Source organism: Ceratotherium simum, chromosome 17 (genome assembly GCF_057802395.1).
Source record: "Ceratotherium simum simum isolate JZ-2026a chromosome 17, ASM5780239v1, whole genome shotgun sequence".
In the NCBI taxonomy this organism is placed as follows: domain Eukaryota; kingdom Metazoa; phylum Chordata; class Mammalia; order Perissodactyla; family Rhinocerotidae; genus Ceratotherium; species Ceratotherium simum.
In genome coordinates, this window is record NC_141916.1 from 45587275 (window position 1) to 45731453 (window position 144179).

The 144179-nt window shown below is 38.5% G+C and overlaps 4 protein-coding genes across 4 annotated transcripts; 3 read left to right on the forward strand and 1 right to left on the reverse strand.

Annotated features, from left to right (window-relative positions):
• Positions 1-28372: 28372 nt before the first annotated feature.
• On the reverse strand, positions 28373-50192 carry PDE6H (phosphodiesterase 6H). The gene is made up of 4 exons (XM_004435407.3): positions 50080-50192; positions 32034-32208; positions 30964-31004; positions 28373-28449 (listed from the first exon to the last, which is right to left on the reverse strand). Exons 1-4 carry the CDS (start codon positions 50117-50119, stop codon positions 28373-28375), a joined length of 333 nt encoding a protein of 110 aa, XP_004435464.2. The 5' UTR covers positions 50120-50192.
• Positions 48669-66613, forward strand: ARHGDIB (Rho GDP dissociation inhibitor beta). Its single transcript, XM_004435406.3, has 6 exons — positions 48669-48772; positions 57499-57682; positions 58344-58427; positions 60662-60738; positions 63861-63924; positions 65905-66613. Exons 2-6 carry the CDS (start codon positions 57505-57507, stop codon positions 66102-66104), a joined length of 603 nt encoding a protein of 200 aa, XP_004435463.1. The 5' UTR covers positions 48669-48772; positions 57499-57504; the 3' UTR covers positions 66105-66613.
• A 95-nt stretch (positions 66614-66708) lies between these two features.
• ERP27 (endoplasmic reticulum protein 27) lies at positions 66709-88072 on the forward strand. Its single transcript, XM_004435405.3, has 7 exons — positions 66709-67750; positions 68115-68215; positions 69950-70087; positions 81644-81760; positions 85497-85622; positions 86758-86955; positions 87370-88072. Exons 1-7 carry the CDS (start codon positions 67657-67659, stop codon positions 87415-87417), a joined length of 822 nt encoding a protein of 273 aa, XP_004435462.1. The 5' UTR covers positions 66709-67656; the 3' UTR covers positions 87418-88072.
• Positions 88073-123306: 35234 nt separating this feature from the next.
• On the forward strand, positions 123307-126811 carry MGP (matrix Gla protein). Its single transcript, XM_004435404.3, has 4 exons — positions 123307-123639; positions 125082-125114; positions 125957-126032; positions 126444-126811. Exons 1-4 carry the CDS (start codon positions 123579-123581, stop codon positions 126583-126585), a joined length of 312 nt encoding a protein of 103 aa, XP_004435461.1. The 5' UTR covers positions 123307-123578; the 3' UTR covers positions 126586-126811.
• The last annotated feature ends 17368 nt before the right edge of the window (positions 126812-144179 follow it).

A 144179-nucleotide genomic window follows, 5' to 3' on the forward strand; every position in this document is an offset into this window, starting at 1 on the left:
TTAGATGAATTCCAGACATACCTTTCTCATTTGAGGCCATCTCTGTGTTCCCCCAGTTCTGTATATGAAAGGTCACTAAGTGAAGTCTGTTAATTTCAGGACTCAACTCACATCCTTAATCCATGGTTCTCAAATTTTAGTGTGTATCACAATCATCTGGAGGGCTTGTTAAAGCACAGATTACTGGTCCCACTATGAGTTTCTTATGCGATAGGTCTGGGATAGGGCCTGAGAATTTCCATTTCCAACCAGCTTCCAGGTGATGCTGATTCTGCTGGGAACATTCTACGAGAACAGTTGACTTATGGTCCTCTTATTCTGGCCTTCCTTTTTGTTCAAATAGGGAGAGCCTTTCTGCAGAACGAAGCCAGAATGAGACACACAAAATAAAGGGAGAGAAAGCAGCACATGAAGAGAAACGTAAACAAGATTGTTCAGCTTTGAGATCCAGCAGAGTCTGAAGCCAGCTTCAACACTCCAGCTCCCAGTTATATATACTTTTTGCTAAGCTAGTGTGAGTTGGGTCTATGCCACTTGCAACAAAAGACGCCGCCAATATAATCTCAGTAAAATGTATAATTATAAGTGTCCACTCAAGAGCATTTCTCATTGCTCCTGTAGGTAATCAGAAGTAATTTCTCCACTTCAGTTTATCAGCTTCATCAACAACAAATATCCATTACCAACTTGACAAAAACCCTGTGTTTATTTATAGAGATCTGATGGTGATTGAAGCAGATGGAAATTCCTCCAGGTAGATATAGGCACAGAAGGCAAAATTGAGCATACATTTGGCAAGCCAAGAATCATTCGTCCATTTATTCAATAAATATTTGTTAAATCCCAACTACGCACTCCTCACTACGCCAAGTACTGGAACGAAACAGTGAAAAAGACCGTTCCTGTCAAGTCGGGGTGACAGGAATAAAGAATTAGTTACAGCAGAGTTAGATGAGTGCTCTGCAGGCATCAACATGGTGCCATTGGCTCTGGAGTGAACAAACAGGGGCACCAGGGCACCAAGCATGTGCTTTGTAAACCATCGCTCTGAGACAAGTTTTGGGTAACGCTGAGAAGGCAGTGGACGTAAAGGGCAGACAGATTTTAGTATTTCAAGGGATAGCTTTTGGGCTTTGAATAGACTTGGGTATGAGGCATGGCTCCACCATCTTCCAGTCTAGTTAGTTTCATTAAGCCATTCCCTCCTAAGCCTCAGTTTCTCTTATTTACAAATTGGGCTATTCATTTTACCTATTTTAGGTAATATTGCAGTAAGAATTACACACTAGTATCAAACATATAACAAATGTTCTATCAATGTTGGCTAAATAAAACACCCCCAAATTACACAATTTTAGAAAAACAGTAAAGGAAACCCCCATCCTCCACCAGAAAGTTACTTACATAAGAAATGGGAAACATGAAGTTCCAAGGAACAAAGTGACATTAAAATTAAATAAAGGAGGAATTTTTGAGTGATCAATAGCTTCAGACCTGAAACCCTAAGGGACGTCTTTAAGAATCAATACTGATACCATAATATTTGTTGAAAAATATAAGAAATGGCATGAAATCTGTTTTTGAAAATGGAAAAAGAATGCAAATAAATTGAAGCTGTGAGATACCTGGGAGATTAGAAACAGTGAAAGACGTAAATCCTCTGTGGTTCTCCTCAATGGAAAACAGGAGAATTTCCCCTTTAAGATTATGCATGTGTGCACGTCATGTTTTATAGTGGAAGGAGGGGGGAAAAGGCAGAACATCAGGCTTTAGACTTAGATTTGACCAAGAACTAGTTCCACCACTTGCTAGTTGTGGGGCAACTAGAAAGAGAATCAAGAGAGATAAGTGTCAAGGGCCTAGGATAGCGCTTTGCACCTAAGAGGCACTCAAAGGATGCAAGCGACAATAATTGTGATAGGGAGAGAAATGAATTTATTCCCTCTCCACTGGTAAAGCAACACACTATACTGATGGCTTGAACTTTCCCTGTGCATTACTTTTTCATCTTTTGCAGAACACAAGAAAGTGCTGTTATTAACAAAGTCAAGTCGGTTGCTGGACCTTAGGGCAACAATTCTGAGGCTGAAAGCCTACTGTGGGCATAACAGCGAAATTACAAAGAATTTCAGCAATCTTAGATGGCAATTTCTATGTGTGGTCTAGTCTCAGCCTAGGTGTTCCTAATGAACAAGCAACTTTTGAAAGCTGCCCTGACTCTGACCCAGCAGGAAAGGATAATTTCTTGAAACAAGGTTCTCAAACTCTACGCACCTGCAGCCCCTCTTGCCATGAGCAGACTTTGGCAGGAATAAGCAGGCTGTCTGTCGAGATTGGGCCCTCCTGAAAACTACTCAAATTATTCCATATGAAAAAATTTACCTGTCTGGGGATAGGATTATAAACCTATAGGAAGTTTTTCTCCTCTCCAATATCATAGAAAGGGCTGATCTCAGAAGTCATGGACCGTTGGGTTTTTTATGTTGCATTTTTAAAAAGATGTGCTTTTAAAAGTGAGAGGATATTGAGCAATTGAAATGTGTTGAAATTGATAAATTGCATCATGGCATTTATATTCGGTACATACCTATGTTTGTTTTATGTATTTAAATATCCATTATCAGAAAAACATTTTTAAATTTAAAAAAATCCTGCAGTTAAAATTAAATTAAATTGAAAGTCCTGCAAGTCTGTGGTGAATTGTTAGAGCTTTGAAATACAGAATTTGTAGAAACACACATAGCTTAGCATAAAGAACAAGATAAGAATCTTTGTCCGTCAGAATCTAGTTCAGGAAGCTAGAAAGCATACTAATTACTTTAACAGATGGAATTTATTATCAGTTAATTATAAGCAATTATAAGAAATTGCCTAAATAGGTGTCAGAGGGCTGAAAATGCTAAAAGGGGACATTGAGATAATACAGAGTAACTTCCAGAAGCAGGAAGAACCGTCGGGAAGGTGGAATAGAGGGAAGGAGTTGGGGGTGGAGGAGCCCTACCAGACCTCTGAGGAGAAGGCGCTGCCTGGGCGGGCCTGACTCCTCTGCAGCCAGTAGGGGGAGCATAGACAGAACTGGAGAAGAGAACCAGAACAACAGCTGCTGCCAAGAGCTGTTGCTGGGGGATGCTGCTGACAGAAACAGAAACTTCTCCCTCCGTCCCTCCACCTCAGAGCGTGCCCCCACTGCCTCCTCCTCCGGGGAACCAAACTACATTTCCTAGCCTCCTAGCCAGGGGTCACAAAGCTAAGTCTAGAAATGTGAGTCTGGAGTAGAGACAGTAGCTTCATAAATCAGCAGAGTGTCTTCTTAGCAATCCCTTCAGGTAAACTGAGGGAGAGTCACCAATCACAGCAGGTGCTTCTACTGGCACCTGCAGTCTGCAGACTAAGAACAGCATTGCCGTATCTAGAATAGGGAAGCCTCTGTTCATGCCTTATTGATCTTTGCAACTATCCATGCACACAAATAATCATCTCATTCATTTATTCACTTGTTTGCTCACCCAAGAAGAATTTATTGACATCCTTCTATTTCCAGGCATTTTCTAGTTATAGCACTATATAAGTTCTATAGGGTGGTTAAAACAATAAGACAGACAAATTCGCTGTCCTCATGAAGCTTACATTCTAATGGGGTAGACAGACAACAAAAACATGACCAATGGCCAGTAGTGTTAGGTCCATGGGGGAAGAGGGGTGTTCAATCTACTTCCTTTTCCTAATGTGATGAAAATGCAGAAAATTTTATAAAAATAACTAAGTGCTCCAGTTCACCTAGATTGACATTTTACATTAACTTTCCAGCTTTCGTAAGCCATTTCAACTGTCAGTGGCTCGTATTAAGCAGCCTGGCTGACATTGTGTTCCTGATAAAACAAGTCCTAAGATTTACTGCCACCTGGCAGAGACTGAAAGTACAGATCCATCAGCTCAAGCCCAGCACACTGGGTGGGTGGGCTGCAGGACGCTGTCTGTGAGGATGTTCTTGTGTACCAGACAAATCCTGTGGGTGTCTGAAATGATCTTCTCAAAGAGAGTTAACGATGAGCTGCAGGCGCAGATTTTGTAGAAGAAATTAAATAGAGGAGATATTTGAAGGGCCCATCCTTCTTTTAAGGCTTCAGTGGCAAATCACTTCTTTATAGCTTAGTGTACGGTTAGTTGCCTAGATAAAATAATATTATAAGATGATTATTATTCTAATTCTGCTTTTTTTTACTTTGGGCAAAATATATATTACAGATGCCTTGACTCCAATTTGTTTTGCTTCTTCTGGGCACCATGACTATTGAAATATGGAGAATATTAATCAAATCTGTGTGTGTGTGTGTGTGTGTGTGTTGTAGTAACCTATGTTAGAAAGAGTGACTGAGGTTTTAGCGTACATTTACTTATCCTTACCTAATTTAAACTCTATGTAACATCTGCAGATTAGGTATACTAACTTTTCAAAATGCCATGAATATAAACTTTATTTTCAGAGGGATTTAAAACAAAAACTCTTCTCAATGTATTCTTTCTCATACCTAACACTAAAACCCATATTCTGACTCCTCTTCTGAGAATCTAGTAATACTGGGCCTCAACTCCCAGTGGCACGGCTCATAGATGTCCTCTGAAGTGAAGCCGGCACTCTCTAGTGTGTTCTGTTCAGCCAGCTTCACCCAGTTCCATCACCTGCTGCCTTCATCACCTACTGGCTTCTGTAGGCATTTGACTTTTGCAGACTCTGTATTCTACTCAGTAGCTCAAAAGAGATATTAAAAATATTTAACAAGCAATAAGGTATGGGCAATAGAGTGAGGTCCTGGAGGTCTCATGCTTTGTAAGGCATTAACCCGGGATTTCTGATTGTGTGGAGAAGAGGCTAGGGTGCAGGTGTACGGGTTACACTTAGGGGACCTAGGACAGTAGTTACTTATTTACGTTATGGAAATATCAACATCTGAACAACCCATAGGGTCATATCGACTGAGTATCGGATCTAGGTGCGCATGCTTTGGGTGAAGGAGGCATGAAACTCCTTCATGAGTTTAAGGTAACTATTGAGGGAAGGAAAGATATAGATAGGAAGGAAGAGGTGAAGAGAAGAAAGAGGATATGGGGCCTTCAGGAGCATATAACTTGAGGGTAGAAGAAAGTGTGAATGTGTGTGTGTGTGTGTGTGTGTGTGTGTCTGCCACAAAACCTAACTAAGGAAAACCTGTAGAGATTAGAAAGGATGTTGTTTGTGAGGGCCTAAGGTTTGAACTGTATTAGATGGTAGATCTACAAAACATCTAAGAGACTCCTGTTTTAAAATGGATTATAAAAGCAATTATTCCCTGGTCCTGGTCCCTGGTCCTACAGGCCTGCATAACGGAAGAACTAAAGCAACCTCTATCAGATCCCTTATCCCACTTATCCGTCTCCCTCCACTGGACTGAGAGTTTTGTTTTTCTTTTTATTCTCCAAACATGAGACAATATCTGGCACATATTATGCCTCCCACTCTCTTCCAACTTCAAGCTGATTTGGGTGTTCTCCCTTTGTTCCAGTTTATCTATCTCATCTGGAAGGTCCCTGAGGGAACAGACTGTGTCTTATTAACATTCTGCATAGCACCTGACTCAGAGTCAGCCTTAATATATTTGTTGAACAGATAAGTGAATGAATATCAATCAATAAACTATCTTCGCAGATACTTGTGGGGAAAATCTGTGAGATTAAGAATTTATTTGTTCAAAGTATGCTGTTGATTTATAGTGATTGGCTACCCCAAAATCATTCCCAACCCCTTCATCCTTGTGGTCTCTTTGTATTGCAGCTGGAAATCTTTATGGCCTCCTTTGCTTAGAGGTAACCATGTGATATAGTTCTTGTCCATAAGCAGAAATCTACAGGCATGGGGATAGGAGTAGGTGTCATATTCTCCGGCTATTTTGGATAGTATTCTTTCTCCTATTTTTTTCATCCTATCCTAAACATGGATGTGATGGCTAGTGCTGAAGCAGCCATCTTGCAGTCATGAAAGAAAGGATATGAAAATTTAGGCGATGACATCTTTGAGCAGCCCTGACATCTCTGAGCCACTGAACTGTTGTGAGCAACTGTATACCTTCAATCTCCTTTTTTATTATTAAAAACAAGGTTTTAAAGAAACAGTTTAAACTAACATAGACAGATTTCCTGTTACTTGCAACCTAACACATCTCTAATCAATAAATACCGAATGGTAAAGTTATACAATTCTGGAATATTGTCTCTCTGATAAGTACATTGTGGGCATAGGGAATGTAGATGAGTATCAGAGCATCTTGGATCTGAAAGAGTGGGCTGTTAGAAACCAAGGTATGTTTTCTGAATTTTCTTTATAGTCTTCAGATAATTTCTCTCCTAGACACATATTAAGAATTAACCTACTCTGCTATAAAGTGAAAAGATAGACTTAGAAATTTACCTCTCCATTTCTCTGGGATGAGATACTGAAGCCTCTAATTAAGCTTTTCACTGTAGAGAATGTTGCTAAACTTCTGGATATGATGTCCCTCCCTTTCCCATTTCCCCAAGGGCCTTTACACCTGTTTGATCGGCTAAGAATAGAAAGTTTAGCCCTGTCCAAATCTTTCTGTATTTTCACAATAAGAGTGTCTTAGTAATAAGCGATTTAATACCCTGTTACAATGTTACAAAACCAATTACAGTGGTGAAACGGTTATCATTATATTGCTATCCAGTAATATTTATCATTGAAAAACTAATGAGTATAGATAAATTCAACTCTATGTCCTTGACATTCCATTCATTTCCAGCAGTTTGAAAGATTTGAGATCCAAAATAGAATAGGCCAGCAACTTTAAGAACTTCGAACTGTGATTATTGAATAAGCTGTAATCATTGAAAGGAGGCTTAGAGATTCTATCACCTAATCTAATCTCCTTATTTTACAAATGAGGTAACTGATACACCTAAAATGGAAGCTGTCTTTACATATGTTTTCGTGACTTCCATCAACTGTGTCTACTTACATAACCTGATAAGTGACAAGGATTGCTTTCACACATCCTATTCCCTGTCCTGCCCACCTAGTGCCTGATGCAACACCTCAATTAATGTTTATTGATTAAAGAAGTGATTCCACACATTTGATTGGATTTTGTCTCATTTATTAGACCCTAATAGGCTGGCCTCCAGAGGGTCTTCATGGGTCTCATGGGCCTCTGAATGTGTCTTGATCATTCCCATCTGCCCACCTTCTCTTCATCTATGGTCCCATCTGCTGCCAGCTCAGTTCATCTCTCCTAGGGAGCCATCCATGCAGTCTGCAGTCCTCATGGTTCTCACTCTGCTAAAAGACTTTCAAGGACAATCAGCCTATTTTCTACAATTTAGGATTTAATTGTATAATCTTTTATTGATTCTTGTTTTTCTGGAATAATTTTGTCCCTGCTACTATCATTTAAGCAAACATATGCTACATTTTCTGTGCACCAAAGTGCACATCCCATTCCAGAGCACACGAAGGTCCTCAGCTAGTTATTGATTTACTAATTAGAAGGAGCAGAAACTATCTCCAAGTTTCTTTGTAAATCCCTACTCTACAAAATGGATGTGAAATAATTTCCATATCATGAAACTAACATCATAAAAAACAAATGGAGAGAAGAATATTTTACTGAGAATCAGAAAACCACCCTAGCACTAATGAAATAGAACGTTTTAACATCAAAGAGAATCTATCAAATTGTTCAAGATGCTGGACTGGGTACATGCGTTTATGTCCTGTTCCTCCCAGAACAACTGAAATAGTTCAGAAGCACACACACACGCACATACAAATCAAGAAAACAGCAGGGATGAGGGAAGAATAATGAATAGATGAGAGATTTCAATAAATCCCTGGAAGACAGAAAACAGATTGGAGTATATTGATGGACCCCAGCAAAGGAAGGCATAGCCTGGAATGTTCCATGAGGGGGCTGAGTAGGAGGACGGGGGTGCCACAATCTGCCAACCAGAATCTCGAGGGGCTCTGGGCTCAGGGGCAGGGATTGGTCTGGAGCCTGGAAACAGATGGACTTATTGAAAATATAAACAGATGAGAGGTATGCCAGTTAAATTCTCTTCTCTCCACCTCTCTCATTCTTGACATTTGCAAGCTATCTGGGGACCTAAGGCTTCTAGTGGGATGTTGGCAACCACAGTAAGTCTCCTCACTCTGACTTTTGGGGGAACCCCACATCTTCTCATTGTAAAGCTAAGCTCGCCATTCCACAAGCTCTGCCTTTGTAGACAGAACTCCCTCTCACAATTTCCACTCAGTGGAGCAGCCTTTCTGGAAACCAATATAGCTGGGGAGATGCCTGTACCAGATCCCAACCTTCCTTCTTAAATATGAAGAGATAAACTAAAGATGACCAGGCATGTGAGGAAAATCAGCAGAACAAAGAATAAAAAAGAAAAAAATAACCACAGGAGAATAAAGAGAACTTAGGTATACAGAAAGATTTTTACGTCCATGAACAGGATGCAAGGAAAAAAGAGTAAGCAGAGAATAGCAAAGAGGCTAAAAATAGGATAACAACTAAAAAATAAAATCAATAAAATGATAGAAAAATAAGACAGAAATATCCAAAAATATAAGCAAAATGATAAAGAGAAATATAATACAAGAGAAATACAGAACCCATCTTTTATTTTGTTAGGAAGATCAGCCCCAAGCTGACATCTGTGCCCATCTTCCTCTACTTTATATGGGACGCCGCCACAGCATGGCTTGACAAGTGGTGCCTAGGTGCGCCCCGGGGATCCGAACCCGCGAACCCTGGGCCGCCCAAGCTGAGTGCTTGCACTTAACTGCTTGCGCCACCTGCTGGCCCCAGAACCCATCTTTTGACTTAGAATCCCGGAGAGAGAAAACCGAGAAAATGGAGGAAAGGATATTATCGAAGAAACAGTAGAAAAAAGAAAATCCTCGAAACAGAGAAAGACAAAAGTTTTCAACAGAAAGGTGTTCCCTGATTGCTGAGTAGGATGACCAAAAAATCTCTGTAAATTTTAGAGCACTGATGATGAAAGATAATCATTAACATTTCCAGAAAGGAAAACACAAATGTGATCTAGAAAGAGTGTCTGAGACGCTACGAGCTTGAAAAACAACCAGTCCAGAGGGGCCCGGGAGGATAGAGGCTCTGATAGGGATGTCTCCCCAAAAGCAGTCGGAAAACTTGGTGCAACAGACAAAATAATCTTGAAGCTAGATAAACTTGAGGGTATGACAAAGGCATATCATTCTTTTGCCAGAAAAGAAAAAAAAGGCAATTGGAAAAACAAGATGGAAATAAACAAGTAAACAAAACAAAAACTTTACAAGATTTTAAGTAATTGGTGATGTGTAAGGAAAGAGATTTCTTTTGACCTTGATGCCAGAAAGATGTTCCAGTGAGCAGCCTGGAAATGTAGACATTGGATGGATAGAGAAGGAAATCTTTTCTAAGCATACTACATGGCCCTACTTTGAATAAAAAGTTATGTAGTCATAATAATGTAACTTCTGTGGATTAGTTTTGCGTCCAGAATCAACTTATAGGAAAAATACAGAAAATTCACGTAGGGCTAGTGAACAGAATGTTAATGCTAAAAACCCTGAGAATGAAAAAGAAAAGTTGTGCCTGACAGAATGGGGAAAAGAGACAGGAAAGTTAGAGGGAGAGGTAAAGGCGCCAGTAGTCTCATCCTAAATGAGCCAGGATGCAAGATAATGACTAAAGCTGATGGAAGAAGAAATATCACCTGAACTCTACTATGAAATTATAGTGATAATCAACAGGAGATCTAAAGATAATAAGTATTGAATTTAGGGAAAGAGAATGGATAAGGAAAGTAGCCAACAGTATAGCTTAATATCTTTTATAGCAAGGAGTCTATAAATATTGTTTAACTAAATATAAGTATAAGCCTATTATTTAAAGTTACAGTGGTAACTATGAGAAGATAAAAAATAGAAGCAGATGAAGAGTTGCTTCTAGGAGGTGGAGAACAGAAAGCATATAACGGGCCTTTACTATGTACAATAAGCTCTCTAGCTTTATTAAACCTGTATTTTTACACTGACTTGATGACACTAATTTTGTAATAAAATAATGTATTAAGAACCGTCCTTCAGCCTCATCCCGTTTCTGAACCTCACCCTATCTTTATTCTCGTCCCAAATCCCATATCTGTCCAACCTGTGACTTACGCCTTCTTACTCCACTGCTGAGCTCAGAAGGAGTGCGTAGCTGATAGATCAAAATGACCCATCAGGTTGGCCGAAGGAAAATATCACGAGTGACCAGACATTTCATCCTCTGGGGATCGAGTTTTTTCTTCTGTAAAATGAAGGCATGCAATGAATAATCTAAAGTCTCTTCCAGTTTTAACATTTCTTAAGAATGTGTGTGTAGACTTATTTTTTATGCGTCTCCTTTTGTCAGTACTCGAAAAGGAAGCTAATATCCACAAGATGGCAGTCTAACTCCAGTTCTATAAAGACTACGCTTTTTTTTTTTTTTTTTTTTTTGGCTTTTTAATTCTCCTAGTGCTCGTGGTAGAAATTACACAGCATAAAGAACTAAGAGAAATATTTTGAGACGTTAAAAAAGGCCATTAACAACACCCAGAGACCAGGCTTACCTCCCCGTCCCCAGCCTTCCATTTACTAAACCTCTCCAATAGCATGTGGATCGCATTACCACCAGTCATAGCAGCCTGATTGTTAACATATTTTCGACATAACAATCACAAAACCATATTTCTCTGGTTAGGACCTCCACTACCACTGTGGGTAATTCAGTCTGCTGCCCGCTACCCTAAACCCTCCAGCTATTTCTGAGATCCCTGGCAGGTGCTTCATCAACCGAACCTCTTGGCACTCTCATTCTGTGTCAGTCAGCATTCCACCAGAGACACAGACCGAGTAGGATATAAACACATTAAGAAATTTCCTGCAAGAAATTGACGTATGCGATTATGGGGGCTGGCTAGGCAAGTCTGAAATCTTTAGGGCAGGCTGTCAGAAGGGCAGGCTTGAAACTCGCAGGTAGGAACTGATCCTGCAGAACACAGGCCGAATTTCTTCTTCATTGAAACCTCGGTTCTGCTCTTAAGGCCCACCCAGATTATCTAGGATAATTTCCTTTATTTAAGGCAACTCACAGTAGATGTTAATCATGCCTACACTAATACCTTCACAGCCATACCTAGTTAGTGTTTGATTGAATAACTAGATTCCATAGCCTCACCGAATTGACACATAAAACTGACCATCACAAGTTATTTATCCTTTTCCTTTCCTCTCGCTCAGGCTCTTTGGGGCAATGTTGGCTCCCAAAAATGCAGCTGTTGCTGGTGCTGTTTATGTTCAGGGTTTCTGGGACGCTCCCTCTGATTTACTTACCGTTTCACCCAGACTTTGGCGACACGGTCTTTGATTACAGCCTTGCTTCCCTGGGCCTTAGAACATGGGATAATCTGAGTGGGAAGAATCCAGTACACGCTCATGTACAAACTCACCCTCAGCCACAACTACTTTCTTTGGACCAAACTTGCATACCATGACTTTCTCTTCCATTCTCTTAGAATGGACAAATAAAGGTCTAATTCTTGGCCTGGCCTACGAGGCACACGTTGTCTGACCTGCTCCGTCTCTCCAGTCTCATCTTGCAGCGTGTTTCCTCCGCCTCCCTACCCTCCTGCTTCAGTGGTCTTTGTTCAACACCTTGAACTTGCCAGGCCCACTGCTGCCTCGGGTGTTTGTAATTGCTGCTCCCTCTGCCTGGCGTATTCCCATCAACACCATACTTTTGCTACCCCATCATCTAGATAGTTACATTTTTCCTTCAGATCTCACTTTAATTGTCATTTCTTCAAGGATATCTGTCCTGACAATCTTACCTGGTTATTTCTCCATGATATACACTTACAGTTTTGTGTACCACAAATAATTATAGACCTTCACGCAGCTGAAATTTTATTTTTCTATATGTCATTTTTGTTTAATATATTTCTCCCCAACTACAGTATAAATGCTACACAGCCAGGAACCATGTCTGTTATTGTTCCTTGATATGTCTGCCGCACTTAGCAGGAGTACCTAGCTCAAATTGGTGCTCAAAAACTTTGGTGAATGAATAAATAATAAGCCTTTGTATCCCTTTCAAGACCTAACACAGTGAGTTAGTTTCCTAATAAACTGCCAACAAAGGCAACTAGGGCTGCTGTAATGGTACCACGAATTGGGTGACTTACAATAGAAATTTGTTCTCTCACAGTTTTGAAGGCTAGAATCTGAAATGAAGGTATTGGCCGGACCATGCTCCTTCCAAACCTCTAGGGAAAGATCTTTCCTTGCTTCCTCCAGCTTCTGGTAGTACCAGGTATTTCTTTGTTTATGGCAACTTACCTTCACTCTCTGCCTTCATCTTCATATGTCCATCTTCCCTGTGTGAATCTATGTCTGTGTCCAAATTTCCCTCTTTTTATGACGATAACAGTCATATTGGATTATGGGACCCCCACTCCAGTATGACCTCATATTAACTTGATTACATCTACAAAGACCCTATTTCCAAATAATGTCACATTCACAGGTACCAGGGGTTAGGACTTCAATATATCTTTTGGGGGAGGATACAATTCAACTCATAACACACAGAGTCTTAAAACTAGTTGATACTAAAAATGTTTATCAAATCTATATAAATTGCTCAAAACTTCAAGCAGACATGTCATCATATAATCGAATATGTTTTAACTGAGGCCCTGTATATCTTATTCCCAAAATATCTTCAAACAGTACTACTTTCTGCATTTCAGTGGAACTGATAATTTATACTTTACTATTTAACCTGCTTTAAGTCCTTTTTAATCTTGTGCAAATACTAGACATAATGAAAAGAAATTTTCAATTGGTGTTCAGAAACCAGCATTTTAATCATAGTTCTGCTATCTTAACCTCACTAAGTCTTATTCTCCCATAGTGTAAAATGGTATTAGTAATGTATATATTGCATTGTTATTCTCAGGACTAAATTGGATTAATCTAAATCATCAGGCATATAAGTGGGAGGTGTTAAATAAATATTAATTTCTTCTTTTCCTTGTACAACAATTTTTCTACTGCTTCATCTGAGACCACACACACACATATACACACATACACACATACTCGTGCATACTATATACACATACTATATATACATGTATATATTTATATACATATGCATACATACTGTTATATATATATGAAGGGTTTCTATGTCCATATTTGCTGTGAAGAACGTGGGAAAATCCATAACAGGAGCTGAAGCTTTAAGCCAGGAGTTGGTCGTCTCTCAGGTCTCATTCAAGTCCCACCCTTAGCTTTCTCTGTGATTCTAGAGCATGTCACTCACTCTTTCTGGTCATTATCTATAAAATAAGACTGTCCCACTTCAAAGGGTGGGTATGTAGAAACATAACGAAAAATGAGAATGATCACAGCATCAAGGCAATTAGCTATATCAGACTCTGAAGTGTGAGACAAAATTGGCCACCACAATGTTTCCCTAAGTATGTTCAAGGGTATCAATAGAAATGTTCAGCAATAGAAATATAAAGAACAAAACTAGAAACTTTGTGAATTAACCCCACAATTAATTATCTCCAATGACCTTCTCTATACCTCTAGATAGCATATGTTATATAATAGAGCTAAAAACAGGAGCTAATATGCTCTAAATCCTTGTGGCCTCTAATAGGCCTCTAATAGAAAACAGAAGATTTATTTACTATATGAGGATTCTTAAAAAACATGGAGCAAAAGAATTCTGCTAAACAGTGAAGAAGAACCCAAGTAGGGTTCCGGTAGATATGTCTTTAACTGAAATTTCTCATGAATGTTCTTGACTTTTAGGGAGAAAGAGTACACGCAGAAGTTTCAGATGAGCTTACAAATGCTGAACCTACAAACATCTAGGTCAGCGTAGTGTTTTGCCGATTTTGCCAAGTGAGCACTTGTGAATACAACGCCAATATGAGGGAGGATGCCTTTAGGCCGATAGGAATGCTAGGGCCAGAGTTTTTTAATTCATTATTTATTCATTCATTCAACAAACATCTGTTGAGTGCTCCCTATCTGCCTGGCTCCATGCCAGACACTGAGTACACAATCAAGAATAATGCTACAAGGTCACTGTTCTCACAGAGTTTCCACTCTAACTTCTGGGGAGACAGACACTGTGGCTGCAATTGGAGGATGTACTGGGGGGCAGGGTTGAGAACAAGGAGATTATTTAGAGGTTGTAAACATTCATCCATGAGGCAATGGAAATGGAGAGCAGGGGACAGATTCACCTACATTATTACTCCCCCTGACTTCATTCCTCATCATCCCCTAGACACAACCACAACATTTACTAGTGCCATCATGTCGTTGATGACTCCCTTCAGTGTGATCTCATAGCAAACTGCATCTCTGTGCTAGGCTATATGCACCTTGAAAGCAAGAGATTCATAATAATAATAACAACAATAATAGCAATCATAATATGATCCTTGAGCATTTTCTATGAGTCAGGCATTACCTTCTTGTCTCACGTAACCTTCAAAAATCACTCCCATGAAAAAGATGCTATTTCTTCCACTTTACGGATGAGAAAATGCATTTGGAAAATCTCATCTTATTCATCTCTGTAGTTCCAGAGCCTCATAAAACTATCCATAATAGGCCTCCAAAAATGTCAAGTGGAAGGTTTATTGAATTAATATAACCAAAGCATGCTATGTGCTTCTTTTTCCTATTCTGATTATTGTCTCTTTTGCCAGTGTCTCACCCCTTCCATCATGACATCATGCAGGCTAAAGAAATGATCTCAAGTTGATAAGATTGAAAAATAACAAGATATATAATTTTTATTTTGGAAATAACAGCTTATTTTGGAAAAAAATTTATTCTGCCTAATGTCAGCACTTTATTTGGTTCAATATTTGTAAATGGAAATGGACATTACACTTTTCAATTCATCAGTCTCATATGATAGCATATTATCAATATTATGAAAAATAATTAGATCAAGCCTTAAATGATACCTTTTTGATTTTCAACTCAATTTCTCTTCAAATGATGTGACAGTACAGCAAAAGAAAAAGAAATGATTAATATATATCTGGAAACCCCAAAATTATCAAATGAAAAATGATTTAAAATAATCTAAGAACTTATTAAATTAGCTAAGTATGCAGTTAATCTATAAATGTCAATAGCTTTTGTTTATGTAAACAATAACCAATTAAGAAATATAGTGCTACTTATAATGGAAATTAATAAGAAATATAGAAATTCTATATGACCAAAACCTTAAAACACTACTAAAGTATTTAAAAGAATACTTGAATAACTAGATATATTCAAGTGTATGATACTTGAATAATTTTCTGTTATTAGATAAGAAACTTTGATAATATAAAGGTATCAATTCTTTCTTGATTATATACTAAATACATTTCTAATAAGAATACCAATAGAGGAGATGACATCAGCAAGATAGTGGAAGAGAAAGTCTAGCCCTTGTTCCCCAAGAAACACTTATTTAACAGGAATATGTGAACCAAATACTTTTATGAGATTTCCAGAATCAAATTAGGAAGTTGCAGTACCCCAGGTGAGCACAAAGCTGAGAACAGTTGTATTGAAATGAGTAAGATGAGTGATTTCACTTTACCCGTGTCAGCCCATTCCTCAAGCTGGCACAGCTCCACACTGGAAGGGAACTACTCAGCCTGCAAATTTTCCCTTTGAGGAAAAGAGAAGAGTGGATCATGCTCCAAACATTCTGGTATTTCAGAGAGATGCCCAAAGGGCTGGTTTCTGTCTCATCTCACTTGGAACACTGACAAAACTAGCATAGTTCGGATGCTTAGAGGCCACTGAGAACAAAGAGAAAGGGGCAGCTTGCCACAGCTGGCATGGCGTAGTGCAATCAGGAGAAGGTGCACAACTTGATGCTTCTCCATTAGGAGGGAGGGAGAGGAGTAGAAGTTTCAATCAATTAGTCTAATTAATCCAAAGTTTCCAGCTTTTTGGCGGGCTTCCCAAGAGATTAGCGTCTGTCTTATCTGATGCAGGATGCTGATGGGGAGCTATCATACTTTGGATGCCTGGTGGCTGTTGAGAACAAGAGAGAGCAGGGCAGATTGCTGCCACAGAACCAGAGAATTTGCAGAGCCACAAACATCAGAGGGAGCAAGAGATTACAAGCTCCTGAAAAAGAAACTGGCAAGCCTCTCTAATTAAGAAATTGTATGCACAGGCCCAGAGAAGTTGCTTCCCCCCACCCCAAAATGCTGTCATAAATCCCAGAGTCTCTAGCCAGGCTGATAGGTGAGGGTCTCCCCAACTGTGAAGCCAGTCCACAAAGTTGGTAGAAGCGGCTGTTTTTTCCAATGTGAAGATCCAACACAAAGCTGTGAAACACATGAAGAAATAAGGAAACATAGCCCAAAAAAGGAAGAAAAAATAGGTCTTCAGAAACTGATCCAAAAGAAACAGAAGTATATAGATTACCTCACAAAGAATAAAAAATAACCATCAAAAAGATGTTCTGCAAAATCAAGAAAATAATGCATGAATAAAATGAAAATATCAACAAAGATAGAAAAAAATGTTTTTAAACAGAATTTTGGAGCTGAAGAATACAATAACAGAACTGAAAAATTTACAAGAGACATTCAACAGCAAACTTTATCAAACAAAACAATCAGTGAACTCAATGACAAGTCATTTGAAATTATCAAGTCAGAGGAACAAAAAGAAAAAGGAATAAAAAAGAGTCAAGAAACTCTAAAGGATTTATGGGACATTATAAACAAGACCAATATGCACATTACGGGAGTCCCAGAAGGAAAAGAGAGAAAGGGGCAGAAAATTCATTAAAAAAAATAATGACTGAAAACTTCCCAAATCCAGAAAGTAAATGGGCATACAGATTTAAGAAGGCCAACAGCTCCAACTAGGATGAACTAAAGAAATCCACACTGAGATGTTTTATAACCAAATTGTGAAAAGTCAAAGACAAAGAGAGAATTTTGAAAGTAGCAAAAGAAAAGTGACTTGTCACGTACAAGAGAAGCCTTATAATATCAGCAGATATTTCAGGCCAGAAGGGAGTGGGATGATATATTCAATAAGCTGAAAGAAAAAAAGCTCCCAATCAAGAACACCATACTGGCAAAATTATCCTTCAAAAATAAAGGAGAAATAATGACTTTCACCGATAAACATAAGCTGAGAGAGTTCATTATCATTAGATCTCTCTTACAAGAAATATCAAAGATAGTCCTTCAATTTAAAACAAAAAGATGCTAACAGCAACACAAAAGCATGTGAAGTATAAAGCTCGCTGGTAAACATATACACAAATAAAGAATATTGTACTACTGTAATGGTAGTGTGTAAATTGTTTTTATTCTATAGAAGTACAAGTATAGAAGTTAAAAGACAAAAGTATACAAATAACTATAAAAATATGTTCAAGGATACACAATATAAAGATAGGACATTCGTGAATCAATAACATAAAGTGGAGGAAGTGAGTAAAAGCATAGAGTATTTGTGTGCGATTGAAGTTAAGTTGTTATCATCTTAAAATAGATTGTTATAAGTATATGATGTTTTATGTAAGTCCCATGGTAACCAAAAAGAAAATATCTTTAGAAGACACACAAAAGAAAATGAGAAAGGAATCAAAGCATGCCACTACCTAATATCAATGAAATACAAAAGAGGACATCAAGAGAGGAAGAAAGGGGGAAAAAACTATAAGACAGACACACAATTAACGAAATAGCAATAGTAACTCCTTTCCTATCAAAATAAAAATGGATTAAACTCTCCAATAAAAAAACACAGAGTGGCTGAATGGATATAAAACAACACACAACTATATGCTGCCTACAAGAGACTCACTTTAAGGATACACATAGGCTGAAAGTGAAGGGATGGAAAGAGATATTCTATGAAAATGAAAACCAAAAGAGAGCAGAAGTAGCTATACTTACATCAGACAAAACACTCTAAGTCAAAAACTTTCAAAAGAAACAAAGAAGGACATTATATAATGATAAAATGGTCAATTAACCAGGAAGATACAGCAATTATAAATATATATGCACCCAATGTAAAAGCACCCAAATATATGAGGCAAACATTAACAGAATTGGAAGGGAAAATAGCAACACAACAATGTAAGGGATTTCAAAACCTCACTTTCAATAATGATAGAACATCCAGACTGAAGATCGATAAGGAAAGAGAGGACTTGAACAGTTTAGACCAAATGGACCTAACAGATGTATACAGACCATTCCACCCAACAGCAGCAGAGTACACATTCTTCTCAAGAGCACTTAGAATATTCTTTATTATAGATCACATGTTAGGTCACAAAACAAGTGTTAACAAATTTAACAAGATTGAAATCATACCATGTATATTTTGCCACCACAATGGAATGAAACTAGAAATTAACAGCAGAAGGAAAACCGAAAACTTCACAACTATGTGGAAATTAAACAACACATTATTGAACAACCAGTGGGTCAAAGAAGAAATCGAGAGAGAGTTTAGAAAATATCTTGAGACAAACGAAAATGAAAAGATAACCTACCAAAACTTATGGTATGCAGCAAAAGCAGTACTAAGAGAAAGGTTTATGGGGATAAATGCTTACATTAAAAAAAGAAGAAAAACCTCAATTAAACAACCTGTCTTTACACTTCAAGGAACTAGAAAAATAAAAACAAACTAAGCCTAAAATTAGCATACAGAAGGAAATAATTAATATTAGAGCAGAAATAAATGAAATTGGGGATAGAAAAACAATAGAAAAAAATCAACAAAACTAAGAGTTGCTTATTTGAAAAGATCAACAAAATGGACAAATCTTTAGCTAGATTAACTAAGAAAAGGAAAAAAGAGAGATAAATTAAATAATAAATAAAATTAGAAATGAAAAAAGAGACAATAAATGCTACAGAAATTAAAAAGATTATAAGACACTGTTATGAACAGTTATATGACAACAAACTGGATAAATTAGAAAAATGGATAAATTCTTAGAAACACACAACCTACCAAGATTGAATTTTGAAGAAATAGAAAGTCTGAAGAGACCTACAACTAATATGAAGATTGAATCAGTAATCAAAAACCTCCCAACAAAGAAAAGCCAATGACCAGATGGCTTCATTGGTGAATTCTACCAAACGTTTAAAGAAAAATTAATGCCAATCCTTCCCAAGCTCTTCCAAAAAAAGTGAAGAGGAAGAAACACTTTCAAACTCATTTTGTTAGGTCAGTATTACCCTGATACAAAAGCTAGACAAAGACATGACAAGAAAAGACAACTAGAACCAATATCCCCAAAGAATATAGATGCAAAATTTTCAACAAACTACTAGCAAACCAAATCTGACAGCACATTAAAAGCATCATCATACACCATGACCAAGTGGGTTTAAGCAAGGATGGTTCAACATAGGAAAAATAATTAATATGATACATTACATTAACAGAATAAAAGATAAAAATCACATGATCATCTCAATGGATGCAGAAAAAGCATTTGACAAAATTTAACATCCTCTTATGATAAAAACTCTCAACAAATAGAAATAGAAGGAAATTACCTCAACACAGTAAAGAAAATATATGACAAGCCCATAGGTAACCTCATACTCAATGGTGAAAAACTGAAAGCTTTTCCTCTAAGATCACGAACAAGGCAAAGATGCCCATTCTCACTGCTTCTATTCAACATAATACTGGAAGTCCTAGACGGAGCAATCAGGTAAGAAAAAGAAATAAAAGAATCCAAATTGGAAAGGGAGAAGTAAAATTGTCTTTGTTGGAAGATGACATGATCTTCTATACAGAAAACCCTAACGATTCCACACAAAAAACTCTTAGAACAAATAAATTCAAGAAAATTGCACAATGCCAAATCAATATACAAGTATTAGTTTTGTTTTTAAACACTAACAATAAATCCTTTAAAAAAATTTAAATAAAACAATCCCATATACAATAGTGTCAAAAAGAATAAAATATTGAGGTATAAATTTAGCCAAATAGATGAAAGACTTGTACACTGAAAACTCAAGACATTGCTGAAAGAAATTAAAGAAGGCAAAAGTAAATGGAAAGATATTCCATACTTGTGGATTAGAAGACTTAATATTGTTAAAATGTACATAATACCCAAAGCAATCTACAAATTCAAAGCAATCCCTGTCAAAATCCCAACAGCATTGTTTACAGAAGTAGACAAAGCAACCGTAAAATTCATATGGAATTACAAAGGTACTGACATAGCCAAAATGATCTTGAAAAACAACAACAAAACTGGATGCCTCAGACTTCTTGATTTCAAACATATTATAAATCTACAGTAATCAGAACAGTGTGGTATTGGCAATATGACAGACATATAGACCAATGAAACAGAATAGAAGGCCCAGAAATAAACCCATGCATATACTGTCAAATGATCATCAATGAGGGTGCCAAGACTGCACAATGGGGGAAGGAAAGTCTCTTTAACAAATGTAATGGGAAAACTGGATATCCACATGCAAAAGAATGAAATTAGACCTTTATCTTACACCACACATAAAAATCAACTCTAATGGATTAAAGACTTAACTGTAAGACCTGATGCTATAAAACTAAAACTATCATAACATTGGTCTTGGCAATGATTTCACAAATGTGACACCAAAAACACAGGCAACAAAAACAAAAATCGACAAATGGGACTACATTAAACTAAAAACCTTCTGCACAGCAAAGGAAACAATCAACAGAATGAAAAGACAACCTAAGGAATGGGAGAAAATATTTTTAACCATTTACCTGATAAGAGGTTAATATACAAAATATATAATGAACTCATACAACTCAATAGCAAAAACCAAAATACAAATAACTTAGTTAAAAAATGAATAAAGGACTTGAATAGACATTTCTTCAAAGAAGGCATACAGATGGCCAACAAGTATATGAAAAGATGCTCAGTATCACTAATCATCAGGGAAATGCAAATCAAAACCACAAATGAGATATCACCTTACACCTATTATGATGGCCATTATAAAAAAAAACAACAGAAAATAACAAGTATTGGCGAGGGAGGATGTGGAGAAATTAGAATTCTTGTGCACTGTTGGTGGAAATATAAAATGGTGCAGCCCCTATGGAAAACAGTATGGAGGTGCCTCAAAATATTAAAAATGGACCTGTCATATGATCCAGCAATGCCGTTTCTGGGTATATGTTCAAAATAATTGAAATCAGGATCTTGGAAGAGATATTTGTACTCCCATGTTCATTACAGCATTATTCACAATTGCCAGGAGGTGCAAACCAGCTAAATGTCCATTGACAGATGAATGGGTAAAGAAAATGTTGTATATACATACAAGAGAGTATTATTCAGCCATAAAAAGAAGGAAATGCTATCATGTGCTACAACCCGAATGTACCTTGAGGATAAGGTGCTAAGTGAAAAAGCCAATCACGGAAGGACAAATGATGCACGACTCCGTTTATATGAGGTGTCCAAAGCAGTAAAACTCTTAACAGAAAGTAGAACACTATTTGCCAGGGTCTGGGGGGAGGAGGAGGGAGGGAGTTACTATTTATTGGTTATAAAGTTTCAGTCACGCAAAATGAAAAAGTTCTAGAGATCTGTTGTACAACATTGTGCTTAAAGTTAACAACACTGTACACTTAAAAATGTTACGAGGGTGGATTTCATGTTACGCATTTCTTACCACAATAATAAAAGAATACCAGGGCCCACCGGTGGGGCGTAGCACTTAAGTTTGCAGCTCTCCGCTTCCTCCGCCCAGGGTTCGCCAGTTCGGATCCTGGGCGTGGACATATGCACCACACTTATCAAGCTATGCTGAGGTGGCGTCCCACATAGAGCAACTAGAAGGATGTACATCTATGACATACAACTATCTACTGGGGCTTTAGGGAGGAAAAAAAAGGAAAAAAGGAGGAAGGTTGGCAACAGATGTTAGCTTAGGGCCAATCTTCCTCAAAAAAAAAAGAACACCGAGAGAATTTTTGGGGAGAGTGTGCGTACAGGGTAGGAGTAGAAGGAGTTAGGCAAGCTGATTCTAAATTATAAATTTTAAAAAGTGCAATAATATGCAGAAAATTTATGAAAAAGAAGCATAATGAGATGACGAAATTTCTCTTAGATCTTATACTCTGAAGTTGGTAGCTATTTAAACATACATAGATCAATGTAACAACAGAAAGCACGGAAAAAGAGCCACATGTGATAAGCATAGCAATTCAATAAAGTAGTGGGAAAATGGATTATTCAATAAATAAATTCTGTTAGGATACATCACTACTTACTTGGGGAAAATACTTTCTGCAAAGATAATTTTCAGATGGATCAAAGATTTAAAGTAAAAAATGAAAGAAAAAAAAACATTGGGGGAAAATATGAAAGATTTTTTAAAATTTGGAATGGGAAAAACCTAAGTAAAATAAAATATACAGAAGTCCTTAAAAATTGATAAGTATGAATATATAAAATTTGAAATGTCTACATGGTAAAAAATAAAATAAATGAAAGTAAAAAATAGGAAATAGGAAAAAATATTTTTACCACAGATAAAAGGTAGATATTTCCTTTGAGAGAGAGACAGACAGACAGAGACAGAGGTAGGAAGGTAGGTAGGTAGGTAGATGATAGATAGATAGAGAGAGAGAGAGAGAGAGAGATAGATAGATAGATAGATAGATAGATAGATAGATAGATAGATAGATAGACACACAAACAGATAGATGATAGACAGATGATAGATAGGGATTTATATCTTACATTTCAGTATAAAGATCAGTCATCTCATAGGAAAACAGGAAAAGGACACAAGCAGACAATTCACAAAGATATAAAGTGACTTTTAAACATGAAAATTTTTTCAATCCCAGGTAAAATAAAAATTTAATAACATTCTGTGTAGGGGAGAGTGTTCGGAAAAATATATATTAACTGCGTATTTTGTGTCAATGATTACAGATTCTTTGCTGGCTAATTTGGCAATATGTCTCCTTCAAAATCCATCCATTCTACTACTAGGAATTTATCCTAGAGATAAATCTGTGCAAATGTGTCCTACATGTGCAGATATTTGAAGAAAGATGTAAAAATCTGAAAGCATCCAAAATGTTCATCAGTATGAGCCTGGATAAACAAATCAAATTTCAATCATACAAATGGAACCTATGAAGTAGACCAAAATGTACAGACAGGGAGCAATCTCCAAGACAAAATAAATGAAAAGCAATGTATAGAACAGTGACTATAGCATGTTATCATTGTGCAAAGAAAAATTGTATATACAGGAGCATGCCTATGTGCAGATTCTCTCTGAAAGCATTCACAGCAACTAACAGGGATCAACTGAGAAGTGGATTGGGACACAGGGCATGGGGTGGAAATGTGACTTACCTTGTGCTGTGTTCACGTTTACACCCTTTCGATGTCTATCTTGTGCATAGATTACTTTTCCACAGCCAAGGAGTACAACAGTTTAAATTGGTCAGAGAGGGAACGAATTCAGAATTAGCTCAATAGATTTAAAAGTCTTCTGCTAGAAACGGTTACATCTTCCATGTTCATGAAGTGTTCCTTCATTACAGCAGGTGGCAGCACTAGACATGATTTGATTTGATTACAAGGCCCAGGAGAAATGTGAAAAGAAAGTGGCTGAACACTCATTCTGAAAGGAACTGGAAACTGAGGCTCAGGGCCTTTGAACTTCCGGCCATAAAGGGAATGGTTTGTTCATGTTTGAAATATGTTTAGATTACTTGGTTTTTAGAATTTTTATGCCGAAAGGGTCTTGGTGATCCTTTAGTCCAATATCCTTGCTTTTTTCCTCAAATATTGAGCCTAAAGAAGATAAGTGAATTAGCTGATTATCTGGCAGTGCTGTGCAGCAGAGCCAGGCAAAATCTAGGCCTCCTGATTATTTTGCCACAAAAAGATGGTGTGGCTGATGTGGACAGTCAGTTTATGATTCTTGCTTTTAAATTTCAGTTTTCATCAATCTGACTCTGCCCTCAAGAAGTAAGAAGAAAGTCAAACAACTCATTTAGAGTTGCAAAATGCACTATGCTAGTTTATACATACACACAATATTTGCGGCCTGTATAAGCCTTTCCCTCTAGCCTTTTATGAAACACAAGTCCTTTTCTTCTTTTCTCTTTAAAACATTCAGTGTCACATTTGTTTAGTTCTCGGAATATTAGTTTTTATGTTGTTTGGTCTTGTGTGATCATTTTTCCTCATGTTAAATATTGGTTTTATTGATTACTCTTGTTTACATGTGTTTTCCCTTTACTTTCTTAGTTGATGAGAAAAGACTCTCCCTCCTTTCTTCAGTTTTTTGGTGATTCTTGCTTTTCTCATTGTGCAAAGAGAAAAAGTAGAAGTCAGCTGCATGGTGGCAATTATTTAATAACGATTGTGTATATTTGCCTAAGATAGGGCACTCCAGAGGAGCATTTTCTCCTTGTGTACTGTTTTCTGCTCTGGCTGCAACGCTCCTGAGCTCTAGAGCGGGAGTCGATGCCCATATCATCAGCACCATCAACCCCAATTTCTACCCAAGGGTGTGAACAAACAGGAAAGAGGTGGAAGCTAAGTGATGGTCACTGCCACCACCTGCTGAGACAAAGCTCTCTCCCTCCCTGGTCCCCCCTACTCCAATCAGAGGATGCAGATGAGGACAGGGAGTGACACAGGCCACGGAAGGAGGGTGGTCATGTGAGGCAATGGCAAGAGGTCGGCCCTGGGAATAATGGTGCCTGTTGGCCCTATACTTCTTGGAACTGCTTCAGGCCAACACTTATATTCTGAACTCTCTGACGTTGTCTGCAGTTGAAGAAGCATTTAGCTGGGTTAGGTGTGGAGTGGTGAGTCATGTCTATAGTATCAGTCAACAAAACAGTCTCAGATTCAGAACACACGAATCTGTGTGTTCTCACATGTATTACATATGTTATTGGGGGCAAGTGGAATTAGTTAAATCAGTCACTGAGTGGTAACAAGTTAAGAATTAGTCAATTCCTAATGTTTAAAATGTAGGCTTGGACCACATCAGTGTTTTCAAACTGGCACAAATATAGGAATCACCTGGGGCCCTTATTAAAAATACAGATTCCCAGGGGCCGGCCTGGTGGCGTAGTAGTTAAGTTCATGCGCTCCACTTCAGTGGCTGGGGTCCGCAGATTCGGATCCCAGGCACGGATCTTCACATCACTTGTCAAGCCGTGCTGTGGCCGCGTACCATGTAAAGTAGAGGAGGATGGGCACGGATGTTAGCCCAGGGCCAATCTTCCTCAGCAAAAAGAGGAGGATTGGCTACAGATGTTAGCTCCGAGCTAATCTTCCTCACACACGCGTGCGCAAAAAATAGAGATTCCAAGATCTCTCCCTTGGAGATTTTTATTCAGAAAATCTGGAGTGGGGCCCAAATTTTGTGTTTTTAACAAGAGATTCTCAGCAGTTCTTATTATCAGGAAAGTATCAGAATATTTCAAAAAATCCTCTAAACCCTTAAATTCTGTGATAATTTCCTTCTGCAGTTGTTCCCTTTTGTCTACTGTATTCTTTCTATTTGTTCTTCCTATTTAATGCTGCCCTTCCTTCATTTCAGTGGTTTTTGCGTCAGAATCACCTTTGGAAGTTTTAAACATATCCATGCTATTTTCCAACTCTAACTACTAATCACTGGTTGACACATTGTACCTGTTCTTTGATACTATTGCTATGCTGAATCTTTCCCAGTTGCCCCTTCACATCTGCTCTCCAGCCTCCTCCACCTGAACTTTGCTGTTGGAGGTGAACTTTACTGACACGTCAATGGGCTCCTTTGCCCTCTGCCTTCCGGTTGGGTTTATCCAACGGGAGGCATCGACGGGAGAGTAAAGAATGGGAGAAGAACAACATTGGGGTATTTATTGTCCCACCCCCACCTCCTCCTGGTTGCCCACGGGATCACTGTGGGTTAGCTGTGTCCCTCTAGTGAAGGCCACAGCCCTCTGAGGGGGTCCTTTCTTACAGTTAGAGCAGACCTCTTGGGGTTCCTTTAGGCCTAGTGTTGGAAATGTAGCCCCAATACTATAGCTGGCTCAAAGTCACTGTACTATCTTTTGTAGATTCTCCTTAACCCTTGCTAAGCCTTTGAAAATAGTCTCTTTGTTAGAGCTTCCCCAGTTACTCTGTTTGAGTATGGCATCTCTGCTGCTAGGACTCTGACGGGAACAACGATTTACCTTTATCTCTTTCATATGTGCTGTTTACGTAACAGGGTTTTTTTTGTTTGTTTGTTTGTTTCTTATTAGAAATAATAAAAATCATAGAGTCATAATTTAGGAATAGAAAGAATAGGATTCTACAGTTTGAATGGGCTTTAAATTGCATCTATTCCAGTTTACCACTAAATGCTAGAATACTGCATGACATAGGTCTGCTTCTTCGTGTTCATTACAGGCAATTGCTGGCAATTATCTTCTTCTCCTCTAAGCTAAATATTATTCATTCCTTTAACAGTTCTTTATTTGCATCGTTTCTAGATCCTTCTCCATTATGGCCATTGGGTGCATTCTGTTTTGTCAATGCTATTGCTTCAGGTTTAGCGAAACATTTGCAAAGTCAGCTGAATGTGGACCAGAGTCTCACTCAGCTGGAGAAGAACCCAGACCTCCCTCACTGAAAGACACACTGGGATGAGCAAGTGCAGACCGAAGGCTCTGGCTGTCCAGTGGAGCAGCTCGCTGGAAAACAGGTGCACGGGTGGAGGCTGGGGCTTCTGTTGGAGGAGGAAGCACACATTGCCACCAGAGTCCTTGCATGTCATGGTTCCACTTTTGAATTTATACCTTACTTTTTCTTTTGTAATTTTTCTTTTCCACTAAGGAGGCAAGACAAGCAGAATTCTAGTCAGGTCAAGAGTTAAAATGAGGAAGAGGAGCACTTTAAACTCCCGTTGTCTGGAAATCCACAGGCTCCCTAACCCCCTAGCAATCCAGAAGGTAACTAGGTCATTTGTGCAAAATAGTTCACGCAGAGCCTGCAGCAGAAGAAATTTCTTGATTGCTGATCTCCTTTAATTCTCATGATCAAACTCTGAGGACCTCAAAGTCATAGAATTTGTTGCTACCACGAACCTTAGATTATCTAATTCAGACAAACTGGGGGATCAAAGTGTGAGATCTTTGCCTAAAATTACGGAGCAATTTACCAGTAGGGCCAGGATTAGAACCCAAGTCTCTTTCCTCTCTATCATCCTGCCTCTTTTCAGTTAATTTACTCCAATCTTTTACCACGGATTACAAAACTGAAATGAAGAAATTTATACTGCTGGTACCTAAAGCGTTCAAGTCAGAGGCAGCATTCGTGTTACATAATTGCTTTGAAAGTCTTGGGGAAATATAGTTATGTGCACATTACATTTGACACAACCTCGGGGGTGAAGCAAACCATCATTTTATTTAAAGCATTCAGCTACCTGTTCTTTGCATCTGAGTCTAAACTTTATATAAATCTTTTCAATCAATGAATCAAGGCACTGAAAAGAAGGCTCACAGTGTCAGAGTCCTGAGTTTAAATCTCCAGTCTTCCACCAACTAGAGCTGTGCAATTTAAAGCTGTATAAGACCTCAGGAATAACCTAGTTCAATAAAATTTAGACCCAGAAATTGTGGGATTTACCAAGTTACAAAGCAGAATCAGGACTTGACTCAATCCTATGCTCTTTTGCATGCACTATGCTTATTTCCTGTATGCCTGTGCCTTCTTTGTTAAATTGGTTCTCAGAACAGGGCATCAGGTATTTGCATATAGCACTTAATACAACTTCATCATAAGATTCAAGGTAAATATCTCCTTTATTGAATGAGAAGGGGAGGGGAGTGACATAAATGTTATCTTAAAAGTCTACTACTCATCAAAAATGTCTAACAAAAATAGATTTGAATGACTTAATAAATAAACCAAATTTAGAGAAATATTGATGACTTCTAACTAGCCGATAGCAAAAGGTGGTAAAGTTTGAAATGTTTTAACAAAAGTCGATTTTCATCCACTATTCTGAGCTGAGCTATACTGCAAGAAAGAGTCTAACACTAAGTGAACTCTTAGTAGGAACTTATAGGAAATGACTGTGTAACCCAAAGAAACCACTTCCGAACAGCTGAATTTCAAGACTCTGGCAGATCAATGGGGCAAAAGTGATCAGAGTTAACATAGATGCTGTTGAGAGTGGCAGAACCTCTGGTGCCTCAGATGATCCCAAACTGAGCGAGCTCATGCAATTCCAGGTGGCTGAACGCTTCCCAGGGACAAATCACCGTGATATCTGCGAGAGAGGGAAGAAAAACTTGTAAGCCAGCCTCACTCTCAGGAAAGCCTCTTCTGCTCAAAAAGACATGTTGCAGGCAGAAACTTCACTCTTCTCTCCTATTCATTGTCCTTGCAATTGGGAAGTTATCTAGAATGGCCCTGCAGCCCAGCAGGGATCAGATCAATTTGGCTTAATTAATCCTCTGCAGATTTCTGATGCCCCTAGAACAGGAGCTCTCCCCAGTCATCTGTGTTGGTTTTTTTCTTCATCCTCTTTGGAGAGGTGACCCAAGGCTTTTGACTGAGGCTACCTTGTGGGGGTGTAGCTCACTGATATTACAGGGTCTCCCCGAAGTTCAGTCACTAAGGGGAGAAGAGAAGTGGAATTCAAGCCAAGAGATAAAATGAGAAACAGGAGCACTTAAATTCTCATGCTCTGGAGATGCACAGCCTCCTCATCCCACTCCCGATCCAGATGGGTTCCATGGGCTTCTGTGACTCGCGCTTCAGTTCCTTTACATTTTGTGTGTGTGTGTGTCTGAGGAAGATCAGCCCTGAGCTAACATCCATGCCAATCCTCCTCTTTTTGCTGAGGAAGACTGGCCCTGGGCTAACATCCGTGCCCATCTTCCCCTGCTTTATATGGGACGCCACCACAGCACGGCTTGACAAGCGGTGCATTGGTGCGTGCCCGGGATCCGAACCTGTGAACTCTGGCTGCCAAAGCAGAGAGCACGAACTTAACCACTACGCCACCTGGCCAGCCCCAGTTCCTTTACATTTTGAAATGCCTATATCCAATCACATATTGAGAAGTGATCTCCAGGTCTCATCTAATCCAGTCCCTTGCATCAGGTAACAAGATATTAGCCCTGAGTCACAGAGAAGATGGCTGATACCCAGAGAGATTAAATACCTAGCAAGAAATCACACAGTTGTAGAGATGGGACTAGAACCAGATCAAAGACCTCAGACTTTCCCTCAATATAATGATCTTTCCACTATTCCAAATATATTGGCAGTGTTAAGCATATCTTCCAGAGTCCAAAGTGAATTGGCTGGTCTTATATATACATGGCCAAAACACAGAAGCAGTTAATTTAGAAGAATAGCAAATGAGCCTTATAAAGTGGCTAAAAAATTTATCTGAGATCCCGGTGCCATTTGATTGCAAAAAGTAAATACACTGAGAATTGCCTAGTAAGGACACTGGTTGCTACGAGTGCCACCACTTGTCAAAAGTGTGTTGGATGAGTTGAAAACTTACATCCACACAAAAACCACCACAATGATGTTTATAGTGGCTTTATTCATAATTGCCAAAACTTGGAAGCAACCAAGATGTCCTTCAATAGGATAAACAAACTGTGATACAACCATACAGTAAAATATTAGTCAGTGATCAAAAGAAATGAGCTTTCAAGACACGTAATGACATGGAGGAACCTAAAATGAATAAATATTGCTAAGTGAAAGAAGCCAGTCTGGAAAAGCTATATATCTATCCTGTGTGAGTCCAACTATGTGACAATCTGGAAAAGGCAAAACTATAGAGACAGTAAAAAGATTAGTGGTTGTCAGGAGTTTGGGGGGAAGGAGGCATGAACAGGAAGAGCATGGGATTTTTAGGGTAGTGAAAGTATTCTGTATGAAAACATAATGGTGGATATATAACATTGCACATTTGTCAAAAACTATAGAACTGGACAACACAAAGAATGAACTCTAATGTAAGCTATGGGCTTTAGTTAATAACGATGTATCAATATTGGTTCATCAGTTACAACAAATGTACCGCAGTAACGCAAGATGTTAATGATAAGAGAAACTATGTACTGTACGGGGGGAGGAAGGTGGCAGAAGGAGTATGTAGGAACTCTTTGCTTTCTGCTTAATTTCTCTATAAACCTAAAACTGCTCTATTTAAAGTCTATTAATTTTTTTAAAAAGGAATATGCAGTAACTTGCATTCATTATCCAATGAACACAATGTTCTAGCAAATTAAAAAATATTGTATTGAACACTTTCAGTGTGTAGGGCCCTGTTCCAGGTGCCAGGGGATGTGTAACAAGAGGAAGTTGGTAAGAAGGTGGTCTGCCTGTCAGAGTGGAAAGTTCTCCAGGCCCCACCCTTGTTTCCAATACCTCACTCAGTGACCTCAGATTGTCACTCACTGAATTCCTCTAGTCTCAGATTTCTCTTCTGAAAAATAAAGTTGGGCTAGACTAACTCTGAGAATCTTTCTACCATGAAAGTCTTCAATTCATCATTGTACACACTGAAGAGTTGTTTAACAAAACCAGAAGATTCATTAAACTTTGGATCTAGCTTGGTTTTTTGTTTAGAGTTTTTGTATCTGGGGACACATATACTTAGGAAGTTAAATTAAAACCCGACATTTCTAGGTTTTCAAAGGATCTGCTGCCTTAGGCATTTCTGGTAACTTTCAACTGCCCCGTGAGGCCTGAAGTAGATTAAAAGGTGAAACTTCTAGTGTAAAGTCGTCACAGAAATCCTTGGGTGGCTCACCTGTTCCTAGCCCCTCCATGCCTGGAATGTCATCTCCAAACCTATAGGAAAAAATTAAAAGATCTGTGATCAGAGCAAAAGGATCCGGAATGACTCACATGAAGAGCTTCCTGACTCAGGGGGAAGAAGAAGAGGTTTAAGTTTTGTGTGTGAGAAATTCCCTTTGTTTGCATTGAACGGGAGCAAAGAAAATGTCACTCAGGCGGGTTTTAGACAGTATGTCCCAGTGGGGAGATATTTTTTCCCCTGTAAATATTTAGCCTACGACAACTGGGAGCCAGAAAGAATTATCAGTGGGACAATTTAGTCAAGCTTTACTTTTTAAAATAGAAATTGGAATGAGAAAGCAATATGAGAGGCATTAACATGATTCATTCATCCATTTGTTTAGTTATCCAAAAGCATTTATTATGCATCTATTATGTATCAGGCATTGTGTTAGGCTCAGGAAGCCAAGGAAAAAACAAACAAATTTTCTCTGAAGGTTTTCAGTATCAGGGAACAGACGTAAATAAATAAATGTAACACAAAATAATACAAGTTATGATAGCAGAATGTACAGAATGCAAACACGGATGTAATGATGTTTGTCTAAGAGAGACAATAATGGCTTCAGAAAGAAATTAACATATGAGTGTGTGTTGAAAAATAAATAGGATTTTGCCAAAAAGAGAAAGAGAAAAACAAAGAAAGGAAGCCATAACATTTGAAGCCATAAAAATAAACTCGGTGTTCTGAAATGGATAGTGTTTCAGTATTCCAGATTAAAGCGTATATGTTGGCAAAGAGGACCGGTCAAGAAAAGCCTGGGAGGTCAAGTCAAAGGTTATTAAGACAAGCTCCATTTGCCATGTTAATGTTTGCCATAGATCTGGGAGCTGAGAGAGAAAAGTTTCCAGGGCTGTAGAAATGATTCAGCAAAGATTGTGTTAGAGAGGAAAATAGAGGATAGGGTGGAACTTTTTGTAAATTCCAAACTGCTTAATATTGTGAGCATTAATTTCTCAAAACCAAAGCACTTTTGTGGGGGAAAAAAAACAATAGAAAGTTCTTTTTCATCTTGGTCTTACCCTTTCACACCTTTCTTAGGAGGTTTGCTCTTGAATTGGCGAGTCTGCCTCTGCTTGAACTTGGGGGGCCCTTTGCGTGGGGTGGTGGGACCCTGGTTTGAAGGTGGAGGAGCCAAAGTAGTGCTGTCACTCATTCTGGTGGCCCTTGGGTGGCTGATGGTTCTCTTTTGGGCTCCTTAGACAGTGAGAGAAGAAAAGAAGACCCTTCAAGGTACAGGGACCATTGCTTGTTAGACATTCACTGTAAGCTCGGGAAGAAAAGCACCTTGATAAAGAGGCTTAGTATTTTGTGTCAACACAAAAGGGGAGAAGTTATCATCTTCTAAAGGGATTTTAAAGAAAACATGGTATTAATCAACAGAGGCACTCAAGATAGTGAGATGTAAACCAACAAATGATAGATTTAAAAACTCAAAAATCTAGGTAGACTTGTTATCCTACCAAATCCACCATTAGCTTTCTATGTGAATTTATTATAATGGTGTACGTCCCCTCTGTGATCATGAGTTCCATCAGTAAAGAGAGAGAAATGGACTAATGATATCTACATTCTTTACAACACTGATACGTTATTTAAGCTTTACACATTTTTCCATCCAGCTGCAAAATAACCTGACAACATTTATTGACTCACTTTTATGGGCTTTGTTATTTATAGTCTTTATTTTGTTTTATCCTTATGTGATACAAAGATTTCTTTCTTAGTTCTGGGAGATGACAGTGTAGTCATCTGGACAGGGGGAGGTCTGAACCAGGGATACCAGCATCCATGTAGTAGTCAACACATCTTAATACATACAGACATAGATGCACACACACACACACACACACACACGCACACAAATAGGGAAGTCAAAACAGAGTGATTAAGTAGTAAGTTGGTACTTTAACTCCATGTCCAGACATCCATATCTACACATTTCCCAGAAATCTTCAGCATTTTCTCCCATCCAAATCATGGACCTATCCAATATGGTTTTCACAGACTTTTATTTTAACTACAGAAGTGTACATTGTCATTCTTCAAGCACAAATAAATGAACATAATTAAAAAGATAAATTTAAAAAATAAACATGCTAAGCTAGAGGATGACATTTTTTCTTCTTTCTCCTTTTCTCTCACAAAAGTTGATATTACTTGTCCTGGGAAGGAAGATTCTGAAAATCTCCAAAGAACTTCCAAGTAGCCTTTATCTCTTTCCCTAAACCAATTCCTTCCATAATCTACCGCCTGGGAGCTTGGTTTTCTAAGATTCCTTATGTAACTCACAGATTTTTGCTAACATTCTAGCTTCAATTCTCCCTGACAATCTTTGACCCATGCTAACCATCTCTCTCTCTTTCCAACACACTGCACATCCCTCAAATCTTATATTATATAACTTCAAGTTCATCGACTTTTTCTTATTACTTTCAAAATCAGGTTAAATTATTATCCTTGCCTCTAAGATATTCTTAGAGGCAATAATCCTTATTTTCTTTTCCCCAATATCCTTATTTTCTTCTCCCCAATAATTATTTTCATTCTCTCCTGCCAGTCCTCAACTTCTTCCATAGAAACACATTGACTAATCTGTCAGGTGGTACCAGGGACAGTGAACCTGGTCAGGGCCCTTGGTTACCTTCTCATGCTATAGATCTTTCTTAATCCCCCACTGGAATATGCTCCAGGAGGCTGCTTTTCCAGTTTTTGGTCATTTCTATAGTCTCAAAACCTGCAACAGTGCCTGTATATAGGAGGTGTGCATATATGTTTGTCATATGAGTACTAAATAAATGAAGAAATCTAGCTAATGCCTTAAACCTTGGATCTTGAGATCCTGACCCTGTGATCTTCTCCATCGAACCATAGAGAAGGCATCTGCTAATCTTCACCTCACAAAGCCCTAAGTGGCTTTAGGAAACGCACTACCAGCTGCTCTGCTCACTGAATCCAATTCTTATGCTGTGGGCCTTCTCCTTTCCTGGTAAACAGGCAAGGTTTGTGACTCTCCCAAGTGTAGTTGGGACCCTGGGAATTGCTGGTGGACAGGGGCATTCTTCTCAGAGCATGCCACCAGTAACTAACATATCCCAGCTCTGCCAAACTGCAGAGGAAAACTTGAGAATTTCTCTCAGATCAAGTTTTTTAGACTTCCCAATTCTTTCAAAATAGTAAGAAACCACAGACTTTCCTTTCTCTCATCTGGAGAGCCTACTAGGATTAGGATTGCCAGATTTAGCAAATAAAAATACAGGACACCCAGTTAAATTTAAATTTCACATAAACAACAAATAATTTTTTTAGTATAAGTATATCCCAAATATTGCATGGTGCATACTTACATTAAACAAATATCATTTGTTGCTTACTTGAAATTCAAATTTAACTGGGCATATTCTATTCTATCTGGCAACTCTAACTAGCATCCTACTGGGCTAGATCCAGAGTCTATAATGTGAAGATTTAATAATTTTAATCAGTCAAATTATCCCTTGGGAGACAATATAGTGTAAAGACTATGTGTTTTAGAATCAAATAGACATAGTTTCAAATTCCTGCTCCACAAAACTGGCTATGTGACCTTGGGTAAGTTGCACAAGTTGCATAATGAGGCTCTCTGGGTCTCATTCCATCTATAAAATGAATCAAATAATACCTTCTTTTTAGAGTTATGGGGAACATTAGAGGGGATAATATAAATAAAGTGTTTGATGAAAAGTGCTCAAAAAAGAGTAACTATGTACTAGACCTTCTGGGAGTCAAGGAAACCACGCAAACAAATCTATGGTTACGACACAGGTTCACCTGGACCCCACGGCCCTCCTCCTGGGCCGTCTGCTGCTTGTCATGCACCTGAGAGACAGTTGTCATCAGCACTTGCTGGATAATCCTCTGTATCCCTCAAACCCCCCAACTGTTAACTTGTTCCTGGTCTCAAAATTCTGTCTTAAGAAGCCTTTCTTGGATTCCTTTGACGTCCCTAACAGTGACTCCAAAGAACTTAAAAATCACACTTGGCTTCCATCTTCCCCTGGTTACACTTCCCTTTTTTCTTGCAAGTTTCTTTTGCAAGTTTATTTAATTTTGAAGTTGCACATCTAGGCTTGGACAGAGTTCATGTCTAATTCTAACTGTGATACCTTATGTAAAAGAATTTTCCTGAGAAAGAGTTATGTAACAGCTGTCGGGTTGATCCCCGGATCCTCATGGCCCTCGGGGTTTGCACTATGGATAATGATTGTTATGATGGTTATTGTACGTTTCATGTACCATATCTCATTTTTGAGTACCCAGGAGAGTCAACCAATCCCTAGAGTGTTTCTGGCATAGATTTACTCTTGGGTTCTCCCTGTAGTCCTTTAAAAGGAGCAGAGCAAATGTGACACTTTCCTGCCTTGGAAGTCAGTCCTGTCAGCCACAGATGTCACCAAAGTCTACCCTTATCTTGCCTCTGCTTTCCTAGGAATTCCAAGGGTGTCCCTGGAGCCAAATAATCCTGAAGCCAGCATCGGACTTGATTTTAACTGTAAGAGGAGGTTTCACATTTTTGCCCCCAAAAGTGTCAAGTAATTCATTTGTTTGTGAAGCAGAATGTTTTCCTGTTTTTAAAGCAATGTTAGCCCTTTCCCTTTTGAAGATGATAAACTGTTCTTCTGCAGAAAGAAGTGGTTGCAGGATTGTAATGTTTCAAGGCATAGCTTTGTAGGGAACCGGGGTTAGTGTTGCCTGAGACCCAAGGCAGCAGAGCTAAGCTGTAGGAAGCCGCAGAGTATGATCCTCCATAAATTCCAGCTAAAAAATGGCAGTTTCAGAAGGTTCTTGAGTCAAGATCTCTGATGCTGCTATTATCACTCTAGACTTTCAGTTCTATCTTTCTCAGCAAAGACATGAGCAGATACACAATTCGTTTGTTGACGGACTAAAAGAGGCGATGGGGAGGATATAGGTGGAGGAGTACTGTTTCCTCTGTGGATGAGATTGGGCCCATAAATGTCACCCAGGTTCCTGCCAAGGCAGAGAGAATCAAATAATTTGCAGAGCCAAGGAAGACCCAAACCAAGGCCACGAAAAAGCAAAAACAAAAATCCAGCAAGTACCTTGATTCAGATTGAAACAAACAAACACTTTAACCTCAGAAGGAGAAGGCTAAGCCAACCACACTGCCCTGTGGTCATTCCCATGCTGGCTTTCAGCTCTGTTTCTCCTTATCCTCACACTTTCTGTCAGCCTCTTTGTGCCTGGGCCAAGTTTTCAGGCACATCCTGGGAGTAAAGAACTGTTTGCTCTATGGTCATTTAGTGCCTCAATCCCTCATTTCCCAGAAAACTGTTTGCTATGGAGCCACAAAAAGGGAGGTTCAGTTTTGGGTTGCTTCTAAATGAATTTAGTAATCAAGGTTTGCAGTGACCATATAATAATCAAATTTCAGTTATTAGCTTGTCATATGGCATTATAAGGAAATTTGGGTGTGTTTGCTTCACGTTTTCTCCATTTCCATCCCCAGCCCTTGTCAAGGCCCACAAGTTCAGTGTGTCCTCTTCTTCTGTTTCTTTGTTTTAGAGCCAGATCACTAACCCCCCACAAAAGCCCTTGATTATAACCTGCTTAAACTCATCAGAAATTGAGAAATACTCACAGAGCTGAATGTTGCTCCTATAAGCTCTCCAGCTGCCTTCTTCACAGTAGAAGAATAAAAGATCTTTGCATCCTGATTTATCTCTCTGTAATACCCTCATGCTATCTAATCCCCCCGTCATAAGCTTAGAGCACCAACCCAGGTGCAAGGAAGTTGAAAGAACATGGGGTGAGACTGGGACAGGCTTAGGAGTTTTCTGATAATTGGATACTCTTACAAAACTTACTTGGGCTCTCTCCAGTCAATAAACAGGGACTGAATTCATAAACACACACAAAGTGTTGCTATCCAAGGGTAGATTTGCAGTTTGTGATTCATATCTTTTGTCTTTCTTCATTTCCAGTTTTAGTCCTTGCTATCTCCATTCCTTCCTTTTCCTTGACACCGCCCCTCATGCATACAATCAATCTCACTCTCTCTTTCTCTCCTTCTCACACACACACACATACACACCATGACATAATTTTGATAGGACTCTAGATAACTATAAAGAAGAGAGTGAACTGCAGTGGCCCCGGCCACAGTGGTGACACTGATCATGTGAGCAGTGACATTGAGAAGTTTATAATATCTCTCCCTAGCTGGTATTGTGTGTGTTTTCTCAGAGAGGTGGAATCACACATCAGGACTGACATAAAATTCAGTGATACTTGACAGAGAAAGAGCCCAAATGATAGCTGGGAAATCTTAACTGATGACATTTATTTGAGAATTGATTGTTGGATCTTCCATACACAAAGGCTTCAGGGTGTAGGGCCCAGGCTACAATCCAATTCAGTGGGACACTTGGCTTCAAACTTCCAATTGCACTGAGCCACTAGCATTAATTTGTACATCACTTTATGCAGTTTTAAATAGACCTTAGCCCATATGCCAATATCATTAAGCTTTTTTGACAAATTTTTCATAGAGAAAGTAAGTGATTTATTTAAGACTGCATATAAAGTTAGTAGTGGAGCCAGGATCAAGGCCCAAGCCTGAGAATACCTTGCATGTTCAGCCGTCTCTCTGCTATTGTACAGCAAAGCAGACATGGGCCAAGATGCGTGTGTTGCTAGTTACTCTAATGCCCTGCCAGTGAATTGCAGTGTGCCTTCTCTAAATTGTTACTTGTTAGAGAATTGTACTCCATAGGATTATAGAGAAAGGAGGTCAATTTATCCTTTCCAGGCAGGGAAAGATGCTTAACCTATAGCCCCAAGCAGATCACATGGGCAGCTAAACAGCTTAAGGGTTTTTAAGTAAGCTTTCCCGTGATCTTTACCAAAATTGGAGGAGCTTTGAAGGCAACAAACACCTTGCAGAGCCAGCAGAGTGTTTGGTCTCTGGATAGATCTTTCCACTCCCCTCTCTGTGTCTCCATACCATTCACATCTTTCTCTACATCTACACACCAGCTCATGGATATTTAGATGCTTATCTGTCAAACCCTCACATATTCTCCAATTCTTTGGTGAAGGACTACAAATCATAAGGGCAGTGGAAAGAGCAACAAGCTGAGTGTTCTAGAATGTTGCTACTCAAAGTGAAACAGTATCAGCACCACCTGGGCACTTGTTAGAAATGCAGGATCTCAGGCCCTGCTCCAGACTTACTGAACCAGAAGCTGCATTTTAACAAGGTACCACGACGATTTGTTTGCACAGTAACGTCTGAGAAGTACTATTCTAGACCCACGTGCAGGCTTGGTTTTACCACATCTCTGCTATGTGAGAAGATTGCCACCTCTTTGAGTCTCAGTTTCCTCATACGCAGAATGAATGATTTAGCATGCCAGGATTCTCAATTGTTTTCCATCCCAATAACTTGAGAGAGATAAATCTCACTCATCAGCAACAGGATTTGTAACCCAGTGATTCTCAATGTTGAGGGGGAGCGGGGGTTTGCTATGCCACGACTCTTGTCCCTCTATGGGAGACCCAGGAGAATGGAGAGTGAGGGGTGAGGGGGGTGGGGAAAGGCCTAGTGTATAGTTTGAAAAAACTCCCCCAAAGCGATTCTAATATAGCTCTCAAAGGTTTAGGATTAGAAAATTCTTAAATTGCTTTACAGACTTAAAAATTCATGTTCTATCTGGTTCTGGACCAACATGGAGTAGACATACTTCTGCCTATTCTTCTTGCTAAGTACAGCTAAAAACCCTGGATATTATACATGAAACAAGCATAAGAATATTTTAGGAGGTCAAGAGAAGAGAGCAGACCAAATAGGGAACTTAGGACTCAAGAAACGACATGGCAATAAGTTTCCTGGTTTTCTTTTTGCTTTCTATATCCTGAATTGCATGCAGGAAGCAGCAACCCAGAAACACTAACAGAAACATACAAAAAATCCTCTTAAAAAGCCTGCTCTCTCTAGACAAGTAACCAGGAAAGTGCAATCTTATAAGGCAGAAAACATTTAACAAAAAAACCACCCTACTCCAGTCAAACACCATGGAAAAAATATGCTCAACCTCATCCCCATCAGCAAAGGCTGAGTAGTGAGACTGTCATCTTGGCCCAGCTACAATGAGGTAACCCTACTCCCAGCTGAGTAGTAGCAGAGAAGGCCACATGGGAATCTTAGACTTTCATCTCCAACCAGTGATAGTATTCACCCCCCCTCCTCCCTACCAGAGTGGTGTCAGAGGAAGCCAAGTAAGCAATCTGGATTTTCACCACCATTCGGCAATAACAAGTATCCTAAGAAGAATGAAATGAAAATTTTAGAACTGAAAAATATAATAATCAAGATAAAAAACTCAATGTATGTGCTCAACAACAGAATGGACAGGACAGAGGAAAAAAATAATGAACTTAAAGACAGAATAATACAAATTACTCTATCTGAACAAAAGAGAGAAAATAGACCAAAAAATTAATAGAACCTCAGAGATCTAACATTCATGTCATGAGAGTTCCAGAAGGAGAGGAGAAGGAGTGAGGCTGAAAAATTACTTGAAGAAATAACAGCTTAAAATTTACCATATTTGGTGAAAGACATAAGCCTATGGTGTCATGAAGCTAGCAAACCCCAATGGCATAAACCCAAGAAAATCTATGCCAAAATACATCATAACCAAACCAGAAAAACAAAGACAAAGAAAAAATTTGGAAGTAGTTAAAGGGAAATACCACCTTACCTATAGGGGGAAAATAACTTGAATGACAGAGAATTTCTCATCAGAAACAATGGGGGAAGTGGCACAAAATTATTCAAGTCCTGAAAGGAAAGAATTGTCAACTCTGAATTCCATAGCAAGTGAATTTATCCTTCAGGAATGAAGGAGAAAGAAAGACATGCTCAGACAAAGGAAAACTAAGAGAATCTCTCACCAGAAGACCTACCCTAAAAGAATGATAAAGGAAGTTCTTGAAACGAATAAAAGAATAAATTCTTGAACCTCTAGAAAGAAAGAACAATGAAAAGAGCAAAAATATGTGATACAAGGGGAAGACAGGGAACTCAACTACCCTCAGCAAGGCTTTGTGGAGAATGAAACATTGTTCAAGAAACTGTGAAGTTCTAAACTCTGATCATCTTGTGTCTTCAGGGAGAAGACATCTTTCCCTGTTGCAAGTGGCTGCTCTTTCTGACTCTGCCTCTACTACTCCTGCTGCCACTGAGTCTTAGAGGATTTGAGTAGGTTGGCCAATTAGCAGTCAATACACACTGCCTGGACGAGTTCTTCTACCAGGTCACTTCATTGGTCATTGGCTAGCCTAGTGACGGCTGACGTTTGTTCAGTTGTCTATTTACGATCTTAGCAACCAGGTAATGGGGTCACATGGCTCTAAACAAAGTGATCGATGACCAAAGGAATTCCTCTGGAAGAACTTTGGGTGTGCTGAACACTCTAATATTTCATAGACACAAGAAATAAAGCCAGCAGGAAACTTACTAGGAGAGAAATTGATAATGATATGTAATTGACATAGATGACTATTAAGCACATTTTATGCTATGAAAGAATCTAGAGTCAAAAGTCTCTGTACTGTCTGATTTTCTGTATGACATTCTGGAAAAGGCAAAACTATAGAGCTGGAGAACAGATTAGTGGTTGCCAGAGATTGAGGGGAGTTGACTATAAAGGGAATGTGAAGGAACTTTTGAAGGGTGATGGAACTATTTGATATCTTTATTGTAGTGGTGGATATTAACTCTATGCGTTTGTCAAAACTTGGAGAACTCTATATTACAGAGTGAGTTTTACTGTATAAAAATTTTAAAACTATCATACAGTGCTTTTTAAAAATCTATATTCTATAGCTCTATAGTCCTTGGTTCTTGATCCCTTCAGACAGACAGGAAAGTATTATTAATTATATACAGAAAAGGAGTTAAAGGGTAGATATTAAGTAATTAGAAAGTAATTAAAATTTTAGCTGTCCCATAAGCTGCTTACACAAGAGCTAATCTCTAATCTTGATTTTGTGTTTCCTAAAATACCAGTGAGCAGGAAGACACACAGCAGAGTCACATCCCTCCACACTGGAAATCTTGTAGACTGAGCTTCCCACTCCAGCTAAGACACAGTGGTCTCTAGAAAGAAACATACTAATTGTGAAGGAGGAATGTACAAAGCTGGTCCTTCTTTCCCTTAATGTCCTACAATATTTATGGATTCTCCAGAACAACGTTGTGAATCTTGAAAAAATAGCTTATTAATTAAAAACACAATATTCTTTTTCGGAAAATAGAGAGGTAGGAACACTTCCCAACTCATTTCATGAGGCCAGTTTTACCGTTGTGAAATTTTTTAACACCAGAGACAGTAAAAAAGGAAAAATACTGACCGTCTTTCACGAATTTAGATGTAAAAATTCTTAATAAAATATTAGCAAATCAAATATAGCAATGTATAAAAATAATAATATATCATGACCAAGTGGGATTTATTCCGTATATGCAAGGCTTGTTCAATAGTCAAAACTGAATCAACGTAATGCACTATATCAAGAAAAATTATATGATATCAATTAATGCAGAAAATGCATTTGACAAAATTCAGCACCTATTTGTGATTAAAACTCTCAGCAAACTAGAAATAGAGGGGAGCTCACAAAGAGCACCTGTAAAAAACCCTACAGTTAACATCATACTTAACTATGAAAGACTGAAATATTTCTCTCTAAGATCGGGAACAAGTCCAGGATGTCTGCTCTCATTACTCTTATTCAACGTGGTGTTACTCGTTCTGGTCAATTCAATCAGGCATGAAAAAAATAGAAAGCATCCAGGTGGAAATGAAGAAGTAAAACTGTTTCTATTTACAGAAGATATGATTGTCTACATAGAAAATTCTAAGGAATCTACATTTAAAAACCTTCCTATAACTAATAAGTGAGTTCAGCAACGTTGAAGGATACTAGATCAATACACAAAAATCAATTGCATTGCAGAAATTAAGTGAAACCTGAAATAAAAAAAGTAATGTCATTTTTAATTGCTCTAAAGAAAATGAAATACTTAGGAGTAAATCTAACAAAATATGCACAGGATTTGTATGATAAATACTGTAAAATGCTGATTAAAGAAATCAAAGAAGACCTAAATAGTTGGAGAAGCATACTATGTTTATAGATTGGAAAACTCAGCATAGTAAAGATGTCAATTCTCCATAAATCAATTATGTTCATTGCATTCCTATCAAAATTCCAGCAAGGTTTTCTGTAGATGTAAATAAGTTTATTATAAAATTTATATGGAAGCAGACCGACCATAGATAGCCAAAACAATTTTGAAAAAGAGGAATAAAGTAGGGTTGGAGGGAATCACTCTTCTTTTTTTTTTTTTTTAGTTTGTATTTTATTTTATTTATTTATTTTTTGTTTATCTTTTTTATCGTGGTAACATTGGTTTATAATGTTGTATAAATTTCAGATGTCCTTCATTATACTTCTATTTCTGCATAGATTACATCTTGTTCACCGCCCAAATACTAGTTACAATCCATCACCACACACATGAGCCTAATCATCCCTTTTGCTCTCTTCCCTCCCCCCTTTCCCTCTGGTAACCACCAATCCAACCTCTGTCTCTATGGAAAATCACTCTTCTTAATGTGAAGGCTTACTATATAGCTACAGTAGTCAAGACTGTGTGGTATTGACAGACAGATAGGTACCCAGGTCAATGAAACAGAGTAGAGAATCCAGTCATAGACTCATACAAATATGCCCAATTAATTTTAAACAAAGGTGCAAAATAAATTCAATAGAGGCATGAGAGCTTGTTCAACAAATGGTGCTGGAAAATGAACAAATGGAGCACAGACAAATGGTGCAGAACATGGAAACTTTGTCCGTGGACATCCATAAACAACAAAAAAGTGAATCTTCATGTAAACCTCACACCTTAAGTACCTAAAACTCCACACTTAAACCTCACACTTTGTATAAAATCTAACTCAAAGTGTATCACAGACTTAAATGTAAAATGTAAGACTATAAACTTTTAGAAGAAAAAGAGGAGCATAACTGCCCCAAATTTGGCCATTTATAACAATAAACATTTGCTATCTTGCACGGTTTCTGAGGGCCCATCCATGAGCAGCTTAGCTGGGTGGTTCCTGCCCAGAGTCTTTCATGAAGTTGCAGTCAAGCTGTCAGCAGGGACTGCAGTCATCTAGAACTGAAGGACTCGCTTCCAACACAGCTCACCCACATGGCCGTTAGCAGAAAGCCTCAGTTTCTCCCCATGTAGACTTCTCCATAGGAAGCTTGAGTATCCTCATGACATGGCACCTAGCTTCCCAAGAAAGAGTGACCTAAGAAAGATCAAGAGAGAAGGCACAAGGTCTTTAATAACATAGCCTCAGAAGTGACATGACATTACTTCTGCCATTTGCTAGGGTCACACAGACCAAACCTGATACAATGTGATAGGGCTGAATACCAGGATCACTAGGAACTGTCTTGGAGACTGGTTACCACCATGAGCAAACTTGCAGGCCATGGTAAATACTTCAATTTTGTTGTAAATTGATGAAAGGTCTCTAAAAGTTTGAGATGGAAGGAATGATGAGGTCATGAGTAAGTAGGCTTTTTACTCTGACTACTGTGAGGAGAATAAAGTATTAGAGAGGCTGGAAGCGGAAAACATACAAGGAGGCTGTCGTAAAAGTCCAGTGAAGGCATGATGGTGTTGGGACTAGAGTGCTAGGAGAGGAGGAGAAGAGAAGTAGTCAGCAGGTTATACATCGAAAGTGGAGCTTTCATAATACAGGATTTTCCCATGCTTGGCCAACTTCTCTTTCTATTCTCTCTCTGAGTGATCTCATCCATTTATAAGGTTTAAACCAGTGTTTCTCAAACTTCACAACTTACCTGCAGAGTTTTTTAAAACATAGATTCATGACTCCAACCCTAGAGATTCTGATATAGTAGGTCTGGAGTTGAGCCTAAGAATTTGCATTTCTAACAAATTCCTGAGTGATGCCAATCTGCTGGTCCACAGACCACACTTTAGGTAACCTGGTTTAAACTACTATCCATAGCCTGACGTAGTATAAATCTTTAGTTTAGGGTTGAAATCCAGGCTTATATATCTTACTGTCTTTCAGAAATCACCTCCTAGAAATGACAGTTTTTTTGAAACTCAGAGCTCAATATGTTCAAACTCGTCATTATCTCTCCCAGTATATCTCCTTCTTCTTTTGTAGTCTCTATCTCGGTTGGTGGTACCACCAAGCACCTAGTCATTCTAACAAGGAAGCCATAAGTCATCTGTGATTCCTCACTCCTCCTCACCCTCATCCTTCACATCCTATCAATCACCACATCATGCTGCTTTCACCTAAATATTTCTTGAATCTGACCACATTTGTCTATTGCTATTAGGGATGCTCTAGTGCAGGCCTAAACAATTTCCAAACTGGTTTTGTTTCCATCAAATCTATCCACACAGCTACCAGAGTAGAACAAAAAACTGATCATATCCCTCCTTTACTTTCAGTGGCTCTCCATCACACACAGAATCAAGGCCAATTTCCTTATTTACATAACATTAGAGGTCCACTGTGATCTGGACCCTCTGCCCACCCCCTCCAGGCACATTTCTCATCCCTGTGTAATATGTACTTTGCAGGCTAGCAACCTTGAGCTGCTTCCTTATAATTCCCTGCACATATCACACCATTCTAGGACTTCATGCCTTTGCTCATGCTTCCCCTTTATCTCAAATGCCCTCTCCTCCACTTCCAACCCTCCTCATATCAACTACCCACATTTAGTATCCTTCCATACTAAGTGCTGTAGTCACTTCCTCCAAGAAGCCTTCCTTGATATCCTTACTTAGTGCTTTCATAATAGCCCGTGTATATTTCTTTTCCTAAGCTCTTCCAAATTTTTAAATGTGTTTATTTCTGTCTGCCTGCATTGTATCATTAGCAACTTGAGGTCTAGGACTGTGTCTTGTTTATCTCTGTACCAGTGCACAGGTCCTAGCATATAACTGGGAATTATTATGGGTTTGTCGAATGAAGAAATGAGCTTTATCAGCACACTCCACTTGGGTGGCCTGGGTTCAGTTCCCGGGCACGGAACCAACCACACCACTCGTCTGTCAGTAGCCATGCTGTAGCGGCGACTCACACAGAAGGACTTACAACTAGAATGTACAACTATGTGCTGGAGCTTTTGGGAGGAAAAAAAAGAGAGGAAGATTGGCAACAGGTGTTAGCTCAGGATGAATCTTTCCCAGCAAAAAAAAAAAAAAAAAGAAATGAACTTTATGCCAAGGCTATAAAATTCTGCATAATGTAGTTCACTGTGTCATATATATAAAAGAATGGAAGAAAAAGAAAAGTTCGTCTCAGTGACCCCTACGGAAACATGACCGTACCCGTACTCATTCTTCCCCAAGGCAGCACTCTTACCGGAGGAAAGAGATGGAGGAAAGAGATGTAGGCATTTCTGTCTAATTTAGACGGACACATTTCTACTGAAGAATTTTACTCATATTCTTGCATGATTCAGTCAAGTATTATGCTAGGTACTCCAAGGAATGCAAGGTGTGTAGGACACAGCCCTTTCCTCAAGCATTGTATATTTTGGTGGAGAAATAAGCCTAATATTCAGAAAATAATCACTTAACAATACCAGGCAGTGTTTACTAAAGTACTGAATTATATTGTATAAACAATGCATATTCTAAGAGTTCAGAAAAAAAAATAACATACTTGTCCTGACTCAGTGGTGGAAACCTTCGAAGGAGGAGGAGGTAATATTTGAGATATATGTGGGCTGATTGTGAGCACTTAAATGAAAATGAATCTCTTCTAGTCATTCTAATATGTGCTCTGTGATAATAAGGATCAAAATGTAGTATGGAAACGATGATAATGGGGATGATTTTCTTAGCCTTGACCATTAATTGAGCGCTTATTCTGAGGTAGGAATTCTGCTAGATGCTTTATCACACGTTATTTCCAACCCTTCAAGCAATGCTGAACGTTGATATTATCCCTCTTTTACAGATGAGAAAACCAAGGCAGAGAGATGAAACCATTGGCCCAAGGACACACTGACAGGAAGAGACAGACTCAGGACATCTGCCTGAACTGCAACTCTCCCCTCCCCGCCAGCTGCTGTTTGTGCCTCGAGGACACATTTCAGAATGGACAGCTTTCATGGCAGAAAGCCTTCTCTGAGTTTACTGTCTTAACTTGTAGCCTCCAAGAAATGTATCTGTGCAAAAAGGGGAAGTCTTCTCAGTCTGCAGTCATTTGTCACTTTCCCAGGCTCATGGCAAAGGTACCGCCCCCAGGAAGTTTTGTCTAGAATTACCTTTCAGTTGTATCCTTGTAACAGCAAAGAAAAGTCGGAAAATATTTCAAAGGTTTGATCATTTTTCTGGAAATTCTTATGCATGTTTCCAAGTTCTGTTGATTTCACTTGGCATAACAGGGCTAAGGTCCTTAGAGTAAGACCATTCTTATTATCATGGTAGGCATTTTCTTACATTTGCAGAAGCATAGACATGGGGAAGGGAGCCTCGGTGCATAACATATCTTTGTCAGCAAGGGCTAGAAGGGGACCATCTCCATTTTAATCCTCTTCAAGGAGTCTCTTAATCTCAACTTTCTCATCTGATAAATACCTACGAACAATGAACTGCAACAGAAGAAAGTGAAAAATGGAAATTTCGAATAGATTCCTGCCCTGAGTATGATGCCAGAAAATATTTTAGGAGAACGTGGCAGTGACCCTCCAGCTTACTGCATTGTTAAATCCTCAAGAAGAGGCTCTAAATTAGCAATTCTTAATCCTTTTGAGGTTGTGCACCCCTTTGAAAATTAAATGAAAGTTATGAATTCTCTCTCCTGCCCCAGTAAATGCCTACACATTGCACGCATGCATACTGATTTTACAGACACTTTATAGGGGCTTCCAAACCTTCCTATGTCTGTGCCTAAATCACTGCATTAACAAAAATTGTGAGGACATATTGATTTTAGCAGGAAAAAAATGTCTTGTTTCACTAGTGATGTCGTCTCTAGTGAGACGTTGAGAATTCGTTGGTGTCATGTAAACCATGAATCTACCATTCCCAATTTTTAAATCCTTCTTGTTCCAATTAATTTATTCTACCTATTTTATTTTTTAATCATCTGTCTCCCTTAGAACATAAGTTACACACGAGGGGAGTGATTTTGTCTGTTGACTAATGCTGTATCACCAGTGCCTAAAACAGTACCTGGAAGAAAAGAGATGCTCAACTAATGTTATTGAAAGAAGAAATATGTCCCTTCTGGAGAGCACTGAGCTACAAAATTTACTCTCTTCCATGTAAATTAATAATTCTTTTATTTATAATATTGTCAGATTCTTTGTTTCAAGAGCTGTCTTCTAGCTATATCATTTTGAAACTTATAGATTAAATCTGTATTTGGTTTTCAGTACTTTTACTAATTTTAATTATATATTGTTTTCCTTTTTATATTTTTCTAATCTCTTTTCTCCCACCAAATGACCACTAACTCCTTGATTCCTTCAGTTCCATTGTCTAAGGATAAGATATATCTGGCAGCATCAATTTATAAAATTAAGTGAACAAAATGCAGTACATTTAAATAACAACAAAATAAATGTCAGTTTCTCCAAATATATTTGCTTAATTAGTCAGCTCTAAACATTGAAACAATGTAAATACTGAATATTGAAATATTTAGTATAAATAAGCATTTATTACTGGCAGCAGCTATGGAAATGTGTAGAATAACTGTGGCTTGGGTACTTTAAAAACTGTTTGTTCCCTCAAATGGTTTAAATATGGCCTCTGCGACTTGTTCCCATTTAAATTACTTCACAAACCATTTCCTCAAATATGGTAGAAAGTCAATTTTAGCACTTGTTAAAATCACAAATTCTGAGTTAGAAGACTATGAATTAATGAAGTTTTACTTTATTTTGTAATCGGCATTCCTAGGTTTAATCAAAAGCTATGCTTTGGTTTTCTTTTTTTTTTAGTTTAAAAGAAAAATTAATGAAAACTACAACAAATAACATTTGATCGTTTGCGCTGCCATACAAAGCTACATCTTGAAATTACGACCAAGAAAACTCTAAAAACTTGTGTGAGGACAAATTTTTAAATTTAAGACCAAATATATGCAGTTAACATTTGTAATTTCTTAGCACCCTGCATTTGCTGCCAGCAAACTTTCAACATATCTGGCTGATAAAGAAGCTGGCAGAGTCCCTGAAGGAACAGAAGTTACCGATATAAAGTAAAGCCTATGCGAATTTATTGCTACCGGTTTTAGACTACTTGCCTCAGTAAGATTATGCACTGAAATGACTTGAGTTTTAGACATATCCACACAATTATTCATATCGCTCATGGCTATAGGTGCCATACCCTTGCATGAACACTCATGCATATCCATGTTCACATGGGCAATCATGCTCCCGCATGTGCAATTAATTGACAAGAATGTTGCTCAGCGTTGGCTGATCGAGATACGCAGATCAGTGCAGAGGAACAGGATTTGAGACAGCCCAGGGTTTCCTCTTCTAGTAGGTTTAAAACATTTTTTTTTTCTCACTAACTTCCTTCCTGTTCTAACTGCCTGACTACTCAGAAGTCAGAGTTGAGAGACAGAGGCACCCAAGACAGAGACGTGAACCACTGTAGGTAAGTAGAAATACCACGGGGTGAGGGAGGCTACGGGTGGGCACAGAGAATTGTAGGAAATCTCTGAACTGGGCTACAGCCCTCAAAGCTCATTTTTTTTTAGAAGGGCAGTTCCTCTTTAAAACAAACTTTATGATAAGAAAGTACTAAGCAGGCTGCTGGAGCAGTTCTGCATAGAAGGGGAAGTCAGAGCAGGGAATGGAAGCAATGAGTCAGGGGAGGGTATGCATTGCAGCCCAGGAGATGAAATCTTGTACGTCCTGGAAAAGGGCTGAGTATTACTACTGAGGAGTGCCTGGAGGGGTTTCCTACCAGGTAGGAGCAGGCATCTGGCCAAGCTCAGAAGCAAAAAGACTGTAGATCCAAACTGATACGGAACGTGTTGGTGGATGGTGGGTTGGTGCTGGGGTGGAGATGTGTGGTTTCCTGTTTTTAAGTAGACTTAAAAAGACTGGTTGAAAAGAAAAAAGAATGGTTCAAAAAATGGTTTGAGACTAATGTTTAGTGTCAAACATTAAACTGTTTTAAACTAAAGAATTTTCTAGTGATATAAGAGAAATGCATAATGAAAGCCTCCCTTTGAGTACAATAGGATTTAACCATCAAGGGGGAAGTACGGTAGAATGCATTGTTCTTTACTCATCAGTCATACAGAGATAGAATTTCTACCACTGACAAAAACTGTATTAAATTCCCATAGTGAGATGGGCAGAGAGATAATTGCTGTTGTTGCCAAAGAATAGCTTTTAACATCTGAGAGAACTAAATGCAAGCACAGCATGAAAGACACCAAATAATTTATTAAGAGATAGGTTCTAGAAAAATCCAAGTGGGCCCAGCTAGGACACCTGGCAGTGGGCCTTCAAAATATCAAGGTCATTGGCCGCCATTAGAAGCGCTTTAAGCATGACCTGAAATACTTTCTTCCTTTTCAGAGGATGTCCCAGTCAGCATGTTTTAGAGACATTGTAATTAAACATTAGACCTAGGGTAACTTGTGCCATGGGTCTGATAAACCCTGAGCTCTTCTTCTATTCAAGGTGGAGGAAGGCAGACCACTTGCACATGGAGGTTTCATATTTACCCCTTCACACAGAGACCAAGAATCACTGAAATCAGGATTAGCATGTTGCGTTCTCACGGCAGGAACGATCAAGCCGGGGAAATCAAGAGGTCTCGGTTTGCCCCGGGGTTCAGTCACAGGCAGGCATCATACATCTTTGCTATTTCTTTGTTTCATTAAATTTAAAAGAAAAATCCCTCCCAAATTCAGATATGACGCAAGCATAGTAACAAGATCATCTTACTCTTTTGTGAGGTGTGCGGAACTCTGAGAGAACAGTTCATTCTCCATCCGTGCTGCACAGAGCCAGCACGTGTGGAATAACCATGTTACAGCTGAACAAAAACTGGTTGGCATCTCCCAGGCACTGGAATTTGGTCGTCCCTTGCTTGGGAAAACATGAGTTGGTCCCTAGGGAAGTGTGCTCTGAGCAACATCAAGTTTCTGTTTTCAGTGGAAGCTCAACACAGCAAAGTCATTCTGATGGAAAGATGAGGGCCTGGGCCAATTCATGGGAGCACAATATATTACAAACTTCAGCTAGCAGGAAGAGAGAAGCCCTGGGGAATAAAAATTAAGCAGATAGAGAAAGAGAACCAACGTATGTGGAGAGCCTTCTATATGTCAGACCTGGTGTTAGAAACTTTCAAACTTGCATCCTGAGCAGACACAGGGAGGACAGTAAGGCTCGGAAATGTTAAATGACTTGACTAAAGTCACATACTGGTGCGAAAAAGAACCCATAGCTACAATGCCTCAGAACGACATTTTAGGAAATGTCCCATGAATGAAATTTTCTTTAATCCCACATTCTGAGCATCCTTGTTCCTGGGTCACTGTTATCGCCACCAGGGATCCTGGATTAGAGTCCACACTGGCACACCCAGAGATGAGTCTCAGGTTGCTCCTGAAACTTCAACAAGATTTATCCATTCAATAAACAATTACTGTGTTGATCTGTGCTATTTCCACAGCCAGAGGTGGTAAAAAAACCTCATTGAATTTTCTTAAACGGGCTGATATTCTAAGCACGAGCAGTCATAAAAATTGTCTTTACTTCTGTCTAATTTTTCATGCTTAATTTAAAACCTCTGTGAATGTATTCAGTTATTGTGGTGTCGTCTTTTGCCTAATAATGGCTTCCTTCATGCACTTTTCTTTGAGGACTGTTTAAAACAAATATTTGTGAAAGTACCTAGCACAATGACTTCACACGGTAGACACTCAGAAAAGTTCAATGAATCCTCTGAGTTCTCTCTCCTTATGCATATGAACCTGGGTTAGAAGAGTATACCATGAAGGTACAGGCAAGAAATAATGTATCATTTCTCTCACCAAGGGAAATGCTAAAGAATTATGCTCCTAGTAATTTGTACCCTCCTCTGGACTGATTTTAATGTTTATTGTATCTAGAAAACACTGTCCTCCCAGGCCCTGGGTTGATTCTTCTCACTCAGCTTTGCAGTGTCAGATGTTCTTCATGGGGCCAAGGTGTTAGAAAGCAGCCATGAGGAGCCCAGGAAGGACCAATTCCTCCGTGTTTCTAGGGAATACTGAGACACCAGGGGGGACTCTAGAACCAAGACAGCTTCTGATGTCCCGTGGGATAGACTTGGATTCCCTAAATGGGCCAAATCACAAGGCAGACAGCAAAGCAGACCCAAATCCTTGAGTAGCACTGAAATGTCGGCAGTCCTTCAGAGATGGCCCAACTCTCCATGACCAGCCATAGAGCTGCAGCCCCAGATTTGGGAAAAGTAGGACATATCCTGGTCAACAGGGTGTGGAGATGCTGGGGGTGACAGAGAATGCTGATGCTTTCATAGGTACTTCTCTGATGGAAATCCCCTACTTCTGGTATTTCCACATTTCTCTATCTCCCTCCCTCGTCTTTACCTCCTCTATCTAATATTCACGGCGTGTGCATCTAGCTGTGTGATCTGGCAACTTTGGAACATGAGTTAAGTCTCCACAGTATTTTGCTCCACAGCCAGAGAGAATTCTCTCCATTTGCTGTTCCTGTGTCGTCTATCATTTCTCGTCATTCACAGAGTGACCTCTGGCTTCAATTATGAAAGGGAGCAATAAATAGAATCTAAAATTAAATTTTTCATGAGGAAATTTTTTTAAAGAAATATTAGTGACAGTTCCATTTTAAGATTGATTCAGTTAATAAACAATCCTTGCAATTCCCAGAACTCGTTGTCTCTTCCATACTCCTCAAAGAAACAAAATCTATTTTTAAGGAGGAAGGAGTGGACATTGCCAACACTGAAGATCCAAGGGAAAGCACTTGGTGCCTAGGGAGTCAGTTAATTTGCTTCACTGAAGCTGCACAACAAAACAGCATCACAGCAAAGGGAGGAGAGGCAGAGACAGGACAGTTATTGAACATCTACTATTGGCCATTATAGTCCTAGAACTATTCATACATTCTCTCCAACTATTCAACACTATAAAGAAAGATTATTGTTCCCACACTAGTGGTGGAAAATATGGGGTTAATAACTTGCTTAAGTTCTGGAATAAGTCAATTGCAGAGCCACATTTTGAATCTCTAGTCTATCAGACTCAAAGTCCATGTTCCAGTAGACACCAAGGTCACCTTTCTCTGAATTAACCAGGTGATTCGTTTCATCTAAACTCAGGAGGTTCACCTTTTCTTGCCTTCAACCTATTGGAACCTGCACGAAAGAACCAGATATGTGTGCTCTATCCTGAGACTGGTGTAAATTCTTAAGCATATTTCACTTTCAGTGTCTTGGAAATTTCACTGAATTTGCAAGTGAAAACATTGATTTGTGCTATGTCATACTCACGCCACGAGTAACCATCTTAATTTAATCTGGCGTTTTAATTGAGACGGAGAAGATTAAATCTCCACCTCAGCACATCTAATCCTTGGCATTGTTTCACTGAATAGCAAACAGGGGGGTGTGAGGGTTCCACTGTGAAAATTCATCTGTGTAGGCATCTGTGAAACAGAAAATAGAGATAATTGGAGTAGTAAGCACACGAAAAAAAGCGAATGTATTTTGGGGCCTGACAGAGTCCACACTAACCTCGTTAAGTATATAATTGCTAATTCTCCATTTCACTTTTCCTGTGTAAAGAGCCAAAGTCAAAAATAACATACAAGCAAACAAACAAAACAACCCTGCTGTTTGTGGAACAGAGGGCAAACTGCAGAGGAAGGTGAGAAAAGACCAACCAGAATGTTCTATGCTGACATGCTGGGTTCCCCCAACCCAACCCCACTTCCTCTTTTCCTTTCTCATTTCACAGCCTTCTTTACATTAAGGAGCATTAGAGTCATTGAATTAAGAAGGGTCCTCTGAGATCTTCTAACTCCAATGATTTCATTTTGCAGAGGACGAAACTGGAGCACAGAGACATTCAGCAACTTAGGACTTGCGCAAGGTGACACAGGGGCAGAGTTGCACTGACGCTCTCTTCATGTGACACTTCCCTGTTTTGCTAAAGCCGTCCCTGTAGAGTGTTGCAAAGGAGCATTTACCTCTGCCTGTGCCCCCCTGGATAGATTCCCAAAATGACAAACGAGCTCTATAATTTCATTATTACTTCTTAATAAATACGTAATAAATTCATTTGAAGCAACAGAGAGCAATGCCTAGAAGTCAGACAACCTGGGCTCAGACCTTAATTCTGCTCCTTACACAATTTGTCTTCTTGGGCAAGTTACTTACTTGAGCTTTAGTTTCCTGATCTGTAGAAGAGAATGATGAGAATGCCCGCCCTTAATGTTGTAGTGAGGACTAAATGAGATAATCCTCGTGAAAGCATTTAGCACCATATACGACAACAATTATAATTATCATCATCAATGATAAAACCAGTTGTTCTTTAGATGATGAGATTAGAAAATAGTCTAGAATTTCCATAAAATTCCTATTCTCACCGCATCAAGCACCCATAAAACGGGAGGATTAAAAGAGAAAACTGACATGTGTGGCTTAATGTAAATTGGGAAATCACTGTCAAACTATCTAAACCATTTATGGCTGGGGCTTTGGAAGAATCTGAGGTTACTCCGAGAGGAATTGTGAAATTAAAAATGCAGCATCTTTTGGGAATTCACATACATTTGAAATAATTAAAACAGAGATAGTCTCTTATATACACAGGTGAAATAAGGTATCTGAAGGACAACTTAACTGACCCATGACTGCAGGTCAGGAGAAACAGGCAGATAGAGATGGTCTGCTCTAACCCTTCACTTCCCAAGATGAGGAAAGTAAGATCCACGGTGGTGGAAACATTTGCTCAGGGGGTCACTGCCAGTTAGCAGCAAAGCCAGAACCCAAACCTATGCAAGATGAGGCCTAGTTCAGTCAAGAGATCATTATCCAAAATCGAGTAGATTGACCACAGAACTCTTCTTCTAAGGAGCCACTCCCCGTGCACCTCTGCTCCTCCACCAGGCTTTGTGGTCATGCTCCCTCAGATGTAGATGTTGACTGATATCTCCTCCTGCTTCTATATAGCCAACGTTTTGTGTTCATAGACATGGTCCTTAGCTTGAGGTTAACTTGTGTCATCCATCTGGCCAGGCCTCCAAGGGAAGCAAGCTTTCCCTTTAACACTCAACTCTGTTTATGTTTCCAAAAGTTACAGTTTCAAGGTCATGTCCCTAATCTTGGACTCCAGTAAATTCTATAAAGGACTTCAGGGGTTCATAAATCCCTTGACTGCATGCAAAACTTCATGGGCTTATTCTTTTTTTCCTTTTGTAAGGACCATCACTTTTATCAGATTTTTAAAGAGAACTGTAATCCTCAAAAAGATTGAGAACCATCAATCAAACCAGCTCGGCATTTTTAGTGTGGTTAGATTGCCCATCCTCCATCCTCATCTCCACTGTGCTAAAGCACAGTGTCTTATAAACAGTAGGTGCTCACCAAATATTTGTGACCTTAATTTTGCTTTAAAAGAGCTTTCCCTGAGAACTGCTTTTTCAGTCCTTTATTTGCTGTATTATGACACTTTCATCTTTTGCTAATCAGCTTTCCACAGTGAGCTGGTTTTGGGTCATCTGGCCTCATATCTCTTTTTCTTACGCTATCTAGTTAGACCAAATTATTTTAATGTGGCCCTGAATTTCCTCCTCTTGATTGCAACAATTTCATATAGTAATCCCACATTATCCCCTACTCTTTAATTTCTTTAAATAAATTTGTGTCTCATTTTTATGGAGCAATTATTGTACCTGTTGCAATGAACCAAGGAAATTTAGAACTGACGTGTCTCAGATTTTCTAATGACAAGATCAAAATCTAGATGATAGATAAATTAACTTGCCAATGATCACACTGTTAGAGGTTAGCAAATCCTGTCCTAGACCAGATCTTTCTCTGTTTCTCTGAATTGCTCTCTCTCTCTCTCTCTCTCATCCTCTCTCTCTCTCTCTCATTCTCCTTTCAAAATTGAGATTTGAGTACAGAATTACAATTCTCTGCAGGTTATTGAAATCACCTTGAGCTAGTTAGTGGCTGGGTGTGATGTTACCATCTGATGGTCAGACTTCAAGCAGATGACTTGTTAGAATCAACCGATATATTCCAGAAAGGTCTGTCCACGGGAGTTGAGATGTCTTCATCTGTAGACAGCCTTCCTGATGCTCTGTCCACAGGCTTCTTATGTGACCTTCACCCTGAGTGTCTGGTCAGGCTCCTGGATGTCACCAGAGGAGAGCCTGTCTCATCTGATTAGTCTTATCTGGGTTGCTCTTCATCTGCCTCTTAATGGTTGTCCTTAAACTACCCACAAACTACAGCCTCCACCCACTGCACCTTTCATTGTTTTTCCAGCTAGTTCATTCACTTTCCCTGAGTGCTGTTTGGAATACCGGTTGAGTTTGTCACTATGATTATTGTACTCTTCTCTAGAGGCTGAGTGGTGCTGGTTCTTGAGCTGAGGCAAGAGTTGCCACAGGAACGGGCCTACAAGTTTCCTTCCTGCACAGGAAGTGGACCTGGGCATTGCAATGCCGTTTTCAGATTGATCAAGGCTCATAGTGTTTGGCTTGTTATTTTGCTGGAGGACGATTGATGAGCCAAGAGATATCATTTCTTTTTCTTTTCTTTTCTTTTCTTTCTGTTAAAATTGCTTTTGTTTGACTTTACTTCCAAATTATTTTTTTTCCTGTTGCCTATGATAATGACTTGAAACTCAAAACCACTACTGATTCTGGCCAGATAGCTTCCCTCTCAGGGGACTTTATAGAGGCTTGCAGAGTCACTCAGGATGAGCTGTGATAGATACTGTCTTATAGTTGTGCTTCTTAAGAGCAATGAAGCCTTTACTCACAGGCAGGGAAGAGAGTTACCCTCAGGGTAGAACTGAAGGAAATCAGGAAATTATCTCCTTGTCCAAATATCTCCCTTGTTTCCCCAAATTGCTCCATTGCTGCCAGCCGTGGGGCCTGAAATTCTTCCGGTAGAGATTTCTTCCTTTTTATTAGGACACTGTATCGCATCCAGCTATGTGGACTTGGTCAATGCTCTAAACCTCTGGGTTTCAATTTTTTCTCAATGATCAATTGAAGGATTGGAATATATCACCTCTAAGGTTTATTTCTGCTCTGAAAGGCTCTGACTATGCATGTGCTAAGAGAAATAATTTTTAAATCTATTATTCAGGCATTAACACTTAAGTGTGAGTAATTTTATTAGGTCTCCCCTCAATGTTTTAGCACAAAACAAGTAAATGTAGATGATGATGGAAAAAAGACAGACTCCAGGTATGCCCAGGTGAGGTCTAAGAGCATAAGGTCATTGGAAATCTGGGGCAGAGAGGGAGGTAATAAAAGGGAAGTAGGTACAGAAAGGGGAGATCGTTGGAAGGGTACTAAAGACATAGTTACAATTTTGTCTAGAGGAATTTAAAGAGTCTTTGCTATCTTGTGTCATTTCAAAAGAACAGAAGATCATTAGATATAGAACCTAATAAATCAATGAATGTTTATAAAAGGCCTGAACTATTCAAGTGTTATGGGAGATTCAGAAGAAACAAAGAACCTAGTACCTGCCCTCAAGGAATTATTAGCAGTGATGGGTGGAAACAATTCAGACACCTCAGGCAGGTATCATAGGGGCCTACAACTTCTCAAGAGTTACAACTGAGGTATTGTAGGAGTTCAGGGTAAGATTCAATTAATGGGAAGAAGTCAACTTTCTTTGGCAAGTACTCCCCCTGTCTCTTGACACCGCCATAACCAGGACTGTACATGCGGAGAGCTTTGATACGAGCAAGGCTGGCTGGATTTTAAGGACTGTGATAATTTCTATAACTATTTGAACTGGGGCTATTTGCTCATTATTCAGAACTGCTTGTGCTGTGCTGCTTCAATTGTAGTACATAATTCACAAATGAGTTATTTCTTTTTTGTTGGTTTTATTTAGTGAATAGGAGGTACTCATCACAGTGTGGAAAAATTCAGGCATGTCAGAGAAAAGACTGGAATGCATTATATTCTTATTTCATGAAATACAATGAGGTTGAATTAGGAGAAAATCTCCCGCAAAATCACTGACAATTACAGAAGTCCACTAGGGCAAAGGTGGTGCTAACAGCAGCCCTACAAATGTGTTTCATATCCGCTGACTCCTAGCTAATGGACTATCCCACTCTCTCTCTGAAATAGATCAAAATGACTGAAAAGGCCCCAGAACCACACCTGGAGGAGGATGACGATGAGCTGGACGGCAAGCTCAATTACAAGCCACCCCCTCAGAAGTCCCTGAAAGAGCTGCAGGAGATGGACAAAGATGATGAAAGTCTAATTAAGTACAAGAAAACGCTCCTGGGGGATGGCCCTGTGGTAGCAGGTGTGTGTGTATGGGGAGGGGAGCAGGTGGAGGGTCCCAGTGAAGGCATACATGTTAGCTACTTGGGAGCAGGTGCAAAGGAAAGAACCAAGTGCTTCTAGGGTTAAGTGAGTGAGGCACAATCAATATATGCTGCCTAAAGTTATGGACTGTACAATTAAGTCTTTCTTCTTTGGACACAAGGTGCAAATCAGCACTGAGACAGGCAAAAATAACACATAGGCAGAACTTAGAAAGAATTCTAGACTACCACTTAGAATTCTATTCTCTTCATCATCCTTCACATTTTCTTTTTTTCTTCTCTTTCTCCTTCTCACTCCTTACCTAACCATTTATCTCTTCCACATACACAATGGCAGGCTAAGACATGGCCCAAAGATATAGACAGGAAATGCCCAGCTAGCAGGGTGCCTTAAGCATAGCCACTTGGGAAAAGTTTGCTGTTGATAATTAAGAAGGATCTACAAGTGCCTGAAGCACAAACAGCATCGCTGCAATTTATAAGGCCATTAAGATCAAGCATGGTGAATCAGCCTTCCATTTCTATTTTTACTCCAGATACAGATATCACTTTTCTTTTTATGTTCTCTCTCTTCTACTTGAAATACATACTGTATATACGTCTCTTCCCTGCGCTTACATTTCCTTTTAAATCCTGCAGACCCAACAGCACCCAATGTCACCGTTACTCGCCTTACCCTGGTTTGTGAGAGTGCCCCAGGACCAATCACCATGGACCTCACTGGTAAGCAGACACATCTGTTCTGTTCAGAAGGGCCTAACATTATCAATGGGAAAACTTGGTTTTTGTCCCCTTTCCCAGCAAAAGGAAACCCTAGTAAGGTTAATCCCAGAGATACATATGCTGGGACCAGTTCACAAATCATTGCTCTCAGAGTACACAGTATTTACCATGCTTAAAGAAAAGCTCAACCTCTGTCTCTATTTAATTGAAGAGGGTGCAGGTATAAACACTGGATATATTTATTTGTATCATATTTACTTCAGATTTTTATCTCCACATGATAGCAGAAGAATTACTTTTCACGTAAAAAGATTGCTAAACTGGGGCAGCCTGGTGGCGTAGTGGTTAAGTTCACGTGCTCCACTTCCATGGCCCGGGTTCGCAGGTTCAGATCCTGGACGTGGACCTGCGCACGGCACATCAAGCCACACTGTGGCGGCATCCCATATACAAAATGGAGGAAGATGGGCACAGATGTTACCTCAGGGCTCATCTTCCTCAGCAAAAAGAGGAAGATTGGCAACGGATGTTAGCTCAGGGCCTATCTTCCCCAGAAAAAAAAAAAAAAGATTGCGAAACATCAGAGAAAGTTTTGATCTTATACCAGCTACAGAACTTACCTGGAGGCAAGAAGCAATCTAAGACAGAATTCCGCTGTAAATACTTATTAATAGCTTAAAGCTTTGATTCTTTTAAACAAGCAACTTCCCCCACTAACGATGTACAAATTAAGATTTCGTTGTTATCTTTCACTCTATTGTGACAAGAGTCAAGTCCTTTCCTGAGACAGGTCTTGAGGAGATAAGGAGAGGTGGGGAAGGCGGGTATTATGGGGAAAATGGTCATCTGAGAGAAACGAGGAAAGGGCCACGGAGCTAGGAAGTTGGGGGCATCAAAGGCAGGTCTTAACTAAAAAAAAAGTTTATTACCAGATTCAAAAAGTGTACTCATGAGACAGAGCAAAGCATGATTCTAGAACAGTATGCCTAACAGCAGGGTAGTTCCCCTCCCACAGGACATATCCACTCTTTACCTTATATGGGCTTTTTTTGTCAGAGGGAGGAAATCAGAGGCTGAGAAGACACGCTTCCTGTTCAACTGAAATCATTAGAGCAGACACAAAAATTCAGCTACCCCCACATTCTAGCATCTCTCTAGGAGAGAAACTCTCTCTCTGTTTCTCACCAGGACTCAGACCTCTTCCTGTGCAAAATTGTGTAATGTACCAGGTGCAACTGTCATTTTGCAAGAGAAGGTCTGAATTAGCACTCAGGAAATCTGTTCTGTTCGGAATGGTTTGATGATATTGCAGGAAAAACTTGGTCTCTGTCCCTTTCCCCAGCAGCAGGAATCCCAGATTTGGTTTTCTGTCACAAAGAAGCTGATGAGGTAATTCTCAGATATATGTGTATATATAGTATGCTGATATCAGCTCTCTGCATGAAGCACACGCCAGAGCTGTGCAAAACACACACACACACACTCACTCCTGAATGGCAAAGTATACAAGATCACGTCAGGAGAAGAACAGAGAATGACAACCTCTCTAATCAAGATATAGGAATTAGGGGCAGATCCCAGTTTCCTGGAGCCTGAAGCCTTTATAACTTGTGACTTTCCTTAAAAAAATAATATGAAACTGTAAATGCAAAATTCAGTACAAAAGTGAATATTTACTTAGAATCATAAAAAGGAACCAAAACAAGTAAATTTTTAAAAGCTAGAAAATTCCACAAACATTACCAAATCCACAAAAGAAATAGCTGGTACTCATGTAATATTTTTCTTATATTTCTTTGTTTGAGCAGTAAGTACATATTCTTTAATCATCTTTTCATTTGAACTTATTTTTCTAGAATCATTTTGAATAGAGAGAATAGAAAGATAGTTTAGACTTTCCTCTGGGATAATTGATTAAAACTTGCTTTTATTATTGACAATTAGAAAAGACATTTTCATACATAACTCATTACTGGTAATGTCATGCATATTCTTGGAGTTGTCATCAAACTTGGGGGAAAAAGCTCTGTTACATTTCTTTCATATCTAGCTGTAAGATTTCAGGCATTTCAAGTGTGTGTGCAGTGGCTCATCTCGAATATTCTGAATTAAGGGCCGTATGGACCATGTTGCTCTGATGGGCCCAGCAAATGGCTCTGGAGCTTAAACTTCATTCATCTCTTTGTGTATCTCCTTCTGAAGAGAATAAACTCTTTCTAAATCCACTTCCACAGGGGATCTTGAAGCCCTCAAAAAAGAAACTTTTGTGCTAAAGGAAGGTGTTGAATATAGAGTCAAAATTCACTTCAAAGTAAGTATCTTGCCCTGTATGTTTTTATAAAATTTAAATCCTTCCTATCATTAGGGGGGAAAATTGAATTTCTTACGTTATCATGTTGGCATTCCTTTCGTTTGTTTCTTTTTTTCCCTGGATCTGGATGGTCCTCTCCCCACCTCTGAGCTCTACCTGTTGAGACCTACCCTTTCTTCATGCCTTTTCCCAGCCAGGACTCTCTCCTTGAACTCTCCTTTGATCACTTAAGCCAATGGGATCCCTCTGTCTATGAACTCCAAATACTCCCATCCACAAGGCATACACTACTCTGTATTGTTCCATTTGTGTCATTTCTCCCCTACTCAGCCTAAGCACCTTGAGATGGGGAGAAATTGTATATCCCTTCTTTCCAATATGTCACACAAAATGTTGTAAATTGTATTTAGTGAATATTTATTGATAAATAGATTTAAAAAAAAAGAAAGAAATAGATAAATGAATGAATCCATTAATAGGTAAATAAAATAGGACAGATAGAGCCTCAGCTGTATTTGCTCAATGATTACATCAATCCAGAGAGTGTGGTCATTGGTAAATAACTGAGAATTACAAATTAGTTGTGGAGCAGGTGAAATGGTAAGAGCAAAACTAAATAGATAAACTGACATATAATGAATAGGCACATACTCCAGCGAGCAGCCAAATTCAAGGAGAAAAATAACTTTGACTTTGAAAACAAATAAGTCAGAAATTCACTGTTTGCTCTTAATTGCTCATATTTGCCTTGGTTGCCCCTCGTTCCCATTCAGTCATATCCTCCAGGGCCTGAGCTCCACCAAAGAAGACTCCATCTGCCCTCTCTATTTGCTCACCAGGCCATTCTTTCCTCTGGGTGCAGGGGGTGATTCAGGGTTCATGGACAATCATTCTCCACCACATACAAATACGCCTCAAAATAATTTCATTCTGAAAATATTTGTTGATGTCTACTCTATAATAGGCACTGAGCTATGGTTCACTTACTCGTTTCCTGTTGAACTGTTTGTTACTAAAGTACCTAAGATTTTGGTGAGGCATTATATCCAAGTATGCCTAGAAGCGGGTACACACCAGCCCAATTTTTAATCCTTAATGCTACTGCCTTAATTTGTCAATTTAGCAAGCGAGTTTTATGAAATGAAACAAGACAGGTAAATTTTGATGTGAATAAGATGAGGTCTGGAGCATGGGCTTCTGCTGTGTGTGGGAAGGCTGGGGAGGAATGCGATGGTGTGGGTCCTCAGTAGTCATGGTTACACATTAGGGTGACGGAGGGCACAGAAAGGGGTTTTCAAGTCCCATCCACTTAAGAGATTTGGCCTTGTCTCTAACAGGAGAAAGATCTCTCTTTTCACTCTCTACGTGTAACCCACGTAAAGTTGAACCACCCTGTGGCCTGTCCCAGGATAAAGCTATAGTTAGAAGAAGCACCAGTTCAAAATTTAAATTTAAAAAATGTCCAAGAAAGTTCACATCTATAATACCAGCAACACATCCTAAAATCCTCTCTCCTTATCTTGGTTGCTCTAAGTGTTCTCTTTCTCTCCCCACACTTCATAACACTCTCCAAAAACTTGGCCTGAGATGGTTCTTCTAGTTTCTCCCCCTTTTCCTTCTGCCTCTCAAGGGAATGTAGTAATCTGATTTCCATAGATCTCCCTTTTATTCACGTCACCAAGCTTCTTCCTTCTGGGGTAGGAGAGACGATGGGGAGGGGCATGCAAGCAGGGGAAGAGAATATTAGGAATATTCATACTTTTCTTTTACCCATCTCAAACATATTTATATTAAATGGACCTTCTGTGGAACAGTAGAAAAACAGGAGATTCTTTGTTTTGAAGTCCTTATTACTACTCCACCAGCTTCCCTGTTTTTAGGTCATTATTTTCCCACCAGACCACATGTCCTAATAGGCCCAAGGGACCAGCTTAGAGACTTCTAGAAAGATGCATTCATTTCCTTATTCCTATGAGCCACATGTGGGAGTCAGAGTAACTAGAAAGTTTGGCTTTCATTTTTCACAATTTCTTTGATGAAGCTGTTTTCATTCTGTCCACTTTTGATAGGTTTATACCACAGCTTTTACTGAGTGACAGCCTAGAACTTAAGCTGGCAGTATTCAGTGCTGTGCTACCTCATTGCTAACAAAACAAAATGTAGCACTGAGAGACTGGTTTATTTATTCCGTCCAAAACAAAAAGGGAGCCATAATTATTGCTGGGGAGAAATTATCTGAAGATGCTTTAATTCTTCAAACCGGTGAACGATTAACCACGCCTTCCAGCTAATGACACAATGTCCACTTTAATTTGTTTATATAAACATGAACGCTGTATAAAATTAACAGACAACCCAGTTCAGTCCTAGGTAAAATGAATCATAGAACAACAAAGTGCTTGGGCTGTCTATATTTTCATTCTGTTTTAGTGAATTTTCTTTGAAAGGCTTGGGAAAGTAGCAAGATCTCAGATAACATCTGAAAGTGACAGACATCCAAAATATCTCTCAGACACGAGTAGATTTCACCCATTATTTATATATGGGGAGGATGTTTTCGTGGAGCCCATCTCCTCATCCTAGACTCCAGTCACAGCTACATTACAGGCACGACCATCTTCTAGACCTGATTTTCCATTACGGCTTTTCTCCTTGCTGCTTGTTTTTCATACGGTAGGTGGATCATTTCTGAGGTTAGAATTTTCAGATATTTACATAATATTTTCCATTCGTACCTTTGTAAGCTTTCCTAAGACAAGGACAGACTTCTGGCCAGTAGTATCAGGGAGGGATTGCTCAAGACCGTTCTTTGGACCACTGAGAAAGGAGAAATGTAATGAAAAATATTGAGACAGTGTTTACTTAAACACCTCCCTTCTCTAAACCAAAAATCACAGTATTCGATGATTAAAACCAGATTGGCAACGTTGAGTCTTGTGATCTCCTCTTTCCAATCTCCGCCTCACCACCACACTAAAGGATAATACTAATACTTATTTTGAACTAAATCTTCAGTGCTTTCATCTTCAGAGAAGACTCAGCTAGGTAGGATCAGCATGAAAGATGAGGAAAAATGAAAGACCCTCTTTAATCTGAATTGTTTGGATTCTTCCTACCTACAGGTGAACAGGGATATTGTGTCAGGCCTGAAATATGTGCAGCACACCTACCGGACTGGGGTGAAAGGTAAGGGACCCACACCTTACACTGTCCCAAACTCTGCTTCTCACTGATCCTTAACCTTCTGGTTATTTCGAATTGTTAGTCATAGACTCATATAAGAAGCTGCTAAAAGCTGTGGACGCTAACCCTGGGAAAGGGCACACATATACCTCTGACCTAGATAATAACAGCAAGGCCTACATTCGCGAGACCTAGTTTAGACTGAGTCAGCCACTAACCTTCAGCATTCAGCTTCTGGAATTCAACTTTTTTACTCATAAAGGGGAAGAGTAACCGAAATAAGTTTGAATAAAAAAAGTACCTAAAAGTACTGTCAAACGTGGAAAAAAAAAAAAAAAGGTGGTTCACAGGTATAAAACCTGAGTGTCAGAGAAATCCAGGACAGGAAAGACCTATCCAATGGCAAGTGTGTTTCTTGGGAATGGGAGTTGGTAGTACCACGTGGGGGCAGATGGAGGTGGGGCAGCACTCAATTTCTTAAACAAAGAAACAAGAAAAATACTCTTTCTAGAACTGAGAAAAGCTGTTGAATTGAAACAAATAATATAACATTACTTAATATAACGTTACTGCAGTTCTTGATAAGTTGTACCCAAACACTACATGCCTTGGGAAACTGTCTTCAGTTTCCTTCCGTTAATATGAGCAGGGAGAAGTGAAAGGCAGAAGGCTGATGAGAGCACTTTCATAATCCCTTTTTACCTCAGGGGCTGTCTTACCCCAAAGGTGTGAAACAGTAATACATGTCAGTTCCACCAAATCGATAAACAAGGGATGGGGAGAAATTGTCCAATAAGTTTGCATGACATAGAGAACCACTCAATTGCGCAAATCCCGCAGATGATTGTTGACCTGAAGGAACTTAATTGGTCTTTCCAATATCTAGTGTCATGAAAAAATAGTTCCGTTTCCTATTTTCCTTTGGGCCTAGAGACTATGTTGCCTCACTTAGGCAAAAGGATGATGACATGTGTGTAGCTGTTCCTAAAGTTATTCACAGTTAACAACAAACTACATCTTGCCTGCCTGTCTACCTATCTACATTATTTGTACTTTCTAGTCCCCTACTATTCTTAATATACCCCAGTTATTCACCTATTAATAACTTTGCTTGGCTATTTTCACCCTTTGTCCCAGTTCTTTACTTTTTTTTTTTTTTATAATTTTATTTATTTATTTTTCCCCCAAAGCCCCAGCAGATAGCTGCATGTCACAGCTGCACATCCTACCAGTTGCTGCATGTGGGACACGGCCTCAGCATGGCCAGACAAGCGGGCGCGTCGGTGCGCGCCCAGGATCCGAACCCGGGCCGCCAGCAGCGGAGCGCACGCACCCAACCGCTAAGCCCCGGGGCCGGCCCTACTTTTTTTTTTTTTACCAAATTATTAATTTTCTTCTCCCATCCAATTATTCCACACATGAATTCTGTTCATTCTGATTGCCAGCTGTTACCTTATCTCCCCCGATTGATATGTTCATAGAATGATAGTTTGTAGATAGAAGACCCTTGAAGTTCATTATATAGAGAAAGAAACAGAGGCCCCCCAAAATGTCATGTGACTTAGTCGCAGAGCTGAGACCAGAACTCAGGTCTCAACTACTTTGGGATTTCTTTATGGTACAGTCTGCTGCATCTCCATAAAAAGAGTCTTGATACTCGTTGATTTAGGGCACTGATTCTCTGACTTTCCTGATGCTCAGAATCAGTTGTGATGCTTTTTAAAAACGCTGATTCTTGAGACCCACAGCAGATTACTGAACCATAGTCTCTGAGACTGGGTCAAAGGAAACTGTATTTTTAAAAGGTACTCCAATAATAAATTTTTTAAAGAAAAAAGATGCCTCAGGTAAATCTGAGGTTTAGTCAGAGACACTATTTCTCTTGTCTTCATTCACATAAGCTGTGCTCCAAATTCTCCAGTTTGTAGTGTTTGTTTTTCCTGTATCAGATTCTTACCCAAATGAACTTTTCTTTCTCCCTAGTGGATAAGGCAACATTTATGGTTGGCAGCTACGGGCCTCGGCCAGAGGAGTATGAGTTCCTGACCCCAACTGAGGAGGCTCCCAAGGGCATGCTGGCCCGAGGCACTTACCACAACAAGTCCTTCTTCACCGACGATGACAAGCACGACCACCTTACCTGGGAGTGGAACCTATCCATTAAGAAGGAGTGGACAGAATGAGTCTACCTGCCCATCCCTTTCCCTACCCCTGCCACCTGGAAGAACCCTCCCAGTGGGTTCACCACCCCGTCCTTCCTCCCTGCTCATAGCTGGGTCCCTTCTCCAATGCTCCTCTCAGTCTCTTATTGATGCGTCTTATCCCACACTGTCTCTCAAAGGAGGCCCCAGCACAAGATGCTTGAAACCCAGGCTTTCACCCTGCCCACTCCTTCTATCCCCCAGCATGGCCACATCTTTGAAGTTCACCATCTCAATCCACAGTCATTGAATAGTTTCTTCTCTTATTCCCATTTGAGCAGCTAGAGGCCAGGAAATGGGCAAATTATCACTAACAGTCCTTTTGCCTTGGGTTCCAGTAGTTCACTCACATCCCTGGATTCTTCTGTGGTTGCTGCTGGCTCAATGAAGGTCCCTAATCATATTCCCTGCCAGTTGGGGTTCTTCTTTTCTGGGAGACACTGTAAACAGCACAAGAGAGTGAATAAAACAGTTGTACGATCTGACTAAGACCCTCGTTTCCCTGCTTTCTTCCTTCTGATAAATATGGTAACTGGATGGTTCACATTCATGAGTTTCCTCAGAGGGGGTGGGGCCGGGCACAGTAGAGGAGGTAACTACATCGCTGGGAACAGTTTGGTCCCCTGTTCCAGTGTGATGGACAATGAACATTCAGAATATGAATGGTAGAAAAATCTTAACGTCTTTTATTTTATAGTGTTATCATATGGAAGTTTCTCCTAAGCTTGAGATCTGTATATCCCACTGCCTGTGGGGATCTCTTGGATTTCTGCAAGCATCTGTGGGCCAAAGTAGACTTTGTTTCTCTCCTGCTTAAGATCTTTCAATGGATTCCCATCACCTACAAAATAAAATTGAAGCCCCTACGTTTAGTGTATAAGGCCCCCAGCGATCTGGCCCCAGCTTGCTTTTCTGCCCATATTTATCATTCTCTTCCTTTTGTAATAATACTCAATTACTAATAATTCTCTCACACATCATATTTGCATCTCTGAACTTTGGCTCTTTACATGAAACTCTCTTTCCGCCTTTGTTGCCTGGTGAAATTTTATTTACCCAGGACTCTCCTTAGGCATTCCCTGCAGGAAGCAAGCCTTCGCTGAACCCCACCATTGTCCTAAATGCCCTTAGTCTGTACTCTCATGGCACCCTATGAGTTTATCAATTTTTTATCACTTTCCATTTTATATTTAAATGATCTATTTGTCCATCTCTCATATTAACAATCTAAGCTGAGAAAAGCTGGATCAGATCATAGTTATCTTTGTATCCCTAGTGCTTAGGTCAATACCTGGCATAGAATATTTTTTTTATTTAAATAAACTGACCTGACTTTCTTCTGGTTGGTTTTGTTCTGAGGCCCTATCCCTGATCTTGGTCTTTTATCTCAGAAGTTGAAGGTCTCCCTAGAGCCAGCTGCAAAGTTCCCAGAGCACTAACAACACCACAGCCAATTAACTACAGAGCAGGCTGCCCTGAATCAGCATCCCAAAACACAAAGACCAGGGCTCCGAGCAGGAGCAGCAGCAGAACAATGGAAGCCACCCAGTCCGGATGCCTGTTTCTATTATTGCTTGTCACCTGCAAGCTGTCCCCAGAAGTTGCTACAGAAGTTCAGGAATCCACAGGTAAAAGAAAAAAGCACTTGGGTAACCATAGGGTGAAAGTGTGAAGGGAAGGGAACATGGGAGTCCTCTGGGTACTTTCCTTCAAACCTGGAAAATTTTCCAGGAAATGCTGGATAAAGACCTGTGTTGCCTAGTGGAGAAGAGGGAAATCTGTCATTATCCTTCAGAGAGAGGCCACAAGGGGAGGTCATCCTCCGTAAGTTAGCGAAAAAATAAAGCCTTGGGGTGATAACTGCACCCCTGGATCTCCTTGGTTTTGGTATAAAGAGAAAAAGTAGAGATGCTCTCATTATTTAGAGCTGCCTCCTCTCTACTCAGTACCCCAACGCCTTCTGCCTCTCTCTCACTCCCATTCTCTGTCTAGATGGTCCCAGTGACTCCCAGGAACCTGTGTGGCTCACAGACGTCCCAGCTGCCATGGAATTCATCACTGCTGCTGAGGTGGCTGTCATAGGCTTCTTCCAGGTTTGTCCAGACACTCCACTTTCTATTTCCCCAAAGAACCAGAAATGTTCTACCTCAAGGGAGCCATCAGTCACCTGTTGGCCAGGTGGTACTGCATTAGAAGCCAAAGGGCACAGAGTCTGCTTTCAGCTGGTCAGTTGAGATCCCTCAGTTTCTAGACATTCCCAGTCTCTGAATTATGTCTTTCTCATACTTGCTTCAAGAGTTCTGAGGCTGCTAACTGGGTCTCCTCATCTACGGTTGCTTTGAAGCTTAAGTCAATATCTGAATTGCTGAGGCAGGGGCCAAATAAGCCCAACTTCTGTCTTCCAGGCACACATTAGTCAATAGTTATCTCTGTCTAAAGCCTTGCCAAATAGGTAGTCCCTCCTCTTCTTTCTCTTTGTTTGTTCTGATATGTTGAAAAAGGATGACATTTTGCATATTGAAGGTGTTAGTCTCTGTCTTCCAGAATGGCTGCCTGGCTAATGAAAGGAGCCATAAATGAGAGGGCATCCTTCCAGCATTTTTATCTTTCTCTGGAGGTAACATCTGGGGATTCTCACAGCTGACCAAGCCCCGACTCTCTCCTTGCAGACCTTCTTGTCTGTTTCCATTCATTAATTCCAACTTACCATCACCCTGCCAATTCTGTGTACACAGCTGGAAATGGCTGCAATGAGATGGAATTGGGACAGGAAGACAGAGGAGCACATTTTTCAGTGATGAGAGATCTGAGCTGTAGACAAAAACAGCCACCCTTGGAAAGGCAAGGAGTGGCAAGAAAGTGGAACTAGAGGAGTGTGCAATACCTTAAACAGCCACCAGATGCCGTCACTTGATCCATGAGCAATTCCATTCTAGGGAGCAGAATAAAAAAGGAGGAAGCCTAGATTGACAGATGTTCATAGCCTCAAATGAACTCCACACACCCTTTCACACACACTCCCTCTGCTTGACCCCAGACGCAAGGCTAGCCAGCTTCTTTTCTTTTTATACATCTCCTCCTTTAGCCCAGAGAGACGTCAGGGAAGAATATGTACACTCCCACTTATTGCCTGGAGCTGCTGTGGGCAAAGGTCCTGTGACAGCAGGGAAAATGATGCCAGCTTGCTATAGAAGGACTGGAATCATCACTCAGAAGTGGCTTCCCTGCTCCCACCTCCCACCTGTGTTCTAGAGTCAGAGCAATGCGTGAACAGTATCTTCATGGGCAATGCCTCAGGCTTATTTATAGTGGAAGGAGGAGGACTATTCTTCCACATCCTGCACAAACCTTTGTTAATAAAACTTCTAAGCTTCCATTTTAAATTTTTTATTCTTTTTTTCTTTTTTTTGGTGCTTTTGATAGCACCTATTTTTTATTTTTGCATTATGTCTTTCCTCCACAAGTTGTTCCCAAAATATTTGCCTCCTCAGGTATATCAACAACAGTGCAGCCCAACTCTGCAGGCCTCTATGATTTTGAGGCCCCTCTCAGCTACTAATAAACTTGAAGTTCTATGGTAAGACCAGACAGGAGTCCCAGGCTTAGCCACAACTTTGTAGTTACCTATTAACCCAGCCAGCCTGGAAAATTCAACAATGCCACTGCAAATTTAGCCTGCCTTCTCAGAGGTAAATGTTGTTTCACTGGACAGTAAATCAAGTCTATGATTTCTGATCTGAGTGAGCACATTTCTATTCCCTATTCTGTTTCTATGTCTCTCTTCTCCAAAATAACCCCTGTGGGTTTTTTTTTCCTCTTGATTTTAGGATTTAGAAATACCAGCAGTGTCCATATTCCGTAGTGTGGTGCAAAACTTCCAAGACGTGTCATTTGGAATGAGCACTGATTCTGAGGTCCTGGCCCACTACAACGTCACTGGGAACGCCATCTCCCTCTTCCGTCTGGTGAGTTGGGAGGGCAGCTTGAGCCTTCTCCCAGTTTCTCCTTAGGTTGTGGATTCACAATCTTGTGAGACTAGAAAGGGGTCTATGTCTTTAACACAAATGATGATGCCAGAGTCAGGGACAATGACGACAAGGATGATGGCTCAACTCAAGCTTTCCAAACAGACGCTGTCAGGAAATGGACAGAGGACCGGACTGGGAGTCAGGAGACGAGATTTGTAGCCCTGCCTTGTCACTGACCAGCCATGTGGTTTGGGCAGGTCACTTAACATTTTTTAGCTTCAATTTTTTCACCTATAAAAAAAAAGGTTTTGACCATATCATCTTGAAGGTCATTCTGAGCTCTAAAATTTTATATTTTTATATCTTTGAGAGTTCACTTACATTTGTCAAACACAGATTAAACAACTACTGTCTGCCAATGCAAGATATTGATAATCAAAACATGTTAAGTGTATTCTCCCCTCTCATAGATCTTAAAATGTAGCAGAGATTGTAAACATAATCTACAAAAGCATCATTATGGATAATGTATTATGAGAGTTCAAAGGATAAAGACAGTATAGGAATTCTGACCAAAAATTGATGAAGGAGACAACTGAACTGGGATTTAAAGGATAGATAAAATTTGGGCAAAGTGGAGGAGAATTCATGGCTACCGTGGGAAAAAAAATAATAAACTTAAGATACAGTGATCAGGCCAACCTGACTGGATCTCAGGGTACATGTTTTGGGGAAATGAATATAAATCAGAAAAGCTTGATTGGAACCACATTGTGGAGAAATTTGAATATGAGCTTAATGGGTTTGCAGTTAATTTAGCTGGCACAGGAAAGCCCCTAGAGCCTTTAGATCTGGGGAGTAATATGAACAGGAATGTGTTTTAGCAAGATTATTTTGGCAGTGATGGGTAAGACGGATTGTTAGGCAAAAAGATAAGAGTAGAGAGAACTTTTGTTAGGCTCAGAAAACAGATCATGTACTAAGGGTCTGTAGTAGAAAGGTAGCAACAGAAAGTGAAGGATAAGCAGGTCCTGCAAGGATTAGATATCAAATTTATGGAAAGGAGGCAAAGTTTAAAGACAGGGTACCTGGGAATAGTGAGGGCATATACAGAAATAGGGATTTCTAATGCTTTAGTTTGTTGTTGAGTTTGTATTGTTGGTAGAATATCAAGGCAAAGATGACCAGAGTCCACTGGATATGAGAAATTGAGCAAAGGATAAAGTTTTCGAGATTTCTGGACTGAATAGCTTTCATCCTATCTGTGTCTTTTACTTCTCATCCAAACCTCTTTTAAATGTGTTTTATATTCAATGTATCCAACTCTCTTTAAGCTCTTAAATGCACTGCTATCTCGTTTATGCCCCATCCCTCCATTAAAACTGCTTTCATCCAGGTCGGCATGGTTTTCATATTTCCAAATCCAATGAACACGTTTAGGTCTTATTTTATGGAACATCTCTGCCATATTTGACATTGTTGACCACTCTTTTCTCTTTAATATTCTCTCTTTCCTTGACTTCTAGGAACCTCCTTCTCCTGGCTCTCCTCTTCTGTTCTTAGTCTCCTTGAGACTTTCTCTTCCTCCACCTACACTGCTGCCCGACACAATGCTCTTGCCAATGTATATTACAGAATCTATACTCCATGGAGGCAGAGACTGTTTTGTTCACTACTTCAACCACAGAGCCTGAAAAAAGTGCCTGCTACGTAGCAGATGCTCATTAAATGAATATGTGAATGAATTAATGAAGTAATGAATGTATAATCCTTAGGTAATATAATTCTTTCTCATGCTTGACTATCATGTGTTTTCTGAGGATTTGGAATGTTTTATCTCTAGCCTGGACCGCTCTCATGATTCAAATGCTTTCTGGATATAACTATTTGGATACTCTCATAAACACTACAATCTTAACATATTCAAAACTGAATATATCGTCTGCACCTGCTGAATCATGTTCTTTCCTCTAAAACACTATTTTGTCGAATGGCTACGTTCAGTCAGTCTCTTAAGTTTTGCCAGTTGTACCTCCTATCTTATTGAACCTATATTCTCCTCCATTCTTTCTATTTCATTTCTCATTTAGACTTTCAGCATCTTTGGTATAAACAATTTCAATAGCTTCTTAATTGATCTCCTTTTACTACTTCATATCGATTTCTAGATTGGTATCAAAATGATAGATTTAAAATGGAAATTTGACCATGGCACTCCCTTCTTAAAAACTCTTCAGTATTCCCCATTTCTTACAAGATCAAAATGATGATATTTAAACATACAGTGTTTTATGACCTGGCAACTACCTGCTTCTCTATTCCCTTTTCCAGCACATTTCCCACTCTGGGCTTTACCCTCTACTACCCAGCTATACATAGTACGATGATACAATTCCACGATTTCACATAGGCTATTCCTCTGCCTAGAATGCCATCACCCCTTAGTGCCCCCTTTCACTTAGCCTCACCCAGCTAACTCCTCATATTCCAGTGAATCAGTTCAGGCGTCATATCCCTCAGAAAGCCTCCCTGGAATCTCCAAATTGGCCCAATTATTCCTCTAGACTTCTTTGTCTCTATTTTCGTTTACCACTTTATAGTGCGTGTCACGTATTTCTGTGTCTGTCTCACCTTTTACCCGGTTAGACCATGAGCTATTCAAGGGCAGGAACCATGACTTATTCATCTTTGTATTCAAAAGGTCTGCAATACACCTCCAGTACCTAGAAGACACTCAGAAAGTGTTTGAGGAATTGACTCACCTCCAAGAGTATGTCTGAGGGTGCATGAGTCCCTTCAGCAATCTTTCCCCTACCTGGACAGCAGTTGCAGGTTTGCATTTTCACCATTGTGAGATAGGAATAAATCAAGCTTTTCTGTGAAAAGCTTTGGTAAGAAAGACATGGAAGGTTAGGCTAAGGCCTTTCGTGTTGCCGTTGAACCATTGGTAGTAACCCTTCAATACACAACTTCTAATCAGCTACAGCTCCACAAGTACTTCTGTCCCAGTTTGTTGTTTATAGATCTTACAAAGGCATGATTTAAAAGTCTTAGTACAACCAAGATACACATGTGGGGAAGAAAAACAAGTACTGTTGCTTCCAATGTCTCTACAAGGCTTTACAACCTCTAATGGGCTCATTAGATGTGCTTACAATTTATTCTTTATAAAGCCCTGTTGATGACTTCCCACAGCTATTCACTCTTCTTTAGCATCTGTTTTTGGTTTACCACTAAAAGACAGACCCACTCTGAATGAACTCTTGGGATCTCTTTGGAGAAAATTATTTACGTGCCTTACTGAAAACAAACACACTGGTTCCTGCCCTACTCCATTGCCCAGTGTGGGATAGGCTCACCCTATGCCGTGCCAGCTTTTAGATAAACATTTTTTTCTCAGTTTACATTTCCAAAAGTTGAGTCCATATTTTAATAAGATTATTATTCAGGAGTTTGGGATAACTTTTTTTTTTAAAGAGAACATCAACCAAGATGATTCTTTTTTACATTGGGAAACTTGAGCCTTTTGCAAATTTTCTGGTATCTACTTTCATCTTAGATCTATAGTTTCTTCTCTTTGTTTGTTTTAGTGTCTAATTTAGGATAGGCACTATGCTAGGTGTTTTCCAATGTTCTACCATTTAATTCTCACAAGAATCTGATGAAATTATTATTATTATCCCTGCAGCATCAATAAGAAAGCTAACGTTCCATGAGATTGATTCAGTTGTCCAAAGTCTCACAACTATAAAGTAACAGAGATCTGATTCATCCCCAGCATTGCTGATTCAAAGCATAGTTTCCTACCATACTATAGTGACTTCCTAAAATGCTTAACCCTGAAGAAAACCTTTGTTTTGCTCCTAGATTCTATCTACTCTAATGCCCTTCAATCCAAAGCCTTTTTTTTTTTTAAAATCACTATCTCCTAAACCATTTCTCTATCCCCCTGGCACTATTTAATCAAATTCCAGGATTATTTCCCAAGACTTAACGTAAACATTATATAACTTGGCAAAGAAATTTCAGAATTTAGATGTATAGAATTTTCAATTTTAAGAACATATTTAGAGATAAGCTTAAATAAATGATAAGTGAAAAAATAATAAGACTATAATGAATTGACATTACTGGACGCTTGAAATGTTGGAGCAGTAAGAGGCCAGCAAATGGTGTACTCACGGAACACATCACTCTCCAATAGTAGTGCAGGCCAACTACAGAAATGTTATCAGGAAGAATTTAAGTAAAATGGAACAATAATAAGTTGTATATGACAACCTGTCTGTTTGAGGACACAGCTTATCTTTTGTGAGAGTGATGGCAGGAAGACCCTCCACACTCTCCAATGGGACATTATTGTTGCCCTAACAGAGATGTAGTCCCGGGTTGAATAAACTATGAGCCTGTCCTAAAATGGAATTTCAGATATGATTTGAATGTTTATCCTGCTTTGGGTATTCTCAATCACTTCTATTTTAAGAGACATAAGTATCCTAACTTTGACCCAGTAGGATAGTAATGGAAACACAGTGGAGGCATTCTTTCATTCCTTTTACAGTTCTTTGTTGGGTACCTATTATAAGAAATGCACCTTGCCAAACAAAGACAATCAGATGGAACCAGTGCATAAAAATAAACTGATAAGAAATGCAAGAAGTTTATTGTTGTTATTATCTACTACTTAATGTTATAAACCAATGTTACTGCAATAAACAAAAAATTTAAAAAAAAAAAGAAATGCAAGAAGTAAGATATGTCAAATTATCAAATAGTTTTTTATATGGTAAGCCAAGCAGCTTATAAAAACAAACCCAGGGACATGAGGGCATTTGCTTAACAAATGATTTCTCAGTGCTATCCAAGATATTTAATACTATAACCATAGCACCCAGTAAGACAATTTTAACATATGTTATGAACAGCAGGGTGGTTAATTAAAGAAATCCATAGAAGTTCCACGGAATATTGCTGAAATGCTAATGAACAGAAAAGGAGTGATTAAATCTCTCGAGATGGTATAGTGTCTAAAACATAAAATAAGCCACTTTTGATACTCTTGGGGAAACTCAAAAGTATGTTTTAAAGTGGCATCTCTTCCGGTTTACTGTTTCTGTTTTTCTTCTGGCACTTCTTTTCTTGGGGAAAGAAATAATATGATATCTCAAGTAAAATTCTTCACCCAAATTGGAAAAATATAGAAAATTTTTTTTCCCCAACTCTTGGTTCCAGGGTCAGATTTTCTTTCCAGTGCGTTATGCAAATAATCCCTTTTACAGAAGAGAGAGATCCTTTTCACATGTGGTTTCCATGAATCCCACACATGATGGTTCCAGAGTTTATTAGTTTAAGAAATAGTGAAATAATCAGGCATGTTTTGTTAAAAGATGTACCACAAACTGGAGAGACTTTAGGAGGGTGGTTTTTATGAAAGCTCTTTGCTTCTTAGAGAATGTTATCACCACTTAACTGCTGTGCCTCCAATATACTGCATTCCTTAAGTCCAGAAACACCTGGAGTCAGGGGTGTTTCCTGTTCTCTCTGTTCTGGGAAATGTGAGGGACTGCCTGGAATATAGAGCAGAGAGGGAGGGAGCTCCTGGCCTAGAGCACAGCTATGTGGGCTGAGGAACAGTGCCAGGCCTGGGAGTTCCTAGAAAAATCATCAGGAAGTATTTAGACATATTAAATATTAAAAGGGCCCTGATTGTGATTATAAAAACAATGATTTTGATGTTGCAATTAGCAAGGCCTTAAGTGTGAAGGAGGCATGCCAGATGGAAAGCAAGACTTCAGCAGCTGTAAAGATCCTGTGTAGCTCATTTTCTTTCTCTCCTCACTCTTCCTGACTCGGAGAAGAGGATGGTAGACGGGTGGGCAAAGACTCCACCTAAGAAGATATTTTCTCTTGCTTTTATATTTCTGCCCCAAGCTTTCTACTCAGAACTTTGTGAATTTTAAAAGAATTAAATATACAAAGGGAGTTCACATTTTAAAATACCGCATGGTTTTGATGAATTTTTTTTTCAAAATTCTTTTTTGGAAATACAAACATTTCCTGTATTTCAGTATTTATTTATTTCATAAATTTGAGTTGTGAAAAACAGTCATAAAATAAAGAGATTAAATTGGTATCTGAGTGAATGTTAGCACTTCTGTGCCTCAGTGCCTAACGTATAGCAGGCACTCAACAAATAATTTGTAAATAAATAGATTAACACAGAATGACTACATATATCCAGAATTAATAAAGTTAACCATAACGAGTGCATTGGGCTTCTCGGAGGTTCATATTGCTTTTAATTAACCCAATGGGGGCCATCTTGAACAAAAGAAGTGAAAAATAGATAATGGGAGTCATCATGGGGATGACAAGAATGAACAATTTTGGATTCTTACTGTTCAGTGGATTTAGTTTACCTTTGTCTGAATTCCCTCCTACATAAACTAAAATGAGACTTACCTCTGACTTTGCTGGGTAGACGGGGAGACAGTATCTTAGAGGTAAAAGGATGGTTGTGATCCAGAGCAAGATCTGATTAGGTAGGATCTATATGAAATAGCAGATGTAAGGGAGGTTAAGAGTTTAAGGAGATGTCCAAGAGTTGGTGGCCCAAAGATCTCAAAAATGACCCAAACTATTTTAGGAAACAGACAAAATTGCTCAGGAGCTATCCCTGATAATTTTATCTGTAGGCATAGCTGCTATGGATGATGGAAGCGTTATCTTGTGTCTTTACGGGCCTAAGTAGATTGGAGGAGGGGAATGGGGAATTCTGGTATCAATGATTAGCAGTATGAAGTTCTATATTTTAATATATCTAAATATGGTAGGGAAAGGTTGTTTTTAAATGCAAATCTGGGATAACAGACCAGGTAACTAGACAATCCCTTCCACCAAAGACATTTTTTTTGAAGGCTGTGCAAAATAAATAAATAAATAAGAAGGCATTGGAGAACTAGCAAGAGGGGGGGAAATGTCTAGACTAAGATCTAGAAGAAGATGGAAACCCAAAAAGATGAACCCGGTATTGGGCCTGCTTTTCTTCTGGGGGGACTTAGCCAGTTCTAGAAGAAGCAGCCAAGAGATTTGAGAGGTTTATTAGCAGTTTTGAGACGCTCAAAGAGCCAGAAAAGTAAATGTTGGAGTCCAGGGACCACAAGAGGAAGCAGGAGTTGGATCTAGTAAAATGCTCTTTGCCTCACGTAGGACCCTAAAAATAAGAATGAACCATAAGTAGATCAGCCCTCCCAAGGGCTGCAGCACAAATTCAAGTCATCTCAATTCTTGAAATTGGATTAGGATACTCACATACGAATATATAAATACACATACATACACACATACATATATATACACACGCATACACCTGCCCCTGTATGTAATTATATATCTATGTGTCATCTATAATCTACCCTTAGCATGCCACAGTATAATAGCTAAAACTCAAGAAAAAGAGAAAAATCTTAAATCAGAGAAAAAAGATTACCCTCAAAATAATCTCAAAGGGGTAATATTAAAGGTTCAGAGATGACTTCTCAATAGGAGAGTGGAATGCAGAATATAAAGAACTATATCTTTCAAAAGCAGAAAGAAAATAGCTGTCAACTTAGGATGCTATCCCCAGCAAAAATAGCTGAAATAAAGGTGAAATAAAGATATTTTAAACAACCAAACTGAGAGAATATGTCACCCAACAGATCTAATTCATACTAAAGGAATTACTAAAAGGTGTTCTCTAGGCAGAGGGAAAACCATCCCAGATAGAAGCTCAAAAATGCAGGAAGAAATGAAGAAAACCTAAACTGTAAATATGTGCACAAATATAAATGTATATTGACTATATGATAAAAATAATAATGTCTTGTGAGGTTTAGAATTAAGACACACAACAATAATTGCCTTTAAGTCTTGAGTGTGGGGTCAGGGAATGGAATTGGAAGGAAGTAAACTGTACTAGAATGTTCTAATGTCTGTATTGTCCAAGAATAGGGTGAATATTAATCTAATTAATATTAGATTCTGATAAGTAAAGAAGGCATGTTGTATAATTCATGCTGGTAATCCTTAAGAGAATAATTATAGCCTATGCCACTTCCAAGCCAATAAAGGGAGAGAGGGAATAATATAAATTGCTCAATCAATTCAAAGTAGGCCAGAAATCAAGGAAAATGGGATTTGGAACAGGCAGAATCAATTGAAAAATGCGTATTTAATTAAATATATTATTAATAACAATTATATAAAAATAATCCAGTTGAAAGACAAAGATTATCAGACTGGATTAAAAAATACAGCTATGTGCTTTTTACAAGGGACACATCATTTTAAAACATAGGGACACATGTAAAATATAAAGATAGGTTACAAGTAAAAGGATGGAGATAGACCAAGAAAACACTTCCAAAAGAAAACTGATATAAGCATATTAATATTAGACAAAGTAGAATTTTAGGCAATAAGCATCCCTAGAGATTAAGAATGATACTTTATAATGATAAAAATTTCAATATTCCCAGAAGATTTAACAATTCCAAGTTTGTGTTTATCTAATACATGGCGAGAGAATATATAAGCAGAAACTGACAGAATTGTAAGAAAAAAGGGCTAAATCCACAATCATAGTGGGAGATTTTAAATACTCCTCTCTTGATAGAATAACTCGTTTAAAAAAAATCACTAAGAATATATAAAATTTGAACTATAAAATTAACAAAATGACCTGATTGGCATGTACAGAATACTGTATTCAAAAACTATGGAATATACATAATTTTAAGGACACATATAATATACAGTAGTCCGTCCTTATCTGTGGTTTTGCTTTCCACAGTTTCAGTTACCTGTGGTCAACCACAGTCTGAAAACATCAAATGGAAAATACCAGAAATAAATAATTCATAAGTTTTAAATTGCTTGCCATTCTGAGTAGCATGATGAAATCTCCTACCATCCAGACCCGGCCCGCCAGGGACATAAATCATTCCTTTGTCCAGGGTCTTCACGCTGTATACACTACCTACCCATTAGTCACTTAGTAGCCATGTGGGTTATCAGATCAACTGTCATGGTATCACAGTGCTTGAGTTCAAGTAACCCTTATTTTACTTAATAATAGCCCCGAAGCACAAGAGTAGTGACGCTGGCAATTTGGATATGCCAATGAGGAGCCGTAAAGCGCTTCCTTTAAATGAAAAGGTGAAAGTTTTCAACTTAATAAGGAAAGAAAAAAAATCATATGCTGAGATCGCTATGATCTACAGTAATTTTTATTACAGTATATTGTTATAATTGTTCTATTTTATTGTTAGTTATTGTTTTTAATCTCTTACTATGCCTAATTTATAAATTACACTTTATCATAGGTACGTATGTATAGGAAAAAACATAGGATATATAGAGTTTGCTACTATCCACCATTTCAGGCATCCATTGGGAGTCTTGGAACATATCCCCACAGATAAGGGGGACTACCGTATATAGCAGTTGACAAATGATATAAATAAAACGTAGAAATTAAGCTAGAAATCAATAACAAGAATATAACCAGGAAATCCTACATTTGAAAGCTAAGAAATACACTTCTAAATAACTAATAGGTTGAGTAAGAAATAAGAACAGAAATTAGAAGACATTTTGAACTGAATGATAATAAAATCTACATATAAAATGTATGGATGTTTATAACCTTATAAGGGGGAAATGTGTAGTTTTTAGTGTATATTTTAGAAAAGAGTAATGCTAAAAATCAAGGATCTAAGCATCCATTTAAGAAGTAAGAAAAATGAGTTTTAGGTGGATTTTAGATCTATTTGTGAAAGACAAAATAATAATGTTTCTAGGAAATAATATAAGAGAATATCTTCATGACCTTGGCGTTGTCAAAGATTTTTAAACAAAACAAAACAAAAACAAACACTACCTGTGAAGGAAAAGATTGGTAACCTCGACTACATTGAAATTACCTTCTGTTCATGAGCAGTGCCCATTAAAAGTGAAGACCCCGGTGAGAGAGAAGGTATGCAATATAGAACCAACAAAGTGCTCGTATCCAGAATATATAAAAACATCTTCAAATCAGCAAGAAAAAGACAGACAACTCAATAGAAAAGTACACAAGTGACTTGAATAGACCCTTCCCAAAAGAGGATATACAAGTGGTTAATCAAGGAAATGCAATTAAAACCACAATACGATACTACCACAAGTTCACCAAAATGAGTAAAATCAGAAAAGCTGGTAATACTAAGCATTGGCAAGACCGTGGAGCAGTAGGACCTTTTGAAACAATTCAAGTGCAAGTGTAAGTTATTACCCATTTTGGAAAATAGCTTGGCATTTTCTGCTAGTGGAGAATACACATACCCTACAATCAAAAATCCCAGTCCTAGATATATAATATGCTCAACAGATACAGTGGCATATGTGTATCAAGAGATATGAACCAGAGTGTTTATTGCAGTATTACTTTAATAACCAGAAACTGGAAACAACCTAAATATCCATCAACAGTAAAATGACTAAATAAACTCTGCACATTTCTACAATGGAATATTATACAGCAAGAAAAATGAACAAACTACAGATATGTACAATAACGTGCATGACACATAAACAAAATGTGAAGCAAAAGAAATAAAAGAAATGAGATGCACATACCAAAAAACATAGTTTGTTTCCATTTACATAATGTTTTTAAAAAAGTAAACCATAGCATTAAGAAATGCATCTTTAAGTGATAAAGCTATAAAAGAAAGGAGGAAAACTGTAACTGTAAAAGTCAGGATAATGGTTACTTTTGGTAAAAATGGATGGGTTATTGATTAGAAGGGAGCACAGAGGGCCCCAGGGGTTCTGGCAAAATTCTATTTCTTCACCTGAGTGGTAGTTCCACAGCTGTTTGCTGTGTAATAATTTCCTGAGTTTTACGTTTTCTGTTTTGTGCTTTTCTCTGTATGTATGTTTTATTTCACATTAAAAGGGTACCTAAATAAAACATAAATCTGATCACAGAAATGGCTTCCCTTGCCTTCATATTAGAGTTTCATCTTCTTACTCTGGCTTCAAGACCCTTCAGAAGTTTGCCTCTGCCTACCTCTCTGAGCCATCTCTCTCCTGCCTGGACTCAACATCTACTGCTATCGTCACAGTAAACTAACTGCAGCTTCCAGAACATGCATCTCACATCTTTTGGCCTTTTGCAAACTCTGTTCTTTATTTAAAATTCCCTCCCCATCCTCATTCATCTGACCAAATCTTAGGCATTTTTCAGGAGCTACCTCTTTCTGGAAGCTTTTCTGTTCCTCCTTAGGTGACATATAGGATTGTGACTCCCCTGTGATGATACTTGCCACACTCTGTGGGACATTTATGTTCACTTGTCTGTATCCCTCACGATAGTGTGTTCCTCAAGGGCAGGGAACATTTCCTGTTTACCTTTCTGTCTTTGGAGCTTTAGATAGTGCCTGACATGTGGTAAATGGGCCAGAAACATTTATCAATGAATGAATTAAGACAGAACAGTGACAATTTTATCCTTTTTGTGTTACCCAGGTCGATAACAAACAGCTGGATTTAAAGAGCGAAGACCTTGAAAACATTGATGCCACCAAATTAAGCCTTTTCATTGGGACCAACAACCTCCACTTGGTGACAGAGTACAACCCTGTGGTAAATCACAGCCCCTGTCTTCAGCCCCTTATGTCCCTATCCCGGGGAGGGTACCTGTCTTCATAGCAGAGACCCTTTCCTCCAGGAGTTCTGATCCTTTGACCAATAATAACAGTAACCACCTTTAACTGAACACCTAGTTGTGTATGTTGCCATCCTTACTACAACCCTCTAATATTGATAAACTTGTCCCTACCCAATAAAGAAACAGAGGAAAGTTAAATGGTATGCTGCACGACTAGTAAGAAAGAGACCCAGAATGCCAAGTTAAGGTGACTGGTTCAAAAACTTCTGAGTTTTGCTGCCTGAGAGTGTTCCGTGAAGGCAACTCTGATCCAAGCAACACTCTAGACCGTGCTGCTCAAACGAGACAGCAGTCTATGCCACAGGGCCATTTTTTCCTAAAGCGTTGGTGACAAATATTGGTGATCACAAACTTGGATGCCACAGCGATGTAAAATTTCTATAAAAGTTTTTGAACACCTATTCCCATTTTCTGTGCCTATCTCCTTGTGGACTAGTAACTAACATTTCCTGGTCTGGCACCACCTGCACGTGCCTAGACCCTCATGCTGCCTAACCTCCCTCTCTAGGTTTGTCTTCCTTTGCATGCATGAGGCATGCAACCTGGGTGAAGGCGTTGGTCCACTTGTCCTGATAATCTTTTGGTCTTCTAACACTGTACAGCTTATAGACTCACCTTCTATGTCCTGCCTTTTATTTTCCCTGACGTAGATCATAGAGTGATGGAGTATTAATTTCCAGTGATCTACATCAGCTCAGAAATGCTGTGAATTCTCTAATAACAGTACTTTACACTCATATCATGATTTTTAGAAGTTACAAAGCCCTTTCATATCATTTTCTCATTTAATCCTCACATTAATTTTTTTGAGATAGAAGAGAGGAAATTATTATGCCCATTTTACAGAAGAGAAGATTCAAGATCCAAGTGACTTATACAAGACCATGCAATGAGTATGTAGAAAAGGCATCAGTTAAGGAGGAAAATTTAACTGATGATGCATTAGCTCGTATTATCTATTTCCATTTCACAGGAAAGGAAATGGAAGTTCAGAAAAGTGAAGTAACTTCCACAAGGCCATATGACTGGTAATTTGAGCTGCAGAGACAGCCCTATCCACTTGTCCCTGCCTTTTTCATGAATGGTCTGTCTGAGAGTCCTGTGGTTTTTCCATTGCGCCACAACGGCCTTCAGTAGAAAACGGTACATGTGTGTGGTGATGGGTTGTAATTAGTATTTTGGTGGTGAACATGATGTAGTCCATGCAGAAATAGAAGTACAATGATGTACACCTGAAATTTTTACAATGTTATAAACCAATGTTACTGCAATAAACAAAAAATTAAAAAAAAAAAAAAAAAAAAAAAAAAAAAAAAAAAACACCCCTTTTCCTGTTGACTGAATTCCTGTCCACCTCTCACACCTTGTTTGTCTCTCTGGTGCAGTGACTCCATTTCCACTTTTGCTAAGAATCCAAACACATGCACCCCAGGGGTGTTGGCAGCAATAATCAAAAAGGCATTTTTCTCTTAGAGCACCATCATTCTGCTCCTTATGTCTGTTGAGCTGCCAGGAGTGCATGTGTGACCAGAAAAGATGATCTTATGGTCCTTGGGTTTATGGCTTCAGTGTCCTGGAGTTCTGCAGGCTAAGGCAGGGGCAAGGACTGGCCTTCCTGAGTTCTCATGCCAGGTCCATCTCTTATCTTACAGAATAATGACATTTAAGTTCCACATTAGTAGTGAAGGCAAATCACATCGAGAAGAAATTAGGTAAGAATTTCTTTAGAGAAGCAATTTCAACTTTTATTGTGACTTTTTCATTTCCCAAAAGCAGTATTTTTCTCATTTGAAGACCTGCCCACACTGTTATAGTTGTTTCTCACCTGTGGCCAGTGCACAGGTTTGCACCAGTAGCAACTAGGCGGAAACTCACAGCCATCTACTTGGCCTGCCATGCACTATTAATGCACACACAATATATGGCTTCAAGGTAATCTAGGCTGTGGCTATTCAGATTAAACTAATCACTTATGCTATGTCCAATCCTTTCTGCTAGGACAACTGTACTTTTTGACTTCTTAGCTTTTATTTCTTGATTCTTCCCAAGAATCACCCTTCATCTCTGCTCTAGGAGGGTAGGTGCATGCTCTAAATTTAAGTAGCAGGATCTAGTAAAACAAGAGACAATTATTTACATCCAATCTCCCAAATTTAAAATCTAAGAACTGGTTTTAAACTCCAGGGAGAAAGTTTTGAGAAAGAACCCACCAGGCTCTCCTTGTCTACATGTTAGCCAATGGAGCTGAAGAAGCTCTACAGAGCAGTGTGTAGCTTCCAGAAGGATCCTACCTAGTTGCTCCTCTTCCTACCATCCCAGGACTCTGTCCGATGGTTCGTTAATCCACCATACTCTCTCTTCCTGTGCACATGCTAGTTTTATAGCAATGCTTTCTGTATTAAGAAGGGAGAGGTGAAAAGGAATGGGATTTGTTTAAACTAGAGACACTGTCAACACTATTGGGGAAAGTGAAATGAAGGGAGCCAGTGCCATAGTTTCACCCTCTTTCTCCTCTCCTCACTCTGGCTCATGACTGTCCCACTCCCCTCGGTCATTCGCAACTTCGTGGGGAATCACTGTCTCTAATCAGCAAAAAAGGGCCAATGCTTCTTGTCTCCACAAGAGCTTACCTTATTACTGACGCCAAGTAGACTGGTTCAACTATGCTTAGTGTTGAATTGGTTCAGATGGAGTTTTGCAATCAGCTGTGTATGACGTAGTACATCCTGATGGTTAAGAGCACAGACTCTGGACCCAAACTGCCTGGAGTAAATCCCAGACCACCACTTTGTGACTCTGGGGAGTTGCTTAATTATCTGTGCCTCAATTTATGCATTTATAAAGCTGGGACTTTGAGGATTAAATTAGTTATTACATGTAAAGACCTCAAAACAGTGCCTGGCACATAGAAAGCACTCAGTAAGTATGCACTACTCACATGTGGTTGAAGGCCACATTTTAAGAGTATCTGACCACTCTTGCTACACAAAGAGGGATGAAAAAAGTGACTAATGTGTTACATGTTGTATTTGTTGTCTATTGATGCATAACGGATTACCCCAAAGCTTAGCAACTTAAAACCATAAACATTGATTATCTCACCCAGTTTCTGTGGGTCAACAATTTGGGAGTGGTGCTTCTAATCTGGGATCTCTCGTGAGGTTGCAGTCTGAACGTTTGACTGGGGCTGGGGGATCTGCTTCCAAGATGGCTCATTCACATGGCTGGCAAGTCGGTGCTGGCTGTTTGTAGGAGGCCTTAGTTCCTTGCTGTGTGAATCTCTCCCTAGAGCTGCTTGAGTGCCCAACATTGGAGCTGGTTTTCCACAGAGTGAGTGATAAAAGAGAGAGCAAGGCAGAAGCCATGATGTCTTTTACGATTTAACCTTGGAAGTCATGCTCCATCATTTCCGCAATATCCCATTGGCCACTCAGCCCAGCGCTATTCAGCTTGGAGAGGAGGCATCTACACAGCTGCATGAAAACCAGAAGATGAGACTTATTGAGAGCCATCTTGGAAGCTAGTTACCATTTGCGTTATGGATGGACAGCTCTCATTTATGTTTCAGTCTACCTATTCACTGGATTGCCACTAATGGATTTTTTTCTCCCTCTCTCTTTCATTCTACCATAATACATTTCTATTTGCCAGACTGTGGTTGGCCTATTTAATAGCATAATTGAGATTCATCTTCTACTGATGATAAACAAGGCCTCTTCAGAGTATAAAGAAAGCATGCACAGATACCAGGAGGCAGCTAAGCTCTTCCAGGGGAAGGTAAGTCTGAAAAGGAAGACACCATTTTGAACATTCAACCCCAGGACACTAGAAAAAGGGAGATGGAGCCAGGGAAGGCAGATTAGTAAGAGAAACCACAAATATGGGTATGTGGTAACAAAGTAAGAACTGGGACATAATAAATCACATTACTCTGATTTAAAATTAAAGATGTTGTATTTTGTACTATTAAATGCCTATATAATGATATCTTCCCTTAGTGGTAAGTCTGTTGCTTTCTTTTTTGCATTTATAGGTGGAGAGAAAATAGAGACCCAAAGATACTGAAAATAAAAATCACCCATTAGTCGCAATTTGTTTACTCCTTGCTATCATCTCTTAAAGTTGTAGACCTCAGGGCTTATTTCTTATATAAAACACCTGTCATGGTGCCCAATGAGCGTTCAATAAATATTTCTTTCTTTCCCTTCCCTACTTTGCACAGTTCTGCTTGATATCACTGAAATAGTAAAACTTCCAGCACTTCAAAGCTACTGCACTGAACTAGAGATCTGTTCAATGATGAGAACTGTGTGGGAATAAATAAGTTGACTTTCCAGTAGTTGTTTCCCTAACACTAGAAGTTGTCCGTGTTACTGAATGTAGATGATTGCCTAACAAGAATATCATAAAGAAGATTTCTACTTTGGGTAAAAGGTTTGATTTAATAACATAAAATACTTAACATTCATCAAGCACTTGCTGTGTGCTAAAAACTGTACTAGAGTTATTGAATGCATCCTCTCATTTAATCTGCCCCAACAGAAGCCCACTTTTCCAATAAGAACACTGAGTCTCAGAAAGGCTGAATAATTTGCCCAAAGTCACGCAACTGGAAAGTACTAGAGACAAAATTTAAGACTAATTCTCCACTTTTAACCATTAGGCTATGCTTTCTCCCTTAGCTAATCACTAAACTCTTTTCCAATTCTATGTTCTTAAAATTAAATAAACCTGATCAAAGGGATAAAATACCAAAGCAATGCAAAATAAGGAGAAATTCACCTAAATTGAGATTTAAATTGTGTGGCACAGACCTTAAATTCAATCAGTGTAAACTGCAACAATTACAGGGTATCTCTTTCTCCCCAGGACCTCAGATAGATCTTTCTCTTTCAAACTTCTCCAACTACAGGTACTATTTATCCTGGTGGACAGCGGTGTGAAGAAAAATGGGAAGGTGATATCATTTTTCAAACTAAAGGAGTCTCAACTGCCCGCGTTTGCGATTTACCACACGCTAGACGATGAGTGGGATACACTGCCCATAACAGAAGTTATAGTAGAGCACGTGCGAAACTTTTGTGATGGATTCCTGAAAGGGAAACGGCTGGTAAGTGTGAGACCACAGGTAAAACAAATTGAGTTTCTTCCTCTTTATGTTGCTTTTATTTCCCGTTGAGTAAAAATTCTTTGGGCTCTACTGGATTTGATCATGAGCAAAGGTATATGAGGATATGGTGATCAGAGTCAGCATGCTGATTAGATTACAGTCATGGGAAAAGAACTACAAAAGCATTTTTGGAAAGGTCTTACATAATCAAAGGAGTTGAATTTTGAATTTCAATATTCTGTCTATGGTATCAATGGGAAACAAAACAAATTGCATATAAAGAGTTCATGAGATAAAAATTTCAGATGGATTTAGGACTTCCAGGGGTAGTTAAATAGCTCAGTTTGCTAATCTCAGAGCTCAAAAACAAGAGTGGGCTCCAAATCTAAATATCAGTGTCATCATGTTTTTCAGAAAGAAAATCCTGAATCAGAAGAAAAGACTCCAAAGGTGGAACTCTGATTTCTCCCTAACAGTTCTGCATGCTACCAAGTATCTACTTTATGCTGCACAAAAAGAGGCGACTCAACCCTCAGAGACGCTAAACAACAGGATCATCGGGCCTTATAGACACACACAGAGAGCTCCATTTTGTTCCTTAAAATCTCAGTTGATCTCCTGTCCTCTCTGTTAAATTTCCTATGTTCTCTCAGTACCCATCCAATATTCTGTTATGCATTCATACTGCATAGGCCCATACACTATAGTACCACTATAACACCATGGATGGAGGACTTAGGAGAAATACTGTGATACCGCTATGAAAGAGAGACATTCCTAGAGGGAGATTGTTCTGATTTGTCATTTAAGACTAAATTTGTACACTGCACATGCCTTACACACAACATAGTTTCTGCTCTTTTAGGGTTATCTAAGGATTGAAACTCTACTTTCCTCATAAGCACACGTTCCTCTCTTAGTCAGGGCCAAGGACAAAAGGATGATTTTAAACACCTTTCTGGAATTGCCTTTTTGCCAGAAGTTAAATGATATTTCCAAGTTTCTGAACTCGGCAGAAACAGACAATTTAAAAATTCTATGCTTATTTAGAGTTTCTAACTCCCCATGTAAATCTACAACCTCATAATAAATAAAAGGCAACGATGTTATGGGAAAAGACTGGCATCTCTTTGCCAAACCCTTTATAAATATACAGCTGCCCAACCAAGCAGTGTGCACCTCACCTTTCAATGCCCACTGTTTAGTGTCAGGCTGTGAGCCACTCACGTGTTATTGTTCACTCTGTGAGTGGGATGGGAGGTGAGAAGAGACCAACCTGCATGAGGATTGGTATAAACGTGGCAAAGGGGCTAGGAACCGAATTAGGTAAGAGGTTGGGGAATGGATAGGAGAAGGCGGGACTTGGCGAGAGGGCAGGTTGGGGCTGACTAGGATTATATTGCAGGTGAGGTGTGCCATCCAGCCCGTATGGGAAGGGGAGAGAGTTTGGCTGAGAGTCTCTGGCCCACAGGCTGTTACTGTCAACACACAGATGCTACATTGTTCCCAGGAAGCCCCTGGTTCAGAAGGAAAGTGCCTAAGTGCTGAAGAGCTGAAAAACCACAGTGTATACCTAAGGGCTGGTCCAAGCGAGGAACAGGGTGAAAGACTTGGTTGTTCCTTTCTCTGGGGAAAACTCCACAGCCTCTGAGCTGGGAGTCAGCAGCTGGCAAGGACACTGTGAAAGCAGCTGTGTACGGCACGCCTCTCAGCAATGTGAGACTGAGGGATTCTGAGAAGGCCATCCAGTCCAACCACAGGGCTGCAGAAAACCACCCAGTCTCTTGCTTGAGGCTGAAAACTATTCCTAAGATAGGCACATCCCAGGAGCCTCCTTTTGATCCTGTAAACCAGAACTCTTGACAGTCATAGTCAGGAAATTCTTCTGATATCCAGCTGAGGTCCTCTAGCCACGCAAGCTTGTTTCTTCTTACCTACACTCCAGGGAAATTCTTAACAGCTGCCAATCACAGTCTCCAAATGCTGCCTTCCTCTCTTGCTGGTTGCTCTTAAGCCCCCTTATCCAGTCTTCTTTTCTCCATACTTACAATCCAACTCTTTCACTAATTTTTTTTATTTCCAAGTCACTTGATTCACTTTATTATTTTTCTCTCCTCCTTTTTCTCAATTTCCCTCTTTTTTTTTTGCTGAGGAAGATTAACCCTGAGCTAAAATCTGTTGCCAATCTTCCTCTTTTTGTATGTGAGCCACTACCACAGCGAGGCCACTGACAGATGAGTGGTGTAGGTCCGTACCCTGGAACCAAACCCAGGCTGCCAAAGTGGAGCACACTGAACTTAACCACTAGGCCACCCAGGCTGGCCCTCAACTTTCCCTCTTTCTTGCTTAAAATAGTGGGATTCCAAACTGTTGTAGGAATTTGGTAAATGCTAAAGGATACATTCCCATGAGCTATATTTTGTTCAATATTGGGTTAATTTTTCAATTATCTTACTTGAAGTGTTCCCCCCAATAACTAGGGTCAACACTGACCAATTAGGTCTTAACATCTTTATGGCCTTTTGCTGTCAGACAACATTCAATAGCAATTTTATTACACATTGTCTTTTGTATACTTATTTTTATCTTTATAGAATTGAATTTAAGTATTTCCTTTCAGTTTACGGCTCTTCAAAATTGCAAGATATGTTTGCCTATCTTCTTCACAGCCAATCCTGTTCTTTGTAGCTCTGGGGACTCATGACCAAAGAATGGAACTTCTTCAGAATGAAGAGATTTTTAAAATTTCTCATTCATTCACTAAATATCAGCCTTAGTATTATAAACTTCTGTAATTTCTAGATCTCCTCTGTCTTTGGGTAAAATTTTCCTTAGACAATATATTCATTTCTCCAAGGCTATATCATTGTTGAAATATCTAGATGTATCTTAGCTATTTTTCATTGTGAAATAATTCATTGGCCCTAGCTGACAAGATGACCTTACTTTTTCTTTAAATTGTGAAGGAAGCAGTGACGTTATGCAGTAGAACTTTGTAAAAGATACTAGAAGATTTGGAAGATTATGACGGGGGGGGGAGCAGAGGATAAGTCAGAGGAATGCCAGTAAATTTTGTGTTTGAGTCTCACCTCTTCTGTGTATGTGGCTGTGACTTTGGGGGAAAAACCACTTTCCATCTTTGAACTTCAGTTCATTGAGGATAATACAATAATTTATATGATTTTTTGGGAAATCAGACTGATTATACATATTAAGTAAAGCCTGTCTTCACTTCTATTTATTTATTTTTTATTTACTACTACAGTGCCTTCTTTGGATAGCAGTCATTTCTCCAATTGTCAGAACTTATGGAAAAGGAGAGGCTCCTTTCAGGGTCTTAAAAGAATTAGAATGGGAGGCTTCACACTTGAGATTAGAGAAGTATTTGAGATAACTGTTAAAATGTAGGTTTTATTATTATTAGGGTGTGATTAGGCCAACAGATCAGGAGACAATTGCCAATGAAAAGATAGTTTGTTGCTCACAGTTCCCAAGAGGAGAGAACACGTCATGCCATGCAGGACCACATGGGGAAGCACCAGAGTTGGTCAGGAGGAATAGGGAGCAAGGAGAAAATGTGGGCAAGAGCCTTTATCGTGGTTTCCATGGGAAGGAACAAGCATGGCAGGGTAAACAGTCTTAGGAGTGGCTGGGGCTGAATAATTTCAGCAAGCTGGGGGCACAAGAGCTGTCCCTAGTTGTCTGGAACCTGGTCCTGGGGTGATTAGGGCAGGTGGATGGTGGGCCAGAGTGTGAGAGCCCTGTGAGAGCTCAGTAAAAGAAGTGGTTGGGTATGGGCCCTGGATTGGTTGGTTTGCATATGAAAGACACTCTAGCAGGTGAGTTGTTTACTATCTCTAGGAATTGGCTAGCCCTGCGAGGAACAATCTCTCCAGGATCAGCAAGGTCCCAGATGTCAAAGCATCAAAAGCTCTTGGTTAATACAATCCTCTAACACCCACCTATCATGGTATTTCTCTCCCAACTCACCTAGTTGGGATGCTACAAAGGAAGGCATGGTGTCTTTGCCAGGCCCCTGTTTATACACATAAACCTTGGGTGGGTGGGGATAACATGTGTGCTAAGTGGTGTATTAAGAGAGAGCAGTTTATTTATTCATATACTTATTCATTCATTTCAATACTTACTAATCAACCACAAGTGTGCCAGGTAAAATTGCCTTCTAAGAGAGCAAAGTTGGCCTTGGGTAATAAGCTATAGAAAAGGGAAGTTTCAGTTATAGTGACAACAGGCAGCATGGAAGCCATCAGACTGATTCTGGGTCATGGGCAGAGAACAGCAGAATGAGGAAAGCTGGATAAAGGGGAAGAGGGATGCTGGGAGAGGGGTGAACAAGAGGCTGTTAGTGGGCTCAGGAGGCCCCAGAGCTGGGGGAAGAGAAGCCACAAAGGAAAGAGTCTACCATAAAAGGGAAGACGCTCATCGTGAACAAATTTTATTTCATAATTGATTTAGGAACCAGCCCTATTTATTTCACCTTTCTGAAAGTATCTGGTTTTCTAAGCAGAGAAAAATAAAACAGGAAGCGGGATGTATCTGATCCACACTCCTAATGGCGGTACTTTTTACATGGAGAGACCTAGAGAACAGAAAAAGGAGGAAAGAAAAAAACTCCTTTTGAGTTTTGAATCTTTGGAGAAAAGGTACTCTAGAAATAAAAAAACCAAATGAATTTTAAAATCATACCTCATTGAAATCATTTTTAAGATAGGCCAGTGTGTCATTCTTTTCTTTCCATTCTGCAAGCAGAGGTCATTGGTCCTGTGGGTTTGGCCATGAAATATCTGAGTGACACTAGGAGTGGAAGGTAAGGGAGAGTGAAGGACTAGGGGATTAAGCTATATGTATAGGTTATGAAAAGTTGTGTGGAATCCAGACTTTAATGTTTCATTGTCCAAACAGTTGCACTAAGACTTAATAGCAGGATTCACTTTCTACATCAGACCCACTGGTCTTATTATGGTAACAAGGTGTTAGCCTAGGCTTGAGGAAGAAAAAATAGATGAGATCTGGCATAATTCTAGCTGTGGTGAAGTAAGAATTTTAAAATTAATAAACATGTTCTATTATAGGTCATGTTTCCCATGAAGAAGACTCTGAGACCAGATTTCCTTGCAGGAAGTTTATTGAGGAGTGCTCTTGGGACCTGAGGGGAAATGAAGAAAGTAGGATTGGGCAGAAGGAAGTTGCGCTGTGATGTAGTCACAACAAAGGCTCAGATTATCCCATAGGGATGTTTGGTGCTGAGAAGTCCTTGCAGAGTTGTCCCAAATTGGAGAATGAGGGCCAAGCTTTATACCCTCACATTGATCCTTTGATGTGGGCTCCACACAGGAAAGGTGTGTGATATGGGCAAAATGGCTCATCTTAGCAGACAGCAATCTCTGGGTTGGGGTTTGGTGAGTGAAATTCAGCAAACTGTCATCTGTCAACACATTCAGCAGATGGGGTGCTAAGGTCTGAATGTTTTTGTATCCTCAAAATTCATATATTAAATCCTAATGCCCAATATCACGATATTAGAAGATGGGGTGTCTGGGAGGTAATTAGGTCAGGAGAGTGAAGTCCTCATGAATGGGATTCGTGTCTTTATAAAAGAGAGGCTGTTAGTGGGCTGAGGAGGCTCCAGAACTGGGAGAAGAGAAGCCACAAAGGAAAGAGTCTACCATAAAAGGAAAGAGGCTCATCGTGAACAAATTTTATTTCATAATTGAGTTAGGAACCAGCCCTATCTATTTCACCTTTCTGAAAGTATCTGGTTTTCAAGCAGAGAAATGTATCTGATCCACACTCCTAATGGCAGTACTTTTTACATGGAGAGACCTAGAGAACAGAAAAAGGAGAAAAGAAAAAAACCTTCTTTTGTGTTTTGCATCTTCGGAGAAAAGGTACTCTAGAAATCAAAAAAAACAAATGAATTTTAAAATCATACCTCATTGAAATCATTTTTAAGATAGACCAGTGTGTCATTCTTTTCTTTCCATTTCCCAGCGAGTTTCCTTCTCCTTCTAGCATATGAGGATACGATTAGAAGTCTGTAACCCAGAAGAGGGCCCTCACCCAACCATGCTGGCACCCCTATCTCAGACTTCCAGTCTACAGACCTATGAGAAATAAACTTCTGTTGTTTATAAGCCACTCAGTCATGGTATTTTGTTACAGCAGCCTGAATGGACTAAGACATGGGAGAAGAGTGCTTCTGATCTAAAAAAGTTAGGGGTGATCTGCACGGCTCACCACAGCATCCACCACAAATGCCAAAAACAGTGTGTTCTTACAGGCTACCATAATCATTGCACCAATGCTATGCAAAAGAGTGAGAAAGGAATGAATTTATTTTATCAAATAAAATATGTAGTACCTTCTTTGAATTTGTGTTGGAGGAGAACATGCCTATATCCTCACAAAAAAGATTAGAACAGGCTTCCAGGGGCGTATAAGAGTGTGCACTTCTCACAGTCATTCACTCATTCATCCCTTCATCAATCATTTATTGAGTACCTCTACCATGAAATGAAGATGTTTCAGGAAACTAAGCAGATTCCAGAAAGCATTGTGTTAACTTCATCCCACCCTACCCCTAGCCATCTGGTTCCCCAGTATAGGACAAATATGAAGTTCACCAGGAACTTGAGGAATGGTCTGTTGGTTCGAAACTTTGGGAGTTCTCCACGTGAAATTTGAACATTGTACACTCAGGGCAAGGAGAGACTGAAGAAAGAGGCAGACCACTCCTGATTGATAGGTGGGAGTATTCATAAGCAAGGGAACTTATACTAGGCTTGTCTTGGGGGGCTGCAAGACAAATAGATCTCCACACCCACCCACCAGAATCTTTAAAAATTTTATATAGAAGCTTAACTGGGCTCAGTCATTTATTCAGTTCAAATGGTCTCAACAACACATTACTTTCTCAAGGCTGTGTCCTTGAAACGGCTCCAGCTATGGGAATGGTGGGCATAATGTACATTCCAAGGACAGGGGAGGGCAGGAGGAGCTTTTGATTGCGTGGGTCCAGCTCACAGGTCAACTTGTGGTCATGTCCTCTTGATGACCTCTTCCAACATGGTCTGAATTTCTAATGTACTTAGCAGATACTCAAATATTTTAATGATGATGATGATGATAATGTATACTCAATAAAGAGAAAGAAAAGTCTTGAACAGTAATTGGAGAGTGAGCAAAAACTGATGTTAGATTTAACTCTAAATTCTGACCATAATGCTTATTCATACCAGGTACATTTCATGGACCCTATGTCTCATTAAATATCTTTTCTCTTTATGTCCAGAATCGATGGTGCCTTACCTTCCTGCCTCTACTTCTTGCTTCTCACTCCTTCTGGCATGTCCACCTTCTTGCTAATAATTACCCACCCTGTGGTCCATCCTTTATTACTTTCCTACCAACTCATGGCCTCCGTCTCTACTTCTTCCTCCATCTTCACCTCTTCCTAGGATGTTTCCCCAAGTGATTACATAGGGAAGAGGTTGAGGCAGGTTGAGTTACAGTGTGAGGGCTGGGCACAAAGGGGAATGGTCAGAGAAGGAAGTATCCGGAGGGGAATCGAAACACACTGAACGGTGTATTGAAAGTTCTGGCCCTGCTGTGCCATCTCTATGCTTTACACCATGACCATGAGAATCTTACTAGTCCCAAAGGGCACTCTACCACACTTTGGCAAACATGCCACAGAATGAGTCATGCTCCCTCCACCACACTTTGGCAACACATGCCACAGAGTGAAAATGGGAAATAATTACTTGTGATCTAACTCCTTAAACCTGCAGCCTCTCTTGGATTGATTCATTCTGTTCACTCCACATGCACTTTTCCCTTCACACCACTAATGATATGTCAGGGCTGGAGAAGGGAAGAGGCTAGGTCAGTCAGCAAGTGGAAATGTTAAGTGTTCATGGGCAGGCAGGTGGTTTATAGTAGGGTATTTACATCATTGTGAAATGCAAGAATGGTAGTGGCCAATAATGTGATGTCGATTTGTAAGGTGAGGGGTAAAGGTCGGAGAAACATTGCTCTGTTGGGGCCAGCTGGTGTTTGGAAAAGAATGGTGGCCAGTGAGGTTAAGGCTGGATATAATTATGGAAGGCAGACCAAGTGTTAAAATGGCAATTTATAAAGGCTACAGTTTTAGAACTGTCATAAGCTTATGACCCCCTAGTTCTCCCTCCACCTTCTCATTTTCCAATTTGCTAAATTGCAGAATATTCAAGTTCATCAGCATTTCCTCAAGGAGAAAGTCACCAGCTTCCAATCTGTGTGATTCTAATTACATCTTAGTATCTTAGCATAGCCATTTCTGAAAACTCAAGCTACAAAATAACAATTTCAACATAGTTCTCAAAATGTCTGGTTTTAAGCACAATGTTTTCAAGTTCCAAGAAGAGATAGAAATTTTAAGATAAACTTCAAAGGACTTTGTTGCTAGAACTAATGAATGAATGAGGAAAGCTGTGATAACTATCAAGCAAGATCTTAAAAGGAACACATTTGGAAGAGGTCATACATTAGTTACAGTTCTTAGTCATGAAAACAAAAAAGAACCCAAACCACAGCAAAGGCTGTGCTGTTTGTGAAGCTAATATTAATTTCTCATGCACCTCTACAAATTCTTGACCATGTTTCTGTAAGTGACACACCCTTAAATAAACAGATACTCAAAAATCCATCAAGATAAAGGGTTTTATTTTTTCTAGAGAGAGATTGAGCCTCTAAGATCTGTGTATGAGCCTCTAAGATCTTTCATACAACTGTGTATGAAAGGGAAGAAACTTCAAGAGCGTGGGAAATCTCCTAAGGAAAAAGTCAGTTCTCCAAGCAGCTATCCCTCCCATCAGAGTTATTTCTCTGCTCAGAACTTCACAGACTGTCATAAGGTTTTATTTATTTAAGACATCTAGTCTTTTATAATTTGCCATAGTAAAACAATTGTCTATTAGAAGAGTCAGGCACAGAGTACTGCTCATCGCAAAGAAAGTCTTTAAAAGGATCTGTCTCGGGGGCGGCCCCGTGGCTTAGCGGTTGGGTGGGCGCGCTCCACTACTGGCGGCCCGGGTTCGGATCCCGGGCGCGCACCGACGCACCGCTTCTCCGGCCATGCTGGGGCCCTGTCCCACATACAGCAACTAGAAGGATGTGCAACTATGACATACAACTATCTACTGGGGCTTTGCGGGGCGGGGGAAGGAGGAGGATTGGCAATAGATGTTAGCTCAGAGCCAATCTTCCTCAGCAAAAAGAGGAGGATTAGCATGGATGTTAGCTCAGGGCTGATCTGCCTCACACAAAAAATAATAAAATAAATAAAAGGATCTGTCTCTTTAATCTAGGCATGGAGAGTTATATTTTTAAACAATGGGGTCCAGAAATAAGTGGCTCTTAAGGTTCCAAATTCTGTACACGTCTTCAAATCAGCCCAATGTGTTGAAGCAATTTAACTAGAAGCTCCTTTTGTAAAAATGATCACAGGGGCATCGGCACCTTCCAGCATTCCCTTGTTATACTGCTTCTCTAATTCGTACTAATGGAGGGGAGTGGCTGAGAGTGGCCGCTGATAGGAAAGCTGAAACAGGAGAGAGGATATTTGGGTTTGAATCCTGACTTCTCCATTAAATTCAGCATGTCATCTTGGGAATATCACTGTGTCTCATTTTCTCTACATGCGACGTGGAGTTAATTTTAACTTTCTATCTCTTCATAAGTATATAGTTGGGATAAAACGAGATGAGGAATGGAAAGCATTGTGAAATGTAAAAATACACGTTGACTTTGGCCTAGCCTCAGAAACTCCTATGAACAAGCCCTACAAACACACACTCCCCTGTGTCTAGATGCTGAAGCACTACTAAAGGCAGCCTAAAATGGCTAAGGAGAGGGGAGAAAACTGCATAATCCTCAAACACAGACTCGATCAATTCATGAAGAGTTGACTCTGTGAATTTATGCTCAAGTGTACGCAAATGGAATTGTTCCCACGTTTATTTTCCCAACCCAGAAGAGCCAGAACTGAATCTCCCCATTTGTAGGTACTGTCTGGTAATTTAGGGATATGTTGTTCTAATCTAATGCTATTATGGGAAGGGAAGGACATCTAACTTCTCTGAGTCTCAGTTCCCTCCACACAAAATAAGATGTTGGGAAAAATCACCGTAAGGATTCTTTCTAACTCTAACAATTTGAGTTTTGAAAATTGAAGGAAGAAGAGGCCAGAACAGACGGACTGACTAGTTCATGTCCTGGGCACCAGGCCAGACATCTTGCCTCCCCATTGTCTCCTCATAATGAAAATAACTTTGGTTCAGTTAAGGCCAATGCAGCCGTGATCTAACACTGGTTTGTAAATCAGTCATTAGACTCAGCTCAAAAGCAGCTGATTCTATTTCTGTCTGGCTTTCTGTGCCAAAACTCAACCCCCAGTTTGTTTGGTTTTAATAAATTTATTCTGTTGTTGCGGACATTGTGTAAAATGGAAAGAACAAGTCTAGACTGTTTTGAGTTCAGGAAGTTAGGGCAGGGTCTCTTTATTGAAAATAAACATCCTCCTTCTTGCTTCCTTTTCCCACTTTTCTCACAAATCTGCTCCCAAAAGCCGGTGGAATCTGGGGCTTCAATATGTGATTATTGCCCCAGCCCCATGTAGAACACGTGACCCTTCATGAATAATAAAGCCGAGAATACAAGAAGTCCTGAAAGGCAGCTAACCGTAATGTAAGTCGAACATGACAAAAATTAATTACCTGAACCCTGGTAGGATCTTTTATCTTTCTTTGATAAAAGTTGGCACATTAATCCCAGTGAATGAGACACAGTTTTGTCTGAATCTTGCAATCCACGCTTTTTGGCACTCAATCTCCTTCTAGCTTTAATTAAAAATGGTGGCCTTTTGGACCAGCCCAGTGGCCTAGTGGTTAAGTTTGGCATGCTCCACTTTGGCAGCCCAGGTTCAGTTCCTGGGCATGGACCTATACCACTCATTGGCAGCCACGCTGTGGCAGTGACTCACAAACAAAGTAAGGAAAGATTAGCACAGATGTTAGGTCAGGGCGAATCTTCTTTAGCAAAAAAAAAAAAAAAAAAAAATGGTCGCCTTTATCACTTCCTGTTCCAATAGGGTGTTCAGATCTATAAGTAAATCCAGGATCAAATATGTTTTCAACTCTCTCTCTTCCACCTTTTAGGGTTTTCTCTCCTTTTGGGTCTGCCTCTTCCTTTTCTCCTCAGGGGATTTTGTGAAGTACTCCTAAAATATATGTTTTTTTGGTTTGTGAAATACACAAGTGACTTGCAAAATGAACCGCACTAATGCTTATTTCTAGTCTTTCAACAAACACTTGGAAGAGCCTAGAAGAAGGCAGTAGGACATGGTGGTTAAGCACATAGGCTCTGGGGTCACACAACCTGATTCTACTCTTACTAATTGTGTGAACTTTCACAAGTTTCCTAATTTCTCTGTGCCTCAGTTTCTACAATGTAATATGGGAATAATAACTAACTTCCTAGGCTTATTGTGAGGATTAAATGAAATGACCAAATTAAGGATTTGGAACATCACTTGGCACAGAACAAGTGTCAATTATTATACTTGTGGAATGTCCCAAAGTGAGCAGACATCACACTTCACAGGCTTTCTTTGTTTTTCCTTTTTTTCCCTAGTTTGTGCTCAAGTATTAGCTGTTCATTCTACCTAGAATATCCACCTCACCTTCCCTCCTTGGCAGCCCTTCATCAGCCATCAAGAGACCCCCTCAAACGGATCTCTCTGGAGCCTTCCTCAGGCCTCTGGGCTCCTCAGCATATCAGTAAATCAGTCACTAGACTCAACTCACATTTGGTACAGGCTTCGACTAATACAGCATTGATGCCATCTTATTGCCACTATTAATTTATATATATATGCGTCTAACTTTCTTTAAAAAGCATATATCACATACTGAGAACTCAACACATAGTTTAAATATCTCTGGGATACATCCAAAAGCCTGATTTCACTAGTTTCTTTCTACCACCGTGTCTGTGCTGATCTGAAAACGTGTGAGCACGTGGCAGTGACTGGTCAGAGACACAGAGTTGCCTGGGGCATGGAGAAGGCTCTCGAGCACAGAGTTGGAGGAGGGCAAGTAGGGCCTCAAGCCTCAGGACCAGGTCTGGACAATTCAAGCAACTCCACAGAGTTTATCTTTTTAATTTAGAAAATTGGCTTGGTTGCCTCCAAGAATGAATTTGCTGGAATTATTGGTTTTCTCCTCTAAGAAACTGTTTATATGTTTTTCCCCCCTAGCAAGACCACACAAATTAGCCCCTGCTGGGCAAATTAACTTTTTGGAATGTAGCTAGTTACCTAAAGAGCCTTTGGAAAATTGTAAGTGTGGATTTGACCAGGCATTTACTGATGGATAATTATATCAGGGTGGTGGGTGGAATGGTTGAAGTATGATATAAGAAAACTCATTTTTTTAATGAGTGTTTACGAACAAGGAAAAGGGCAAAAAATAGTGAAGGCAAAAAGAAGAAAAAAACTGGAGCTTTTCTCATACGAAATGAGGAGGCACAAAACGTGGGCCTCTCTCCATCTCCCTGTTGCGTGCCCGCGCGTGTTGGCTCCTGTGTAGTCTAGCTGTGGAGACGGTCACAGAAGCTTTAGGAGAGGGGAGATATAAACTATGTAACCAATGATTCAGATTAATCAAATCAACAGATATTCCAAGGCAGCCTGGAGTAGAGGAGAGAGCTCCAATCTGAGTTCTGATCTCTACTCCAGCCTTTACTGGTTCAACCTTTGAGCAAATTAACCTTTCTAAGCCAAAAATGGGGGTAACATGCATACTTGGAAGGGTTTTTATGAAAATTAGAAATAGTATAGGTGAAGCACCTGGAATATAATTGGCACTTAAATAATAGGCATTATTATTATAATGATTATTACAAAATATATAAAGCAATGTAAGTAAAACATGATTCCTAACCTCAAGTGGGTTATAGGCGTATGAGTCATTAAATTTAAAAATATGACTAAAACATCTTCAGTAATTATTTCCTGAAAATAGAAATTTTTTAAAGCAAAAGAAGAGAAAAACTCTCTGAAAGTTCTAGGGAAAATGGGGCCAAATGCTTAAAGACACATAAAAGTTTGCAAAATTTTCCTCTTAAAACAAACAGTATTTGGGTGGTGAACACGACATAATCTATGCAGAAATAGAAGTATAATGATGTACACCTGAAATTTATACAATGTTATAAACCTTTACCACAATAAAAAAAAGAATAAAGAAAGATCAAGTTATAAAAATTTTTTTTAAATAAAACAAACATACTACAATGACTTGGCATTTTTATGAGGAAATAAATTTTTGCCCAATTGTTCTCAGGCTAATTAAATATTATATCAGTGGTCACACAATACATAGGACTCGAACTGGTCCGCAGAAAACAGAAAGGATTTGGATAGGTAAAGAGAGACAAAGGCATTCCAAAAGAAGGGAGTGGCATGAAGCAAAGGGACACAGGTGTCCGAGAAGATGCTGAGACTTTAAACTCCCCCACCCTCCCAGCCCCATTAGAAGAAACTCTTGACACTCTAGCTTTATTCAGAGATACATTCCTGACCTTTTTCCATGTTCTTGTATCCTTGCACTAGGTTCAGAGACCTATTGCTGATCTCTTGCCTTCTTGCCGCATTTCTTGTCTAAGGCCCTGAATTCTACTTAGGATCCAACATATAATATTGTTCCTCTGCTTCTATTCCTTGACTCCCTTTTCTTGACAATAATTTGAACTTGCTCCTTAAATAGTATCTTTTGAGTCCCTCTAGATGATTACTCACCCTGATCCCATGAGGCTGTTAGAGCTAGGGGTCATGCCAAGTCCTTGGTCCCTAGAGAGGGCATTGAAAAAGACATGGAAAATACAAGATATTTGTAAATGAACTTGACTCAGGCAGAGTATTTGGGAAGGTGAGTGGTTAAAAACATTGCGAAATTTTTTACAAAATTACCGAGTTCTTTCCACACCGCCTCTCTCATAAAACACTTTGTGTTTGCCAAATTATAATAGCTGAGAAGGCCTGTGTCCCACCAAAGGCTAAGTGACAGACTGAAACTTTGGGTCTGAGGTTATGCCAGGTCACTGAACTATGTAGCCAAAGTCAGCCTCTCCAGAGTGGGAAGGGCTTTCTCTTGTCTTCTTAAAGGGGAGTATAAAAGTATTTATGGTCACAGTCATGTTTTTTACAACAAACTCAATTATAAGCCATCATTATAAAATGATTTAGCAATATTTTTAGCGTGACTTGGTCAAACAACAAACATGTATTGATTGCCTACTCTGAGCAAATCATCCGAATGGATTTTTGTGGTTTATACTTTCTCCATATAATTCAATTTTATTGAGATTGTGCAATATATTGTTTGGTTTTATTATTATTACTCATGAGGAGTTAAAAAATAGTAAGCAAAAGGAAATGACAGTCACTTACTCCTCAGGACTCCTCCCCTTCGTTCATCCCTTAGTATAAACAGTTTGTTCTGTGGAGGAAGACACGTGGGAACCCACTTAGAGAAAGGTTTATTTTCATTTATTTTGAAAAATAGATGTGTTTTATTTCTATGGGCTGATGACTCCCAAATTTGTACTTTTAGCTCAGATCAGACACTGAACACCAACCACTTAACCCCTTACTTTATATTTCTATCTAGATATCACAAAAACATATCAACTCGTTATACGCATTTTCATTTCTTCCTGCAAACGGTGAACGTCTCTGGATTAGCACGAGTTGTGCCATCCAGAAGCAAAGGGGGCATCTTGGACACCACAGCTTTATGGCTACAGTCGTTGGTTCAACATTACCTTCTAAATAACTTTCCTACCCCTCTTCCTTTCTTCATTTTCAACATCATCTTAGTTTAAGCTACCATCACCTAGCACTGGGCTACCACAATGGCCCCCCAAACTATCTCCCTGCATTAAATTTTGCCCCTTTCCAATCTATTCTCTACACTGCAGCCAGACTCATTTTTTAAAAACATAATCTGTTTGTGTATCTCCTTTTTAAATTTCTTCAGTGATTTCCGATTACCTTTAAGATTAAAAAAAGTTAGATCTTTGGCATTTTCACCTGGTCCTTCTTTTTCCAGTTTTATTGAGGTATGACAGACAAATAAAAATAGTATATATTTATGTTGTACAACATGTTTTCTTAAAGTGTACAATGTGATGATTTAATACACATAGTGAAATGATTGCCAGAGTCAAGTTAATTAACTCATTCATCATCTCACATACCTACCTTTGTGTGTGTGTGTGTGTGTGTGTGTGTGTGTGTGTGGTGAGAACACTTAAGATCTTGCACCTTTTAATACACAAAACCTCATTCCACCCTACAACTTATATATACTGTTCCTTCAGCCTGTAAGACTCCTTCTTTTCCTGTTCTTACTGCCCCCTTTATACACTTAATTCTTATTTATACCTCAAATTGCAGATCAAACACTCTTCTTCAAGAAAATTTTTTCTAACTCCCTAAACTAAGTCTGGATCCTCTGTCACGTACTTCCTTAACTTGCGGTACTTTTCCTTCATAACATTTATCAAAGTTTATAATCGTGCATTTTCATGATTATCTCATTCCACAAAACTATGTGTTCCACAAGGGCGGACATCTATCCCTCTGGTTCATTAGTGTAGCACAACATTGATGAACATGTGTAGGGAGTAGATGGGGGTGGGCTGATCCACAGGAACACCCGGATATGAGGAAGTGATCTGCAGATCACGTAGAATAGGTGCAGACCTTCAAAGCCATGCCTATAATATTTCCATTTCCTCTTAGCATTTACTACTATCTCATACAAAATTATTTACTTATTTTTGTTAGTTTATTGTTTGTCTCCTCTGCTAGAACCAATCTCTAGGAGAGCAGGGTTTCTACCTGCTTTGTTCGGTGCTATATTCTCAGTGCCTAGAACAGTACCTGCACAGATTAGGGCTTTGATAAATAAAAGGTTTGAAAATTTAATGAAAGTGAATGTCACATTAAAATGAAAAAAAATTTGAATGAACCAATTCAAGAGAAATGACCCTTATACCAAAAAGTGAATTTGTGCCCCAAGGAAGAAGGGAATTGTGTCTGTAATTAGAAATCAGTATAAATTTTTGAAGTTGGTCAGTGCCTAAGAATAATATACATGAATGAAAAGTGGGAAAGAGCACCTAGAAAGGTAGCTACAGAGAGACCACTAGGTATAGGAAGTAGCTGTGAGATACGTAGTTACATTATTACAGTTGTTGAATGCATCTTTGTAAGTCTCTTCTATGATTATTATCATTATATTAATAAGGTTAAGTAAAACTAACAACTAGTAGACGGAGAGAGGAGCTGATTAATTAATCTTTCGTTGTACTCACCCCAATTTAACCACTTCAGCGAAGAGTGAACTTCTAATATCTGCTCCACCCTTTTTATATATTGTAAGCAGCGTAAGTCTTGAAACCCCATTATGGCAGACCTATGAATTAGGAGAAAGTGTTGAGGTCATTATTCTAGGCTTGGTTGAGCTGTGAAACTTTTCAGAGGCTGGAGAAATGAGCAGCACAGACTGACCAGGGTTATTCATGCTAATACTTCATTTTTTCCATTGAGAAGAGTTAAAAACAAGCAAACAAAACTTCCTTGTTCTGGAATCTGAAGAAGGAAGTGTAGTCCGTATGCCCTGACACAGACTACCGGGCTAACTCCTGAGGAGGTTCTACTGTCTTGAGATGCAGAGGTGTCTACATTTTTCTACTGTGACATTTGAGTGACTAACTGAGCCATTGTACATTCTGGTTTTTTGAGGTCTGTGTCAGGTACTATAAGGATTCTAAACCGAATTCCAATGTGGGGGAGGAGGGTTTCCACACACCAAGCCATTCTCTGCAACATCAGCTGGGTGTCCTACAGTTTAATTCAATTCTAACGCTATCTACCTGGAGATAGTGTCAGAACCCACAGGTTAAGGGCTTGGTCCCACAAGACTGCTCCCACCCTTCTTTAGATGCCAGTCCAAGTACTAGGTCCACAGGTTACCCACAACTTCTGTTCAATTTGGCTACGAATTGGAGGTTCCCACAACCCCCTTTTCAAGTGCGATTAATTTGGTAGAGTGGCTTACAGAACTCGGGGAAACACTTACATTTACCAGTTTATTAAAGGATATGATAAAGGATACAGATGAACAGCCAGATGAAGACATACATAGGGCGAGGTCTGGGAGGGTCTCAAGCACAGGAACTTCTGTCCCTGTGAAGTTGGGGTGTGTCACCCTCCCAGTGTAAATATATTGCCAACCTGAAAGCTCTCCGAACACCGTACTGTTGGGATTTTATGCAGGCTTCCTCATGTAGGCAAGACCAATTATTAACCCCATTTCCAGCCCTTCTCCCCTCTCTAGAGGATAAGGGGTGGGGCTGAAAATCCCAAGCTTCTAATCAAGGCCTGGTTTTTCTGGTTACCAGCCCCCATCCAGGACCCCACCTAGAGTCACCTCAATAGAAGAAAAGATGCTCCCAGTGCTCTTATCACTTAGGAATTTATAGGAGTTTTAGGAGTCCCGTGTCAGGAATGAGATCAAAGACAAGTATTAGAACAAGAGATCTCATATTGCTCTTATCACTTAGGAAATTACAAGGGTTTTAGGAGCTCTGACAGGGACTGGGGGCAGAGACCAAAGTATATATTTTCTGTTATCTCACAGGTACATCTTTGTATTGAAAGCAGCTAGCACCTAGCACAGTGTGTAGCACACAATTAATGTGTAATAAATGGTGTTGAATAAATGACCAGAAAAAAATTCACCCAGAAGCATAGAGAGATTGCTTGGAAGCTTCTTGATATTTGGAAGTAAAAAAATGTCTCCCATGAGAAATCAAAAAGTTAGGCCTACTCTGCCAATGGGTTTGGAATCAAAATAAGCACTACCTTCCTGTCCAAGAAGTCTCAAGTTGATAAATTAGCACAAAATTCTGCCCCCTTGGGTACTTGCATAAAAGGTAAGACAATTATGAAAAAATAATCTAATGACTTGGTTGCTTAGGATTCCCATAAATAACAGCCCAAATAAGATAAACTTATTATCCAGAATTACAAAATACATGAGGAAACTCATCAAGAGTATGAATCAAGGAACATAAAAATCAAGAACAGAAAATTAGTGAATAAAAGGAAAGATTTTAGCAAACTACTCAAAATTCAGTAAAGAGAGAAATGGTTAGCATGAAAGAGACGTTAAGATACATGGAAGATAAAATGAGAAGGTCAAAACAAACTAGTAAAAGTTTGAAGATGGAGGCACTAAAGAAAATGTGGCAGAGGCAATATTTGAAGAAATAATGTTTTAGAAAATGCCTGAATTGAATAAAGACATGAATTCATCATATTAGACAAGCACATGTAAATAGAAACACGAGTCATGTAAATAGAAACATAGCCACACCTACCCACATCATAGTGAAATATAGAATACCAAAGAATTAGAGAAAAATCTTAAAATCACTGATGAGAAAAGACAGCCATTAGACTGTCCTCATATTTTGCAACAGTATCAGAAGCCAGAAGATGATAGAAAAACATCTTGAAAGTATGAGGGAAAGCAACTTGCACACTAAAATTTTATTCCGAGGTAAAATATCATGTCAGAGGAAGAACAGAATAAATATATGTTTAGACAAATTCTGTAATTGTTCATTATTCAAAAATCCTCATTGGTAAAGGATTTACTTCAGAAAATTGTACAAAAAGAGAAGAAATTGAAAACAAAGAGATTGGTAAACATATATATAAATCATGTAAATCAAAACAAACATTCATGGTAACAGTGACTAATAATGGAAATAATTTAATTGGCATTAAAATCTTTTAATGTCCTTGTATTGTTTAGGAGATATATAGAGATATTTATTAATTTTGGTTTGTGTTAAGTTATATATAACTGTTCAAAATTCAAGAAAACTCTATCAAAGATTTGATATAATATGTAAAATTTAGAAATTAAGGAATAAAAATGAAATAAGGAACTCTTAAATAAGCTAACAGAAATAAGAAAGAAATTTTTTAAAATATAAGTATAAAATGCATGGCAAACAAATCATAAAATATCTTAGAAAAAAATCTGAATAAATCAGGAATGATAATAAATATAAATTAATTAGACTTAAATTCTATCTGTATGCATTAACAAGAGACCTACATAAGATATAAGAATTTATAAACGTATAAAGGAAAGAGATTGAAAAAAATACCAACAAAATACTTAGCTAAACAAAGCTGTCATAGCTAAATTTAATTAATATAAGTTAACATAAACTTGAAGAGGGAAAGCATTGCTATAGACAAAGAGGCACACTGAATGACAATTGACAGAAAAATTCACTGGGAAGCTATGAAAATTCTCAACTTACATGCACCTAACAATATATCTTTAAAATATACAAAGCAAAATTGTGAAAATTGCGAGATTTAAGAAATCCAAAATTAGGACTGGAGTTTTAATTATTAATAGGTTAATCAAGCAGACAAAAATAATTTAATAAAGCGAAGAAAGTTTTAAAAAACATAATTAATAAGCTTAATAAAATAAGCATATATATATAGCTCTGCAATCCAATAATTAAAAAATAAATTTTTATGAAACTATGGAACATTTATAAAAATTGACCATTAAGCTAAAAAAGAGTCTTGAAAAATAACAAAGAATAAATATCAGATATTCCATTGATCAACATGCATTAAAACTAGAAATCAATAGCAAAAGATTTTTAAAACCATGTATTAAGCAAAATTTAAACACTACTAGGTTATAAGTATTTTAAATATTTTAAAAATTTAAAAATTCCTATCTTATATAAACAGTACCAGAGAATAGAAAAAGAGGAAAATCTCTACAACTCATTGTAAAACTTTTCTATCAAAACAGAACAAGAATAGTATAATAAAGGAAATTCGTAGGCCTATCTCACTCATGAACTCAGATATAAAAATCCAAAATAAAATTTTATCAAACTATTAGCAATTTTTTTGCAAAATATTAGCAAAAATTGATATATATAAGAAGAAAGACATTCTACTTGTGCAATGATAGTTTAACACTAGAAAATCTATTATTGTAACTCACCATATTGAGAGATCAATGGGGAAAAAATCTATGATATCTCAATAGATGAAGAAAAAAACATTAGGTATAATTTAACACCCTTTGGTTTTAAAAATAATAACTCTTAGCAAATTAATATTAGAAGAGAACATTCTTCTCCTGGTAAAGAATATTGATCAAAAAACCTATAAATATATCCCGTTATAATCAGAGGGAACACAGGAAGCATTTCCTTTCAAGTTAGGAACAAGGTAAGCATACCTACTATCTACCATATTCCTACTAGGGCAATAAAACAAGAAAAATAACATATATACTTTTGAAAGGAATATGCAAAACAGCACTGCTAATATTTACAGATTGCATAATTGCCTACATTGAAAATCCAAGAAATCTACAGACACATTTTTTAAACTACTATGAGAGCTCAATAAGATTGCCATGTTATAAATATAGTATTTTCTTTAATCTACAGTGCTTCTAAATAAACTATAATTAAAAGTTATCTTTAAATGTAACTTTTTAAATGCCATTCACAAGAACACTGAACATAATAGATCAACAAAAGATATGCAAGATCTTTGCTAAAAAAATTATAAATTTTTGTAAAAAATATAAAGTAACTAAAGAAATGTTAAAATATACCATGGCTGTGGATGAAGAGATTCAGAATTCTAAATATGTCATTTCCCCCCAAATTTATCAATAAATCCAAATGAAATGCCAAGAAAAATCCCAAAAAGATTTTAAATAACATTTGACAAATTAATCAAAAAATTGTATGAAAAGTCAAAAAGCCAAGAATAGCCAATATAATCTTAAGGAAAGGGGGAAACTTGCTCTTCTAGATAGCTAAATTACTAGATGTCTTGGGAAATTAGAAGATATGTTATTGGCACAGGGACACCACCAACGTAACAGAATACAGAAACTAGAAACAGATTCTCTTCTACGGGAATTTGGGGACGTTGCAAATCAGTGAGGAAAGAATGAACTATTACATACAAGGTGCCAGAACAAGTAGCCATTCATACAGAGAAAGATAAAATTAGTCCCTACTTCACACCCTATGAAAATATTTTCAGATGGATTGAAGACATAAATGTGAAAAATGAAAAGTAAAACTTTTAAGAGACTGTGCCTTCTCAAAATTTACAACTGGAATTTTTATTGAGATTGCATTGAGTTTATAGATTAAGTTCAGGAAAATTGATATCTTTAAAATATGAAATCATCCTATCCATGAGTATGGAAGATATTTCCATTCATTCAGATTATCTTCCATCACTATTGTTGGAGTCTTAGAGATTTCTTCATAGAGATTCTATGTATTCTTGATTAAATTAATTCAAAGACACTTGATAGTTTTTGTTGGTATTGTGAAATTTATTCTATTTTCATTATATTTTCCAGTTAGTTATCACTGATTAAAGCAATGGTACCGTTTTGTCAATTGATCTTGTACAGGCAAGTTTGCTAAACTCTCGCTGATTCTAACAGTTTGTTAGACTGGATGATTATTTTTTATGGTATTTAGATAATACTATCCCTCAAAAAATGTTGTTTATCTTTCTCTTCCCTTCCAGTCCTTAGGTTTTATTTCGTTTCTCTCTATATAACATTGGCCTGGCCTTCCAGTCCTATGACAACTAATAACGATAACAGTGAGCATCTTTTTCTCATCTCTAGTTTTAAAGAAAATGCATTTTAACTTTCTTCATGAAACACAACACTTGCTGTAGTTTTTGGCGTATAACCTTTATCAATTTAAGGAATTTACCATCTATCTCTAATTTGATAAGGTTGCATATATTATAGACATATTTATAAACATAAATATATAATATATAAACTTATAATATATAACAGTATAACACTATAAATAGATATTTAATATAAATATATAAATGTATATAAATAAATAAATATATAACAATACAATACTATAAATAGTTAATATAAATATTATAAATATATCTACATTACATAAATATATTGTTATATAAATATATAAATTTTAAATATATGAATATAAAATCAATATATATAATATACATAAAATCAAAAGATATACGTCATCATGCTTTTTCTGCATCAATTGAGATCATTATACAATTTTTATCTTTTGATCTATTGTGGTAAATAACATTGATATATTGTCTGAAAATATTTTCTTAAAAATGCTTGCATTCCTGGTATAAACCTACCTGATCAGTATGTATAATTTTGTGTGTGTGTGTGAGGAAGATCAGCCCTGAGCTAACATCCATGCCAATCCTCTTCTTTTTGCTGAGGAAGACTGGCCTTGGGCCAGCATCTGTGCCCATCTTCCTCCACTTTATATGGGACACCGCCACAGCATGGCTTGACAAGCGGTGCGTCGGCGGGTACCTGGGATCCGAACCCGGGCCGCGCGCACTTAACCGCTATGCCACGGGGCCAGCCCCAGTACGTATAATTTTTAACATTTTTTCACATTAATTTAGCTAATATTTTATTTAGGATTCTGGTATCCACATTCATAATTGAAATAGGCCTATAATTTTGTTTTCTTCTTTGTTCGTTTTCATCTAGTTTTAAAATCAAGAGCTCGCTAGTCTCATAAAAAGAGCAAAACATCTTTAACTTTTTTAATTTTGTTGGAACAAGTTGTATAAGATAGAAACTATTTCTCAGAAGATTTGTAGGTCTGAACTGGAAAGCCATCTGGGCCAGGAGAATTTTGGAGGAGAGGTATTTGGCTGCCATTTTAAAGTTTCTTTAATGTTTATTATCTGTTCAAGTTTTCTACTTCTTGTGCCAGTTTTGGGTGTAATACTTTGGTGTTTGCCGAAATACCTCTGCCACTTACCTTTCAAACAATAAGTTTCTGTAAATGTCTTCCATGTTATATTTTGTTCTCCATTTCATTGATTTCTTACCGTATCTTTATTATTTCATTCCTTCTTTTCTTGGGTGGTTCTGTTGTTCTTTTTCCAACTTCTTGAGTTACATGCTTAGCTCACTTGTTTTCAACCTCTTTTACTTTCTGATTAATGTATGTAAAACTACACATTTCCCACTCAGCACTAATTTGATTTAATCTCACAAATTTTGATATGTAGTGCTCTCATTATTATTCAGATCTAGGCATTCCTTTATTTCCTTTAATCCTGTATTTCATTTTACCTTACGAATTATTTGGCAGCATATTTTTAAATTCCAATGTTTGGCATTTTTTAGCTATACTTTTGAGATTAATTTCTAATTATGATCAGAAATTATGGCCTATATGATACTGATACTTTGGAATTATTGAAGCTTCCTTTGCAACATGTTATAGAATATTTTTGTAAATATGGTAGAAAAACAGTGAGTACTCTTTGTTTGGTAAGCAGTTTCTGAGTTTCAAAGAAAAGTACGTTAAAAATCCAGTTGTGGAATTTATTGGTTTATCCCTGAACTTCCATAATTTATTGTTTGATCTATTCTCAGCTTGCAAGATTGGGTGCACAAGTGTTGAAATGTTAGGTGCACGCATGTTCATGATGATTCTACTTCTGTTCTATCGGTGTTTTTTCCAGTATGAAACATACTCCATTGTCCTTTATGACATTTTTCCGTGACTTCTATTTTGTCAGACATTAAGATTAATACTCCAACTTCCTTTTGGTCTACATTTGCTTGAAATAATTTTTCCATTCCTTTATTTTAAACCTTTTGTATCTTTTGTCTTAAATATACCTCTTAGAAAACACATTATTTTGTGTTTTCTTTTTAAAAATCTAATCTAATAGACTGTATTTTAATTGGTGAGTTGGGCCTATTTATATTAACTAGAATTACCGCTATATTAAGATCACTTTCTACAGTATAATGCTCTATAGATAACTGATTAAAGACTTTCTCACAGTGTTTATAATTATTTGTTTGTATATCTTCCTATCCCTATAGACTATTATTTTCTTGAGGACAGATATGAATTCTAGTTAATACAACATCTGGAATAGAGTAGGTAGTTTATGAGTGTTTGTAGAATAAATGATCAAACGAATAAATTATTATTATTGTGCTTAGAAATTACCCTGATTGATACTATGTTAACTTGTTTTTATAAATTCTATTTAGCAAATAATTATTAAGTGCTTACTATTTGCTAGGCAATGTGCCATGTGATACATTAGAATACAGATATCAGGTATATTGGAATACATAATCTTCACTCAGATATCTATAATCTAGCATAAATGATATGTAATCTAGTACAAATGATATATGTACAAACATTTAAATATGCACACAGAGAACTGTTCTAAGTCAGGTTAAGCCCAAGGAATGCAAGCCCGGTGTATCCCTTTGGACAAGTCAGTTGACAGCTCTGAGCCACCATTTCCCTACAAGAACTTTATAAAAATAAATTATATTCTCTGTATCAAGATAATATGTTAGACTATATTTTGTATTCATATGCATATGTGACTTTTTATCATAGATTTGTTTAGTTGTTTGCATACCTTTTGTTCCTGGTCTTCTTTGAAGACTACTAAGAGTTGCCTCTTTTTTATACGTATACTCTTTTTTTTTTTTTTTATTTTGATGCATGCCATTAGTGGGAATTCTTTCCTTAAAGTATCATTTAAGCCCTAGATAGTTTAAATAATAGGCTATATGCCAGTGCCTGTATAAATTTATCTAGATCATCACTGAAATGTTTCAGTATCTTTTCCTTTCTTGATCTTTTCTTTCAGAACACTCAAAATGTCTTAGGGTTCTTTAACTGCCCTGCGTTTGAATAATTGATTTTAATCTTACACCATATGGAAATCATTCCTACAAGTCAGCCTTGCCAAACCTATTCATGGCAGCCAGTGTTGTTGCTTTCTTTGTGTGCAACAGAAAAACATGCTGACGAGAAGAGCAGTGAGTCAGTTCTTTTACTTATCTTCAAGCATACACAGGAAAACTCCCAGCCGGATGAACTGTGCTCTAGAAGGGGTGAGAATACAAAGCACAATATGACGACCAAACATGGGGGCTGAGAAATCCAAGTGAAGGTTGCCAGACTGGCTAAGGTCAAAATTAACCTCCAGTTATTCCAAGAACATTTTTAGTTTTGCACCATTGTCCATTTGATTTATTTCTGGCTCCAAAATATTAAGTATTTAAACTCTGCTTTTCTCAAGAGCCCACAGTATAGAGAACAGCCAATATCTGTATCTGAGTTCCTTCTCGTTCCCAACAATCTTTGGCTTCAAAACGTGTATCCCCACATATCCTCCAGCTCTGGCTGCTGACCTTGTGAGAAAGTTCATGTTATCGTCATCTGAAGATGGGAAGAAAGCACTGAAACTCATTCCAACAAATAAATCAAGCTTCTGGGAAAGGAGAATATGATACAAAATTTTCTTCCTTTCAGCTATTCAGCAAAAGTTCAGTGAGTGCAAAAATGTGCATATGTAGAGAGAAGAGATGCTTTTGGATAGCCATACTCTCTTTTTTCATGAGTTAACTTTTTGATTATTACTTATAGATAAGATGGCAATATTTTTCTTTTTCAGACTAAAAATCATGCTTTGTTTTAAGGCATAGATGAGAGGCTTGTTTTGGTGCACAAGAAAAAACTCGGAAAAATGAACGAAATGAGATACTATTTAATTAATCAATACTAATTATTCATTTTTAATTTAATGAAAAGCAATTAAATTAATTAATTAATTCTGCCCTTTAGCAATCTTTCATATATTCTCGTTTTGTTTCCATTGAACTTCTTATAACTGTAATCCTCAAAAGTTTGGTGCTGTGCATGGAGTCAGTTTCTTTATAAGCCCTCATGTTGCAGGTGCAGGTCCACTCCAGTGGGTCAATGTGCAAAAATCTAGATGTAAAGAAAAGCACATAAGGGGAGAATTTACATCCCATACACAGTAAGGGAACATTTCTTATTTTACTCTTCCAGAGGAATTCTTGCTATTCAACTGATTTTCCTTGAAGAGAGAGTATATTTTTTCATATATTTACCCTATAACTTAATTTCACTATGTTATTATCTGGCAACTTTTCAGGAATATTGCTATTTTATAAAGAGGATAAACATCTAATTTAATAGTTGGATTGCTACCTAAGACAAAGGTAGAAAAACATGAGTGAAATAGCATTTTTTCCTTTCTTTGAGCATACTGTATAGTTATTTAGTGTTTCAAATCATAATTGCCTATCTTCACAAGGAATTAAATTTATACTTCAATTAAAGGGTAGGGGTATTTTGAGTATGTGTTAGGAGCCTGCTGGAGTGGATGGTTAAGGGCAACTTCATTGAGCTCTTGTGGTCTTCAAGCACCGCACTGGGTTGCAGATAAGACAATGTGTATGGGACGGGGGCTGCAAAGAGGAATGGAATACAATCCCTGACTTCCCTAGAGGAGTTTAAAATTCAGTGTAGGACACAGTCATGTAAACAGACAATTTTAGTATTCTATGACTTGGTCTTTCTAGAGATGACTCTTTCCTAGATAATGAGTTGGAGTCTGGTGGATAAATGTGTCTGCCGTCGAGGAAGAGGGGGAGACCAGTGATTGCATCATCAACAGCCAGGGAGAGGATGTGTGGCAAGATGGAGAACAGAAATGCCTGTAATTCAAAAAGGAAGAAGATATGTACTAGTAAAAAAAATAAAACAGACTGCTAGTGTTTAAAGGAAGAAGAAACAACCCAGTTGGAAAGCTGACTTAAGGGAGACATCATAAAGTAAATGGCATTTGAGATAAGCCTTAAAAGATGCCCAAGTTTGCTAAAGACAGAGACAGGAAAGCAGAAAAAGAGAATACACAATGAAATGAGCAAAGATGTGATGGCAAACACTCAGGGACATCTTAGGAACACATTGCTCAGTCTGGCTAGAGTATTGGTCACATGCAGGGAAATAGTGAAAGAAAAGGATGGAAAAGACAGCTGGGAATAGAGGGAAGGGAACTAACATTTAAATGAGCAACCACTACATCGCAGACGCTTACTGGGTATTTTACAAGGATGATCTCATTAAATCTTTACAACAATTTATGTAACAATTGTCATCCCTCACATGCTACAGTGAGGAAATGACTTATCCAAGGTCACATAGCTAGTTAGAAATAATAATAATAATAGCTCCTTTCATGGAATATTTACTCTATGCCAGCACTGTGCCATCTAGATGCTCACATGCACTATCTCACTTAATCCTCTCTACAACTCTATAAGCTACTTGCCATTTTCACCCCTATTTTTTTTAGATAAAGAAAATGAGAATTAGGGAAGTGGCAGAGATCACTACGTGACAGAGCAGAATTCATATTCAGTCCTACCAACTCCAAAGCCCACGCTCTTTTCCACCATCTGTCATGTCACCAGAGTATTAAGGATGCATTCAAGAGGGATATTGGCTTAATTCAAGCAATGGCAGCTGTTGTATGTTTTAAAGATGAAAAAGATCCAGAGGATCTTAACCTCAAAAACCTCTTCCGCCTTGCAGTCTGGTGGACGAGCAAGACAAACAAGTGTTCATGTGAGAATCTCATCCTTGGTAATCCCACAGGCCAGCTCATATCCATTTCACCTGCCCTTCTATTGCTGTCTCAAAACAAAACAAAAAATTACATCTTGTTCCCTTCAGTTTATCTTCCCTTCCTTTTGATCCCATGTTTATTCCCACTCTTTTACCTCCTACCAAAAGCCAAAGAAAGAACTTCAATGAAAAATCCTTTCATTCCCTCAACAAAATAAAAATCTCTTTCAAAATTCCATAGTGGAAGGAAATAAATAATCTAAGATGAGAAGAAAGACAGAAAACACAGAGAATGGTAAATTGGAAGAGTCAGAGGCAGGGAGATGCCACCGAGATTCAGACAAGCACCCGTTATCGGACTGCTTCAGCGAACGCCAGCGGGCAAGGCTAAATTAAATCTCCACAGGTCATCCCAACCCACATTTCACTGCATTATTTTCCATCACCTTTCTATCAGGGAGAAATTGGATGAGGAAACAATCTCATTTCACAGCCTGATCACTTCTTATTTTGATCAGCAAGGGCATGGTCTGCACTATACTCTCCCTGATATTAACTTGGAAATTTTTCCTTTGTGTCCTCTCTGAACTTTCTTTTTCTGAATATCATCCTATTTCCAAGGTTTGCAATGACTAGAAGATGAAACAAAGGAGAGGAATTGCAAAGTTTCAGATCTCTTCCAAGAGATTTTTCTCTTACTGACCAAACCCTGGCTGAAAACATTGCCTTTTTTGTCCAAGAATTTCAAAGCATATCAATGTCCAACTCGAATGGATAAGGTTATTTGACTACACTGAGAAATAACAGCAGACAGGGCCTACTGGCAGGCAGCGATTTGAATGGAGCTTTTGCAAGGGATCTTGCTAGTGGTTTTCAGGCTCAGGGTGGACATCCAAACACCAGCCAGCCCTGGAAGCACCACTTGCAAAATGGCATTAAGAACAGAATGTTCCTTCAAACACTGGATTATATAATAATTTCTCTATCTTGTTTATATATTTCAAGGATGAAATAATCTAGACACACAATATTATAGAAGTCTATTCCAATTCATGTTTAGAAGGAGAATTAAATGTTCAAAAGTCACACAGGCATCGCATGGCAATGTCAGAACTCAACTGAGCTCTTCCAGATCCTACGTTGGTTCCCGTTGGACAAGACCTTGCTGATTCAATCATTCCCACTTTTTGCATTCTCTCTGCTTTTGTCATCCTCAGCAATCTATTCCTCAACTATTGGGGGAAAACAGAAGTAACACTAAACCAATGGAGTTAAACCAATCTTTTTAAAATAATATTTGTTGTGTGTACTCCACGGCATTGTATGCCAGCCATTAATTGAGAAGATCTACATTTATCATTTTATTTAATCCATCCAATCAGCCATGAGTTAGATTTTATAAGCCCTAATTGCGTCACTGAGAAATACGAGGCTCAGGAATTTAAATGACCTGTCAAATGTCACACAAGGAGTAAGTGGCAGAGCCAGAAATCAAATCCAGGCTTTCTTCTTTTTTTTTTTCAATTTTATTGAGGTATAATTGACAAATAAAAATTGTATATATTTAAGATGTCCAATGTGATGATTTGGTATACATATACATTGTAAAATGATTACCAAAATCAAGTTAATTAACATATCCATCACTGCACATGGTTACCTTTTTCTTGGCAGGGTAAGAACACTTAAGATCTACTCCCAGCACATTTCAAGTATATGATACAGTATTATTAACCATAGTCACCACGCTGTACATTAGATTCCCAAAACTTTCTCATAGCTGAAAGTTTGTACCCTTTAACCAACCTCTACCCATTTTTCCCAACCCCCAGCCCCCGGCAACCACCATTCTACTCTCTGCTTCTATGAGTTCAACTTTTTTAGATTCCACATATTAGGGAGACCATACAGTATTTGTCTTTTTGTGTCTGGCTTATTTCACTTAGCATAAGCTCCTCTATATTCATTCATGTTGTCACAAATGGTTTTCATAGCTGAATAATATTCAATTGTATTTATACCACGTTTTCTTTATCCATTCATTTGTCAGCAGACGCTTAGGTTGTTTCCATAGGCTTTATTCCAAAAACCACATCCTTCAGCCAGAAGACTTGTTTACCTTCTACAGAACCTTTCTTCAGTGTCCAGTCTAGCTTATGTGTTGATTGTCTGATGAGATACCAAAAATATAGAGGGAATACCAAGATGGAGTGAAGATGAGGATGCTCACACCCTCCAATTTTTTTGTTTGTTTGTTTTGTTTGAGAGAGCAATAGCAAAGCAGGTGAAAAGGATAGAGGCTGGAATACAGAGGAATTTGGCAGATTTAACTCATGGAGCTACCAGATTTTCTTCTAGTCAATCTATTACCTAAAGTTAAAATCACTTTAAGAACAATTTAAATTTCCATTTAAATGAGGTACCTTTGGATTAGACACAAGGTCCATCCAGACATCTACCTCTGACTGAAAGGTTTCAAAGAGCATATTTTCATTTCTCATGTCACCTTTAAAAGTTGCCAACTACTGGGGCCGGCCCCGTGGCGTAGCGGTTAAGTGCACGCGCTCAGCTGCTGGCGGCCCGGGTTCGGATCCCGGGGGCGCACTGACACACCGCTTGTCAAGCCATGCTTTGGCAGCGTCCCATATAAAGTAGAGGAAGATGGGCACAGATGTTAGCCCAGGGCCAGTCTTCCTCAGCAAAAAGAGGAAGATGGGCATGGATGTTAGCTCAGGGCTGATCTTCCTCACAAGAAAATAAATTAATAAATAAAAGTTGCCAACTACTTTTTACTTCTCTTAATAACTAATGTTATTGTTATGATGTTTACTTAAATTTCTCTTAAATCACTCACTCTTGTTTAAAGCTGTTGTACTATCTTCCCTAAAGCTATTTCTTACAACTTATAACTGTGCTCTCAAGTTCTTGTGTACCATGATTTGGCCAGCAAAACTATATCACTCTCTCTCTTCCCTCTCTCCTTCTAATGTTTTGACAAATGTTAAACATACCGCCCCCCACCGCTTCCATCTCCCTCGCAGAGACACCGTTTCATCCTTTTCAATCCCATCTCACCAGTCCTGTCTTCAAGTCTCCTGTTTCTGCCAGTCACCGATATCTCCTTCAACTCCTACAAGTAACTTGGGTCCATTTCTTGCTGTTATAAATTTCTTGAATATAGGAAGGGGTGTTTTTATGTTGGTGAGTTGGAATTATGAAAGGACAATACAAGAATGTGTGGCAGAGAGTGGCAGAGTGTGGGATGACAGAATAGATCTAAAAGTGCTCCTTCCCCTCCGGCGAAAGCCATGCTTCTATGGGAGAAATTCCCCAGACTTTAATTTCACACCTCACCCAGAAGACGCAGCCGGAGTCTGATGAGTAAATGACCAGCCTTTCCTAACTTCATCTCCAGCGAAGACAGGTGACAGAGAACCTGTTCTCTATTTTACTTTGAGTTGAAGGAGCATGTTGTAAATTGAGCCTAGATTTCCAGTTTTGCTTGGGGTCTAAGTAACTGTGGAAATTGACTTTGTAGACACTGCAGAGCCTGTATTCTTATACTAAACCAGGGGTACTGTCAGATGACAGTCAGCAAACATCAGCGTTCATAGACTGGGATGAGACTCGGTGATTCCCGAAGTAAACTGAAAGGTTGGGAAAGCAACATATTTGAGTTGGAGCTTGTCTGGACAATTTAGCATGCAGAGTACTGGATAGAAAAGTGGGAGACTTGGGCTCCAATACCAAATACATCCCTTTCTCTGATTTTATAAGTCATTTAACTATCTGGGTTTAAGTGGCAATATGCAAATCTTTAATTCCTATTGTCCTATTTTAAAGGATTGAATACATTATCATTTTAAATATGTATATCTTTGTATAATTTTATCTTTAGCTCTGAAACTGCAGACTCAAAGATCCCTGTAGACACAATCACAGAACTATTTAAGCAGGTGTCAGAACCTTGGGGTATATTGCCTGATTGTATCAGTGGTTAAAATCACATTCTTTGAAATCAAACAGCCCCATGTTTGAATCCTGCCTTTGCCATTTAGTTGCTGTGTGACCTTGGGTAAAATATATAACCTCTCTGAGGCCTAATTTACTCATATATAACTTGTGGGTAATTATACTCAGTTTGTAGGATTATTACAAGAAGTAAATAATGCAATGAATAAAAAGTGATTATCATAGTACCTAGCTTATAGTAAGCACTTGATATATGATAATATTACTTGGATAGTTGTATAATTATTATTTGATATCTTATTTAAAAATTGAAGCTTTTAATGGAAAGGAAGAGGGTAGAGGAAATGATCTATATGGGAAGAAAAGAAAAATTACAGCTGTTCCCAACTGGGAACTCAGTTTATTTAATATCCAGGCTTCTCCACCTTTCCCCAGAAGTTTCTGCCCACAATTCCCCAGATGCTCCCGCCATACCTGAATCTGACAAACATTTATTTTCACTTAGTTTAGCTAAGACAAATTAAGAAAAGGACTGAGGGATTTGAAGCTTGGGAAGCTATGTCAATTAAGAAATCTGAGATGTAGAACCCATTCAAGGGGCTTCCCTTAAAAGAACAGAATGAAGTGGTCAGCACTGTCCCGTGACATTGGCTAGATTTCTGTCTCTCATTTCATTGCCCTTTGATGTCCTAGAAAGTGATTTCTGTTTTTATTTTTAGGGCTGCTGCTTCCTAACTCTTCTCTCCTTTGCCTTTTTCCTTTACTGGCAAGAGTAAGGGTTTTAGTGCTGCCAGTAAAATAATAATATGAACTCATAAAACCAACATTCTGTAAATAAAGCTGAATCTCATGGAACAGCAACCAAAAAAAAAAAATCTTCCCCGGAGCCAAGAAAATCCCTTAAAGAGATGAAATGCCTAGCAGTCTGAAAAAGAGTTAGGAAAAGGATAAGCAAAAACAGAGAGAGGAGGAGGTAGACTTGGTGTGGAAATACATTAACCTTATTATTACTGTGCCATTATTTTAGTCACCGAAATACAATAGAAAAAGGATAACTCTTTTGGTATATCCTCTAGCAAATATTTTTCTGAGAAGCTTCTCCCCACAGTAATTCCAGGCAGCTCTGCGAACCTTCCCTCTCCTCCATTCTCTTCCTGAATTCAGAATTATCTGAGTTTGTCATCAGCGCTTTTTGCAATGTTCTGCAAACAAAAATGCTCCTGAGGGCCCATAAAAAGTTCAGTCCAATGAGAAAGCATATCATATGGTCTTCTCTAGGGCCAATTGGTGGCCTAAACAAATTTTTAAAGAAGAGCCACTAATTAAATTTGTGATCTAAGAGCACACTTGATTCATGAGGGTAGGGTCCATATCTGTATTTTTCTCCACTATATTTCCAGCTTAGAGTTGGCACAGAGTAGATGTTCAATACATTTGTTAGATAGATTGAAGGTTGGATGGAGGATGGATGGATGGATGGATGGACGGGTGGGTAGATGGGTGGATGGATAGATGGAAGAATGACTAAAACCATGAGGCTACTTTTGGTACCAGAGGGCATGGTCATGCTTCTCTTTTCTTCCTGACAGCAGGTGGAATAGAAGATCTTGTATTGCTCTGAGGCTTCTGTTTCCTGGGTTATACCACACTGCCAATCTCACGTGAGGAGATTCGTGTACAATCCAAACAAACTAGCAATCATCTCACTGTCTCTTCATACCTTTGTCGTTACTTCTGGGAGTATCTTCAAATATTCTCCCCACTGAAAAATACTCCTCTCTAGTTAGGGAGAAACATCTACATAAATGACTTTCATAATTATCTTAAACCCAAATATAACTTGGAGCTTTATGTGGTCTAGTTTTTACAAGATATCCCAATTAAGAACATAAAGCTAGCAGCCAACATTAATTAAAAACAATTTCAATACTTTCTGGCAATTCTCAAAAAATACTTTACAACCTCAAACAATCTTATTCATAACCAAAGCAACTCTTATTTGTCTTTTCCCATGTCTCAGTTTTAATATGTCTCACATCCTGCAGCTGCCTCAAAGCTTTTCTCCCTACAACTTAATCTCTACCTAAAACTCCCACGCAGCACACCAAATCTACAAAGCTATTCTCATTTCTCCTCCTTCACTTTTTTCTACTTTCATTTTTTTTCTCTTCTCTCTGATGAGTCAGTCTTGGCCCTTTTCAATACAAAGCCCCTATCAAGTTAGTCCAAATCCTCGTCACAAAAAACACATGACTGGAGTTGGCACATACAAAATCGTCTTTGAGACAGGGAGTAATATGGGAGAACATAAAAAGAAGAGCTCTGAATTCTCACACATGTTAATAATTTTTATGAATCATACATAAATGGGATTTAGCACAGAAGAACCCAGGAATAGATGGAAAACAGTGGAAAGAAATGATGAGTGACTGGTGAGCGACAGTTCCCAGCAGATAGTGTTAGCCTTACAAAAAGCAAGATGATACAGAGAAATGCTTAACAACTTAGGAAATCCAATGGAAGCAGTGATGATAAAGACTTGTGAAAAAAAGAGACAGCTTAAATTGGAAAGAGAAGTGTAAGATTTTCAAGTTTGGATTCAAAGAATGTAAAAACAAAAATTGTAATGTCAGAAGGCTAACAGCACAGTTGCCATTTGAACTTGGGAGAAGAGGAGACATTTGGAATCTGGCTAGAAAAGACCAAGTTAATGTATATTACAAAGCACATGTTTATAGCTGGGAAAGAGCGAATTCTCTTGAATTCTGGAGATGGGGTGGCGAGGTGAGTAACCTACTCATTTTAGGAGTAAAATGTTGGAACTAAATTTGTTTCATATCATTTTAATTGGGGGTTAGTGACTAAGTTGACTACATATAAAATGCTATACGAACAGGCCACGGCTAGCTTGTTCCTCTAAAACCATGCAGTGTAATAAACTGACTTTTGCAAATATAATGATCTGGATGATTTGTCTTGGAAAAAGGGCACAGAAGCCAACACTGAGGGCAAGTTTGTGATTTAAAGACGGGAACGACCACCAATCTTGTGAGTAGAAATTGTGATGGTTGAATTTATCAGAGATGAACGTACATTGTCTTCTTTTTGAGATCTTCTTTAAGATTTTATCACAAAGAATATCTCTTAATATGAAAAAATCTGGAGGGAAAATCTGAATTGTATTGGTCCCTCAGAACTCACTAATCCTCAGATTACAACTGAGCAATTTCCTTTAACAGAGAATCTTTTAGTATTTATGAAAGGTCTTCACAGGGTGGGTGTTGGGAGAGAAAGTCCATCCCAATAAGACAGAAAGAGTGAGGCATGAGCCTCCACCTAGCTGTTCATCACTGCCCCCTGAAATAAATCATTATTGAGAAGTGCATCCACTTTTGCCGCTGTTCCAGCCCAAGAGTCAGAGGTCCTGCAGCCTTAGCTCTTCTGCAGTCTGCTGCTTTGTGACTCAAGTCTATTTGTCTGGGACTCTCGGGTACCCAGGCAACAGAAACACATCTGATAGAAAAGGTTTTCTTATTATCCAAGAAGCAAAAAAAAAAAAAAAAAAAAACCAGAGGCAGCCAATGGCAACCCTCCTATAAAAAAAGAAATAGCACTTTTGGTCCTAAGGGTATAGTGGAAGTGTGTGTTTGTGAAAATGTGTGTTTGAGGATACATGACGGCTAAAGAGCAAATTGAATAGTAAGTAGCTGTTACTTACCCCCATGTCCCCAAGGGGGTAAGTAACAGCTACTTGTTTGTCTCTAGATCCCCCACAGCATCTAGCACAGTACCTTGCATCTCATCTGCCACTCACTAAAAGTATATTGAATTAGTTAATTATCAAGACAATGCCTTCAGAAAATGAGAGATAGGTACCCTCCTCTCCTTGCTGCACTTTAGATCAGTGATATCCACCTAAGAGAGCGTTAGGGCACAGGTTTGGATTCAAGTCACAAAACTGGATGAGCAAGTTATGAAGGAGGCAATTGAGGAAACAGAACTCATGGGGTCACTGGACATCTCTACCCTACTGAGCATTTGGAAAATTTCAAAAGGTATGTATGACCAGGTGAACGCCTGATTGGTCCAGGATTGACAGTTCAGACCTACTTGAAAAATAAGTCTATGGGCCGGCCCCATGGCTTAGCAGTTAAGTGAACGCACTCCGCTATTGGTGTCCCCGGTTCGGATCCCGGGCGCGCACCGACGCATCGCTTCTCCGGCCATGCTGAGGCCGCGTCCCACATACAGCAACTAGAAGGATGTGCAACTATGACATACAATTATCTCCTGGGGCTTTGGAGAAAAAAAAAAGGGAGGAGGATTGGCAATAGATGTTAGCTCAGAGCCGGTCTTCCTCAGCAAAAAGAGGAGGATTGGCATGGATGTTAGCTCAGGGCTGATCTTCCTCACAAAAAAAAAAAAAAAGAAAGAAAAGTCTAAATCAGAACCAGTATAAGAAGTGAAGTCCTTTCGCCCTCAGAACCTCTCGTCCATCAATCAGGGGAGCGAGCAGAACACTATGGCTCTGTCTGTGGACTAAACCTGAAAGGCCCGCAGTCAGGGCCAGGAGGGCAGATCAGAGGAGGAATTAGAAAGGCAAACACGTGTTTGTGGCAACTCCCTTCTCCATGGATCTTTGACCAGGTCTGGCCCCAAACAGAGGGCGACCACAACTTCTGTACCAGGGCAGCATCCGGCCACAGCACAGGCAGGTCCTGGAATGAGGGAAAGCTGCCCCCCCAGAGTAGATAATATCTGGAAGGAATGAATATTTGGGAAAAGTCCCAGAGCTAGTTTAGTGCCAAGCAGTCCCCACTTTCTCCGGCCTCCTCCCACTGGTTCCTCCCCTTCCAGCTGCTGTAGCTCGTATAAAAACTCCACAGCCTTTCACTCAGAGCCCGAAGGAGCCTCTCTCCCAGCTGCTGCTGCACAAGACAGTGAGACCAACCCACAGGACCACAGAGACCATGAAGAGCCTGCTCCTTCTCTCCATTCTGGCGGCCTTGGCCGTGGCAGCTTTGTGTTATGGTGAGAACACTTTATCCTGACATTTCTCTAGTTTTTCTTTTCTGCCTCTGACTTTAGTCCACTTTGATTTTTCCTCCCCCTCCTCCTTTTCTTCTCTCTTTCCCTATTATAATCTTAAAGTACCGTCAATTTAACATTTCCCAAGCCTCATGGACATTGATCTGTTCCATAAAGTTTTTTTATATTAAATATCCAGACTCTTGCATGCAACTTAACAGGCAAGTTCTTTCTATGGTAAGTCACTACACCCCTGGAAACTTCACTATTTCAGAAAGAAGATATCAAATTCCCAGCCCCTGAGTTCTCATTTGTAAGGATGCTTATTTAAACTTTGGTAAAAATTGGTTAAGAGTATTGGTTGAATCACTCAGCTTTAGAAAATCAGTTTTCTCATGAAGTGTTAAGTATAGCCCTCTCTAGGGACAGAACAATCTCATGGACGTACTACATTTGTTCAGTGAATTTAATTTAAAAAAAAAAGTTTTACATTTAAAGAACCTCAGAGAAAAATAGATTTTATAATTTCTATTGTCAAAAGACAAATTTTGCCTGGTTTCTGGATGTTTTTAAATATATCTCTGTCTGTTCAAAGCTAATGAAAGGAAATCTGAAGCAAAATTATTTAGATTATTCAGTTTTATGTTTCAATTATCTGATATTTTAGCTGTTCTTAAGCCTAAATTATATTAAAAATCATATGTATTTTGCTTATTACTCTTAAAATTAGTCACAAGGTTTCTGTATCTGAGATTTGGTTTCTTCAACCCCTTTCTAACTTTTCAAGCAAATTCACTTGCTTATAAATGTAAGCCTCTTATTGTCAAATTTACCTGCTGTGCTCAGGAGAGCAGCAGAAAGAAGAAAAATTTGCTTTGGCATCATCTCAGTTCTTTCTCTGAACTGGCATTGTGCCTAGTTTGAGTTGTCAGCTGGAACCAGTGGTTTCTGTGGCTGCCAACTTAACATAGGTTCTTAAGAGGCTTTCAGAAGCTCTTAGAAACCTTGGTAAAGCCCAGCTGAGCATCTGCCCAGCCAGCCTGGAGAAATCTAGCTGTTTTCCAGACTATTCTGTCGCCTCATCAACACTGCTCTCACACAGGTCCCAAATTAATCAGAGAAGAAGGCTCTCTGGAGATTTATGTGCAGCACTTAAATTGTCTGATTTCACTAGGCCAAAGCCCTCATAGCCCTTGGGAAATTTTAGCCAAGACTGTTCACTAGATCCTTCAACATCAGAAAAACTAAAGCATACAGATATTCACAGCAAAGACAGAGCTAGAGAAACAATCCACAAACCCTAAATGCCTGAAATTTTTAATAACCACATTGCTAAACATATTCCTCACATCTTTTTGACTCTTCCCTCCCCTTCCTTCCTTATATTTAGACTATTGCAGTGTGTGATAAATAACAATAAAATGAATCTTTTTTGTTAATTTCAGAATCTCATGAAAGCATGGAATCCTATGAACTTTGTAAGTAAATACTCGACTTTTTTATTTACATTTCATTTATTAAAGAATCTCTCTCTATTCTTAAACAGACAAAATGGTAATAATATATAACAGGGAGGAAAAAGAGGGCCTCTTTTGGAAAATTAAATTTAAAAATCCAATGACTATAAAAATTGCCAAATGAGCAATTCTTTTAAGGTCGAAGGAGTGTAATATGGCATTTAAACTGCATTCAACACACTTAGGACCATAAAATTTCATTTGGAAATTTTAAGTTGGCACCACATCAACCACACAGATGGAAAACAAGGAGGAATGACAAAGGCAAAGTTTGGAATCAGAGGTCAAGTCAGCTGGGAGACCACGGACATCAGCATTATGTTGGATGCTATTGAATATCTGGATTTATAAAGACCAGGTATTGGAGGAAATAACGTATCACTCTCATTTTTTATTTTTTCACTTTTATAATGTTTCCACTGTTTATTTACTGGTAATCTAAAGTTTCGCTTCACAAGTCCTCAGGACAGAGAGAATTTCTCCTTAAAGGAATTAAAAACACACTAAGTCGGAATGCCAAAATTGAAAAAGGCAAAGTGATTGCCCAAAGACAAAACAAACAAGCAAAAATTGCCACGGCTTATGCAACAAGTCTCCACGACACATACGTGGGTTATCGATTTCTTTTCCTCAGACAGTTTATGAAATCTGCTTTATCTCCCTCTTTGATTTTTGTAGATCCCTAGTTACATGAAATGCATGGATTAACTAGCTTTCAAACATATATGTGTTAGGGAATATTTATGGAAATATTTTCAACTACCTTTTCCGTAAAACTGCAATTATTTATTTTCTGTTTTAAGATCCCTTCCTTAACAGGAGGAATGCTAATACCTTTATGAGCCCGCAGCAGAGATGGAGAGCTAAAGCCCAAGAGAGGTGGGTAACAAAACTTGATGGGGAGAGGTAATTTTTCTCAGTGTAGCATCCCAGATGTGAGTGGAATGAGAAACAGATTTTTCATCATGTGTATTATTTCTAATTGTATCCCCAAATCAAAGAATTTAACAACAATATACAGAAAACAACTGAATCTCTAGAAGATTATTTAATGAAAGACTCAGAAAAGAGAGAGGGAAGAGGGAAAGGAGGATAGAACAAAATTTCTACTTTTACTTAAAAAAAAATTCCCCTTTCCACCTTTCCTCCCTGTTCTTCAAATATTTCTTAATGTTTGCCGTGAATGGGATAATTCGCCATTTTCTTATTCTTTCTTTTTTTCCTTTTCCTTTTTCTTATTTCCCACTCTTTACGCTTCTCAATTTGCGTCTCTTTTTTCCCACTTTCTAGGGTCCGAGAAAGCACCAAGCCTGCCTATGAGCGCAACCGGGAAGCCTGTGAAGACTTCGGACTTTGTGAACGCTATGCTATGGTTTATGGATACGATGCTGCCTACAATCGCTATTTCCGGCAGCGCCGAGGGGAAAAATGAGATTGGAAAAAGTCACTTTCTTTGCTGAGCCTGGTGCCTGGTTTTGTATTCCCTTGCAGAAGCAACACTGAACTATATAGACACATCTGAATTGCTTGTTTCTCAAATGTTCCCGTCTGGCTGCGCCTCTCCTTCCTGCCCCCATTGATAGTAATGCAAGTGCAGTGTAGTGAAGGTCGAAGGGGAGTTAAATCTGTGATTATTACATAATAAACTTCTGGTTGGATACTTTCCTTTTGTGAGTCTGATTTCTTCTGGGAAAATGCTGAGATATTTAAATCACAGCCCTTCTAACCCAGAGTAGAAGATTCTGTCAATCATGTTCTCGCACTGATTAGAAGCATAACTGCAGAGGAAGAATGAATCTTAGAAGACATTCACCCAGCCGTAATTCGTCTAGACTCTCTCTGCCTTGGGATCAGTGAACGATTGCTTTCTATTATGTGTTTTCCAGGATTTTCAAACATCATAGACAATTAATCATCTGATTTTCCTGCTCCCAAATTTTAAATGGCTCCTAAATTCCTTCTGTGTGTGGCTCTGTATCCTGGCTCGTCACCTTCACCTGAACATTATCATTTCCTAAGATGCCACAGTTTCTACTCTTACTTGGGCAGAGAAAATACGTTTGCTTTCATAATCACCAGAGATTTTAAAATGATACAATCGTGGAATTTTGGAGCCAGATGAAATGCTAGAGCTCCTCTAGGCCTGATTTGCTGATGAGGAAATGAAACTCTAGAGTCTCCCTGCCTTGCAGTTAGGAACAGAAGCCAGGACTTCTCAATCTCAATTCAGACCTTGTTCTTTTCTGCCATGTAAACTTGTTCATGCCCACATTTTATATCCATTCAGTTACAATTCTGAAACTGTTAGATTCATCATAAAAATGTGTTGTATAGTTTAAAACATCAGCATATTAATATAATGATGAGAGTTTTATAATCTTCTGAGCTCTTTTGCATGCAGTAACTCATTAGATATTACAACAACCCAGAAGATGGGTTATATGTAGATGGTAAAATTGAGACTCAGAGAGGTAACTTTGTGAAGACGTTGTAGTAGATGTAGGGGTGTGCCACTCAGACTAAGAAATTATTCCTCTGGCCACCAGGGTATTGGCAGCTGATGGTTTCCACCTAAGGAGTTGAGTGCAACTCCTTACAGATCTCTAGAGCACTCTGTGTGTGCATCTCTCTCCTCCCTGGTACTCTTTCCTGTGATCACTAGCCACTTCTCTGGACTCCCAGCTCTGTCGCTTCAATTTAGGAGGGCCATAAGCCTCTGCCTGGGTTCCGTTTTCTGTCCCATGGCCTGAAAACCCCCGGGAAGTAAGTTGGGACAATCATAGGGCTCACTTCATTTGTCTCCCATCTCTTATGCATCAATGTCAAGTAATCCAAAAGAAGAGAAAAAGAGGGAAAAAAACAAGAAGGGATAAATGAAAAAAATGGCAAGATGATAGACTTAAACCTGTCTCAATAATTTCATTAAATGGAAATAGTATAAACAGTCCAATTATTTTTTTATTTCTACACATTATAGATCCTACAGTATATTTTCATTATTTTTGCAATAAACAATTACTTTTTAAAAGATTTAGATAATACAAAAAATATCTCATATGTTTACCCATGTAGTTTCTATTTCCAGTGTTCTTCATTCTTTTGTGTACATCCAGATTTCCATCTGGTGTCATTTTCCTTCTGCCTGAAGGACTTCCTTTAACATTTCTTGCAGTAAAGGTCTGCTGCATTCTTTAAGTTTTGAAAGTTTGCTTTCATATTTGAAAGATATTTTCACTCTATCAAATTCTATGTTGCCAGTTTTTTCTTTTAATTCTTTTAAGATGTTGTTCCATTGTCTTCTAGCTTGCATTAATTCTGATATAAAATCTGTTGACATTTTTATCTTTATTCCTCTGTATACACTGTGTCGTTTGTCTCCGGCTACTTCTCAGATTTTTCTCTTTATCACTGGTTTTGATCAAATTGACTATGATGTACCTTGGTGTTGTTTTCCTTATTTTTCTTATTCTTGGAGTTTATTGATATTCTCAGATTGTGTTAAATTTAGAAATTTTTCAAGTCATTATTTCTTCAAATATTTCCCCTCCCTCACTCCTCTTCTCCTTTGGAGACAGCAATGACACGCACGTTAGGTCACCTAAGTTGTCCCACAGCTCCTTGATACTATTTTTATTTTTATAAGTTGTTTTTTCTTTGTGTGTTTCATTTTTGATGCTTACTTTTAATGTGTCTACAAGTTTACTAACTTTATCTTCAGCAGTATCTAATTTACTATTAATCCTATTCAGTGTATTTTTCATTTCAGACATCATAGTTTTTATCTCTAGAAGTTTGATTTGGGTATTTTCATATTTTCCATGTCTCATTTTTCATAACATCTTAGAGTTATGATAACTATTTTAATGTCTTTATATGCTAATTCCAATATCTGTGTCACTTCCAAGTTGGTTTTATTGGCTGATTATTCTATGTGTTATGGATCATAATTTCCTACTTCTTTGAATTCCTGGTAATCTTTTATTTGACACCAGACATTGCAAATTCTACCTTTTTGTGTGCTGGATATTCCTGTATTTCTGTAAGTATTCTTGAGCTTTGTTCTGGGCTGCAGTTAAGTCACTTGGAAAAAGTTTGATCATTTTAAGTCTTGCTTTTAAAATGAAACAAACTCAGTATTTAATCTAGGGCCAATTATTTCCCCCACACTGAGGCAAGACTTTATGAGAACTGCGCCCAATATCCCATGACTGCATGGTAGGAACAGGCAAATTCCAGCCCTGAGTTCATGCCAGCCACTGTTCCCTCTATTCCATTTGGATTGTCATTTCCCCCACATACACGTGCCAAGCAGTTCTCTGCTATATACATAAGGGGTGTCCTCCACAGATATCCAGAGATCCCTCTCTCTGTAGCTCTCTTTTCTCCAGTATTTTGCCACGTGAACCATAATCACCATATCCTCCCAGGACCCTCAATCCCATCTCAACTCAAAATGTCCACTGGACTCCCTCTTGGTTCCCTCTCCCTGAGCCACGTCCTGGAAACTCTCTTAAGGCAATAAGCTGGAGCAATCACAGGACTCACTTTATTTGTTTCTCATCTCTTAGGGCTCACCATCTTTCATTGTTTGATGTCGAGTGTCTTGAAAATCATTGTTTCACATATATTGTCTGTTTCTATAGTGGTTTCCAAAGGGAGGATAAATCCCATCCCTGAGACTCCATAACGACTAAAAGCCCATTAAATTGGGCATGACTACTCTGAATGATCATCCCAGCCTCAGAGTTCCCCCTTAGAATTGGCTGAGGCATTTATTGCAATTGCATAACTGTTCAAGTGCTCAGTCTGCCTAGTACTACTTCCATCACCCCTCTCATAAGTTGTACCCAAGAGTATTCCCCAATGAACCACCTCCCCACAAATTTCTGAGTCTTAGGGTATGTTTCCCAGGGAACCAGATCTGTGACAGTCATTCAGGTGGTAAATAGTGGGACCAGGGTCTTCTAGCTCCAGACCTCTTGTTTTATCCATCATACAACACCAGATTCACAGTTTCTGAGCTGGCAAGGAGTCCAGCAATAATCAAATTCAAGCCCCTCGTTTTACATTGAGGAATTTGAGAGCTTAGAGACTAAATAACTGTTCCAAGGGCAGGTAATTCTATTCTCTTGAAAAATCCACTTGTACTGACTTCATAAAATCTAATTCCTTAAGCCAATTTTTTAAAATGGTTATGTACAAATGGTCCATATATTTGTACCAACCTCCCATTGTGAATAGTCACACTTTCCAATCTGATGAAGCTATTTTTTAATGTAGTTTCCACCTCAGTCAAAATTTTATCTATCCATCTTCTCAGTTCTATTTCTTTTTTGATATATTCTGGCTTTTCAGAGTTAAGACATGCAAAGCGATAGGTTACAGGTCTCATTTTCCTCTCCTTTCATCATCTTGGTAAGATCTTTCATGGAGTAGTACATTCCGGGAACCAAAGAGTGTTTCAACACAGGCAGAATGCTCTGCTCCCACCCTGTAAAAGAAATTTAGCATTTTAGCGTAGTGTTTGAAAATAAGGACTTTGGAACCAGGCCTCCCAGCTCCACCACTTAGAACTGTGTCATTGTTAGACGAGGTAATTAATCTCGCTGGGCCTCAGTTTCTTTATCTATAAAATAAGACGATTCTAGTACCTACCTTAGAGTTGTTGTAAACATTAAATAAATGAACATATGTAAAGTGCACAAAACACTGCCTGGCCTGGATTAAGTGCTTAATAAATGTTAACTGTTTCTACTATTATTTTCTATTGTACCATTATAATTATTGTAATATATTATACTCTGGATATTAAGAAATGGCAAGACAATTCCTCTTTGGGGATGCCCACTTATACTTCTAAAGCAACCAGCAGGACTTATAGCCAAAAGCTATTGATAGCATTGGCCAGCTTGTACCTACTCCACTCTTCCTTTCTTCTCTACCATGCCATGTCTACCTATGCTGATGAAGCATGCAGTTTCAGAAGACTAGGCCAGGGAACTTTATTTTGGTTTAAGGAAAATTCTTGATCTTAACTTTCATGGTCAACTGGATTGGAATTTACACAGCCATATTTTTATGCAGTCATAAAAGTATCCATATTAAAATGGAGCTCAAGTTATATACTTATATAGTAGTAGTATAATCAAGCACTATTTTCATCCCTACCTCTACCTTTCCAAAGGAAATCTGCAAGTAATCTGTTGTTCTACGTCCGAATTCTTGGGTACTTTGATTATCCATGATCAGTAGCCTTCCCTTCAATTCCTCAATCCCAATGCCTCTGACCCAGTTCCTTGTCATAATACAGAACTCTTATGAGAGTGAGTTCTATCATAAACTTATTTTGATTTGGAACCCTGAAACTTTACCTAGATTGCCTCCATTTTTCTATTCATGAATTAGGGTTCTATTTCATCCCAGATGGCCCTCCTCTGCACCCAAACATTGCTACCTGTCTGACTATTGCCAGGTATAGCTTCAGCCATGCCCCCACCACCAGTAAGAATCCCTGGCAATTGATGTTAATTCAGAATAGAACATATTAATCCACTCTGCTCTCCCTGCAAGAATAGGGCACCTTTATCCAGGATGTTATACACCCTAAACCACCAAGCGTTATATAGTGCCATGTCCCCAGCAGGTGGAATACATTGGTCTGAGAATTCAAGTATGGAAGCAGGAGGGGCTCTATTTATCATTATTAACCCATGTGAGGAATTTACATTTTCTATCTCTACAATTCTAATATCTGTGGGTCTGGAGATCCTGGTTCATATAGAGAGAACACTTTCACCATGGGATATTGAAAGAGTCCCATTTAAGCTCTAAATGCCACCCTGCCCCTTCAGGCTCTTCATGCTAAGAGACTAGCTAGTAAGTAAAGGAGTCATCTTTCCTAACAGAGGTAATTGAGCATGTTCATCAAGAGAAAGTAGGGCTTCTGAATCTAAGAAGGGAAAAATGCATTTGATACCCAGTTAATCCATTGGAATATCTCTTGATATTTCTCTGCCCAGTTGTGATAGTAAATGGACAAGTGTATCAGCTATGATCTGAGAAGGGAATGGTGCCCAGCTTAACAACTCTCAGGAATGGGGGTCAATTTCACCTACTAAGTTAGACACCTAGACCACCAGATGTGCCGAGAGTGAGGGAATCTTAGTGCGCGGGTAGTTGAAGAAGGAGACAATGAGTATTAATAGTGGCCTTGCAACCAGCTGCAGCAGCAGGGGTGGTAGTTTGTCCCACTAATCTTCACAAATATTCTTACTTGTCCCCAGGAGCAAACTAGACTTCAAACATGAGAATATAGCAAAGGAGAAATTATAGAGGTGGGACAGGGGAGATAGCTGTTACACTAAAACTGGGAAATACATATCTATGACAGCCACAGCATCCAGGAAAGTGTGACTAGAACCTACTGTAATTTTTTTCTGGAAAAGAGACCAACCAGAATCCTGGAGAAGCTGTTCCTGGAACATAGTGTATGAAGCAAGTGGATGTAACAGTGCAAACGTGAACTGTAATTGATGCTGTGGTGCTTTTCCCAGATCCTTTCTTCAGGACTGAGGAACTTATTCCCTCAGATGCTGGAAACTGATGGCTTTCACCTGGCTGAGTCCATCTCCTAAAATTGCCCTTAGCTGAAGAGAACAACTTGCCCAGTCACATCTCTTTCCAGAAACAGCCCATAGCCAAAAGCTAGTCAATGCAGGGGTATAAAGACCTAGCCCCCTTCCCTAACACGGGCATTTTTCAGTCTTGTAATTGCTTCTTTCTTATCTTCCCTTCCCCTGCCAGTTCAATGTTAAAAATCCAGAATGGGTCATAGCTTAATTGCTCAGTTTGTGAATATATGTATAAATACACACACACACACACACACACACACACACACATATAAAGCAGAGGTAGGATATGGGAATCTCTTGGTGGTCTCTAAATTCATCCTAGGATAGAAATTGGCCCCAATTTTTCTAATGTAAAAATGTAACCTCCCAACTATCCTTGAGTAACTTGATTCCAGGGACTACATTATGAGATTCGTTTATAAATTTCTTTAGAAAAATGAATTGGGTGACCTTTTGGGTTTTTCTTTTTTTCCATCTTTCATTTCTCTGAATTCAGGCATTGAAAGCTAACCAACAAACAAGAAAGCCAGGAACATAAGTCATCTGGGGTTGTTAAAACATGAGGTTAAGCTTTGAAAAATACTGCTCAAGAAATGTGCTCTTTTCTCAATTAATGCAGGAGATTTTTATGGTGTTTGCCTAGAAACACTCTGACTTCTTTACTTTCAAGAGAGCAATACACAAAATTTGCCTCTACCCTTTTCATCTAAGGATAATTACCACTCCTTTTGACCACATACCTATAATAAAGTAGAAAAATAATCTACATACATTTGGATACACATTTTTGAACATTCAGAGAGAGAATGTTCCTCCTTACAAGAGGTCTTGACAGCTTCCCTGGTGAATTCTACCAAACATTCAAAGAAGACTTAATATCTATCCTTCTCAAACTCTTCCAAAAAATTGAAGAGAAGGGGAAGATTCCTAACTCATTCTACAAAGCCAACATTACCCTGATACCAAAACTAGACAAGGACAACACAAAAAAGAAAATTACAGGCCAGTATTGCTGATGAACATCGATACAAAATCCTCAACAAAATACTAGAAAATCGAATGCAACAATACATTAAAAAGATTATACACCATGATCAAGTGGGATTTATTCCAGGGGTGCAGGGATGGTTCAACATCCACCAGTCAATCAACATGATACACCACATTAACAAAATGAAGAATGAAAACCACATGCTCATCTCAATAGATGCAGAGAAAGCATTTGACAAGATACAGCATCCATTTATGATAAAAACTATGAATAAAATGAGTATAGAAGGAAAGTACCTCGACATAATAAAGGCCATATATGACAAACCCACAGCTAATATCATCCTCAATGGTGAAAAACTGAAAGCTATCCCTCTAAGAACAAGAACCAGACAAAGATGCCCACTTTTACCACTCTTATTTAACATAGTATTGGAAGTCCTAGCCAGAGCAATCAGGCAAGAAAAAGAAATAAAAGGCATCCAAATTGGAAAGGAAGAAGTGAAACTGTCACTATTTGCAGATGACGTGAGTTTATATGTATAAAACCCTAGGGAATCCACCAAAAAATTTTAGCAATAATAAATGAATATGGTAAAGTTGCAGGATACAAAATCAACATACAAAAATCAGCTGCATTTCTATACACTAACAACAATGTAGCAGAAAGAGAAATTAAGAATACAATCCCATTTACAACTGCAACAAAAAGAATAAAATATATAGGAATAAACTTAACCACAGAGGTGAAAGATCTGTACACCAAAAACTATAAAACATTGTTGAAAGAAATTGAAGAAGACACAAAGAAATGGAAAGATATTCAGAGCTCTTGGATTGGAAGAATTAACATAGTTAAAATGTCCATACTTCATAAAGCAATCTACAGATTCAATGTCATCCCTATCAAAATTCCAACAACATTTTTCACAGAAATAGAACAAAGAATCCTAAAATTTACATGGAACAACAAAAGACCCCGAATAGCCAAAGTAATCCTGAGAAAAAAGAACAAAGCTGAAGGAATCACACTCCCTGATTTCAAAATATACTACAAAGCTATGGTAATCAAAACAGCATGGTACTGGCACAAAAACAGACACAGAGATCAATGGAACAGAATTGAGAGCCTAGAAATAAACCCACACATCTATTTTTTGACAAGGTAGCCAAGAATATACAATGGAGAAAGGAAAGTGTCTTCAAAAAATGGTGCTAGGAAAACTGGACAGCCACATGCAAAAGAGAGAAAGTAGACCATTATCTTACACCATACACAGGAATTAACTCAAAATGGATTAAAGACTTGACTGTAATACCTGAAACCATAAAAATTCTAGAAGAAAATATAGGCAGTACACTCTTTGACATCAGTCTTAGCAGCATATTTTCAAGTACCATGTCTGACCAGGCAAGGGAAACAAGAGAAAAAATAAACAAATTGGACTACATCAAACTAAAAAGCTTTTGCACAGCAAAGGAAACCATCAACAAAATGAAAAGACAATCTAACAATTGGGAGAAGATATTTGCAAACAATATATCTGCTAAGGGGTTAATATCCAAAATATATAAAGAACTCATACATCTCAAGAAGAAAAAGACTAACAACCCAATAAAAAAAATGGGCAAAAGATCTGAACAGACATTTTTCCAAAGATATACAGATGACCAACAGGCAAATGAAAAGATGTTCAACATCACTAATTATCAGGGAAATGCAAATCAAAACTACAATGAGATATCACCTCATGCCCATCAGAATGGCTATAATTAACAAGACAGGAAATAATAAGTGTTGGAGAGGATGTGCAGAAAAGGGAACCCTCATACATTGCTGGTGGGAGTGCAAACTCGTGCAGCCACTATGGAAAACAGTATGAAGATTCTTCAAAAAATTAAGACTAGAACTACCATATGATCCAGCTATTCCACTGCTGAGTACTTATCTAAAGAACGTGAAAACATGAATGTGTAAAGATATATGCACTCCTGTGTTCAGTGCAGCATTATTCACAATAGCCAAGACTTGGAAGCAACATAGGTGTCCATCAAGGGATGAATGGATAACAAAGATGTGGTGTATATATACACAATGGAATACTACTCAGCCATAAAAAAACCATGAAATCTGGCCATTTGTGACAACATGGATGGACATTGAGGGTATTATGCTAAGCGAAATAAGATAGAGGGAGAAAGTCGAATACGGTATGATCTCACTCATAAATAGAAAATAAAAACAACAACAAACAATCACATAGAGACAGAGATTGGATTAGTGGTTACCACAGGGGAAGTGGGGAGGGAGGAGGGTGAAAAAGGTGATTAGGCACATGTGTATGGTGATGGATTGTAGTCATTCTTCGGGTGGTGAACGTGATGTATTTTGCATAGAAATTGAAATATAATGACATACACCTGAAAGTTATATAATGTTACAAACCAATGTTACTGTAATAAAAAAAAAACTCTAGTGTTATGGAGTTCTCTGGGTCACATGATGCCCTAGTTCACTTTTGGATAACTAACTGTTAGGATAGAAATTTTTCTTATATTGAATCAATTTAAACATTTTGGTCTTAATTCTCCTCTCTAGAACAAAACAGAATGAATCTATTCTACTGCCTCCGTTTCTCTTTCATTCTTTTCGAACTTCTACATTTGATATGCTGCTCAGACGTCTTCACACTCCCGTGCATCTTTTCTCTTTTTTAGCAAACAGAAACACAAACTCCATTTATTTGTAAAATAAACTCATTTTGTTTTTATGAGCATGGTAACCTGAGAAGGACATGGTGACCAGGAGCTCACAATTCTCGGGAATGGGGTCTATTTTAGTTTCTAAAGGCAAGTTTCTTTTCATATCAATGCAAAACATGACCAAATGTCATATGTTCTATTTGCCATGATAGTAAGACAGCAATGTTATACAATTTCTTTTTTTATTATTTTATTTTATTATTGTAAGAAGACAAGATAAAGTCTATCCTGTTAACAAGTTTTCTGAGTGTACAATACAATATTGCTGACCATATGTAAAATATTGTACAGAAGATCTCTAGCGCTTATTCATCTTACTTAAGGGAAACTTTATGCCCCTTGATTAGTAAGCCATCATCACCCTCCCTAACCCTGGCAACCACCATCCACAATTTGATTCTATAAATTTGACTATTTTAGATACTTCGTATAAGTGGAATAATGAAGTATTTGTCTTTCTGTGACTGGCTTATTTCATTTAGCATAATGTTGCAAGATTTATCCATGTTGTCTCACATACCAGAATTTCCTTCTTTTTTTAAGGTTGAATGGTATTTGATTGTATGTATATATCACATTTTATTTATCCATTCATCTGTCAGTGGACATTTAGGTTGTTTCTACGTCTTGATATTGTGTATAGTGCCTCAGTGAACATGGGAGTCCAATTATCTCTTCAAGATCCTGATTTCAATTCTTTTGAATACATACCCAGAAGTAGGATTGCTGGATCACATGGTAGTTCTATTTTTAATTTTTTGAAGAACATGCATAGGTTTTTTTCATATTGGCTGCACCATTTTGCATTCCCATCAACTATGTGCAAGGATACCGATTTTTCCACAACCTTGTCAACACTTTGCTCTTTTGTGATAATTGCCATCCTGACAGTTGCGAGGTGATATCTCAGTGTGGTTTTGATTTGCATTTCCCTGATGATTAATGACATTAAGTATCTTTTCATATATTTGTTAGCCATTTTTATGTCTTCTTTGAAGAAATATCTATTCAAGTCCTTTGCCTATTTTGTTATTGGTTCATATGTTTGGTTTTTTCTTTCTTCCTTTCTTTTTTTTTTTCTATTGAGTTGTAGGAGTTCCTTACATATTTTGAAGGTTAACCTCTTATCAGACATATAATTTGTGAATATTTTGTCTCACTCTATATGCTGCCTTTTCACTCTGTTGATTGTTTCCTTTGCTAAACAGAATCTTTTAAGTTTGATGTAGTCCCAATTGTCCATATCTTTGTTTTGAGTGCCTGTGTTTTTGGTGTCATATCCATGAAATCATTGCCAAGACCAATGTCACGAAGCTTTTCACCTATGTTTTCATCTTGGAGTTTTATATTTTTAATTCTTAAGTTTAAGTCTTAAACCCATTGTGAGTTGATTGCATCTATATTCATCAGGGATATTGGCCTATAGTTCTCTTTCCTTGTGGTGCCTTTGTCTGGCTCTGATATCAAGGTTATGCTGGCCTCGTAAAATGAGTTTGGAAGTGTTCCCTTCTCTTCAATATTTTGGAAGAGTTTGAGAAAGATTGGTATTAATTCTTCTTTAAATGTTTACAGAAATTCACCAGTGAAGCCATTTGATCTTGGGCATTTCTTTGTTGGGAGGATTTTGATTACTGATTCAATATCCATACTAGTTATAGATCTGTTCAGACTTTCTATTTCTTCATGATTTAGTCTTAGTAGGTTGTATATTTCCAGGATTTATCCATTTTTCTAGGTTATCCAGTTTGTTGGTGTTCAAGTGTTGACAGTAGTTTCTTATGATCCTTTTTATCTCTGTGGCATTGGTTTTAATGTCTCTTCTTTCATTTCTGGTTTTATTTATTTGTATATTTTCTCTTTTTGTCTTAGTTAGTCCAGCAAAGACTTTGTCTATATTATGTTTTCAAAATACCAACTCCTAGTCTTGTTGATTTCTTCCTTTTGTTTTTTCTATTGCATATATTTCCATTCTAATCTTTGTTATGTCCTTCCTTCTGCTAACTTTTGGCTTAGTTTTTTATTCTTTTTCTAGCTTCTTGAGATATAAAGTTAGGTTGTTTATTTAAGATCTTTCTTCTTTTTCAATGAAGGTGTTTGTCACTATGAACTTCCATCTTACGACTCTTTTTGCTGCCATAAATTTTACTGTGTTGTGCTTTCATTTTCATTTGTCTTGAGGTATTTTCTGATTTCTTTTTTTATTTCTTCTTTGACCCAATGATTGTTCAAAAATGTGTTGTTTAATTTCCACATATTTGTAAATTTTCTAGCTTTCCTCCTGTTATTGATTTCTAGTTTCATTCCATTGTGGCCAGAATAGATACTTGGTATGATTTCAATCTTCTTAAATTTTTTAAGACTTGTTTTATGACCTAACATGTGATCTATCCTAGAGAAATATTTGTGTGTGCTTGAGAAGAATGTGTATTCTACTGTTAGGTAGAATGTTGTGTATATGTGTCTTAGGTCCATTTGGTCTACAGTGCTATTTGAGACCTCTGTTTCCTTATTGTTCTTCCATCTGGATGTTCTATCCATTATTGAAAACAGGGTATTAAAATCCCCTACTATTATTGCGTTACTGTCTATTTCTCCCTTCAGTTCTGTCAATGTTTGCTTTATATATTTAGGTGCTCTGATGTGGGGTGCATATGTATTTATAATTGTTATATCTTCCTTTTGAGTTGACCCCTTTATCGTTATGGAATGACCTTCTTTGCCTCTTTTGACAGTTTTTGACCTAAAGTCTATTTTGTCTGATATAATTATAGTCAGTCCTGTTATCTTCATTTACTGTGTTCATAGAATATCATTTTCCATTCCTTCACTTTCAGCCTATCTGTGTCCTTAAATCTAAAGTAAGTTTCTTGTAGACGGGATATAGTTGGGTCTTTTCTTTTTTTAATCCATGCAGCCACTCTATGTCTTTTGATTGAGGATTGCTATGATCTAAAATGCCCACCCCCAAATTATATGTTGAAATCCTAACTCCCAAAGGTGATAGTATTAGTGGGTGCAGCCTTCCAGAGGTGCTTAAGTCATGAGGGTAGATCTTCATGAATGGGATTTGTGCCTTGTTAAAGATGCTATAGAGAGATTCCCTAGCCCCTTCTACCATGTGAGGACACTGCAAGATGATGCAAGCTAAGAACAAGAAAGAGGACCTTCATGAGAATGTGATTATGCTGGTGACTTAATCTTGACTTCCCAGCGTCCAGAACTGTGAGAAATAAATTTCTGTTGTTCATAAGCTACCAAGTCTGAGGTATTTTGTTATAGCAGCCAGAATAGACTAAGACAGGGAGTTTAATCTATTTACATTTAAAGTAATTATTGATAGGGAAGGATTTACTATTGTCATTTATTAAGTTATTTTCCGTTAGTTTTTTAGGTTTTTTTCTGTCTTTTCCTCTCTTGCTGTCTTCTTTTGTGTTTTGCTCATTTATTTTATTTCTTTCTCTTTTTCTTTTGTACAACTTTTATAGATTTTTTTATTACCTTGAGGCTTACATAAAATATCTCATAGTTATAACATCCTATTTTAAGCTGATAACAACTAAAATTCAATCACATACAAAAATTCTATACTTTAACTTCTCTTCTCCCACACATTCTGTGTTATTGTTGTCACAATTTGTATGTAATCATATTATGTATCTTTTAACAAGTTTTTCATTACAGTTATATTTAATACTTTTCTCTTTTTACTTTTATAGGAGAATTAAAAGTGATTTACTCACCACTATTATTACAGTAATATGTTATTCTGTATTTATCCATATATTTACCTTTACGAATGAATGTCATACTTTCTTATGTCACCATACTGCTATTTAGCATCCTTTCATTTCAACATGAAGAACTCCCTTTACTGTTTCTTGTAAAGCAGGTCTAGGTGATAAAATCCTTCAGTTTTTCTTTTATCTAGAAAAGTCTTTTTCTCTCCTTCATTTTCGAGGGATAATATTGTCAAATATAGTATTCTTAGTTGGCAGATTTTTTTTTTTTTTTTTAGTGCTTTTACTATATCTTCCCACTCCTTTCTGGCTTTCAAGGTTTCTGCTGAAAAATGCACTCATAGTCTTATGGAGATTCCATTGTATATGACAATTCATTTTTCTCTTGCTGTTTTCAAAATTCTTTCCTTATCTTTGTCTTTTGACAGTTCGATTGTAATGTATCTCAGTGTAGATTTCTTTGGGTTCATCTTATTTGGGATTTCATTGGGCTTCTTGAATCTGAATGTCCATTTCCCTCCCCAGATTTGGGAAGTTTTCAGCCATTATTTCTTTGATCAGCTTTCTGGTCCTTTCTCCCTCTCTCTTCTTCTGGGATTCCCATAATGAGTATATTGCTCCTTTTGTTAGTGTCCTATAAGTCTCTTAAGCTTTCTTTACTCTTTTTCATTCTTTTTGATCCTCTAGCTGAACTATTTACAATGTCTTGCCTTCAAGTTTACTGATTCTTTCTTCTACTTGATCTAGTTTGCTGATGAGCCTCTCTAGTAAATTTTTAAGTTCAATTATTGTGTTCTTCAGCTTCATGATTTCTGTTTGGTACTTTTTTATTTTTTTTGTGTGTCTTTGTGGAAATTCTCATTTTGTTCATGCATTGTTCTCTTGACCTCAGTGAGCATATTTTTGACAGTTATTTTGAATTATATCTCAGGTAAATCATGTAACTCTATTTCATTAGAGTTGGTTCCTTGAGACTTATCTTCTTCCTTTGTTTGGAACATCTTTGGCTGATTCTTCACTTTCCTTAACTCTTTGTAGTGCTGTCTACACACTAGACAAAGCAGGCACTTCTCCCAGTCTTCAGGCACTGACCTCGTACAGGAGAATACTCCCATCTATCAGCCTAAGTAGAATCTCTGGAGGCCTCTACCAACTCTTTCCCTCCCTAAGGAGCAGCATGAAGCTGTGGGTTTTGCCAACTCACTCTGTGCTGAGCCAGGGAGCAGGGGGTGATGGTAAGGGACCATAGTGTGTACCAGTCCAAACCACCATCTCCATTCTTCTTCAGTTGCTAGATTGTGCTGGACTCATCAGAGCTCCAAGACTGGCAGAGTAGGATGCCAATTCTCTGGGTAGCCCCAGAGAAGTTGAGGTACTAGATGCATGGATCAACTCTTTCCTTCTCCTGGGGGAAGCTAGGAGCTGGGATTTTTCATCTGCTTGCTCTGTGCTAGTCTGGGGAAAGAATCTATGGTATCTACCAGCCCAAGCCACCATCTTTTTTCTCCCCCAGACAGTTAGACTTTGCTAGACCCATCAGACTCCAAGACTGGCAAGACAGATGTTAGTTCTTTGGGCAGTCCTGGAAAAGCTGAAGCACTAGATACATGGATCAATTCTTTCCCTCCCCCAGAAGGTAGCTGAGAGCTGGGATTTTTCAACCTAATCACTCTGTGCTGAGCAGGGAAGAGGATCTCTGGCATTTACCAGCCCAGGCTGCCATCTCCATTCTCCCTCAGGTGGCTAGACTGTGCCAGACCCATCAGAGTTCCAAGATTGGCAAGACAGAGCCAGCTTTTGGATAGTCTCCTCAGAAAACTCGGGATGCTGGATGTGCAAACCAACCCCTTCCCTCCCCTGGGAGAAGCTGAGAGCTAAAGTGTCTCTTCCAGATTGTATGGCTGTGCTGGGGTCAGGGACTCCTTAACAGCTTCATTAAGTCTGGTTTTGTGTTTGCTTGGAATTCAGAAGACCTGCGATTAGTTTCTAGATTTCTCACACAGGGAATTTGTCTGTGAATTCTTGCTGAATTGGTGTGTTTGTGGGGAGAAGGAGGATCCAGGGATTACTACTCTACCATCTTGCTTTTGTCACACTTTCCCCCATGGATCTTATTCTGAATACATTCCAGTTTGTCAGCATCTGTTCTGTAGGACCCAGTGTGAAGCACAACACATTGTTGGATGGTCTGAGTGCACTTACTTGTGACTGCTCATGACCCAAATCTTATTGCATCTATGGGGAGTCTCAGCCTGTATTTGTTTCTCTCATGGTTGCTTCTCATGGCCTGTTAAAACCTTTCAGGTGTTTTTAACGTAAACTGCTGGCATCACATCTTCCCTGATCCTGTCCTTGTGAGCATATTTTATAATCTCAGGCAAAGTATAGTTTATGCCTTTTTAAATGTCTTCTTGTTGATGTCTTGTTGATGTCAATCTGTCAACAGTTGAGATAATTTTGTCATTTATTTTTTTAGCTCTTTCTTGAAATTTGATTCACCTGAAAATTTTATAAGACTCTCTTCATCTATGTCTTTGAATAAAATATTATTTCGATCAATGAAGATTAGCAACAGATTCATCAGAAGGAAAGAGGTGAAAAGGGGCAGGGCGAGGGAAGGTCTGAGAAGGCAACACTAGGGAGGAGTGCTTGGTATTAAAATCCACTTCAAAGCTAATCATATCACCCACTGTGGCACATGAATTCCCATAACTCTAGTCTGCTGTATTGGAGATCCCAAAGCAGATTCAGGGAGTCAATAAGCTCATTACATGTGCTATCTGTGGTCAGTCACTTGGCCCTGCTTGCTTTATTCCCTTATTATTCAAAATGTCTAACTGAGTTATGAGGTGCTACATAATGATTAGCTAATATATAATCCAATATAAACCCAACTAACTGGGCCAAGAAGACAGAAGGCAAAGAAAGTTCACCAAAAGTTTACAATGAATCAGATGAAGTCTCCTGGATGAGGTGTTATTTAGAGGATTCCCCAGGCTAGGCCTTACTCATTCCTCCTCACCCCAGAGCCTTGAGTCCATGTTAGGCAGGTACTAACATGTGCTTTGGCATAGGAAGACCTGAGACCAGGTCAGTCTGAGACAGAACTATGACAAAGAAGGAAAATATTGTCTTAAGTATCCACGCTTTTCCTTTCCAGTTTCTCTTTTTCTATCTACTCCCTCTCCACTACTGGCCAAAACAAGTTTGTTTTTGTCTTTTCAAGAAAATGTCTGCATTTTAAAAATAAAATTTGGAGAGGACTATGTTGACACACAAAAAAAATTGGTCTCAAATAGCGACCTTAAAGGCAGCAAGACAAGCTCCTGAACAAGATTTTTGGGGTCATGGCTCCCAGAGTACTTCTAAAGAGGCTCTTTTTTGCCAGCTGAACAGCTAGGCAGGTTTCTCCAGCTGTGAAGGGTTTTCCCAAGTGTAAGAGGAAAAGAGGCCAAGACCAACCTGGTCTCTGAGGCATTCCATAAATGAGGGGGAACCTGAAGCTTATCTGAACTCCTGGGAATTACTAGTTTCTAGAGCCCCCACATTTTCCCAGTATCTATAAGAAATCAGGGTTTGTTTGAAGGAGATGCAGGCTAGACCTAACCTCTAGAATGTCACCTGTGGATGTAGACCTAGAATAGAGGATGTATGTGTGTTCACTGGCGTGTACGTGCGTGTGTGTGTGTGTGTGTGTGTATGTGTGTAATGAGAGAAAGAAGAGAAGCAATCTCAGTGCAGATAATCCTCCTCTTATCCAGCTTTGTGCAAAACCAATTCAAGATCTTCTCCACACAAGCTCGGCCCTTACTTCTTCCCTGGATGTATGGTATTAGTTTTCCATTTTTATAAATGAATTTATTTTAAATGCTTTCTCATACATACCCTATTTCCACTGGTAC

Excerpts from the sequence above, each read along its gene's own strand:
- ARHGDIB (XM_004435406.3), top strand. The coding sequence starts at position 57,505 with ATGACTGAAAAGGCCCCAGAACCACACCTGGAGGAGGATGACGATGAG. Across the intron at positions 57,683-58,343 it reads GGATGGCCCTGTGGTAGCAG|ACCCAACAGCACCCAATGTC; the intron begins GTGTGTGTGTAT and ends TAAATCCTGCAG. Across the intron at positions 58,428-60,661 it reads AATCACCATGGACCTCACTG|GGGATCTTGAAGCCCTCAAA; the intron begins GTAAGCAGACAC and ends CCACTTCCACAG.
- ERP27 (XM_004435405.3), top strand. The coding sequence starts at position 67,657 with ATGGAAGCCACCCAGTCCGGATGCCTGTTTCTATTATTGCTTGTCACC. Across the intron at positions 68,216-69,949 it reads CTGTCATAGGCTTCTTCCAG|GATTTAGAAATACCAGCAGT; the intron begins GTTTGTCCAGAC and ends TCTTGATTTTAG. Across the intron at positions 81,761-85,496 it reads TGACAGAGTACAACCCTGTG|ACTGTGGTTGGCCTATTTAA; the intron begins GTAAATCACAGC and ends TCTATTTGCCAG.
- PDE6H (XM_004435407.3), bottom strand. The coding sequence starts at position 50,119 with ATGAACTGTTCTCTCAGAGTTCCGCACACCTCACAAAAGA. Across the intron at positions 32,209-50,079 it reads TCCGCACACCTCACAAAAGA|GAGCCCAAAAGAGAACCATC; the intron begins GTAAGATGATCT and ends TCACTGTCTAAG. Across the intron at positions 28,450-30,963 it reads CATGGAGGGGCTAGGAACAG|ATATCACGGTGATTTGTCCC; the intron begins GTGAGCCACCCA and ends CCTCTCTCGCAG.
- MGP (XM_004435404.3), top strand. The coding sequence starts at position 123,579 with ATGAAGAGCCTGCTCCTTCTCTCCATTCTGGCGGCCTTGGCCGTGGCA. Across the intron at positions 123,640-125,081 it reads CGTGGCAGCTTTGTGTTATG|AATCTCATGAAAGCATGGAA; the intron begins GTGAGAACACTT and ends TGTTAATTTCAG. Across the intron at positions 126,033-126,443 it reads AGAGCTAAAGCCCAAGAGAG|GGTCCGAGAAAGCACCAAGC; the intron begins GTGGGTAACAAA and ends CCCACTTTCTAG.